The sequence below is a fragment of the Mesocricetus auratus genome, unplaced genomic scaffold, assembly GCF_017639785.1.
Source record: "Mesocricetus auratus isolate SY011 unplaced genomic scaffold, BCM_Maur_2.0 Super-Scaffold_100003, whole genome shotgun sequence".
NCBI classification, from domain to species: Eukaryota; Metazoa; Chordata; class Mammalia; order Rodentia; family Cricetidae; genus Mesocricetus; species Mesocricetus auratus.
This window is the reverse complement of record NW_024429188.1, coordinates 100,671,129-100,815,307: the sequence shown is the minus strand read 5'-3', so window position 1 is coordinate 100,815,307 and position 144,179 is coordinate 100,671,129. Positions and strand designations below refer to the sequence as shown.

The window sequence follows — 144,179 nt, the reverse complement described above, 5'->3', positions numbered from 1 at the left end:
TAATTATGAATGAATAGGGTTTTCTTTCTTTTCCTGCTTTTCCAAGTTTCTGTAATGTAGCCATATTCTTGTTTTATATACTTACAATGTTCCATATGTGTGCTTGTGTGGTGTGTGTGTTGGCGAGGGAGTTCCATGTACGTTCCTTTTACAAACACACATCCTTGGAAGCAAGGCATTCTGAACTAGGCATCCCTCTTCCTTTGGCTGTTAAGCAGTGGCCCTCAGCTATTGTGTTAGCAAAACCATCCAGATCCCCCACGGAGAGTCTTTGCTGATGTTCTGTTTCTCGGGGCCCTGTGTTATGGAATAGACTAGTCCCTTAAGCCAGAGACTGGAAGCTGGAGAGTCTGCTCTTCTTGGACCTCTGCCGCTGGAAGCCCTAGTGGAATCTCAGGCTTGCTATGGAACACCTGGAGGGAAGGAAATGGGAGGCTAATGGGAGTTCTGCCTCCGGGGCAGTGTCCTTTAGATGGGATCTGTAAGGGAAAGAAATGGCAGTTTGCCCCAGCACTGCATTGAGGGAAGAGAAGTTCAAGCAATGCTAGGGAAGAAAAGACCCTGTCGATAGGCTCTTTCTAGATGAATTGGCCAAAAACTTCCCAGAAAGAAAGTTTTAGTGGCAATTTAGAAAACTGAAAGAGGCGATTCAGGGGTGTGTGTGTGTGTGTGTGTGTGTGTGTGTGTGTGTGTGTGTGTTTTGCAATGATTAGGAATTGGGGGTTTCCTTTAAAGTGTGGACTGGATTCCCAACAGAAAGGAACTGGATTGTGTCCCTTGTGTTGTAGAAAAGAAATAGGAAAGGAGAGAGTTGCCTGAGTGTTACCTAGTATGTGGCGGACACTTGAAAGCAGTCTCCCTTTTCGTCTTCAGGGTGCCCCAGACAGAAAAGTACTATTGCCATTGACTTACAGAGGAGGAAACTGAGGCTCAGAGAACTTCCCCAATATTACAGGCTGCTTAGTGACAGAAGCAGAAGGTAGAATCCTGGCTTGACTCAGCCATCTGACTCCAGTTTCTGTGCCCTTTCCTCTATGTCAAGGCCTAGACCTTTCTTTTGAATTTGAGGAAGCTGAAAGCCAGGGACAGGAAGTGGTTACACCTTGTTATATAGCTCATCTGCTAGGGGCAGGACTTGTAGGGAAGTCGTCTGATTGCCCAGCTGTCTGCTTTTTCCACTTCCTTCTAGGTACCAACCACCTATCTATTCCAGAGTTTGCCTTTCTGAGGCAATTCTGGTTAATTGGGAAGCCCAAAGCAATGCCTCTCGGGATTGTTTGCCCTTTGGGATTTATTTGTTTATTGTTATTAGCTTCATTATGATTTTTAGTTCACTTCATTGTTCACTTCTGTATTTCCTCCTGGGCTGAGAAGCATTTGTTGAAAAACATTATTTTTGAAATAAAGGCCATGTAACTGAATACATAAAAGCTGTTTGCCCTGGAGCTTTATGTTTGAAACTGAAGTCTGCCCGACCATTGAGCGCATTATCTGGATGATATCTAATATCTCCACTTTAGAGTGTGAGAATGAGCCCTTTTCTTAAAAGAAAAAAATCAGAAAGGAATATTGACCTTCCTAATGTTTCCCAGCACAAAGGAATCTGTCTATTGTCGACAACTCCAAGACAGAGCAGACTCAATACCTTGAAAATCTGGAACCTTCTGCTGTAGAAATAGCATGTTATTTTCCTTGCTTCCAATCAAGGGGAAAAGGAATTGTTGACAGATCTCAGAGTTTGTCTGCCCTCTTACTGTCCCCACAAATGCTACCGTGCTACCCACAAGTCATGAGTCCTGTGTTTTCATGTGAAGAATTTTGAAATGTTCTTGAAAATCATAGAGGAGAAGAGAAACAAATTCTCCTGAAAATAGACCAGGAAAAAAATGTAAAGACCAAAATTAAATAAAAAACAAATAAATAAGTAAAAAACACCCCAAAACCATGAAACCGCCAATGGGACTTCATAGTAACTTTTCTGGCGTAGCCTTGCCACCTTGTTAGTTACAGAAGCACTTTTAGCTCTGTCCCTGTTTTTCATTTGTTTGTTTTGTTTTGGTGTTGTATGATAAGGTATGTACCTAAGGCCATAGAGTAAACTGCCTTGCTTGGATTTCTAGTTACCTTTTCACTTCTCAGGATCAGCTAGATCTAAATATCTTGCTAGGTTTGGGGAGTGTAACTCAACAGTAGAGTGACTTACCTAATGTTTGCAGGGCCCAGTTCTATCCCCAGTGTGTTAGATAATAAATAAGTACCATATTTTAATCTTAACGAATTTCTGCCTAAAACATATCATCTCCAGGAAGGCGAGCATGCTAGTTGTCTTGTGTCTTCAGTAGCATTATATTAGGTACTGTTTAGCTTACAGTCAACTACCCACACCAATACTTTTCCCGGATGATTATTTATTTCCAATTTTGAGTTTTAAAAGCCTCTAATTTTGTGCCATTTTAATTTTTTACAGCTATACAATAGATTTCGATTACATCAATCATCCACTTTGCCCTCTTACTCCTCTCTACTCCTGGGTTCCCCAAACACACCCCCTCCAAACTTTATGTCCACTTTTTTAGTAACTACTGAACCCAGTTAGCACTTCCTATATGTGTGTGAATAAGGCAACATCTGTTGATACATGGGCATTGATAGAGCCTCGAATTTGTTTTGTAGCCAAGGATGACACTAAATCTCTTAGTCTCCACCATCCAGATGCTGGAGTGTAGTTTATTGAGGCTGGACTTGGGACCCTGAACTCCATGCTGCTCCCACTGAAGATCATGGTGCACTGTGGCATGACTCTGATTCCTCTTGGAACAACCTGCTCTTCTCTTCTTCCTTCTTAGCTAGTGACTGCTGAACTTTTCTTCATCTCTTTTCTTTTGTTTCCTTTTGGAGGTAGTGACTTTTTGTTTGTTTGATTGGTTGGTTGGTTGTTTTTTGCTTTTTTTTTTTTGACACAGGGTTACTCTGTGTAGCCCTGGCTATCCTAGAACTCACTCTGTAGTCCAGGATGGCCTTGAACACAGAGATCCTTCTAGTTTTTCTTTTTCTTGAGATAGGATCTTACTCAAAAGAAACCCACACTGACTTGGAAATCACCACTTGTCATAGACTAGCCTCAAATTCACATTGTTCCTCCTGTCTCAGCCTCCCCCCAAGTTCTGGAATCACAGGCATGAGCCATGATGCTCAGCTTTCTGTTTTATCTTTTATTTACTTTTTATGTCTTCCCCAGGAACCTTCCCCTGTTTCTGTAGCCAGAGAGCAGTATTCCCTCTTCTACTCTGAATATGTCTTCTGACCACATTGCCTTGAAATTTCTTATAGAGTTGCAGGTGGAGCTTAGTGGAGAAAAAAGAAACCTGCTTGAGGACCTGGGTTCCATTCTCAGCAATGATGAAAATACAGAACTTTTTTTTATAAACCGATGCACCATGGCTATGATGTGACTTCCTTGAGGGCAGAAACTAGGTCTTGGTAATTTCTGAACTATAGGACCAGGAATCACCCCTACTCTCCAGACTGTAAACATTGGTGTGTTTTGCCCTAGTCTTTCCCTGCGTCATCAGTAGGCTCTTGGGCTTTTGGAAAGTCAGAACATCTTCATAAAGCAGCAGTAGACAAGCTCTTTAGTGGGATTTAGGTCCCTTGGGCTGGTTATCTGGGACTTCACAGCGCTTCAGAAGAACTGAGCAATGGGCAGCCACCATTGCTTTCCATTTTTTTTCCATTGCCAGGGGGACGGGTCCTCTTTGGGTTTCAATCTCATGCCCGCCCTTTCTTTTACTTTCCTAAAACTCTTCTCAGAAGGTAAATTCTCGAATAGGGACACTGGAAAGTTCACTCGACAGGAGTTTGTCCAACACATTCCAAGCACCCATAAAACACAGGACCAGGTGGGGACTAAATAAGTTGTTTGAGTGCTCGCCCAGCATGCACAAAAGCTCTGGATTCCATCTTCAACATTGCATGAAATGGATGTGGTGGCCTCCACCTATTAATTTCAGCACTTGGGAGGTAGAGTAAGCAGGATTGGGAGTTTCAAGGAAATAATGAGTTCAAGGTCAGCCTGAGCTACTTAAGATCCTGACTCCTTTTGCTCCTCTGCAGAAGCCGATGACCAGAGTCCACTTCTTCCCTGGGCACTGCCATGCCACAGTTCCTGAGAGGGGGTAGGGCAAGCGAGAGCCAGGATGGGAAGCCTAATTGTCTCCCACATATTCTCCCTGTTCCATTTGCTCAGCTAAGTAGGAGCCAATGCCTCATCTCTACACTTATCAGAGGTAGTCCCCACCTGTGCTCCCCACCTGCCACCATTATGGTGATTGTGTCCCCATTCCTTTCTTTTTGTGTTTTCGGAGCGCTCAGGTGGAAAACCTGAGCCCAGCCTGTCTGACACTGCCTGGAAAGACTCCCACAACAAAGGACCCCCTGGGCCAGCAGGAGGGAGAAGTTCTCTAGGAGACTTACTCCCACTGTTCACTGGGTTACCCCTTTGGATAGCTCTGGATAGTGCATATATGCAGGACTCAACTCTCTGTGCCCTCCTGGTTTCTCTAAAAGCCCAGGCCATCGCATTGTCTTCAGTCATTTGGAAGTTGGAACCCTCACGCTACCTTTCAAATCCCCAGCCCCCTTTGCTCCCAGTAAATTTAAACAACTGCCTGAGAGGGTCTAAACTCCCCTTTGTGCTATAATTAGGCTGGAACAAGGCTCACCCCGGGACAGAAATACTGTAAGGGGGCGGGTATAGACCGCTGCTGGTCCCCACAGTAGGGAAGTAACGACCTTTTGAATGGGAGGATTAACACATTAGCACATAGATTCCTGCTTCCGGGGAGGGTTGGATCCTAGGATAAGAGTTCCAGCCTGGATGGGAGGGGGAAGTCAAAGGGGGCAGCTATGGCCTCTAAAGACTTTGTGTGTTCCTGGGAATCTGTGTGTGTTGGGGGTGGGGGAAAACACAGGAAGAGTCAGATAAAACACCAATCAGATGAGCACAGCAACTCAAGCCCTTCCCATGGCAACAGACCAGAACACAGAAATCTGAAGCACTTATTGGCATCTTCTTCTTCCCTATGGGACAGTGTTGGCCAGTGGGCGTGCTATGGTGAAGCCCATCGGACACAGGTGCTGAAGTGATGGGCAAAGGAGTCACGGAAAAGCAGTTGTATGGTGTTGGATAGATGCCTACACATCTCACATCCGTACCTCTGTTTCATCATTACCATAAGAGTACACAAGATATGTCAGGAAAGGCCCAGATGCAAAAAAGTACCACTCAGCCACCCTCAAATATCCCCTCTGTTATACACACTCACAAGATTCTGCACTGAATCTCATCTTTTTGTTTTGTTGTAGTGTGGGGATAGAACCCAGATCTTGTACATGTAGACTAGTTGGACTCCACCTCTCAGTATCACCTTTGATTAGTCATTTTGATCATATCCATTATTATGGGAGGCAGAGTAGGTATTTCTATAGCCACCCCCACCCTAGCTCTCCTTCCAAGGGATCAGCTCTGGAATATGGCTTTCATAATTTCAGCGATCAGCTGAGTCCTGTCCATGTCTAAGGGCTCTTGGAGAAGCCCTCAAGGGCCACAGGGAAGATGATGCTTGCTAACTGAGAGAAAATCAACAAAGCAACTCCTGCTCTGTACCCACTCGTGGAAGTGTATTGACATGGGTCCTGAGCCAGCAAGAGAGGAAGCAAGGGACCCAGGTGAAAAGCTTAGTTAAATTATAAGATAGAGAAAAGCTGGGATATTCCCAGTATTAGAATACTCCATGTGTTTTTTTTTTCTCTTTTGTTTTATCTTTTCTGAGTCGGTCTGTCTCTGCCTCTCTCTGTGTGTGTATGTGTCTGTCTTGTTTCTCTTTCCCTCCCTCTCTATCTCTCTGATACAGACTCTCACTCTACAGCCCAAAGCAGTCTTGAATGAACTCTTCCTTCCTCAGATTCCCAAGTACTAGGATTACAAGAGAGCTCAAATGCAACCAAACATCTGTCAAGTATTTCCTCTTTATTTTTTTACGTTACATTTATTTCTTTGATGGAAGCACCACAGTCCATGTGTAGAGATCAGAAGACAACTTGTGGGCATGCAGGTCCTGGGACTTGAACTCTGGTCATCAAGTTGGGCAGTAAGTACCCTTTACCCACTGAGTTACCTTGTCAGCTGCAAATATTCTAATTTTAAAGGAGAAGATTAGAGAGGAGGAGGGACCTTAAAAGAAGGAACCTGAGAAACCTTTGAAACTAGGCCCCATCCATCCTGTAATTTTAGCACTGGGGAGTCTAATGCAAGTGTGAGGTTAATATGTGCTTCATAGTAAGTTCAAGGCCAGCCTGGATGCACAGCAAAATCCTGTCTCAAAACAACAAAAATTAAAACAACAAACAAATGAATCTAACAATCACAAAGATCTTTCTGAAACCACACATAGACAACACTCAGGAAAATCTGAATTGTTGAGTTACCACAGAAGCCACCTGTTCCTATAGCCCTGGAGAAAGATCTAGAGGTAGAAAAAGACATCTCAGCCACATGTGTGTGGCTTAATGACCAGAGAGGATGAGAGCCAATGGAGGTTTTGGAGTGGAGCCTTTCTTGATCTTCTAAGGCTGTAGACCTTCCACCAGCCTATGAGAAATGCTTTTATGACTTTGGTACCCTCTTTTTGGTTCATGATGGTCAGAAAGAGAGACTGTAGGTCCCAGATTCCTTACCTATAAACACCTGCTCTGCCCAGTGGAGCTGTGGCACCCAAGTTTACAGTTTTATTTTTCCAGTGCTGTGGATAGAACCCAGGGCCTTATGAATACTTGGCACACAATTTGCTAGACACAGAATAACATCTTAAACCAGGATCTCAGATTTCTATTGGAATCCTGACTTTGTTTTGAGACAGGATCTCACGTAGCCCAGGCTGGTCTTGAACTTGCTGTAACCAAGAATGACTTTGAACTCCTTGTCCTCTTGTCCCCACCTCCCACTTCCCACCTCCCCGGTGCTAAGATGGCTGGAATGTGCTACCGAGGCCAGGGTTGGGCATTGGATCCAGAGCTTTGTGCATGCTAGGCAAGCAATCTACCAACTGAGCTACCCTCCCCAACCCCAATTTTGACCCTTACCTGCCACATGTGTTCCAGAAGTGCGCTGAGTCACTGCTTTAAGCACAGGTTCATGGAATTTTGCTTTGCAGATTGTCAATAGATCGCCTCTCCCTGCCAATGTGAAGTGTTATTGGGAGTAGGGTATGGGATTGAATGCTTTCTCTGTGAGGAACACACATTAGCTGGCCAAATATACTTAAAGCTGGGGGGAAATTCAAGATGGCTCGAAACCTGTCTCTTAAAATGCACAGCTCCATGTTGTGTCTATGAGGCTGGAATGGCTGAAATCTGCTTTGTGACTAGTCACTCTTTCAGGGGAGTGGTGATTTGTTGGGAGCAAAGGTCAAGAATGCTAATTTCATGTCTTTTGCTCATAGAGTACCTTTAGGGGACTGGTACACTGGTGAAAAATGGTTTGGAGTTCATACATCTTGTATTTCCTTGCCAAGCTTGCTTGGTGGCTCTTCTCCCTTGGGGCAGAGGAATGGACTTGTTCTGCAGAGTAGCTAAACAGGTGGGCTGTAGGACCTGCCTGACACAAGACAGCCCTACAGAAGGAAGGGCTGAGGGGTGGGGGTGGGGGGTGGGGGTGGGGTGGGGGGCAAAACGAGAGCATTTCAACTTGCTGCAGAAAAGTGCCCAGTCTCTAGGCTCTAGTCAGTCTCTTACCCAAGAGGCCCAACTCTGAGGCCTGCACTTTGCTTTCTAGGGGAAGAAACCCAGCCCGAAGTGGTGACTCACACCTATAATCCCAGCATTTAGCCTGGTCAACATAGAGAGTTCCAGGCCAACTGGAACTATATACTGAGGCACAGTGGAAAACAAGCAAACTAACAGCCTCCCCTCCCCCGCCCCTTATTCCAGCAGGATCTCACAGTCAGTCACATTGAATCATGAGCTCTTAGGGCTTTGGAGTTTTGCAAATTTGAGCAAGGAAGCAGGATGTGTGGCTAGGAGTACCTCATCTGAAACATAGCCACTTCTCTGCCAGCAAAACTGACTCCTTTAGCAGGCAGCCTATTTACATTTTACATTTTAACAGCAAAAAGCTCTTCCTTATCCAGAGGTAAAAACCTGCCTTCTTGTAACTTCTCTCAGCTCCTCTTTTAAGCACCAACTGTGGGGGTGGGATGGGGGCAGGGCTGGGGAGGGCAGCAAGATGGCTCAACACGTAAATACACTTGCCCCCGAGCCTGAAGACCTGAATTCTACCCCCAGACATGAACACACATGAGAGAACTGACTCCCATAAATTGTCCTCTGACCTCCACTCACAGCATGCGAATACACACTTCCTGCCACACACACAGAGGAAATGAAATAAATCTGTTTCCTCCTGCCCAACAGGCCTGAGGAATATTGTTTTCCAAGTCAGATTCAGGACTTGCTTGCTATGATGGGCTTTAGGTGGTTGGATGCTCCTCCTTCCTATGCGTCTGTGAGCGAAGGAAACTGAGGCTGTCTGGGGATAGGGCAATCCCTAAGGCTCAGAGTCCTCAGTGGTTCTGCTAGGATGGCCTCCTGACTCCAAGTATGCTCTCTTCTGCTTCTTGCAGATCAAAAAACTGTCCTTGGGGCTGTTGAGACGGCTCGTCCATCAAAGGTGCTGGGCAGCAAGCCCTCTTGACCTGAGTTTGATTCCTGGGATCCACAAGGTGGTGGAGGGTTGGACCAGAACCCCACACGTTTTCCTCCGACTTTAATGCAAGTGCTGTAGCATACAAGAAACCATGCTCCCCACGCACACACAAATAAATGTAATATATATTTTTAAAGTCTACCAGGAATTGCCAGGGTGCTGTGCTTTAGCTAATATGGGAAAGCAATCCCTAAGCCTGCAGAAGAAAGTGTGATCTAAAACCACCCATAGAGTTCGTGTCTTTGCTGTGGTGGTGCTGGTGGTGGAGGAGCATCCAAAAGATGCTTTCCATATTCAATTGTATCTGAAAAGGTCAGGCTTTGCAAAATATAGCCTCATCCGCCTCACCCCCACTCCTTTGGCTCCTGTCACTTTGAACAGGCAGTTTGCTGTCAAAGACTCAATTTCACAGAAGGTAATCTGGGCACATGCTGGAGAGGTAATTACATCCAATCTATGGAGGGAGGTGACAGAGCACCCCCACCTCCTGGGTACCTCCCCCACCCCCATCTGCTCACAGCTTGCCTCTCCCTACTCAACTGCCCTTGGCATACTTAGACACTGTGGTCTCTTTCTGTGCAAACCAGCTAGCCAGGAGCAGTCATCAGTGAATGCCACTTAACACAAATTCAGCTGTTGACCAAGTCCCCAAGGTCAGATAGTCAGCAACTTCTAGAGAGGTCTTGCCATGACTGAGTACTGCTCTGGTGGCAGTGAGAGGGAGAGGCAAACAAAAGGAATAAAAGGAGCCAGGGGCCCTTGTCTCCAGTGGGTTTACAGGCCTAATTAGAGACCGCCAAGCAATTCTCTCAAGAAAAGACTCAAGGATACTTAAAAAACCACATACAAGTGGGTGTGATAGGGAGGGAATGAGAAGAGCCCAGCAGTGATTCTAAGTTCCTTGAGGGGAGAACCCTGCTTTTGTGTGTCCGGAGGAAGGGCCTCTCCACTGCCTCATTAACTTCTGGCTTGGATGAATTACAACAGACCTCAGGCTCCCTAGCCTCCTGCTCCTTCCCTAGAGGGCCTCAGGCTCAGGTTGACAAATACCAACACTGGAGTGGCTTCCCATGGGGGAAATTTCCACACCTTCCTGACTGACCCAATAGGCTTTGGGGGCAAAGTATCTACTCAGAGTTGAGCTTTGTGGACCAGGATAAAAATGGTGAAGCCTCCTCTTTCTTTTTTCACTTTCTTCCCTTTTTTTGAAACCGTTCTACACTCCTTGAAGTTTTGTTTTTGTTTTCGGTTTTTTTTTTGAGACAGGGTTTCTCTGTGGCTTTGGAGGTTGTCCTGGAACTTGCTCTTGTAGACCAGGCTGCTCATGAACTCACAAAGATCGGTCTGCCTCTGCTTCCCTAATGCTGGGCCTAAAGGCGTGCACCACCAGCAGCCAGCTCTCCTTGAATTTTTGTCTTCTTGCTTCCGAGTTGGTATTCTAACCATACTCCCCTAAGCTTGTTTTATGTGGTGCTGAGCACTGAACCCAAGCTACATGTACATGCTAGGCAATCACTCTGCCAACTGAGTCACATTGCCAGCCCTGAAAGCTTCCAATGACCTCCTGCTTTATAATTACAATAGAAATAATAATTATTGCAGCTGCTATATAGGACTCTATGCCTGCCATTTTATCTTGAGTATGCACTTAATATTTGAGATAAACTATTCCAGTGGAAATGATGGCTTTCAAAGTAAATGAAGACAATTAAGATTCTGTATTAACCTGTAGGTGGTGGTGCTTGCTTTTAATTCCAGCATTTAAATGACGGTGACACACACCTTTAATCCCAGCACTAGGGAGGCAGAGGCAGGCAGATCTCTGTTCATTCGAGGCCAGCCTGGTCTACAGAGCAAGTTACAGGACAGCCCCAAAGCTACAAAGAAATCCTGTCTTGAGAAACCACCACCAACAAAACAAAACAAAACCCAGATCTTGTAAGATTGTTGTTCAACCCCGTCTTTCTATAGCAGAATGTTTTCCCAGTTGGAATTTAAACTACTGTTTGCATTGCTAGATACTTAGACAGATGCATCATGGCCTTTTGTTTGTTGTAAGACAGAGTCTTGCTTGAGAGCTCAGACTTGGTTTAATTGATTATGTATCTCAGGCTGGCCTTGAACTCTCCATCTTTCTGCTGCTGCTTCCTGAGTGCTGGAATTACAAGGTATGCAGTCAGCTCCTTCTTGTATATTTCGTTTGGCAGCAAGCACTTTTACCCATTGAGCCATCTCACTGGTCTTGAAAGGGACTATTTTTGTTCCTGTTTTGTACCCAAGTAAAATGATGCTGAGAAAGGTTAACTTCCCCAAGGTCGCTTATGAACAGAAGGGCAGAGTAGTGGGTCAAGAACAAGCTTGTTGGTCTACTCTACTGAATTTCACTGTAGCAATTTCACTGAGCAGGAAGCGGCTACTCCAGTCACAAGTCATCCTAAACTGCTTTTACCTCTCTGTGAACCAGAGGAAGAGCCTGTGGATGGGAAGTCCTGCACTGTATCAGGAAGGACCATGAGTCTCACCCCATAGGCACTGGATTAATCAGGTTTAGGTTGGTGCCCAAAATACAGCCTTGCACCAGGAAACCTGGCTGGGGTCCTTCAATGTGGCCAAAGGATTGACTTTTTGTCATTTCTCTGAAACCTAGTGATACTAATGACCTCTTTCTCTTTTGACACATAGGGTATCATATGCTAGACCTATCTGACAGCAAAGAACTGAGCCTAGGGACTCTCTGAAGTCCCTTCCAGGGCCTGAGTGACAATGTTCCAGAAAGCTGCGGGGCCCTGGGATCAGGCAGCCTTCCTGGGACCAGGACCAGAAGCTGTGGCTAGACTCACATTCTGCTTAGGAGGCAGATGCAAGATGGTGCCACCAGAATAGGGGGGGGGGCACCGTCTATATTGCTGCTCCTTATGCATAATGGATCATAATTATAATACTTGGAATGTATGTGGGGCCTGCTTCCCAGAAGCTCCAAGCTTAATAGAGTACTTTAGTTTCTCAGTCTCTCACACACAGAGGCACACACACTTTAAAGAGCAGGCCAAAAAGTGTTATAAATAAAATTCTAGAACATGAGTGGGAGGAAAAAAACAGACAATTTTCAGTGGCAGAGTTGCAAATGCACCAACTCCTTGTGGAGTGCCGACAAGCCCCAGTTGTGCTATGGATCAGGCTTTCTCTTTTCTTTGTCAATCCTGTGTTAAATATGCCACAAATGCTGTTGCTTTGGCGATAAGGCTGACAGTAAGGGAAGGAAGGCAGTCTCTGTGACCTGGTGGGTGTCAATGGCTTGGCCACTGTGGCAAGCATCCTTCCTTCCACACAAACCTATGATACTGATGGAAAGATTCGGCTCATAGTTCATTTGCCCCTTCCTTCCTCTCTTCCTTCCTCCCTCCCTCCCTCCCTCCCTCTTTCTCTTCCTTCCTTCCTTCCTCTCCTCCCTTCAAGCTCTAATGTGTCACACTCTTTCCCTCTGCCATCTCAAACCATCCTTCTTTCTCAGGAGATTCAAACCCTTCAATATTACAAAAACAATATCTCAGATGGCCAGTGGTGACATATCTTTAATCCCAGCAGTGGGAAGGCAGAGGCAGGCAGATCTCTGTGAGTTCGAGGTCAGCCTAGTCTAAGGAATTCCAGGACAGCCAAGGTTACAGAGAGAAAAACCCTGTCTTAAACGAAACAAAACACAGTACCTCATAATGCTTTCAGTAAATTTATGATTTTTGTATTCCCAGCTATCCTTGGCCACGAGTGGCTTGTGGGCCTTGAACTGGATATACGTGCAAGGTTGAAGACATTTTATTTTTCTGGTATGACCTCACTCTTCCACCTGCCCCTTTGAGGCCCCTGGGTTATAAATACCTCCTGTGGTCTGGACCTGCCCACAGTGACCCCACCACACACTGCCTATCAGGATCTAACACACACTGCCTGCCTTGTGAGTTAATGTTTACGTTGTTTCCAAGGCTGGATGCACTTGGAGGACAGAACCCATACTGTGACTTATTCTTTGTTCAGTATGTATGCTCAATATGTGACTTTATTCTAAATTTCAATTTTATGGGCATGTCCAGGAGGTGTTCCTTGCTTTATGACTTTTATCATTGTTCCCTGTGGGTGGTGGTTTATGGAAACATCTTTCTTTTCCTTTTTAAAATAATGTCTCATGTAACCCAGGCTGGCTTATAACTTCTATATAGTAGAGGTTGGCCTTGAACTTCTATTCCTTTGGCTTCCACTGCTAGAGTGTTAGGAGTATAGGCCAGCACTACCATGCCCAGTCACAAAGTACTGGGAATGGTACCCAGGGTTTCACTGTGCTAGGCAAGCACTCCATCAACTGGCCTACATCCAATTCCCTGCCAGGTCTTTTTGAGACAGGTTCTCACTCAGAATTCCAGGCTAGCCTGGAACTATATGACTCCAGCCAGTCTCTAACTTATATTTTCCTGCCCTCTTGTCCCTGCCTCCCAAATGCTGGGATTATAGGCATGAGGTCCTGTACCAGGCTTCTGGCTAGTTTGAGTACTTGAAGTGAATCAAGTAGCTGTACATATGACTCATAACTCCTGTGACAATCTCTATTCTTCCCACCCCCTTGGTTTTGGTTTAGAGATGTGTTGGTGAAAGGACTGCTAAATTTCATGCCAAGGTAACATTTTCTAAAATAACACTTGAGCCAACTCCATGCAGGAAGACACAGGGATGTTGTTAGGAAGTCCAGAGACATTTTCATGAGCCTCTGCATATTACAAGCAAAAGAGCTGGTAAAAAAGACTGGCTCTGGAGGGTTCTGAAGAACTCTTCGGGAATCTGCTAAATAATATTTTTGTGTGCTGTTTGTAAATGTGACTCGCTTTGAAGCCATCTGTCATGCAGCCCTTTGCAGAGAATTGAGATGTATTTAAATCTGTGAAAATGAGTATATTTTTGTATCCACCAAAGCAAGATTTTAATGGGTCCCTGCTGTGTTTTGTCCAGTGAGTTTTCCTAATTATCAAGTAATGTTTCAATGGAATTCGAAAAGGAAGCACAGTGATGCACAGAGAGGCTGTGTCACAGTTCATCTTGGTGCAGTATGGCTTTGGGGACCAGATGAGCAGAGGGGCTGCCAGGCATGAGAGAGGACTGTTTCTTTCTGGGTGAAGGCTAAGGCCAGGGTTGATACTGGCACTCTTGGAGTTTAGGGAAGCAGCTGAGGGGTGGGGATAGGTGAGGGCAGAGTCCTACTATTCTTCATTTTTTAGGAAAGAGATATCTTTGTGAGTCTGGAACTGAGCATTGCTGACAGCTCAGCAATCTTACCCTTATGTTATCTACCCCTGCAGTACTGGGAATTGAACTCAGGGCCTCAACATCCGAGCCATTTTCACTTCCTTATTCTTCTGTTTTTGGTTTTTTGAGACAGGGTTTATATATAATAGTCCTAGTTGTCCAGAGACTCACTCTGCAGACCAGGTTGGTCTCAAACTCACAGAGATCCGCCTGCCTCTGCCTCCTGAGTGCTGGGATTAAAAGCCTGTGCAACCAACGCCCAGTGTCATTTTCACTTTTAAGACATTTGTGTTTTCACTACTGTCTTCAGTTTCCATGGTATACCACCAATTTGATGATGTTTGAGATGTTGACTTGGTGGTGATATAAGCTATTACAGTAACAAATTTGAAAAATATCAAAATGATTCTTTTCATGTTTCATGGGGGAGAGGTAAGTAGAAAAAATGACTAATGATTTGGTTATGGACATGACTTCCACAAGAGGACAATGGTCTAGAACTCTCCCACAATAATGTATGTGAAAATCCAAAAGAACTGAAAATTGGTAGTCACATAAATGCATGTATACACATGTTCATAGTAGCATTATTCATATTAGCTAAAGTGTTCAATATTATCATTGATGACTGAATTACCAAGCCAAACAAAACCTTACTGTAATGCAAATACAGTAGTTCCTGCTGGTCCACAGTTTTTCTTTCTGTGTTTTCAAGTTCCTATAACATCCACACTCAAAATTGTTAAGTAGAAAATTCTAGAAATAAACAATGTACAATTCTTAAATTGTACACTGTTCGAAGGGATACTAGAACATAAGCATTGTAATACCATGACAGGTAATCTGATCACTAAAATGTCTATCAAGTGTCTAATGGGTAGGTAGTCAATACAGCATGGATATAGGACAAAGGTCTGTTTCATTTCCAGGCTGTGATGGAGCAGGATAGTGAGAGGTTTTATTGTGATATTCAATAGCTCCCCAGGGATAGATAGATGGAGAGGTTGAATAGTACCTAAGGCCACATTACATGACCATGCCTGCATTGCTCACCTCAACATACAGGCATTGTATCACCAGGCACCATTACAAGGATGAACACAATAAGGCATTTTCTGGGCTCAGTTGGTAAAAGTACTTTCTGTCCAGGCCTGACATCCTAAATTCAATCCCCAGAACCCATGGTGGAAAGAAAGGACTGACTCTTGGAAGTTGCTCTCTGATCTCTAAAAGTGTTCTGTGATACATATATACCATCCCACATGAAGCCCCTACTCATATATACTAATAGTAGTAATAAATAAAAATAAATACTTTAAAACAATTTTAAGCCGGAGAGTGTTGGTGCACGCCTTTAATTCCAGCACTTGGGAGGCAGAGGCAGGTGGATCTCTGTGAGTCTGAGACCAGCCTGGTCTACAAGAGCTAGTTTCAGGACAGCCTCCAAAGCCAGAGAAACCCTGTCTCAAAAAACCAAAAAAAAAAAATTTAATTTAAGAGCAAATACATTTGCATAAATTTCATTATAGTATATTGCTCTAATTTGTTTAATTTTATTGTTGCTTGTCAATCAAACTATTTCATGGCATTTAGTAGGAGTGTAGTTCAGTGTTAGACCTCCTGTCAAATATGCATAAGGCCATGAGTTCCAACCTAACACCATGCAACAAAAACAAGTCAAACAGGCAAAGCCCCCAAAACATCATTTAAAAAAAGACTCCCACATATGTGTATGGAGGCATCTGGGAATGTGTCCCCAGAGAAGAAAGACTACTATAAGAATATACAGTAAGATGCTGGTAGTGGTGGTGTACACCTTTAATCTGTTTGAGGCCAGCTTGATCTACAGAGAGAGTTCCAGGGTAGCTAGGGCTACACAGAGAAGCCCTAAAGAAAAAAATAGTAAACACAGTGTTCAGATCACAGACTTCAGGAGCAGAATTGGGCACTCCTCGCTCTACCAGTGGGTGCTCTTGGACAAAGATGTAGATAAGGAAACACAATTTCCTTATCTATGAAATGGAGGTGATGATAATACCAATTCATGGAGTTGCCACAAAAATTTGAGTACGAACAGTACTCAAAAGATTATATGAAAATATTTTGGAGAAGTGCATAGGTGATAAGAGGTCATCTGGGGTCAGGTAGTAACTACTTCCATTAGCCTCAAAGGAACAATCAAGGATTTAAGCCAGCACTGAGCTATCGAAATACAACAGCTAAGCCAGGTGTGGTACAAGCCTACCATTTTAGCACTAAGGAGGTGGAGGCTAGAGGATCAGGAGTTCAAGGTCAGCTTCTGCTAAATAATGAATTCAAGGCCAGCCTGGGCTACACCAAACTTTTTTTGCAAAATTATAACAGCAAAAATTTCAATTTATAGTGTTCAGGTCAGAGGAGATGATTGTCCCAACATATTACTAAAATTTTTAATTTATCCTATTTTTGCAGCATTAGTTATGGATTTATATGTGTTATGTTAATAGGTTACCATTGAACAATATTTGTCAGCATCTGTTAATTACGCATTATAATGGGTCTCATGATCATGTTTTCATATGTGTATACAATGTATGTTGATTGTATTCAACAGATATTACCTTCTTTTATTCCTCTCCTACTCCATCTGGTCCTCTTTCCTTTTCTCTGCCCCACTAGCCCTTCTACTTTGATGTCTTTTTTTAAATGATCCACTGAGTTTCATTAATTAGGGTTGCTTACAGGAGCATGGATGCGGAGTTATTCACGGAGACTACACCACTGAAATTTAAAATGGTTCCCTACTCCCAACCCCAATCCACAGATGATGTTGTTTACTGGCTTCTTCTGAGGATGAAATATCCCATCCCGTAGGGAAGCTACTCAAGCTAGAAGTTAAACAACTCAAAATATCTCCAGGAAGTCCCTGAAACTGAATAGGTTCACTAGGACCCCTTCCTTTCAAGAGTGAACAGGCCAAGCTACAAAGAAAACTCTCATACTGGCCAAGCTGCTTGGAAGAAGCAGGGATCAACTGAGCCACCTGGAAGAGGTTTAGACCAACTGAGTCACTTGGAACAGGCACTCCCCAACTTCTTGCCTGCAGGCTGTGCAATGTGCTCCAGAGTCCAGCTTCTGTGAGCTGTCACTCAGCTAGGGTGAGCTTTGGTGGTGCAGCTCCTATAAGTGACCCCTTCATCCATATTTCTGTTAGTAACCTCAGTAAAGCTCATTGGTTCACGAAGTTAGACTTTGTGGTATCTGTAGTTTGGCCTGTCTTGGGCTCCCTGTCTGAACTGAATAGACATTACTGGTGTGTTTCCCCAGGAAACCTTTGCTTGCACAACGGATGTGTAAGGCTAGAGTCTTTCTATATTGGCCACAGTAGCCTAGAACTTACTATACAGCTGAGGCTAGCCTTGAGATCTTCCTGCCTCAGCCTCCTGAGCAGTTGAGATTGTATCAGGCACCAGAAGGCTCAGCCCAGTTTATTACTTTTAAGCAACATGACACTCAGTCACCTAGTTTCTCCTAAGTAGTGAAGAAAGGCCCTGTCCCTCAACAGAATTGGTTAGTTTTCGACAGAGGGTCTCATGTAGCCCAGGCTGGCCTTGAATCCATTATTTAGCTGAACTGACCTTGGACTCTTGGTTCTCTTTTCTGCTAGTTTCCAAGGAAGTCTTCCACTTACCTTGTTTCCACCTGGTAATGACCCTAGTTGGATGCTATGATGCTTCTATCTCTATAGTTGTTTCCCATTTTCCATTTTCCACTCTTTCCCATATATAGTTATAGTTAGCTTTCCAGATTTTCCAGCTCCTGGGTATGCTGGGCAGACCTTGGCAGAACTTAACTCTGATTTCCACTCATTCCCTTCATCCTTATACCCACTTAAGGGGTTCCAAAATCATGAATTTTAAAGAATAGATAATTGATAAACATTTGAAGCTAAGTGTAAGAAGAAAGTTCGTTTTAATTGAGATATATGGAATAAAACAACAGGGAACATTGGACTGGTGAGAAAAAAGCAAGGAAGAGAAACATGATCTTCTCTTTATTAGGACAGTTATGGTCACTTAAACATGTATGTACACACATATGTATGCACACAGCATGTGACTAGGGTGCATACAAGCATATATATATTTTACCTAAATGTATGTATGTATAACATATATACATGTAGCTTTAGATGATTAAATTTTATATGTACTCATACAAACAATCACCAAACTATATGATAATGTAATCAATAATTTAAAGGATATATTACCTAATATGTACATATGTACACATACATCACAGTCATGTTTTGTTGCATTTCTCCCATTTGGTATTAAGGAATGACACGCATATGGTGACATGCATAAATCTGAAGTGATAAATTTTTACATATGTATGTACCCATGAAACTACCACTTGGATCAAGATGTAGAACATTTCTAGAACCCCAGAAGGTTTCCTCACATTTCTTTCTTCAAAGTAACTAAAATATTGACTAAAGTCAGCATATTTTCAAAATCATATCACTTGTAAATTTTTAGGAAAGGCAAGTAGTTTGCCAGGCATGGTGGCACTTGCCTGTAATCTCAGCCACTTCAGAAGCCTGAGGCAAAAGTGTTCAAGTTTGTGGTCAGCCTGGGCAATTTAGCAAGATCCAGTCTTGAAGTAAAATGTAAAAAAACTGTGTGTTTGGAAGGGGATGAACTCAGTGGTAGAGTACTTAAGCATGTCCAAGTTGCAAGGTTCTCTGCCTCGCAACACATATGGAGCCCCACAAAAGAGGCAATTATATTCATGGGAATTCCTGTTTTAAATAAATAAAAGGTAGGGAGTTAGACTAGATTATTTCAGGACAAGGATGCACCTCATTTGATAGAGTGCTTACCTAGCACACCCACAACCCTCTACGTTTTCCTCCCCAGCATGCAAAAAAAAAGATAAGCTATTTATTTATTTTGAGAATCTCATGTAGTTCAGGCTGGCCTCAAACTTACTATGTAGCCACAGATGATGCTGAACTTGTGGTCCTCCTGTTTCTACCTCCACAGTGCCAAGATTGCAGCCACCTGCCATCACACCCGGTTTATGAGATACTGGGGATTGAACCCAGGGCTTAATGCATGTTAGAGAAGTACTAGCAATTGAGCTATATCGTGGTTCTCAAGATTCTTTAATAGATCTTTTAAAGTAATCTCTAAAATTGCCAGGCGTTGGTGGCGCACACCTTTCATCCCAGCACTTGGGAGGCAGAGGCAGCCAGGACTACACAGAGAAAACCTGTCTCAAACAACAAAGTCAAATCGAAACAAAATAAAAAAGAAAGTATGAAAAAGAAAAAATAATCCCTGAAATCAAAGAAAGCAAAATAAGGCTTTCTTGGAGGTTGTGGATATGGCAGGGTAAAGAAGAACCTCATCTTCAAAGTCCTTGTGTCTTCCACGAGGGTCCAGGTCCTCTGCGAACTACTAAGAAAATGCCAGTTAGAATGATCACAGAGAAGCAGCCTGATTGAAGGAAGCTTGCATCTGTTAGCATGGAGGGATATGGCAAACGCCACCCCCCTGTGCTGCGTGTCTTGGATTCCATTCTTTGCCAGGAAGGAATGTGTGTGCAGGTTTCAGTCTCCTGCTCATTTGAATGTGTTATTGTTAGAGCAGCAGGACAAGCAGCAGTTCCACAGACACTGGCCATCAGTGGTTCAAAAATGACAAATGTCAAACTATGTCTGACCTGCTCTCAGATTCTTTTTATCTGTGCTATCTCTTTGGAATAGAAATGCCTGCTCCCCGCTGGGTCTTCTTAAAAAATGCATATTGTCTCTTCACATAGAAGACCGAGGATGCTGGTACTGCTGAAAGCCTGGGGGGGAGTGAAGGAATTCATTGCAACATCTCAGTTTTGAAGTTCAAGTCCAAAAGCCTGTTGGATTGCACAGCCCTCCATTAGGAACTTTTTTTTTATGGCCACTTGGGCATTCTGTTGCTTTCTAGGTGTGCTTTGTTTTTGTTAGTTTCTTGATTCGCACTTCAAAGAAGCAGGTTTCTTAAAGTCCAGTTGGGGCGGGGTGCTCCTCAGTGCCTTGAAGGCCCTGGAGAGTGAAATTGTCACCAGGTAAATAATCTGCTTTGCCATAGGAGGGCAATCCCATACAATACCTTGGACCACTACTTCCTCACCAGTTTCAGTTCCAAAGATTGAGCACAGGTATCAATAGGCAAAAGGAGCAAAGAAAGATGACTGTCTCCATGTGGATGTGGGATGTGGGCCCTACTCTCACCCCTAGGTTAGGGTCACTGATCTTCCAAGTGTTCAAAGTCTTTACTGAACCAAAGTTTTATTTTATTTATTTGTTTCAAAACAATGTTTGAGTAGCTAAGCACCAAGTATCAAAACTGACCTTGAACTTGCTGTGTAGCCAAGGATGACCTTGAACTTCTTGCCCTTCGTACTTTCACCTGGGCTTATAGGCACACACCGGAACATCCTTGTGTGTGTGTTCTGCCAGGGATTGAACTCAGGGTTTTGTGCATACCAGGCAAGCACTGTACCAACTAAGCTACATCCCCAGCTCCTAGATCAATTTTTTTAAACAAAAATTCTGCAGTGTTTAGGATGAAGGCAAAATCTCTCATATTCTAGGTAAAATCTTTATCACTAATCTATATCCCAAGCCCTAGAAACAACCTTTGTATAAAGTGGTCATATAGTATAGCTTGCTTGATTGCTCAGAAAGGTGAAGGACCAAGGGACAGAGAGAGCTACTGGGTGAAATTTTGTCAAAAGATAGGCTAAATTCCATTATTTATTTATGTATTTGCTTGTTTGCTTGTTTGTTTTACTCAGAGTCTTGTGCAGTGCAGACTGGCCTGGAAATCGTTTTGTAGCCAAGGATGCCCTTGAACTTCTGATCCTCCTGAACTTTACTTCTCAAGTTCTGGGATTACAGACATGTCCCAGAAGTCCAGGTTTATGGGGTGCTAAATACCGAACCCAGGACTTCATTCTACTGCCTGAGATATACCCCTAGTCCTGTCCAAATAAACTTAACAGTTCTGAACTGGTTGCTCACTTTGAAAACCAGAAGACTTCAAATAGAGCTCTTTTTTTTCCTGGGAAAATGCCCAGTTCTTCGAATAGCTCCTGGAAGTGATGAGGGGAAGAATTCTCAGACAATGCAGAGGGACAAGGCTGGCAGTTATTTGCTTTCAAGGTCTAGAGACAGGAGCTACTGCTACTTCTGCTTGGAGTTCCCCAGGAAGGCTTTTAGAAGAGTGATATCCTACCTGAAACTTGAAGGATGACTCCCAAAGAACTGTCCATGGCATGGAGAAGAACGGCAGTATTTTTATAGGATGAATCCAGTAAGGGTGCAGTGAATTCATGACACGAGAAAGAAGGACATGTTCTTGTTGACTCACATAAAGAACAAAGCACAACTAGAGAAGGACTCTACTTTCTTCTCCCCATCTTTGTATTTGATGGTGCGGGGAGCTGATTCAACTTACTCTCTTTGCTTGGAGGACAAGCGCAATGTGTTCTTCATTCCCTATGCGCGAGATAAGAAACCCCTAACCTGGGAAAACGAGGTATGCTATAAGTGCATTCTGTCTAAGCTAGCCCTGGTTTATATGTTTTCCCTCCCCTTAGAACTAAGCAGTATCTGGCACATTGTGTGAGCTCCAGGCTTGGTTATTAACCTGAAGCAAGGATAGTTCTACAGGATCTGGAGAAATCCCACATTTGCCACTGACCCTAAACAAGACCTAGAGCACTGTATTTCCTGACCAAAAATAGCTTGGGATTATGACAGAGGTCTTAGATTTCAGTCTTGGTTCAGCTACTCAAAGAGCTCTGTGGCTGTGGATAAGCTACATAACTTGTCTGAGACTTGGTTTCTTTGCCTCTTTTAAAAAGAAATCCAGACTTTGATGTGAGACTTTGTCTCCTAGGAATGTTAGAAGCTACACCCATAATCCCCCACTATGCTCATGCAGTCATGCAGACATTCCCAGTTAAATGCAGACACACACACACACACACATACACATGCATGCACGCATACACACACACACACAAGAGACATGAAACTAGGAGAGGAACTTGTTAAGAATAAAATGTTCAGTGGCAGGGGAATTCAATAAGAGGGGGTTTAGGGAAATATGTTCAAAGTACTTTGTATGTATATATATATATATATATATGTGTGTGTGTGTGTGTGTGTGTGTGTGTGTGTGTGTGTGTGTAAGACATTGTTAAACAATGAATTTAAACAATGACCCCAAAATTCAAAATATCCTTGTTTGAAGGGATGCTAGAAGTTGAAACAGGGCCTTGGCTATATTAAGTTACATCCTAAGCCCCTAGAGGCACATACATTTTTCAGATATGAGGGTATACCAGGGAGCATCTTGCAAATTGTAAGGCACTCTAGGATCTCATTGTGGTATGTCCGTGTAACGGAATATTACATGTCTTTGAGAAGGAAGGAAGTACTGTAATATGCTACTACATAGATGGACCCAGAGAGAGAGCTTGATGTTGAATGAAGGTAGCCAGACAAAAAGACTTCACGGTGTATAATACAAAATGTCCCCTAGAAACAGGAAGCAGATGGTGGTTTTTAGGCGCTAGAGTAGGAAAATGGGGTACTCATGAGTATGTGACTTGCTTTTGGGATTAGGAAAATATTCTGGAACTAGCTATGGTACAATGTGACTGAATTGGGTATTTTATGTGTGTACATGTGCAGCTGTATGTGTTTATATGTGTGAAGATGCATATGGAGGTCAGAGGTCAACCTTGATTGATAGTCCTCAGGAGCCAACCATCTTGCTTTGTGAGACCCGGTCTATAATTGGAACCTAGAGCTCAAGGACACTGATTTGGCTAACCTGGCTGACCCTCCATAGCACTGGGATTACAAATGTGTGCCTCTAAACTGGGCTTCTTAACGCTTGCTCTGGATATTGAACTGTTTCTCATACTTGCACCAACTCATGCTTCACCAACTAAGCTAGTTCCCCAGCCTGTAAATTTTATGTGGTCTTTACCATAGTATTAAAAAAAGTGAAACCTAAAGCAAATCAGTCATGTGAAGTCTTCCATTATACATGCAGCCTCCAACACACTGGTGGCAGAGGACTAAGTCCCCCATCTGAACCCCTCCTCTCACCCCCCATGTAGGTGCATCCCCAGACTGGGGCTGGAGAGCTGGGGTGGGGGAGGGGAGAGGATAAGGAACTGGGGCCATCTGAAAAGCTTCCTTCTGGGTGATATTTGTTTCATAGATTGCCAGTTGTTCACCCTGTTTGTATTTAAATGAAAGGAGGCTTTGAAGTGGGAGCTGCCTCAGAGCAAGGCTTGGGGTTCCTGCCTCATCTGGTAAAGTTCAGACTTGTCCAGATCTGCCTGTAGCCAGAGGTTACTGTTTCTGGTAGAAAAGGCTCAAGTTTTGGTTAATAACATGCTAAGAAGAAGAGCATCAGTGGCTTGCGGGGAGCAGAAAATGAGTTTCTCTTGCTGTGCGAGGCAGTGTTCCAATTGTCCCCTTATACTTAAGGAGAATCCCCTTTTCTCTTGTCGCTGAATTTTATTTCATGTTATTTTGAAAGAGGGTCTTGTGTAGCCCAGACTAGCCACAAACTCTGTATGTCCCTGAGGCTGTCCTTGAGTTCTTGATTTTCCAGCCTACATCTTCTAGGATTATAGGTATGCACCATATGCCTGGTTCAGAGTTTCTTTTTACTATTAACAATGGCTGCATCTCGGATCTGATTTCTCTTGGTGAAGAATGACTTTAAGCATTCATGAATGAAAGTTATGTGCAATCAGTGTCTCAAGGACCTCATAGTTATTGTTTAAGGACTACCCAAAGTATTCAAAGGTTCCTTGAAAATGACAGGAAATTCAATAGAGCTGAGTTTGCATAATTTACGTGTGTTGCCAGACCTCAGAAATTGGAAGTCCCAACTGGGTGTGGTGGCGCATGCCTCTCATCCCAGCACTCACGAGGCAGAGACAGGCATATCTCTGTGAGTTCGAGGACAGCCAGGGGTACCTGGAGAAACCCTATCACAAACAAATGCGCGCGCGCGCACACACACACACACACACACACACACACAGAGGGGGGGGGATTGCAAGTCTCAGTTACAGGCAGGTCCCCGTATGTTTGTTTATGCTACTCATCTATAAGAGTTAATATAATGAAGGGGGGTCTGCAGTGAGTATTCAAAGCAGCTCCAGTGGTTTCTAAGACTCCGGCCAACCATGTCAACGAGGTTTACAAACAACAGTGCAGGAAGTCTCAACAAACCCTCTGAGGGCGATAATTGTAATGATGGTTCATATCTTCACCCTATGTAATTTTATGGGAATTGAGAGTCTAGCCAAATAATAAGCTCCAGCCCTTTTCATCTGCCCAGTTCCCAGCACACTCCCGAGGTGTCTGAGGCCCTTCTCACCCTAACCTCTTAAAGCAGATCGCAACAATAACAACAGTAATGACAAGTTCACAATCTGCATGGTTCCCTTCATTAAAGGAGCCCTGGGAGCTTCAAAAACACTCATTAATGGAATCTGACAAAGCTTGGAAGGTGGGAAGACTCATCCATTCCCAGTTTTCCTGTGGCTAAATGTAGATTGGGAAGGATTAGAGATCCTGGCTATCATCTCCTGTGTCCAGTCTGGGTTTGGACCCATTGCCCTTAGGTGAGTGCTAATTATCAGCATTTCCTTTCTGTGCAGCCTCAGTTCTAATACCTACCCAGGGCAGTGTGGGATCAAAAGTTCTCCCAAGCAACCTGGATTTAGCTCCGTCTACTCAAGGTTCAAATATTTTTCTGGCTAGTTTCAGAGTGTGTTTACATTTATTGCAAAACCTAGGGCATGAATGGGAATGGAACATTGTGTGGGGATGGAAAAATGATTGCCGGAGTTAGGGACAAGCCTGTGCTCATGAGTGAACACTGTGATGGGAAGCTGGTTCAGGGAGGCCAGGTGAGCCTCTCCGGCCAAGTCCCTCCACTCTGTTTGGAGCAAAACAATGCCAGTAACGTGAATGGGTGCTTTCCTAGTCTAGGCGCTGGTTAGCCCTGGATGCAGGGTGGCAGCAGTGAGGCAGGTATTGGGACTGAAGGGGTCAGGGCTGCTTTGGCCTGCGGGGAGAGCCTGTCAGGTGGTTGTGGGGGAAAGGCTTGTGGTTCACAAGGGCTGAAGGCTCCAAGACCCAGGCCACCGGGATCCCTGGAACTTGGGCCCTTAAGCGGGAAGAAACTGGCCTTTCCTCTCCTGGAGGGGGGGCCGGGGGCAGGTTCCCCGCCTCTTGAGGAGGAGGGCAGGAGGGAGGAGTCCAGCAGGGCGTGTCGAGAGAGGGAGTGCTGCGCGCCCCGTGCGGCCCCCCTAGGAAGTGGATTTGGCCCGCTCCGGATCCAACCCAGCTTCCAGGTTTTCTCCCGGCCCGGCCCTGCGTGCTCCCGCCTGTCTAGGGCTCCCCCCTCCGTGCCCGCCCCCTCCCTCCCTCGGGCCGCCCCGCTTGGCCAAGTTTGCGGAGCCTCGCTGCGCGAGCCGGGCCAGTCAATCAGCCACAGAGCTGAGAAGGGCACAACCGTGCGGCCGAGGGCAGTGAGCTGAGCGGAGCTGGGTGAGCGGAGCAGCGCCGGGTAGCCGGAGCCCCGCGCCAGCGATCACCCGCCGACGCCGCCCACACTCTGCTCTCCTGCGACGCCTGCCACCTTCCCTTCCTTCCCTGAGCCCCTCCGCCCCTCGCCAGCTGCCCCGGATCGTTAGCCTTCGGAGCCCCGAGGTCACCGATCCTCGCCCTAGTTCCCTTGGGTCTCGTGCCCGTTCCACGCCTTTTTCCTTGTACCCCACCCCGGCCGGGCGCCTGGCACGGGGACCGTTGCCTGACGCGAGGCCCAGCTCCACTTTTCGCCCGCGTCTCCTCCTCTTGCCCTCCTCCTCCTTTGCTACCAACTCCAACTCCTCGGTTCTCGCTCCACTCGTGAGTCTTTGACTCTGCGCCTCTGCCCTCTCCGCCTGCTCCGTAGCACCGCTTTCCATCCGGTCTCATTCTGTTCCCCAAAGGTGGGAGCGCGTCTGCCCGGGTCCGCACCATGGCACGGTTAGGCTTGCTCGCGCTTCTCTGCACCCTGGCCGCGCTCAGTGCCTCGCTGCTGGCTGCGGAGCTCAAGTCGAAAAGTTGCTCGGAAGTGCGACGTCTCTACGTGTCCAAAGGCTTCAACAAGAACGATGCCCCCCTCTATGAGATCAACGGTAGGTGGGAATCCTCCCCCCATTACGGAGCGGTGGGTACCCCGGGAAAGGGGCGGCCCCCCACGCCGCACCAGGTAGCCGAGAGGAAGAAACCGGCAGGCGGGAGCCAGCTTCGGCCGGGAGCGGGCACCCCGAGTGGAGGGGAGCCGCCGGTTTGTCCAGTGCCACTCGGGTGCTCCGCTCCGCCCCCCCCCGCAGTCTTCTCGGTCCCGGGAAGACCCTAAGGACCTCAAAGTGCGTGGCATGGGCTCTTGCCTTTTCCGGGTTAAATTCCTTACTGGGCTCCCCGCTTTGTTGTGTGGGTGACGACGAGGCCGAGTGGGGGCGGGGTGGGGAACCTCCTGGAGTTTGCAGATTCCTTGGGGCGCAAAACGTGCGACTTGAATGAGTGGTCCATTGACGTCTCCTAAAACCCCTTTCCCCGTCTCTCTTCCACGGCTGCCACGCTTCAGGTTTTAGGACCTGCAAGGGCTTTAGAAGTCACCTTTAAAAGGCGAACGTCCCTTTTTACTCCCCACTCTTCCAAATCCTGACTTTGGGAAGTCTCCAGCTTTCCGGAAGGTGTTGGATAAGAAGGGCATTTCCCTCCCTTTTCTCTTTTCTCACCTCATTTTAAGGGTTAATTGCACTTTCAATTACAGACCTTTGAAAGGACTGATTACAGGAAACCCGAATCTCAGTTTGGAGATGGTTATGCAAATGAAGATGGCTTTGCCTCTGAAAAAGTTCACCGGATTTCGGCACTGGGGGAGGGGGTGCGTGGGGTATTTGGGGAAGCCCTCCTGGAGCTTTGGGGGGGGAACAGCACCACGGTACGCCCTCCTCTCCTGGTCTCGAGGTCTCGAGGCCCGCGGGTGGCAGCTGGGCGAGTCCTCCTTCCCTGTTGTACTAGATTTTCGCAGCTGCCAACTGTTGCGCACAGCCCTGCCGGCTGGCGCCCTAAGCAGCACAGGTAGCTTGTTCCCCCTGGGGGCTCAGAAACAGCCACGAATCTAACTGGCTGTTGGCCAGCTTAACCTAACGGAGGAGTTAGAGATTCGAGCCCCGAAGGCCAAACCTCCATTCCGAACCTTTCATGGAAGTGTGCAGAGTGCCCCTTTGCCTCACTGTACTGGTTGCCCGGGTGGGGCAGGCAGGGGGCCAGCAGCCAGCAAAGGAAATACTGTAATTTTAACCAGGCGCTTCCAAAGGCTTAGGGAGACTTTGGGGGTCATCTTTTGGAAGGGCTATAAATAACCTTGGAGATTAAGTGCAGTCATCAATTACATCTAAATTACAAAAGTAATTGAGGGAAGTTGCTGGGCACTGCGAGGAGTGTAACCGGCCTCCGTCTAGAAATAGAACTGAAAAAACTGTTGGTAGCAGCCCAGGCGCCCACTGCACCTTGGCAGTTGACAAGTAACTCACACGCTACTGATGAAAGGCCGTTTGCCCTTCAGCCGCCTGTCTTTTTGGGAGCTCAAGTATGTCCTCCCAGCTTTCTGAAAAGCCCCCTTTCTTTTCCCTCTTCCTCCTGCCCTGCCAGTAAAAGAGGGCTGAGCCGGCAGTCGCTGAAGCTTGGGGGCTCTGCAGGTCAGACCTGGGGTCTTTGTGCCTTGCACAGTTTGGGCCTGGGTGCTTCAGAGATGATTGCCGTGAAGGTTACAGTTGTCATTCCCACGTTCTGAAGGGAGGCATGCAGCTATGCACTTACTGGGAAAGTGGCAAGTTTCTGTCTGGCCATGCAGACAATATGTGCCTTTGAGTTGGACTAGAGGCATTTCGGGAGTGGGCTAAGAAATCACCCTCCCCAGTTTCTTCAGGTTTGTTGTGTGCAGTCTCTAGAGATGTCAGGGTATCTCTCCCACCGGGCATCTAATGGAAAAGGAAGGTGGAAAGGTGTTCGAGAACACGAGCTGTTCCCTTGGATTGTCATCAGCCCTGGAAAACACCTGAGGTACATTTTTGCATAAATGTCTATCTGGACCCCCACCCCCCAAAAAAGATGGGGGAGTTATTAGTGACCAGCAGCAGGAAATGGAAGCTAATGTGCTCACACCCAAAACATTTTATTCTTTTTGTCTTGTCCTTCATCTCCCTCCCAGGGCTGCTGCTTTTCTTTCCCCTTTTGAATGACCTACTGGACCGCATTCTCCTGAGGAACAAAGGAAGTGCCTTTTTAGCTGGAGTCCTTGGAAGACCACCAAGGACTTTAGCTCATGCAGTGCAATTTCGCACCACTTTCAACAATAACAAAAATGCATGACTGAATGGCTCAAAAATGTGGAGTGTTAGAGGCATTCATTTGAGTCTAGGACACTGTCACAACACAGACAGACCCAAGCAAATACCTTTAGACGGCCAGTATAGAAATGGGGTAATCTTTAACATCACATTAGCCTCATCTTGTATGGACTCTCCTCAGATAATTTTGGCCATTTGGGGAGGCAGTTGTGGGGAAGTCAATGTAATGACTTGGGTTCAGCCTACATCCAAATGAATTAGATTCCAAGTGCCTTACTTGGGAGAAGTAGCTACTTTCTTCAAAGCCAGAGATGAGTTTATAGGCGAAGTGTTGGCAGTGTCTAGGTGACTAGTTCATTGACCCCTGGGCTAATTAGAGTTTTATTTGGAAAGAATGGTAAGGCTTGAATTTAGGGTTTTGTATGTGCTAGGCAAGTGCTCGACCACTGAGATACCATATCCCCCTTCCTGATGTTCTTGATGGCCTTGCACTTGGCCTTCTGGAGGTCTGAACAGAATTTGAGAAGAAGCCATGTCCTAAAGGACTCTCAGTTACAGATCATAGTTGGGATGATCTGATCTTGATGTGTTCTCAAGGGTGTCAGAGAATAAAAGTACAGCATACTGCCAGGGTTTTCAAGAGAGGTTTTGTGTTGTCCATGTGCTTGACTCCAGTACTTTTCATATAATGGCCAGTCCAGATGCTGTGATAAAAAAATCTGTAATAACTTTCATTGACCACATTTCTTTGGAGTGCCTGTTATATGAAGTATTCTGTGCTTAGCATCACAATGCAACAAGAATGGTAGGAAATTCAGTTCCCCCCCAAAAAAACCCTACCTTGCCTGGTAGTAGGGAGACAAGCCATTCACACATACTTTGAATGCACTAAGAAGAATTATAAGTACCATGTAAGTGAGATGAGGAATGTGGACTTGGGGTATCTCAGTGGTAAAGCATGTGCTTAGCATGTGCCAGGCCCTAGGTTCAACCCTCAGCACTAAAATAGAAAAAAAAACAAAGAAGGGATTGAGACTAGAGTATTAAATAAGTAATGATAGTTAATGTTAGTATAAAATAATGCACTATCCAAAATTCTATTTTCATTAGGATGTGCAACAACTAGCATTTTATTAATAGCCTGCTGGAATTCTTTTAAAAGAGTGGCATTTGGTTAGAAATAGTATTAGATTTGTAAAAGGTCCCTTTTCACAGTGACATAGAATCATACCAAGGAGAACTTGGTGCTGGTCACTGTGATCTTGGAGTCTTTGTTTCCTGCTCCTTTATCTTGAGCAAAGTGCCTGTGAGCATGTACCTATACTTGAAAATGCTTGAATGAGTATCAGAGGATACTCATGCTGGGTTGGGACACAGTGGGGAAGGGAAGGAGAGAGATACTGAGATTTTGTTGCAAATTAGACAAGATACTTTTTCAAAATTTGTGCTTTCCCTTTTCTTGCTGGGTTGGATTTTTGTTGTTGCTTGAAACAGGGTCTGACAATGTAGCCCTGGCTGTTCTGGAACTCACTTTGTAGACTAGGCTGGTCTTGAACCTACAGAGATCTGCCTGCCTCAGCCTTCCAAGTGCTAGGATTAAAGGTGTGCGCCAGCATGCCTGGCTTGGGTTGGATTTTGTTATTGAGTCTGTCATTTCTTAATTTATTGGCACCATCAATTTTGCTCCCTGTGTTTCATGTGAGAGGGTCTTACTGAGCCCCAGGGCCCATCTCAGTATTAAAGCAACTGTCTTCCAGGATGCTCAAAAAAGAATTTAGTAGCAGTTGAATCTCTTTTAGAATGTATAGATATAAAATATTTGATTCAGCATAATTACTGTTTTCCTTCTTTATTTGATTCGCCTCAGGTTGCATGCAATTTGAGGATTAGCTGGAGACTAGATTGAGGAAGGGAAAAGTGAGTTTTCTTTCTTGAACATCAGCGTTAATCAGAGTCAGTTCAAAGTGTCTTTCTTTGGCTCCCCAGTAACATTAACTGTTTTATGTAGCAAAAGGTTTGTTCCTAGATATGCTCCCCAAAACATTTTGTGCTTATAATAGCTATTGTGTACTTTCTCTTGGCTCAGCCTCATGCGAAGGACTTTATCTCATTTGAAGGCCACAGCTATCATATGCAGCCAAAATTATCACCTCTAATTTACTCATAGAAGCTGAGATCAGAAGGGTTTAAGAAATCCATTCATGAGGCTGGAGAGATAGCTCAACAATTGAGAGCACTGGTTGCTCCTGCAGAGGATCTGGGTTCCATTCCAAGCACCTACATGGGACTTAACTGCTGTCTGCCACTCTAGTCCCAGGGGATCTGATGCCCTCTTCTGGCCTCCGAGGCACCATGCATGCTCATAGAACACAGGCATGCAGGCAAAATACAAAAAAGTAAATAAGGTAATTAAAATAATGAAAAAATTTCAAAGTTCTACAGATAGTGAGTGGCAGAGGTAGGAATGGAACCCAGGACTGTTAGACCCAGATGAATATATGCACTACTTTGTGTAGATGATAAGATGGGAATGCACATTCTCTAGTCCCCTGGGGGTTTTAGATATGTAAGATATGCAGCATTGCCCTCACTCTGCAGTAGAGAAGATCTAGTCACATCTTCAACAGACAAAATGCCAAAGCCAGATATAGACAGTATAGAGTGCATAGAAGAAGGGATAAACATTTTCTGGACCATGGAGGACAGTGATGGTTCGTAGGGAGGGAAATGACATGGCTTAAGTTGTTTTAGAAAGATAATTAGCAACACTTTGGAGTTAAAGAGTTGGTGGGGCAAGGGATAAATGAGGGAAGGTTGATTAAATAGTTAACTGATCTGCCACTTCCCATTGTGATCTGACTGTTGTCAGCTACTTTGAATGGAATCATCCCTCTGCACTGAGCTTCAGTGGCTCCAGTATCTTAAGTCACTGCTGAACTTTCCAGGATTCTGTGCCCTCTTACTCCTAATTCCCCACCGGACCCAGAACTGCTTTGTGCTCTGGTTAACTGCTTGTGAAGCCACATTGGGTGACCTCCTCAACCAGAAGCCGCTCACAGGCAAATACCTCAACTCCACCTGGTGTTCTCTGTCTAACAGTAATGAGTAATGGTACAGCGTTAACAAGTGAGGGAGGGGTTCATGCATATGGGCCTATGGCACCAGTGATGTAATGGCATTCTACTTCCATAGTATATAACAATCCCATTGGTTTGTTGTACTCCCAGGAATCTTGGACCTAAATAAACACTTGAAAGTGGGGAAAAGAGTAAATTTCCATGATATGTTGATGGAAACTGGAGAGAATTTTTCTGATTTGAGGGAGTAAATGTCATTTTTAAACTGACAAGTGAGCATTATAGGCTTTCAATTTTTTTCACATTTGTTTATTTGTGTGTGTATGTAGCAGTGGGACGGAGTCAGAGATGGGGTGCTTGCTAGGTGTGCTTGGGAGTGAGTGTTGGTTCTCTTCTACCTCCATTCCGGCTCTAGGATTGAACTGACGGTCAGGCAGGCACCTATATCTGGTGAGCCATCTCACCAGGGCCTCTTCAGAATTCTGGTTTTCTTCATGTCTTGAGAAACACTTTAAGGAGCAGACAATGGAGGTGGCTATGATTCTGCACGCTTAGAAGAGTACATTAGCATCTTAGCTTCCGAGCATCAAGCTTGTTCAGTGTACATGAGTTCACTCTTTACGAAAAACTAAACAAAACCCCTTAAGTTTTGTCTTTACCAAGTATAATGACACAGGTGTAAGAGGATATGAATATTTTACACAAATAAGCAGATACAATAAAATGTGAACAGGTAAGAACTAGCATTTCCAACTGCACTTGGTTAAACATCTGTTGCTTACTAGAGAGAACATGAAAGTGCAGAAAAATTCATGAAGCGATTCCATCCTGGAGGTAATTTGAAATATTATATTTAAATTCTGATGCATTTAATTTAGCAATCTGGTGGGAGAAAAAAATCAAAGGGACCCATCAGCCAGGTATTGGACTTTTGAAAAGGAAACTAACAACTGTTCAGAATTAGGAGGAAAATGGAATGGAATTGTTAAACAAAGTCAGTAACCTGCAGGAAGCCTGGAAACTATGTAAAAACATCTTATTGGAAGCCCAGATAAATGTGTGCCAAACATCAAAAAGACCAGCTGCTTGGGGGAAGGAGAGACAGACACACACGTACACAGACACACACGTACACACACACACACACACAGAGAGAGAGAGAGAGAGAGAGAGAGAGAGAGAGAGAGAGAGAGAGAGAGAGAGAGAGAGAGAAAGAGAGAAAACCCGACATGACTGGCAGAGTGGAAGAAGCTATTTCTCTATTTCTCTCACAAAATAGTCTAGGTCAGAAGTCCACAGGTATGGTGAGGCAGGCACAAACTAGAAATTAAGTGGGACAAAAGGTAATTGAAGACAAATCTTGAGGTAGATTGAAAAATTCCTCCATGTTGCCTTGATGGTGAAAAGGGTAGGCGGAATCCAACTTTTCAGAGGAAAGGCAGTATGGTTTCTTTAAAGGGATATCATGTCTGATGAATCACTCAGAGTTCCTTGCCAGGAAAAAAAAATCATGTGAGGGCTGGATGTGTAGTTCAGTGACAGAACACATGCTTAGCATGCACAGGGCTCTGGGTTCCATCGTCAGAATTAATCAGTGAAGCATTTAATCCATCAGTCAGTAAAAACATGTGGACACAAGGAAACAGATATACATAATTTAGGTTTAAAAAAGTTAGGCAGTGGAATACTGGGGCCGAGAATACTTACAAATTCTACTTACGTTGAGATAGGTAGGGATGGTGGTTTATTAAAGATGGGAAATTAATTGAGGGAGAAAAAGTAAGTTTCATGCCCTAGAAGTACATGGAGAGGACCAACCTACTTAGAATGAGTAGTTCTAGCCTAAGTCTGTGACAAATTTGTAGTCTGATAGTTTTGATGAGGTTTTTCTTTCTTCGAAAAGCAAAGGGGCTGGGGGTGGTATTAGACTGTAAAATTTGGATGCAGAATTAAAGTAGTGGTTGTCAGTTCTCATTGTACTATAGCATAACTTGGGGGAGATTTTAAAGCACTGATGACTGGGTACCAACAACTAAATCTTCCTGGCTGACTTGTGCACTCTCTCTTCCACTACTCGTGAGTGGTAAAAAGCCTTCTTTTTACTTTACTTTTTGTTTTGAGAAAGGTTCTCACTAAGTTGCCCTGGCTGATGTTGAACTCACTCTGTAGCTGAAGCAGGCCTTGGTCTTCGAATTCTCCTGCATCAGCAGTAGTGACTGGAATTTCAGGTCTGTACCAACTAGCCTGGCTGATTTTGTGTGTGTGTGTGTGTGTGTGTGTGTGTGTGTGTGTGTGTGTGTGTGTGTGTGTGATGAGACTGGGTTTCTCTGTGTAGACCAGGCTGTCATCAAACTTATAGAGATCTGCCTGCCTCTGCGTCCAGAGTGCTGTGTGTTAAGGGTGTGCACCACTGATGGGCCAACATTTTCTTAATGATTATGTGCAGTTGAAAACCATTGCCACTGATGATGTCCTAAGGTCCATCCCATCTCTGAATTTCTGTGATCCTGAGATTCTGGAAGTTCCAATGAAATTGGCACAGGTAAAAGCTTTCATTGTGACACTATGCGTACTTGCTTTACTTTTCACTAATCTGGGTTTAAGGGAATGCCTGTTGAACTTGGAGAGAGGTATTTTAAATTCAGGGTGCAAGCACAAACCAACAATCATTGACTCTTTGCAAGTAGAGACATAGGAACACTGAAAGTGCTTTGGAGAGAATTAGGATGAATCCAGCCCTCTTGTCATATATTGATTAAATGTCAGTGTGGTTGGTGATATTTCTTCCCTTTCTCTTTATTGGTAAAAGAACCCCAAATCTCTTTATTCCAAACTTTAATGTCCTCTTTGCCATGTGTTTATTCTCTCCATGTATCTTATCAAGAAATAGAAGTACAACAAATCCCTGGGCTTCTCCCTGACATAACCATCCAGAACACAGCTGGGAATGTGGGAAGTGGTGGAAAAGCTAAATGATGGTGACAGCTGTCAGAAAGTTTGCCTTCTGCTTGGAGCAAAGGCCGTCAGAACCTTTATCGCCAGTAATCATCGAGTAGAGCAGTATGCTAGGCTCTAGAGATTCCAAGAGGTGTAAAACTGGAATCAGGCTTTTGAGTTACGTCTGAATTGTTAGGTAGATGGCATTTGCAGAGAAGATAAAGGACTTGGTTATCTGCTTTCCTAGCCTGTAGCTGATGAGTTGTTGCAAGTGTTCTGCCTGGGAGGTAGAGGGAGTCACAGAAAGGGATTTTTGGGAAACCAAAAACTTGACATCAGACTGAAGTAAAGCGAGTGGCTAGTGTGAAACTGGATGAGTGACCAACGCTGAACCCAATATGCATACAACTGATCTGGGCCCTTTAATGCCTTTTAGGATGGGGTGAATGCCCTATTTGTTTTTAAGATTTATTGCTATTATTTTAAATTATGTGTAAGTGTGTTCCTGTGAACATTGCGTAGTTGCCTACAGAGGCCAGAGGTGACAGTTCCCTCATGGAGATCTGGAGGATGTTGGAAAAGAATCTCCTGTTCTGCAAGAGCAGTATGCATTCTTAACGACTCAGCTGAACTGCTGAGCCATCTTCCTAGCCTGCCCCCCCACTTCACCCTTGAGGGAGCTAGGGTATACCAGGACAGGAGCCTTTGTGTCTGTCATGTTCTGAGATGAAAGTTCAGAACGTACATTTCAGAGTTCCATTGGCAATACTGGGAAAGCAAATGAAAACTCTCCAGGCAGTACCGTGGGAGGGGGAGTTCAGTTACTTTATACTTCTGCCTGTTTAGAATATCCAGTGTCCCAACAGTGCTGAAACAGTGAGTGAACTAATATGCCCCTTTGTCTCCTTCCCTTCCCCATCTTCCTCTCCTCTCTCCCGACTTTCCCTCTCCCTTTCTCAACCAGATCTGTTTATCGTAGTCTAGGATGCCCTGAACTTGCTATCCTCCCTGTCTCAGCTTCCCCAGTGCTGCAACTGAGTACAGCTGTGTATACCAATTTACCTGGCTCATTTTCTCTTTGTATTTGAAAAAGAAAATAGGTTAAAGAGCAGGCGACACAGCTCAGTGACAGAGTGCTTAGCCAGCATGTGCAAGGCCCCGGGTTTCATCTCCACCCTGAAAATAAGTTAAAGACTGTATATTATTAATGTAGCGGCTTATTCACTTGAGAGCATTTGGCTTATGATTTTGTTCCTCTCCAACTTCTCTTTAAGCCCTCTAGAACGTCCACGTTGGATGAATTGCCTGCTGTGCCCAGTCTGGGAAACTGATACTCTGACCTAAAGTCACGAGAGACAAGAAAACTGGCTCTTAGTTAGGGATGACAGGTTTAAATATTTGATTATTGGTTTCTCTTTTAAATATTTACCAAACTTAAGTAAATGTATAATGATAAAAAATGTTACAAGTTAAGGATACTAGTTTCTTAACCCTGTAGTTATTCGAACCTTTAAAATAGAAAGCCCAGATTCATGGGCTCCAATTTTTGTCATACTAGGTGGCCCAGTGATAGGTCCTTGAGAAACGTTTTTTTGGTTTAGGAATTACTAAAATTTTGCATTTAATTTAAGAAAGGAATTTTTTGGTGATTCTGTGGGTAGTACTCCAAGGCCATGTGCATAATTCTGAGGCAAAGGCTTTGTGTCACTTAATTCAGCCCTCATTCTAGGAACTGACATTTCTATTCAACCTGTGCCATTGTCTGAATGTCTTTGTCTTCCCCCAAGTTCATATGTTGCTAGCCTAAAACTCCACATGCTCATGGTATCAGGAGGCTGGGCTTTCCACAGGGAGGTGAGCCTTTTGGAGTGGGGTTAGTGTCTCTTTCTTTTAAAAGAGGCCTCAGAAAGATCCCTTGAGCATGAAATTAACAGTGAGAAACCTGCCATGTGTGAACTGGGAATTGGGCTCTCACCAGACACCAAACACGCCAGCACCTTCATTTTAGACTCTTAGCCTCCTGGTGATGCGCAATCCATTTCTGCTGTTTATAAACCACAAACTATACTTTATTACAGCTGCATAGACCTTGGTGTCTAAAAGAAACAGGGAAAAGCCAAGTGTCTTTTTGTTCTCCTGCACCTCGAATGTGGTGCTATTCTTTGGTTTGCTCTGGGGTGAGAGAGCGCAGCATTGCATGTGGTTTGCTTTAATCCCAGGAGACTTCTTGTCTGTGCTGGCCTTGCAGATGTCCTTTTAGAAGCACCTCCTGTCTTTGCTCCTTCCTATCAGGTGTTCATTTCTGTCCTCTTCCCCAGGTCCTCACTCATCTCTCCTTCAGAACAGCCATTCTTTTCATACCAGCTCTATTCACAGCTCCTTCTGTCAATTCCGTCTTCGTGCAAGCTTCTTAAAGTCTGGCTTCATTTTGAACTGCCCAGCTTGTGTCTCCAGGAGTGGCTGGAAGTGGTTGCTTCTGCACTGTTGAGCTTCCCTTCATTTCCCCAAGTGCTTAGTGTTGGCATCCCAGCAAGCATGAAACCCTGGCGTAGTTTTTTTTTCCCTCCTGTACTTATTGTTAATGTTCTTTCACACATTTGTCTCCATTGAGTGTTCAGTCTGGTGTTGAGTTCAGAGACAAAAACAAAGCACCCTGTCCTTGCAAACAGCAGTGTAAAAGCATGTGGTTAGTAGCTACCACTTGCAATGGTCCACTCTGAGTGGGAGTGTCATTTTTCTTGGCAGTCACTTCACAGAAGTCCTTTTTTTTTTTTTGGTGTGTGCCAGAATAGGCAGTCATTGCATTCTTTACAATTTATAGTGGAATTATTATCTACTATTGTCAAATTGATTTAATTATAGAGTGTTTCCCTGTGCTAAGACTTATAAAAGGAAAACAAGACCACTTCTCAACAGTGTGTCTTTACAGATAGTCACTCCCAGTTGTCCCCTCTCCAGGGAAGTCAATGGGTTCATGGAAAGATCTCTCTTTTTTTTCCGGGGAGAGGGAAGGGTTGAAATGAGTTCATTTTAAATGGAACTTGAATGAAATGCCCCCCCTCAGCTTGCCACGTGGTTAATGTTTGCTCTTGTTTTCCTTCAGTTTGGTACTGTCTTTGCTATCTTGGCTCTGCTGCTTCAGGTCCATTGGGCCTGATGCCCTTGGGGGAGACTGTTCTCATGGGAGGAAAGGTAATTGATCAGTAAGCAGTCTGGCACTCTGAGGCCACATTCTCATATTCAGGTGCACAGGCAAAAGAAAGTAAAAACTTTTCAATGTAAATGTCTGTCTATGTCCGTTTTCTTTTGGTCTGAACAAAGATTCCAGGGACTGGCTTGGATGTGTTTTTGCTTAAATGGTCTTTTTTAAAAATATTTAAAAATATTTTATTTATTTATTGCACATGCAGTCTTCTGCCTGCATGCCAGCAGAGGGTACCAGATCTCATTCAAGGTGGTTCTGAGCCACCATGTGGTTGCTGGGAATTGAACTCAGGACCTCTGGAAGAGCAGTCAGTGCTCTTAACCGCTGAGCCATCTCTCCAGCCCGCTTAAATGGTCTTTTGTGGTATTTACCACCCAGCCATGTTTTCTAGATGTGTCAAGAACCTGCTCTCTTACAAGCTCAAACACTGCCACACTGACCCTGCTGCCTATCACCTCTTGCTTGGATTTATTAGTGGCTTATCACCAGTGTCCTAGCTTTTAACACAGCAGCCAGTGCGATCCTATTTTCTTACACTTAACCCAGGGCACATTGCTTTTCTGCTCAAAAGGCTCTAGTGGGAGACCATGAGATGGCTTGCAGGTAACAGCACTTTTTACCAAGCCTGATGACTTAAGTCCCATCCCTGGGATCACATGGTGGAAGGAGAGTACTAATTCGCGAACACAGTCCTCTGACTTCCACATGTGCACCGTGGCATGTACACCATTGTCAACTGCGTTCATAAAGCAATAGCAAATCAAGTCAAAATAAGGGTTCTAGTAGCTCCTCATGCCACCCATAGGAAAAATCATCTTCAGTCAGAAGTCACTCATGTATTTCCCTTGCCTCTGTGATGCCACTGGCTCGACTCTAGTCACACTGTCTTCCCTTCCCCAAGGCATAGTTGGGACTTGGTATGTCCCATCCTAGACCCACACACATGCTAGGTAAGTAATGTACCATAGTGTTCCACCCCCGGACTTTGTACTTCTTATTCTCAGTGCCTAGAATAGCCTGTAGTCAGAGTATAGCTCACCCCCTCACAAGTTTCAGGGCTTCGATCACTTATTGCTTCACTAGACAAGCTTTTCTTGGTTTGTATATAAAATAGGAAAACACCCCCTCTCTTCCCATATACCACAAGCACACATTTGGTCATGCTCCCTCTCAGTTTTTCTTTGCACAATCACCATCCAATATCAGGGTAGGGAACTTGGCTTCTTTGTTCACTTCCTAGTACTCATTGTCTTTAATACATTGCCTGGCACTCAGTATGTGTTGAATGAAGACAAAAATGAGTATTCTTTGCAAATAAGCTGCCCAGGAGAAAGACTGTGGTGGGTATGAGACCATATATACATCTTTTTTTTTTTTTACCATATATACATCTTAATCTTTTTGTTTTTCCTGAAAAGGGCTAACCAGGCTGAGGATTCTATTACTATTGAGTTATCTGTTTGCTGGCAGGCACTGAGATTAAAGTAGTGACAAAGAGAGAATTTAGCATGAAACCTCACACTCTTGCAGCTCGTGGGCTACCAAGGATCAGAGCAAAAGACTTTTTGAGTATTTCAGACTCCTGAGTCTATTTTCTAGAAGCCATGCTTTCATATCATCACAAGCTACCTGCCACCCCATCCAATGTGCAAAGCATTTGTGTTTCTGGCAGTGAGTCCTGAGGCCTGTTGTAGAATGCTTATCAGAACAGTGCAGAGGTTACGGATCTGTTATCAAGACTTAGAAGGAACACTTTTTTCCTGGCGATACACTGTGGACCTCTTTATAGACGCTTGTTGAACTTGCATGGGTACTAGAAAACAAAAAAAAGTTAAGTCTTGGGTCACCTTTCCGTTGTGCTCTGGAGAGGAACCAGGGTGTAAACACCAAATTCTTCAAGTGTTTGTGAAGAGGCAGTATCCACTCTCATGCCATAGTGATGAGTGGCTCAGAACGATGTTCTTTAGTCTAGTAATGATTGTTGGAGTACAACCCTGGGTCAGCAAAATATGGCTGGAATTTTCCTGTCAATTGGTAACTCTCCTCTTTAAGCCTTTCATTAGTGGTGACCTGCTGTGCAGGTTGCCTCCAGGAGGAGAGGAGGACCCTGGCCCCTGGCCCCTGACCTGGGAGCAAATGCAGAAGCTGGGCTCAGAGATTAGGATGGAGACAAAATGCAACCCAAGTGATAAGTGGAGCACTTGCCATGATACAATGGGAAGCCTCATGATACTGCTCAGACGGCTTTTTCTCCATTTCAAGAGGTTCTACTTTCGAATTTTATTTTGTTTTACTTCATTTCTTTTTATTTCTTCTATGCTTAAGATCAAGGGGACTCAAATATGCAAAAATGTCATCTACTGCAGAGATACAACCCTTGTACAATTATTTTTCAGAAAATTTTAAGTGGTTATTGTGCATAAAATCCATCCTTAGTTGTTGATTTCTTCAGAAATTCCAAGTCCCGAGGACCTGGTACCATGGTATATAAATACCAGCTTGTATGCAGGTTTACTCAAAGAGTCACATGAGTAGCCTTGAGATCTCATTTCTGGCAACATTTCCTGGCTAAAAGCAAACGTTTTGGGCTGTCTGCTCTTCCCCAACTCTCCTGTTCCCAAGAGCTGACCACAGTGACATGACAAAGGCTAAAGGTCCAAGTTCTCCAGTCGATGCAGAACCCTGCCTGTATAGTAATAAATTGGATATACTAGTTTGTTTTCTGAGGGACAAGTCTTTGCTTCATGATGACAGTTAGGGTATACCCTGCTTTCAGTACAAATTTAAATGTGATGATTATGGTCTGTGCCCTATTTAAAATATTGTTATTATTTTGAAGATAGTTTGTCCAAATCAATACACAAGTGTTTTGCTTCTTATAATTGGATCTTTGAGATGGTTCTTGAGTTATGAAGGATTCATGATATAGGATAGGCTGTGGGAATTCATGATGATAGAGCCAAGCAAATCTTATCTAACTTGAGTTTAGGGGAAGGGATTCATTGTATTTCTTTTGTTTTTCTTTGGTTTAGAGTCAAGGTCTCACTATGGGGCCCTGGCTGGCCTGGAATTCTCTATGTAGCTCTGGCTGGCCTCAAACTCAGAGATCCACCTGCCCTGATCCCAAGCATGGGCATTAAAGATGTGTGCTGCTGCACCAGGTTTCTTTTTATTTTATTGCATGTTTAAGTGTTTGTTTAAAAAAAGAAAACCTTCATTTATTTATTTTTGTTTTTCAAGACAGGGTTTCACTCTGTAGCCTTGGCTGTCCTGGAACTCACTCCGAACCAGGCAGGCCTCGAACTCACAGAGATCCACCTGCCGCTGCCTCCTGAGTGCTGGGATTAAAGGCGTGTGCCATCACCATTGCCCAGTGAAAACTGTTTATTTATAAAGCACACAGCATTTACCACTTTCACCAGTGAACTCTTAGTGTCTATTCACGGAGCTCTGAACATTTTCTTGGTTGCTTCTGAGCTTCAGAGTTTAATGAAATACAGTGGGATTCAGGGGAAGAAATATTTATTATACCTGTTGCATATGTAACAAGAGGATTTGCAAATCAAATGAGTGATGTAAATATGATAATAGAAGGTGTCAATGCCCGAAAAAGATCAGGAATCATTGATACCAGAACCATTGTGTTAATTTCAACAAGATCTCTGTTTAATTTTCCTTCTTTATCTTGTGGTGTGTGTGTGTGTGTGTGTGTGTGTGTGAGAGAGAGAGAGAGAGAGAGAGAGAGAGAGAGAGAGAGAGAGAGAGAGAGAGAGAGAGAGAGAGAGAGGGACAGAGAGAAACAGAGGGAGAGACAGACAGAAAGAGAGAGAGACATGTGAGGACACAGGATGATGATGGATCTGTTGCTCCATCACTCTTTGCCTTATTCCCTTGAACTGGGGTCTTATCCAGAAGTTTTCCACTGTCCACTCTGTTGGCTTGCCAGTGAACTGCTTGTTTCTACCCCTCTCCCCCAGTGTTGGGGTTATAAGCATGCATAACCATGCTGGCATATTTTTCCTTTTACACTTAGGATTCAAACTCAGGTCCTTATGCTTGTAGAGCAAGCACATTTTTCACTGGGTCGTCTCCCCAGACTCGATATCTTTAAGAGTAGAGCTGAGTTTTGTGGCTGTACTTTCTGGAGTCACTGTGCATTAGATTGTGGTAAATCTCCATTTCCCTAAAAATACTGTATGGTTCATCCCGTAGTCATTCCAATTACTCAAATTTATGGAAGGCCATTTTTGTAATTGACCATATTAATATGAGAGACTAATGGTAGCTCTGCTCTTAGGATAGGAGATTTGTTTTGTTTCTTGAAGTCCCAGCAGCTGTTGTACCCTCATGTTTAGCACAGGGAAAATTAAGATGTGTTTTTAATATGAGGGGAATGTAGTTGATCACTCAGGATAAAAGGAAATGATTGCTTTTGGCACAGTTATTAATTTCAGAAATGTCTTCGAATGTACGGTATATGCTCAAATATTATGCCAATGCTCTGTGGCTTCCCAGGGTGATATTTAAGAAATGGAGATTTAGATCCTGTGTTTTGCCAAGTATGAATTGCCTCAAGTTTTGGAGTATTTTTCTTAATTGATGATAGAGGAATTTTCAATAGTTACTAGAAGCGTAGCCATTAAGTTATGTCAGAGCTTGTGATTTTATAGTTATGTACTTTGTCATGCTGAAGAAAGTACTGCCTGAACTCCAGGAGAGGTACCCAATGGATCATTAATTTGTCATGATTTTTGTATTTCAATTATGATAATCATTTCATGAAATAAAGCACACTTTAAAATTATTTTTTATTTTTGAGACAGGGTTTTTCTCCGTAGTACAGACATGCATGGAACTAAATATGTAGCTCAGGCTGGCCTCCAACTTTGAATTAGCCTTTACTTATATAATTTCTCCTTAGTGTTGGGATTACAGTATGAGCTGCTATGCCTGACATATCATTAATTTAATGAAGACAGAGTGGTAGGATATTTAAAATTTAATTTTCGTGGTTTGAGATTTTCTCGAATACCATGAGTTTACTTGTACTAGATTCAGGCCTCTGAGACAGGTGACTTTGTGCTCATGTTGCTTTCCAAACCATCGTAACCTCGACCCAGCATTTCTCTTCTTTCCTTTCCTAATATTTGTTTTCTTTTAATCAGTCAATATTGAATTTTTTCCATTTAAAGAAAAACAAGAAGAGACTAAAATGATTTCATCAGCTCTCTAATTGCTGTGCTAATGGAAACCTGTTAGTCCTTTAAACATCGCTGGTGCAGTTTTAAAAGGAGCTGGGTACTGATCCTTGAACCATATGTGTTTAATTAAAAAAAAAGTCCGGCAGGACGTGAAATTAAAAAAAAAATCCCATCTTTCCCCTGCGGTTTAAAATAATTAATGAAAACCCCACCTGCTTAAAATTATTTTAGCCATATTCAATAGGATTCTTACAATCATAATGAAAATTGTTATTTACAACAATTATTTTGAGTAACAATAGATGACATTCAATGAGCATTCATTTTAGATCTAATTTGAATACATTATGTGGATTACTCCATTTAATGCAAGTGGAAAATACAAAGAGGGAGCATGGAGGGGAGAATTTCAGATGGAATAAAGAATTTAAAAAACCTGAGTTATTACAGTAAATGAACTCTGGGTTCCTAGGTAGCTGAGGCAAAACAGGACACCCAATTGCTTATGCTCTCCCCCCCCCCCCCCCCCCCCGCGTCTCTCATAAAAGGAAACGTAACAGTTCTTCACACAAGATAGTTTCTTAGTGTTGCTAAATCTAGAAAGAATTTATTATGGTAGGTTCTTTTGTAAAGACATTAGACAGGGTAATAATCGCTGTTGTCAACATGATTTCACGTGGCCATTTCTTTCACTGATCTCCCATAAAACCCAAAGAAACAACAGTCAAGAAACTCAGGCAGGCTGTCAGGTCTGTGGTGTCGTCATGGATCTTTAGACTAAACAGTAAGACTCTTCTTATCTTTAGCGGTAACTGTGTCCTTTGTGTTTGTGGGTTCATATCTTGTAGTCTAGGAGCCAGAATTTTCTTTCTGGGTAGCTACCGACACCAGGAAAACAGTAACAACAGTCCTCTGCGATTCCCAGAAACCTGAAAATACCTTATTCTCCACTAAATATGCATCATAAAAATTCAAGAAGCTGTGTGCCGTTGATTTATTGTATCCTTTTTTAAAATATTGGTTTTTTTGCTTGTATGTTTTCAGTTTTTATTTTTTGAGACAGGGTTTCTCTGTGTAACAGCCCTGGCTGTCCTGGAATTCTCTCTGTAGACTAGATTGGCCTTGAACTCACAGAGATCCACCTGCCTCTGTCTCCCCATGTTAAGGCTAATTCATTTTTTAAGGACTTTTCTTTTATGTGCATAGGCGTTTCATCTGCTTGTACGTCTGTGCACCACTTGAGTGTCAGATGCTGAGAAGTTACAGACAGTTATGAGCCACCATGTGGGTGCTGGAAATCGAACCCTGATCTTCTGCAAGATTACCAAGTGCTCTTAACTGCTGAGCCATCTTTCCAGCTCCTAAAAACACTTTATTTGCAGTTCTGAGAACAGAACCCAGGGCCTCTAGTATGCAAGGTGCTCTGCCACTGATCTACAGCCCCAGCCTGTGCCCCATGAGATCTAGAAAGAGAAATGAATGTGGGGGAGCCAGACACGACCTTCTCTTCTTCAGATCCTTGTTTCCTGCCAGTCCTGATTAATAATTATGCTCTTGGGACTTTGTACCTGGCTGCAAGTGTTGTCACAGTGCCATTTGGCCTCTCCAAATTATGGTTTCCGGCAAGTCACAAGTCAAATGTTTTGCAGTTGAAGATATGCTAGAGCGACAGCGAGGGCTCACTTTTGTGTCTGCCTTTTTCCTAGCACAGTCCAGTCCTGCTCACATGCGCTTGTTTCTACATGGTTTCAACTGCAGAACCTAGCAAGCTGCTCCATCTGTGTTATGTGTTCCCTTGTGCTCGCAGTTGAACTTTAGGGCCTCCCGTGTTATCTAAGTGCTATACCACTGGGCTCCATTTTCAGCTCACTTCAGCAATTTTCAAAGTGAAATTATAAATGTATTTCTATGGCTACATACAGGCAAAACTTTCAAATGGCTGAATAATACTCCTTTAATTCTCTTTTCTCTGTCTCTGTCTCTGTCTCTGTCTCTCTCAGTGTGTGTGTGTGTGTCTGTTGTGAGGGTGCTGGGGCTGGGGGTAGAACCGGAGCCTTCCACATTCCAGGCAAGTGCTCTACTTCATCTCCACCGAGCTTTTTGCTTTGACGCTGGGACACAACAGGGATCACCTTTATTTCTGGTCAAGTTCTGTACTTTTAGAAGATGTCAAAGGAGAAAACTTGCCCTGGGCACAAAGCCTAGTCTAAGTACAGCGTCCTCTAAGCTCTTCAGAGTTTAGGGAAAGCAAAAAGAAGGGAAATTGAATGTTCACCCAGGGAATTAGTTTCTTAAGTTCATGTGCCCCTCCTCCAGCATTTCCCAGATTGACCTTCCGTCTAGCTCTTGCCAGGAACCTGCATCTCCTTTGCTTTCTCAAAAACCAAATTTAGCAATATTCCCGGAACCAGCCAAGGCAGTTACCACTGGAAAGGCGGGTTAAACCCACAGGTGGGTTTCCCCAGTTGAAGGGGGTAGTGCCTTTCCTCTTGGTTCTTTTATCCTTTAATCAGAGGAAGGTTTCCCATATGTCTGAGTGCCTCATTTAAAAACAAAGACAGTGAATAAACAAAACAAAACGCTTTCTGCTTACCACATTTGTCATCTGAATTGTGCATAGCAATATTCTAGACAATTCTGACTGCTATTGTTTCTTCAAAGAAGGGCTCATCTTAACCTTCTACCCTCTTCTCCAACTTCATTACAATGAAATGATTCTATGACTATTAGTTGTGAAATGGATTAATTTAACTTCGTATTCTTTATTGAAAATAAGTCTGCCCAACCTCGTGTCTGTGTCTGGTCAAAGGGCGTTTCCTGTTTCATTGGTTTCGATGGTTTGTCTGCTTCAAGCTTGGTGATCGGGAGAGTACAGTCGCGCCTTTTAAATGGTCTGCTTCATCTTTTATCTTTCAACAGGTCCTGGAAAGAGCTCATCTAACAGCCTCTTTGCAAGCATCAGGTTTTGAAAGATCCTAGGAGGCTTTCGTTATTTTGCCAGGTGGCCAATGAAAGAGGTGCTTAAAGGGTGCGGCATGGAGAGGAGGGGCAGAGAAATGGAAGGAGAGCAAAGGTTAGCCGCTTCATTGGGGGCGGTCTGCCACATGGGGAACAAGTTTTAGATTCTGCTTTGCTTTAGAAAAAGACCAACTGTGCCCATTGTACAAGCATACCTGGGTCTTTTCCCTGTAGCCTAGGGCATGCCGAATGGAAACTGATTTAGGACACACAAGTCACACCTGTGTAGATAGTTTCCGTGAGGAACAGGGGTGATGAGTCATTCAAAAGGTAAGTGTCTGTATCAGTGGGAGTGGAGAAACTGCAGAGGCTGGTGAGGGCTCTCAGGTAGTCTCAACCCTGATGCTCAGAACTAACTTCCGCAGAGCATGATTTACCTCTGGCTCACTAACTTTTGTTTATACACCTGCACAGGTAGGACAGTGACTCCTGGCTGCTTACTGGACTAGTGATACATTTCATTGCAACTGATGTTTGAACCTTTGATGGCGGATTTCATCCCTCGATTACCACTTGCGGGACTAAGGGGCCTTTGTGAGAATTCGAACCATGGATATATGTATTCCTGTCCATGTTATTCTCAGCACCATACTATCCCCTGTTGTTAGGTGTTTTGTCCTTCAAGCTCTCTTTATGTCTTACAGCCCAGAATTATGGTGTACTATTTCAGGGGCCTTGCTGAAAAGTTGAGAGTTTTCTTTTCTTTTTTCTTCTCTTTTTTCTTTCTGGGTTTTCCAGGCCGGGTCTCACTATGCACCCCCTGGCTGACCTGGAACTCACTCTTATAGACCAGGCTGGCCTTGAACTCACAGAGATCTGCCTGCTTCTGCCTTCCTAATGCTAGGATTAAAGGTGTACGCCACCAATGCCCTGCTAGTTTGCCTTTCCATTCCCATGCCTCCTGTCTGTGCAGGAAGCATTTTTTTCCCATTGTTTATTATACTACATTTAATGAATTATGGCCTGTTAATAATTAAGAACAATATGTAAGGTTCAACTCAATTTAAAGAGTTAACCAGCAGAAACCAACAGTGTATCATCAGAGGATGTAGGCATTAGGTAATTCTTTTGCAAAGCCTCTATTCTTGTTCAATCCTAGGTTGCTAAGGGTAGAAACAGGGAGCTGAGACAGTCTCCATGGCCTTTTGGAGGAAAACTGCGATAACAAAGACCTTGAAAAGATGGCCATCTGCTGAGGCAGAGAGAGCAGCACTGTTGTGAAGGGAGGTTTTGTGTGTCATTTTCCGAATCCACTGTGATTGATGTATGCAGCACTCACTAGGAAAGGTGTTTTAAGATCCAAAGTGAAGCCACATGTCAACAATAAGCATAAGAAGAATCAATCAAATTCAAATTACAGATGTGTTTCTAGAAACTTGACAGTGTATGTAGCATTTAATCCGTGTTATTGAAAAAATTGGAAGTTTCTTCTTTTGTGTGAATGAGTGTTTTGCCCCAGGTGTATGCCTGGCATCACATGAGTGCAGTGCCTTTAGAGGCCAGAAGAGGTAATTAGATCTGGAATTACAAGAGAGTTCTGAACCACTGTGTGGATGTTGGTAATCAAACATGGGTCCTCTGGATGAGCAGCCAGTGCTGAGCCATCTCTCCAGCCCCAAGTAGGACAGCTTTTTAAAAATCGTGTTTTATTTTGTATGAGGGAGTATATGTATATGTATATGTATATGTATATGTATATGTATATGTATATGTATATGTATATGTATATGTATATGTATATGTATAGGCACACATGTGCCACAGTGCATGTGTGGAGGTCAGTTCCCTTTTTCCAGCATAAGTGTTCGGGGGATTGAAGTCAAGTCTTTCTCATCTGTGCTCTGAAACCAACTTCCTACTGCTGTTTTTGAATCTTTCATGAAATAAAGCCTCTTCTGACATATGTATACTACCTGTCAGCCCCCTTCCTAGTCTAAGTACTTCCCTGCCTCTTCTCACCGCCTACTTGTCTTTATGACTTATACCAGCTCTAACACACACTGTAACATAAACATACCAAGACATCACTGTAATATAGGAGGTGAAGCCTTAGCCTAGGAATTGAAACTGAAGTGTTTGTTTGCTTCCTGGCCACTAACCAGCTGGAGAAAGAACATGCAACATGTCTTCCTACCAGACCTTGTTTCTGGCATTCATAAACTGAGGGCATTGGGCTCAATTATTATGAAGATCCTGTCCAGTTATAACATTCTTTGTCTCGAGGACAAGGGTGTTGAGAGCTGATGAGATGATCTGGAAGGGGAAGGGACTATGAGGCAAGCCCCTTCCTCATTGCATATGTATTCTTGAATACAATCAAACCTTGAAATGAGCAGTTCTGGGTAACTGAGCTTTCTGAATGGTTTTTGTCTCCTTCCCTGCTGTCAGCTGTCATTCTGTGCCGGCTTTGAGCAATTCCTGTCCCTCCTCCTCCTTGACTGCATCCCTTGTGGTCTTTGGAGCCATAACGATAAGCTTATCAAAACTCTGTGCTGTGTATGTGCATATGCATTGTGAGGTGAGAGCTGCTTCTACGTCTCCAGCTCATGGATTTTGGCTGATTGAAGCCTTTGGGCACTCATTTTTAGGTGTCAGATAGGTAGTGTGTTATAGGTTAGGCATTAGCATTATTAATGTAGTAATTCAAATTTATAAAATCAAAGGGGAAATCATACAGACCAGTGGGGGTGAGAAGCAGCACTTAGACTGGGGAGGGGGCTGATGGGTAGTATCCATATGTCAGAAGAGGCCTCCTTTCACGAAAGATCAAAAAGGCAGTATGAAGAACTGGGCTCAGACTTTAGAGACAGCTGGAGTCTATTCTGTAGTTTGGATTCTAATAAGCAGACTGGCTGGTCTGTTCCTCTCTGTTCAAAGTTGTTCTCAGCCAGTGTACTGGTCTGGCTAAGCCCTGGGATGTTGGATAAGAACTTCTGAATGGCCGTGGAGATCCTGCTCTTTTTTTTCAGTGCCTCATCTCAGGGTGAGTTTGAACTAGACTATTCTTTATAAGACAGTCGAATGTTAAGGCATGAATGCTCAGATAGATTATTCCTATACAAAATCGAATGCCAGTCACCATCACGTCCGGAGCAGTCTTTCAGATCAACAAGCCAATAGGAGTATGTACTCAGGATCTGTGGACCTAGCCATGTATCTTCTATGGCCATAATAGTGAGTTTGTGTAGAGACCATGGGCTACTTTTCCCACTATGCTCCCATCACCGTCTTACACCCTCAGCTTACCACTCAAGAACAGTGGGGGCTGTCCTCCTTTTCCTTGGGCCTTTACACACTTGTTCCAACTTCTGCTGAAGTTTGTTCCCCTTCCCTCCCTCCCTCCCTCCCTCTCTCCCCTCCCTTCCTTCCTTCCCCCTCCCTCTCTCCCCCCTCCTTTCTTTTGTGACCCTCAGGCTGGAATCCAGGGAGTTACACATGCTAGATAAGTGCTATACTACTGAGTTCTGTCTCTAGCACTGTTCCTTGCGGCTACTCATCTCTCATGAACCTTTACATATTTTAGCTCAGATACTCATGGTTAAAAATCTCTTCTATCCCATATCATTTTTCTCTGGAAGAATACATGATTTGATTAGTGAACTGTTCATCCATTTCATAAGCATGAATTAAACAGCTTCTATAGGCCCAGCCAACTAAGTGCCAATTACTAGGATTTAAAAAATGAGTAAAGCAGATGCAGTCTTACTTCCCAAGGCCGTAAATATTACCATATTTTAAAATTGGCTGTTGTGTCAGGCATGGTGGCTCAAACCCATGTTCCCAGCACTGAGGAGGATGAGTCAGAAGGTCAGGAGTTCAAGGTGGTCCTTTCACTACAAAGTGAGTTCTAAGTCAGCCTGGGTTACAAGAGATCCCTGGTGTGTGTGTGTGTGTGTGTGTGTGTGTGTGTGTGTGTGTGTGTGTGTGGTTGTTATTTTTTAATTGATTCTGTAGGAGCTCCTTGAAGCCAGGTATCTTACTTAGTTTTACAATCCCCTATCATGCCTTGCCTTTAAGACCAAGGATTAAGTAGATCTTCGTTAACTTGATTTGAAAATTCATTGTCTTTTTGTGCCCCCCCAACCTGAAAACTCATTGTCTTTCCCATTAGAAAAGAAAATATATGAAAGGAGTATGCCTGTGTGACCAAAGCATCATCTTAGCTTTTGTGCTTTGATCTTAGAACAACAGGGCCATTAGGCTTTGAAGCATGCCATTCCCTCTACATCAAATGGACTAAAACTACAGAGGCCAAAGACCTATCACTGGTGGGTAGAGAAAAGGTCTTTTCCCTGTGAAGTCTCAAAAGTAGGGACTTCTGGGGCCATTTGTACTCCCTGGTTAAGTGAACATTGTAGCTCCTCACCTACATTCTTAGGGCTAGCCTTGCTTCTACAATAATCTTGCATGTTTATTGGAAGCAGTCGGTGTTGTTGCTCACACAGAGGAGCCCAGCAGAAGACTTGTCTCAAGAAGAATCAAGCTGTTGAGAGCACATGGAAGTGTGGAGGAAAATGGCTACTGATTATCTGGTTTTCAAGTTGGCATCTAGCATGAAAAGCATTTAGCTAGGAGCAGCCATGGAAGCCCCATCTCCCAGCTTTGAGAGGGTACCACAGAGCGTGCTTCAAGTCTTGGAGTCCTTGTGCATGTCAGTGCTGAACTAGAATTAGGATCCTAAGAAGCTGTAGCTTTACGGGTGGGATGTTCTATGTGATTAATAATCAGTCTGATTATAAAATTAAACCCTGCTCTGATATAGGAAATCCTGCTTCTAGTACAAATTCCAGACATATCAGGCTTATCTGGCAATGCCTGTAAATTGCTGTGTAATGATTCCTAAACCTTTCAGGATACAATACTTAATGTTTTAATCCTCAAAGATATAATTCACTAACAAAGTGGAAATCTCATTTAGAGCTCTTTCTGTGTCTCTGTCTTTTTTTTTTTTTGAGACAGGGTTTTCCATGTATTCCAAATTAGCCTGGAATTCATGTAGCACAGGATGACCTTGAATTCCTGATCCTTCTGTATAATGCTTCCCAGTGCTGGGATTATAGGTGCACACTGAAGCTGAAGGAGATGGCCAGGGGTTAAATGCATCTAGTGCTCTTACATAGGACAGGAGTTCATTTTCAGCACTGAGTTTGGGCAGCTCACAACCACATGTAGCTCCAGTTCCAGGGGATCTGACACAGTCTTCTGGCCTCTGAGGGTACCTGTCCACACATGTACAAACCTCCCAGAATTAAATACAAAAAATCTTTAAAGAATGAACATTTACTCAGCTGAACTTCTACGGAAATGAGAAGGAATTCATAGGGCTAGAAATACAGCCCAGCACAAAGCCCTGGTTTCATTCCTAGCGCCTTATAAGGCCAATTATATTGGCCCAGTGCCTAAATTTCAATCCTTAGGAGGTGGAGACAGGGGAGCCAGAAGTTCAAGGTCATCTTCATCTCCATAAGGAGTTACAGTCTAGCCTAGGCTACATGGAATTCTATCTCAGAGGGGAGGAGGGGGAGAAAAGAAGAAATTAAGGTCCTTAGGAGGACTGTCAGTATGTGTAATTGAACGCCACTTCTGTTTTCATTCAACATCAGTGCAGTGAAAGGACATACGGGAGATCAACAGCCTCAGAGCCCGCCCCAAGGATAAGTGCCAGGCTTCATCAATAGCCAGCCTTATCCGTAAAGTCACTTTGTACTTAGGAACCAAGCCTATGTACTATGGCCAAGGAGGATTTAGTGGTCATATGTGAAAGCAGGATTCTATCAGCACACAGCAGATCACAAGTCAGGGCCCATTTGAGCAGGTGCTCATGAGGAGTGGGACCATTCCTCCTTTAGTAGAGATTCCAACTTCTGCCAGAACCAGCGTATCAGATGGCATGGAATTCCCTGATCTAACCCTCAGAGAGAGAGGCTAGGTGCTTGGCTCCAGTCTTTCTCAACTATGAGAGACAGAATCTGGTCTCTAATGGCTGCGAGAATTAGCTCGAAGTCCAAAAACACCAGGTGGATTAACATGTGGGCTTTTTTTTCTTCTCTTCCTAAAATCTAATTCTGTATAAAATTGGCCGTTGTCTCAAAAAGCATAAACTTAACAGACTAGAAACCGGGGGTGGAGTGGGACTCCTTTGTCCTGGGAGAATAGGTACTTTTACTCCAAGTGTATCAGAGCAAATTAGGACTATTATTAGTGCTTGAACAGTACTGCTAGTGATTGAGCAGGCCTTACAAACGAGGGAGGCTTCTGAATAGACAGATCTCTGACTTAATAGCCACCTCTCAGGTTGTTTTTTAGTCTTCGTGAATATGCACCTGCCTCTCATTTCCATTAATGTCATTAGGGACTGCATATCACATGCTACACAGGATCTTCAGGGTCTTTATTGCTGTTCTTTGAAAGCAATAAAATCACATCCCTTTCATTCTCCTGAAGACATTATATGTTAAAATTAAGAGCCTGTGTGCTGTGCCCACTTACTTTCCAGATAAAGTTTCCTGAGAATGTGCCAAGTCTAGTTTTCAATGAAACAAGTAAATTTGTGGTCTTTGTTTAAACATTTTCCTATTTCATTTGTGTTCCTGGTGGAATCATCTTAAAATACAGCTTAGAGTTTAGAAGTAAAAAAGAGGTAAATGGACTCCAGTGATGTGACTGCTATTGAAGAAGCCCCTCCTAATAAAGCTTTCCATATTGGACATCTACTACACAAGGAAGTTAATGGCGGGACCAAATCACAGTCCTGTTCCCTGACAAAGTGCTGTTTGGGGAAAATCCTTCCATTTTAGCATTAGCCTAATAATATATGCACATTTGGTATGGTCATGTGTTGAGCTGCCTTTTAAGTGGTAGTATGCTAGTAATGGAATGCTTTCCACTATTTTAAATTCATATCAGAAGTATCAGGATGCCTGTTGTAGGTGAAGATCAAGTCTGGAAACTTCAAGGCTATGATTTTTAAAAAATGGTGTTTGTAAACATTTATTTACAACATGTGTTTGTGCAAAAGCACACCCAGTTTGAAGACACCTTCCAGCAGTCTGTCCCTTACTTCCACCCTGCAGGACCTGGGATTAAAACTAGGTTGCTGAACCATTTCACCATCTTAAACTCTTGATTTATTTTTATGGTTTTTCGAGACAACTTCTCTGTAGCTTTGGAGCCTGTTCTGAAACTCTGTCTGTAGACCAAACTGGCCTTGAGCTCACAGAGATCTGCCTTCTGGAATTTGCCTTTCAAGTGCTAGGAATAAAGGTGTGTGCCACCACCACCTGGCTTGATTTTGATGAGTTCTCTAACAGTTTCATGAAGTGGCATGGAGAGTCTTTCTGTCTAACCGCCTGCCTACCTATCTTCCCTCCTTCCCTCTTTCCTTCTCCCTCCCACATTTTTTCTTCCTCTGAGGATACAAAATAGGATGGATATTCACATGCAAGACACATTCTGTACCACTGGAGCTATATCATCTCCTGGAGGATAGTGGGGGCTTCTACCAAGCAGTGCTGTAGATGTGATTAGACACAATGCAAAGAGGGCCTCAATTTCCAGCAGAGTCCATCATGATAATTAATACCGATATTATTCTTGTTTATGTGGGAGACTGTGGCGGATCAGAAAGGGGACTCCTGGAGACATGTTGGGACGGGTATTGCTTTAGATCCAGAACTTGTTTGCTGCCCTTTAGGGTGTCTATTTACTCTTGGGGTCTTATGGCAGTCTTTAGAAGTGATGCATGACCTTTCATGATTCCTTGGCTGTACCTGCAGTTCTATTGCCCATGGCCTTGAATCCTTCCATGAACCACGGTCAGTGCTTAGTGTCTGCTTTTGGCTGGGACTTTCACTCCTACTCAGGTAATTGTGCATCCTTGCGTAACCTTTCAAACTGAGGACCGAGACATTTATAGCAACTCTAAAGTTTCTCTCATCTGTCTCTTTCCTCTTTTAAAGTTTGAACTTTGAGATCCTTGGGGCGGGAGGAGGAGAAAACACTTAAAAAAAAGAAATGACTTTAATTTACTGCAGGTTTTAACAACAGGGTATATGGCCTCTCCCCTGTCTGCAACGGAAGGATATGGCCTTGTTTGATAGAGATCCTTGAGACTTATTAACTTCTGAAAATTCAGTAGCACCATTCTTTCTGAAAAAAAAGGCAAAGAGCATATACTTTCTATTTACACAGGAGTCAGAATTGTCAGAATTAGCTTGGCCTTTTAAATTTTTATCCTGTGCATGGTTGATTGTCTTGTTTATTGAAATATATTAAAGTGCATTATCTCATTTTCAGTTCTCTGATGAAAATTCTCAATATTGCATTATTACAATAATAAGGATGAACTATTTATTTTTAAAGGCCTTTGAACTTTTAAGATTTACTCCTCATAGTATGTGTGTACATATATACATACATATATTTACATTTTAATTGTGTGTATGGGTGTTTTACCTGCATGTATGTCTTGCACTATGTACATGCAGTGCATTTGGAGGTCAAAAGAGGGCTTCAGATCTCCAGTCAATGGAGTTTCAGATGGTTGTGAATCACCATGTCGGTGCTCAGAATTCTAACCCTGGTCCCTCTGCAAGAGCATCAAGTGCTCATCATCACTGAGCCATCTTACAAACCCTACCCTTAATATTTTAAAATACTTTATTCTTAGAGCTGTGGCAGGATCAAAGCAAAATTGAACAGAAAGCACGGAGTTCTTACCCTTTCCTATATGTACACAGCCTTCTGTCCTATCATATTCTTGCCCAGTTATTACAGTGGATGTTTATTGACGCAGCATTATTACCTAGAGCCCATGATTTATGTAAGAGTTTGCTTTTGGTGGCATAGGTTTTGTGTTTTGGGGCAAATATTTGCCATGCACAGACCATAACGGTATCATGTAGTAATATGATATCATGTAGTAATAATATGTAGTCTGCAGTGTGTTCAGATGGGTTTCTTTCCTCTTTAAGACACGAATTTGTGGTCCCTTAATGTCTTTCCCTGGCTCAACAGTTCCCTTTTAGTGCTGAATAATTTCTTGTCTGGATATACCACAGTTTGTATTTTTCCTTTTAGAACCTGAGTGACATCTTTGTAGCTTCCATGTTTTTAAATTATGATTAAAGCTGCTGTTAATTCATATGAGTTTTTGCATGGCCACAGATTTTCAGCTCCTTTGGGTAGCTGCCAAGGGGCATGATCACTGGGTTGTATGATAAGAGTATGTTTTGTTTTTCAAGAAATAGCCAAAGTGTGTTCCCAGGTGGCTGTGCCATTTTTCATTCATGCAAATGATGAGCATTCCTGTTGCCTTATAACCTTGTCAGTGCTTAGTGATGTCTTGACTTAGATTTTGGCCATGTTAATAGGTACAGAATAGTATTTTTTAAATTTGTATTTCTATAAAATTGGAGTTAGGATACAATACTAGAAGACTGATCTACTGACATTCATAAAGAGACTGACAAGAAACACAGAAGTGCATTTTCCCACATGCTAAGTAGTTAAAAGGCACATAACTGCTACAATAACCGTGGTCCTTGACCCTAAAAACACCTAGGGTTTGCTTGAGTGGAAGGGTTGTGTAGGCAGTAGAAGTGTGGAGTGGTACAAGGAGGGTTATCTGAACTTCAATGAAAAACATCACTGACTTCACATGGGGTGGCTCATGCTACACAGCAAATAGAGGGCTGGTGGATGTTTGCTGTGTACAGTTTGTGTCTTGTGACACGACTCAGGACAGCTGGTTGCGTTTTTCTACATTCACCTCATGTTCCTTGCCGGCAAAATTGTGTGCATAAGTAAACGTGAAATCCACATTATGCTCAAATTATGCCCTAATATATCAATTGCCTTGAAACAAATTCACATTTTCAAAATAAATGTTATAGCATAATGAACTCTAATTAAGATCCCATATGTTCGTTTTATCTTGATAGGAGCTGTTAGTATAACCTCATTTGTGAGTTCTTCTCCCAAGTGCTGGCATTTAGGGCACACTAGCAAGGGAATCTTTCCTCAACAGTTGATTGCCACACCCTGGCCCTCTTGTGCTGCTCTGGAGGGCAGTTAGCATATGAGGTGGGAGCGCATGTGTGGTTTTAGATTGAGGAAGTAGTGCCAGCTTGTTAAAAGCTATTGCTTCCTCGAAATTGCTGGTGTGGACAGAGCATTGGCTACCATTGAGCCTGTCTAACTAGGGCTGGCTCTGTAGTCGAACCCTCAAATGGACTGTCTTCCTGGAGTAATGACAAACATATTGGAAGCAAGTTGTCTTTCTGGGCTCTGGGGTGGGGCAGTGCTTGCAGGACTGGATCCAGCTGTCTGTATCCCTTTCTTTGTGTTCTCTACTTTCCGAGGGAAAACACTACCTTGAAGAATAACTGTTTTTCAAAAATAGATGCAAAATTCACATCATGTATAAATAGTATGGACAAGTCCTCCAACAGCATCTGAATATAGGGAACTAAACAACATTCTGTCTCTGTGTCAGTTTCTCCTTCCTTCCCCTCCCTGCCCCCTCCCTGCGTGTTGTGTATTGATTCTCTCTCTCCCTCCCTCCCCCCCTCTCTCCCTCCATCCCTCCCTCTTTCCCTCCCTTTATCCCTCCCTCCGTTCCCCCCACCTCTTTACCAGAGGTCCACCTCAGGTGTCATTTCTCAGGGACTACTGGCTTTGCTTTTAGAGACAGGGTTTCTCATAGAATCATCTAGGTTAGAAGTCCTGGCTGGAGAGCCACAAAAATCTGCCTGCCTATGTATCTTCCGTGCTGGCATTATAAACACACACCACCCAGCTTTGGGGACTGAATTTAGGTCCTGGAGCACTTTACCAGCTGAGCTAGCTCTCTGGCCCTTTATTTCCAGTTTTAAGTTTTTATGTGATTATTTTCACTCCGGAGAGTTTTTTTTTCTTGGCATAAATGCTCTGATATATGTGTATAGCTCCCCTAATTCCCCTCAATCACTAAAGATGCTTTGTATCCAGAGTGGGTCTCCTATTCTTTGAAAGGTTTTGTTCCCTCTTAAGATTCAATGGGACATAGATCCTTAGTCTTATGTGTTAGTTTTCTGTTGCAAGGACACAATACCTGAGAAAACAACTTACTTGGCGTATACTGTCAATGTCGTCAAGTTAGGTCACTTGGCCCATCCCTGTGGGTTTGTATTGAGTTCACATGGAAGAGCAAGCCCACTCCCTTTATGGCAGCCAGGAAGCAGGGAGGAAGCAATCACAGACCAAGGTTCAAGGGCATAACTTCCTTCAACTTGGCTGACCACCTAGTTTCCACCACCTCCCAATAATGCTATGAAATGATGAATTCATTGTTGTTGATTAGGGCAGAACTTTTGTGATCCATTCACTTTTCCAAAGCCCCACCTCTGGATAATGCATTTGTAACTGAGCCCAAATCACTTGTTTTTTTGGGGGGTGGGGTATTTTCATACCCACATCAGGCCTTACAGTGTCTTTCCATGGAGAGGCTGCATGAGATATGTGGGAGTGAGAAGATGATTCTGATGCAGTCTTGGACTTTTGCAACTGTTTGGGGGCTGGAGAGGTAGCTTCATGGTGAAAGTTCTTGCGATGCAAGCGTGAGAACCAGGTTCACATCTCCAGAACATATATAGATAAAGAGTGGGTGTGGCAACCTGCCTGTAATTCCAGCCTTGGAAAGGAGAGACTGGATTCCCAGAGTAAGTTGATTGGTGAGACTAGCCTTATTAGAAAGTCCTGGGTTTTATTTTTTAAGACTGGGTCTCACTATGTAACTGATTGGTGTGGAACTCTGTAGATCAGGTTGACCTGAAACTTAGAAACTCTCCTGGGTCTGTCTCTCAAGTGCTGGGATTAAAGGTTTGTGCCATTATGCCTGGTGAGCTCTGGATTCAGTTAGACTCTGTCTCCAACAATATTGTGGATGAGAGAGAGGATGTTTCTCAATATCAGCCTCAGGTCTGCACATGTACACACACATGCAAAACAGGTAGACTTCCTCATTCACAAGACACACAAATACACAGAGGGAGGGAAGGCGTTAAAAAATAAAATTTAATACTCTCCTAAATTCTACTTCCAAGCAATCTAGGTTTCAGGGACGCCTAGATTTCTTGGTTATTGAGTCATTTAGTACTACTGATGTTCATGGAAGCATTGCTGTGTCTAGTGGCTATAAGATAGTCCCTTTTAGGGCTTGGACAGGTGCCTTAGTAGTTAAGAGCACTGGCTACCTCTTCTGGAGGTCCAAGGTTTGATTCCCAGCACCCACATGGTGGGTCACAACTGTCCATAATGCTGGTTCCAGGGAATCTGATGCCCTCTTCTGGATTCCATGGGTGTCAAGTGCACATATGGTATATAGATAACATACAAACAAAACATCCATACATAACAGACAAAATTTTAAATCAATTAAGTTAGCCAGACATTCTGTTTAAATAACCAGGGCAGTGGTTTTCATTCTTGATTAGTGAGCCCCCCCCTTTTCCTTTTTTAGATCCCTCTTGTCCACTTCTTGTGCTAACTCTGACTTTTATGGGTCCTTGCCTAACTCATAAAACCTTGTAAAATGACTCAACCATTTTTCTCTGTCAACTTTATTCTCCCCATAAGTGAGTGGAGACTTGCCTTCATCACTTTCACAAGATGAATCAGTATATGATTTGAATCCAGGCTTTACACTGATTTTTCAATTGAAGTTAGCTTGAAATCCAGTTTAAAGTGCACAATTCAGTTGCAGATAGTAATCCTAGTGGATTCAGTGTATTCATAGAGTTGTTTAACAACACTGTTGGGTCAAGTATCCATTTAGATACCACTTTTCAGTCCTTTCAGTTCCTGGCAATAAGCTGTTTTTTTTTCTCTGAATTTTCCTATTTTGATCATTTCATGCAAATGTGTGACTGTTGTGTTTGAAGGCTCAATCCGCATCATTTCATCTTTTAGTCTTTCTCCTTTTCATAGCTGATCTATATTCCATTGTATGGACATAATAGGATTTGATCATCCATTTACCATTTGATGGGTATTTAGGTGCCTTTACCTTTCCATGACTGTGATTAATACTTTCATATTTGTTTACATGTTTTGTGATTTATTTTCAGTTCCTGGGTTATATTTCTAGGAGATGAATGAATGAGTATGTAGCGGTTTGACACTTAACCTTTTGAGGAAATGCCAGAGAGTTTTCCATGGTGACTACACCATTTTGCATTCCCAGTCTGTGAGGTGAAGTCAGGTTTTTGTGACTCCAGGGACTGTGCTCGTTTGCTCAGGCAAGACCATGTCCTAAGAGCACCCCAAAGGCTCCAGCAACCCTCTGCCAAAAAAAATGTCCCACATGTATCTCACATTGCAAGGGGAAGTTGTTGGTAATAGGACTCTTGGCTTGGGGAAAGAACAGGTGTTAGAGAGTGTCAATATTGGATGAGCTCCTCTTCCCCTGTGGCGGGTTCAGAGAGGAAGTTCAGGAACCACATTTTGTATGACTCCAATTCCAGTTCCATAAACATCCATTGTAGTGAGATATTCACCCCGCCCCACCTGTAGTGCTGACCATGCCTGTTTGGATGTGGTCACAGGTGAGGACATGAGGAGGAATGAGTTTAGGTCTGGGCAGGTGGGTTTCTCTTTCCTCCGGTCAGGTCACAGGGAGCAGCCTGTGCAGATCCTTAGAGCAGGAACCTGCGGCGGCCATCTGCTTCTTGTGTAAGTGACTTCTCCCTGAAATAAATTATATTTAATATTTAAACCTAGCTCCATGAATCATTATCCGTGCCTCCACAATCCATGGTGAGCAAAACCATGGAGATAGAAATAAGAATGCCGGAGACTGGCTAGAATGTCAGGAGTGATGGTGAAGGTGTGGGGTTTGGACTGGGGTAATGAAAATGTTCTAACACCGCTCATGGTGGTAACTGAGCATCTCTGGTACACTGAAAGCCATCTCCCAGTATACTGAACATGGGCTAATGTGTGTGGTTAGTTAATAGCCCTCTAATAGCTCAATCTGAATATGGATGTGTTTCCAAGTGACTCCACTCCAGTGTTCATGTGTACAGTAGCGGTGTGGGAGGGGAGGATAGTTCTGCCTACCTCACAGAGCTGTGACACTAAAAGGAGTGAAGACAGAAAACATAGCACTTGGCACGATGCCTGACCCATAACAAGCACTCAGTGCCGGTTACTAAATATTAACATTAGCATCACAACATATTTTTGAAGTTCCAATTGATAGATGGTATTTATGATAGGGCAATGAAGACAGGAAATAGCTAGAATTATTCTTAAAATTGAACTACTTTATCCAACAATGCTGCCAAGGGGAAATGAGCAATACAGGACTTGGTAATGAGGCCGTAATTTGAATGGTAACAGGAGATGGAATCATATGAGAAGAGGTGTTGGGTACACATAAAGGTTGGGAAAAGAATATTGGTGCTGAGGCAGGGGATAAAATTGTTTTTAAAAGGCTGCTTAGCCCTTACAGCAGATATCGGGAAGCCTTAGGCTATGAACTCCAGAGCCTCTGACCTCCTTGAAGTTCCTTCTGGTACCTCAAAAGGTTATCCCACAGATGGCAAGACCCTGGTACAGATAGTTCCTTGAGTGTGCCCCCTTCTTTCTTGCTTTGATGCCTCCCATCTCAAGTGGCTCTAGAGAGGTAGGTAGGTATTTACTTTAATACAGAAAGCTGAGGGAAAAGCTCAGATGGGAGGGACCACTTATAGAGACGGGAGTGTGAAAGAAGAACAAAAGACACATCAGCCACTCCCCTTTGGCCTCCAGGAAACGCAGTCCCAGGGATATCTGTGCCTTCATTTACAGGCTCCTGGCTGTGAGTTACTCTGCCTGTTGCCTCCCGGGCTTCCATGGAAGGGGAGAGCAAAGCAGGGATATCCAGCCTTCTTCCCCCAAGGTTCTGGAGACAGAACTCAAAGGAGACACTGGAAGGGCCTAAAAGATGCTGCTGCAGAGCAAGCTTGCAGACACAACTGGATGGGGCAGTAAACTGTGTGAAACGTTCAGGCGCTCTGACTCATTGTTTATTTTCAGAGTGCTTTACTGCCATCTCCATGACTTCTTTCAGTAACCCGGCAGGCACAGTGCACAGACCACTTGTGTTTTACAGCTGGGAGAACCCTGAGCTCCCCACGTTGTCATTCGCCACCAAGGGCAGCTTTCTACACAAATGTCTGCTTCTGCTATGGTGTTTGGGTTGGATTCCATCATGGAGGTAGGAATGCTTATGTCAGCCGAAGCCACACATGTACACACATGAGCACACACATGCCCAGACAGTCAAGTCACATAGAGAGATGAATTGGAAAACATCTGGGAGTGTGAAATGTCATGGGCCAAGAGAGAGCCATCCTGTAGCTCAGAAGAGGGGCTTATCTGCACATGTGCTACCCACCCCTTCCCCACCCTGCTTCTCAGCTCACTGCCCTTCAGCTGTGGGGGGGAGGGGTGTCACTGGCCTGAATGCTAGGCCTCTTCTTGGCTTTGAGCCAGTGGCAAGCTAGGAGCCTGTGACTTTGACACTCAGCCTTTTTCAGTTCTCTTTGTTCAGAAGAAAGTTTCCTCCTGGCTCTCTTCAGTGGCCACGGAGGATTAGGAGAAAGTGGGTGGGGGGGGAGGGGGGACAAAGACGGACAGGGTCGGGACGGGACTTGGCTATGGGACAGCTCACAAAGCCGAGCTGGGCAATTTGAAGAGGGCCTGCTTCTCGTGGACTGACTTCAAGCTGGACTCTTCCTCCCTTCCCAAATGAGTTCATACTGCTACAGACCCTGCAGCGTAATCTCCTCTACTTTGTGAATCCACAGCTACCTCAGGCAGGCATCACACAGGTATCTAGACCAATAAGATACTTTAAAGACCATTGACACAGATGTTGGGGAGGAAGGGCTTGCTTTCAGTGGTGACTAATAGTCTCAGTCACTCACTCTTAAAACAAGGAAAGAAAGAACACAGAAAGCAGGTCTGCTTTGCAGGGGCTGGAAAGAAACGGAAAGAGGGAGGTTGGCTCTTCTGAGAGAAAGAGACCATGAGAACTGGTTCACTAAATAGCCAAAGGCCATGGTATTCCTATGTGCACTGTGCTGTTTTTTATTTTGTTTTGTTTGCTTGTTTTTGTCAAATGTGATTTGTGAAGACTTTCCAGTTTGACATTATTAACAAGTGGAAATTGCCACAATTGGATGGGGTTCTTCTGTTAAGTTTTCTTTTTTGGGGGGGTGGTTGTATGTGAGGCACCTAGGGGTGTTGTTGCTTAGTGGGAGGCCACTTGACCAGTGTATGCCCTGGGTTCAATTCCTCACCCTCAAATTTCTGTTCCTGTAAATAGGGTTTCCCTTTTAAATATGCATTCCATGCTTATTAGTAGATTTCTTTGGAAAACCTGTTTCCATCACAATAAAGTTTTACATTTTCTATAAATTGTAATTTTTGGTGTAAATTTACAAAATGCCTTTCTCTATCTTGTTACTGTGTTTCTCTTGCGACTTGGAGAGAATTAGGTTGTGTACTGCTTCCATTAGAATAATTTCCCTGAGGACATATTAACAAATCAAAAAGCATAGACTACCACTATACACATACCAGGAATGCTCAGTTCAATTCCTGCACTCCCTTAATACACAAATGTCGGCTGAATTTCAGTGATTGTTTCATTCCTATGAGATACTCTGTTGTGTGTGATAGAGGACATTTACAAATTGAGAACTGAAATGGTTAGAAGCTTCTAGAATGCTGAATTATGCATTGTGCACACATGGAAGTGTTTATGCTATTTGTTTTCATCTACACTGACCAAGCAGGAAGCAAAACCTACTTAACCTAACAATACACTGCACTAATGTCAGTGTACACCAGAAGGGTCATCAAAGGTTTTGCCAGGGTCTCAGACCCCTCTGGATATTTTTAGAGCTTGGAAGTTGTGTGTGAAAGACTAGTCCCATTACATGGTCAGTCACAAGCAAGCTCAATGCCCCTTTTCAGAGATTTTTATATAGGGACTCAAAATGGAATTTGATAGGTCTGCTTAGAGGAGGTTTTTTTCCTTGAAGGGCTACTACATACTTGATTAATCACAGAGGATTTGAGCATAATTGAGAATCATACTGTGTTTGATGACTGGGAAGTAGAAGCCCAAGCAGGGTCAGTGAACTTTTTCCAAGGTCATGGAATGGGTTTGGCTCACTAGGTCCCTGTTCCTCCCAACATGTGTAACTGCAGGCTCTGCCCTGCTCCCAGCTGAACACTTCGAGCTTTGAAAGCTTTCCACAACGAAAGAAGTTCTGGGTTCACCCTGGCTCAACTCTTTCATAACTTAACACAGTTTCCTTTTCTTCCCCCACCTCCTACTTTCCATCTTTAGTCTACTGGGATCCTCTATTCTTTTTATTTTGTTGCCCTTCTCTCTAAGTTTCCTTCATAGTGCCCGTGAGTTTCACAGTAGGACCTGTACCTATGTGTACAAACTGCTCATTTACATAAAGAATAGGGCTTGATTTATTCCTTTGGTGGCTGCCAGGAGAGTTTTATCTTGGCTCTCAAATGTCTCCCCATGATGCTGAGTAGTTGAAGCTATGGAAGTATCACAAAGCGGGAGCTACTCTCCAGTTTGATTGAGGTACAATTCATGTACTGTAACTCCCTCTTGTTAAAGCATATGACTTTGAGTTGCACAATTATCACTACAATCTGTTTTAGAACCCCCCCAACACCAACAAACCCACACTCTTAAGCAGTTACTCCTTCCTCTTCCTCTCATCCTGATTGTGATCATTTGAGACAGTGCTTACAGTATAGCCCTAAGCTGGCCTGGAACTCAAGAGGTAGCATTGGCTGGCCTCATTCACAGCAGTGCATCTGCCTCAGCCTCCTGAATACTGACTGGTGTTAGAGGTGTGAGCTACCTGGCCTGGCATACCCATCTCCTTTTTTTCATGCTGATGTGCAAGCACCCACTCCCCAGTTGTTTTCCATCAATAGGAGTGAGTAGTCATGACTTACTGGCTCACATTGATAGCTTTCCTCTGTAGTTCCACTGAGTACAGGCCTAAAATTGGTAATGGGTTCATCCTACGCACTCATTCCTATTCTGGAGACCCCAGAATGGGACTGTGGACAGCCTATAAGTGAATTCCTTTCTGAAGTCTGTTTTTGTCCAACCCCATTTTTGGTAGGTGCTTGCCTACCCTTTGCCTTTAGACTCCAAGGCACAAAAGTGTAGCCTATTCTCTGCCACGGGAGAGCTTTTGGAATTCACTTCAACACTGAGTGCAGTGCTCACCTGTCCTGTAGATCTGTAATGGTCATCGAATGAGTGAACTTAATGCACTCATTAATGAGATTTCCATCAGCCTCTCTTTGTACACACCAGTCACTGGGAATTAAACGAGAGAGAGAGAGAGAGAGAGAGAGAGAGAGAGAGAGAGAGAGAGAGAGAGAGAGAGAGAGAGAGAGAGAGAGAGAGCTTGCTATGGGATTGTTTTAAAATAGGTGAAATCTGGTGTGGGAGGATGTGACAAGAGTGACAGTTTGAGTCTACATAGTGGCTTGCAGTCCAGCCAGGGTTATATAGGAAGACTCTGCTCACTCCACCCCCACCCTTGCAAAGAAAAGAAAAAGTACGGATAATATCAGAGTGAATCCATGGCATATCCCCTTTTGTATTCTTAGCCAACATGGGTGCTTTTATTGCCTGCCATTTATCTCTGGTCAAAAGAATTCATGAAGTGCATGTCCTGTGGAGAAGAAAGCAACATGTTTTAAGTTTTAAAAGTTCATGTGGCAGGAAGTATAATGCTCAAGGAACATTATTATTTTCTTTTAAAATACTTTATAGGTTTATTTTTTATTTTATGTGTGTGATTGTTTTGTTTGCATCTGTGTTTATGTGTCACATGCATGTCTGGTGTCTGAGTCAGGACAGAGCATCAGGTCCTCCTAAACTGGAGTTGTGAGCTCCCATTTGGGCTGGGAATCAAACCCAGGTCCTTTGGAAGAACAGCTAGCGTTCCTAATCATTGAGCCATCTCTCTAGCACTGGAACATATTTCCTATTCTTTCCTGCTAATGCTGTAGAATACAGCACTTTGAACCGAGCATAGTAGATTATCTAGCATTTGCCTATAACTCCAGCGCTAGAAGTATCAGGAGTTCCAAATTATTCCCTCCTTGGTAGTGAGTTTAAGAACAGACTGGCTCCATATCTTACAAAAGGGGGGGGGAGAACTGAGAGAGGTTGTTTATATTTTTTCCAGCTCTTTAATTTCCTTCTTTGTGTGGTGTGCAAGCTAAGCATTTCCTTTACCACTGTGCTACACCTTTAGTCTTATTTCCCAAGTGCTTTATCTGAGGACAAACGTTTGATAAGAAATCCCTTTACTTGTAATGCAGTGCACACCTCATACGAACCAGGAAATCTGTGCAAATCTCTCTGATGGCCCTAACCGCCCTGACTTGTTTTGGGAGTGTCAGGAAGTGTTAAGGGAGATACTCAAGGAGTTCAGGACATTTTGATGTCCAGCACATGTTCACATCACTCCGGTATCAGCCAAAATTCAAAAGTGTAACCTGTAGGGTGATTGAGCTTTAATGATTTCCAACAATTCAATATAAAAAGCCACACACTAAGGAAGAGAATTTTGAAAATTGCTTTGAACTTTCAAAGCTTACTATCTAGAATATCCCAGGGACTTTCAAGACATGATAAGCAGGAAGGGCAGAGGTTCATAAGCCATGTTGCTTGCTTTTAAGCAAGCGTCTGAAATGCTTCTAATTTGTACCAGAGACCTTATCAAAGGGCTTTTGCAAAACTTCCAGTACAGCAATTATGAGTGTTCGTTTAGCTTAACCTCCAAGTCTCAGGGTGGGTAGTGGGGACTTGTCATCTCATTTGATTGTCAGCCATCAAAGCAGGTGAAGCCTTTTATGGGCAGATGGTGGGTGACTGGAAGAGAGATGGAGTTTGAACAGCCGCCTCTATTTGGAGTTTGCTGACTTCCCCGTCAAGAGCACTGTCCCACCTGTGTTCAGTGGATGTGAGCACTCCTGCATAGTGAACACATTAGCCCCATCTGTGAACCTGCTCCATTAGCTCCTGTGAGGCAAGTCTTCTTTTTAAAATGGGGGGGGGGGCTTTTGCTCTGTTAATGTGTATTTACTTTTAAATTTTGTGTCTGAGAGTGTGTATACATATGTGTACACACATGCATGCATGCATGCGTGTGTGTGTGTGTGTGTGTGTGTGTGTGTGTGTGTGTGTGTGTGTGCGCGTGCTTGAAGAAGTCAGAGATAATTGCTTTCCGCTTTAATTTTTGAGGGCAGGGTCTCTCCCTGAATCTGGAGGTCACTGAGTAAGTGAGGCTGCTTGGCCTGCAAGCCACAGGGTGTTCTCCGTTTCCACCTCTCCAGACCCGCAGCACCTGGCTTTTTATGTGAAATTTTAGGGATCTGAACGCAACTCCTCGTGCTTGTGTGACAAGCACTTTACTGACTGAATCATCTCCCCAGCTCTCTATCGTTAATTTTTAGCCAAGATGTTTTTGTGTCCCTCCTTACTGAATTTTCATGCTACAAAAGGCAAACTGATTTTTAGGAATAAAAGTAACATATCTGAATGTCTGAGCACTTTTAATAAAAATCCCTTTTCATAGAAATAAAATCTGCTTTTAAGTAGAATGTCACAGAGACACAAAGCACATGGCTTTGGGAACACTGTCTCCAACCAGTGTCTCTAAACCATGCAAGCTTCCTTACTAAAGGTAAGGGAATCATGGTGCTTTCTTCATCAGAAAATAGGAGGGCATAGTTGTGTTTCTCCAAAACAGGATAAGCAAGTACAAAGTCTTCGACTGTATTTTGGCATTTTGAAAAAAAAAGCCCTGCAAAGGGGGGTGGGGTGGGGAGGGAAGGGAGAACACTCTTCTTGATGCCAGGGTCTCAGTTAATCCACAATCTTTTTCAGAAAATGTAAGCCCATGTAAGAGCACGTAAGATCTCACTGAATCAGAGACTGCAGTTTTTGACTGCAGAGTTGTGGCTACAGGGAGTAATCTTGAAGTTGGTTGGCTCAGGGGTTCTTGGTCCTAAGTAGATGTAGATAAGTCTAGAGAGAGAGAGTGCCTAGTGGTGAACTTAAGGTTTGGTCAGGATTGAGTTTTCTCGAAGACAAACACTAGCATGTTATAGTTACACGTTGTTTATATCCTTAGGGACTTCCTTTTTTACAATGTATTTTTTAAAATTTATTTTAATTTCATTTTACATTACAACCACAGTTCTCCCTCCCACCCCTCCTCCAGTCCTCCCTCGCCTTCCCCCCAGACCAGCCCCCATTCACTCCTCAGCAAGTAAGGGCTCCTATGAGGAGTCAGCAAAGTCTGGCACATTAAATTGGAGCACGATTAGGCACCTCCCCCTGGATTAAGGCTGAGCATGGCATCCCATCAAAGGGAATTGGCTCCAACAGGGCCCCTCAGATAGCCCTAGCTTCACAACTTTCTCCCACATGCAGAGGGCCTAGTTCCATCCCATGGAGGCTCCACAGCTGTTGGTCTAGAGTTCTCGTGATCTTGGTTCAACTGTCTTTGTAGATTTCCCCTTCATGATCTTGACCTTCCTTGAATATATATAGTCCCTCCTCCTTCTTTTCAACTGGATTCCAGGAGTTCAGCCTGGCCCTTGGTTGTGGATCTCTGCATCTGGTTTCATCAATTACTGAATGACGGTTCTATGATGATAGTTGGGGTATTCACCGATCTGATTACAGGGGTAGGCCAGTTTGGGCACCCTCTGCACTATTGCTAGGATTCTTATCTGGGGGCATCTATGTGGATATTTTTTTGTTGGGAATTTTCCTAGCATTAGGTTTGTTCTTACTTATAGATGTTTATGTGACAGAAAGTAGTCTAAAATAATGAACATCAGGATTCAAAGGACTGTATATTTGCCTTAATACAGAGGAGATAATCCCAGCACTTGGGGCCAGCCTGAGCTACATAATGAGTTCCAGGATAGTCAGGACTACATAGAGAGATTCTACCTATCCCCACCCAAAAAATGATAATAAAAAGAAAGAATACAAATGAGAACACATTGCTTCTTTGTAATGTGTGGTTGTCCCCTCTCCCCCAGTTGTGTTTATTCCACTGCTGGTGATAAACTCCAAGAGTGGTCCTAAACCCAGAAGTCACAATTAATTAGGCAACACATTTAACCTTTGCTCTGGTTTCTGATTATGTTTATATTTGAACAGGAAGAAGATTCAGAACTTTGCTTAATTTCATAGTTTTGCTCATGTAACATACCGAATGGGAACTTGTTCAGAGACAAATTTTACATGTACATATATCCACACACATGCAGAATCGCTGAACAAATGAATGGAGGAAAGCCACAGATTGATACATTTTAAAAAAATATTTTAGCAAAGGTTCCAGAGCACTTCTGAAACAAAAGCATTAAGTATTGCTTGTCACAGCTAATAAAGTGTGCTTGGATCTCAAATAATTATTCTGCTTCACTGCACAAAGTAATTAAAACTTCCTTTTTGCTTGGATCTCAAACACCTCCATTCCACGAGCTACATTCTTAAAAGAACATCTCTTGGTTAGCCCATCTGTGGATTTTTTGTACCCCCAAATATAGAATTAGTCCAAATATAGCTATTCAGTTAGTGGTCATTCAAGTCTTGGAAGGAAGTTGGCTAAATCCGCAAGTGGCTTCTGGAAACTGAAGAACATCCAAGGAGAAAGAAACAAAGAAAGACAAGAAGAGAAAAGAACATTTCAAGCATTACCGTAGAAGCCCGGAAATGTGATTCAGGTTAAAAAGTCCAGATGATGGAACTGTCCCACTGGGACCATAGTGGTATGAAAAGCCAAGCTTCATTCTCAACACATACAAACAGCCTGTCCTCTAAGTGGAGGAGCTGTCAGTTGCTGCTGATTAGCTGGAATGGAACTCTTCAGTGCTCTTGGTCCTGTTGTTTTGCTTGTTTCTCTAGAAAATTGCCTTTTTCCATCGAATAAAGTACCCTCTCCCCAAATAACCGTAAACTGCTTCTTGCAAAAGAGCACCCACCTCCTTTCCCTCAAGCCAGGTTTTGGAACAGCAAAAGATACACCAGATTGTTGATAATATCAGAAGTTTGGGAGACAGATTTTTGCCTCTGTTGCTTCTGACGTTGAACAAAACCTCAGATTGCATATCTTTTATTATAAGGAGACACACATACACAATACACACACACTCCAAAACCTAAACCCTTATTTTTGGAGCACTGTGGGTGGGTTTTAAGGAGTTCTTCTGTTTTTGTTTTAAAACATTTGGTAAGAAGACGCTCGACTTTGAAAAGTTCTTATGTACTAGCTTGGGAGAGCTGAGCTCCTGTCTCTATTCACTCTACCTTGTCAACTTCCATTTTTAACTAAGAAATCAACTAGTTGACACAACTTTCTTATTTTAAAAGCAATCATATGGGAGTAATTTAGCCTTCTCTCTTTCTCTCTCTCTCTCTTTTTTTATCAGGTTGAGTGTTAATTATTTTGATCTGCCTCTTGAATGGTGGCTCCGTAACAGTAATATTAGTCACAGCTGCTCTGTGGGTGCTCAACTCCAGATTCCTTGGTTCAATGTTTCATAGGTCATGAAACATTTTTCTAAGTAAGATGATTTATTTAAATTCTAATTCTCAAACTATTGCCCCCCCCATCCCTTAGGATAATTAAGTACTTAGTACTACACCCTTAACTAGTGATGTGCCTTTCAAGACTTACCATCTAAACAAATTGTATTTATATGCAGAAATAATGGTTTATTCTGCAAACCAGGCTGTGCAAATTCTGCAGATTTTAATGCAGTTTAAATTCATTTGGAAGAGAACTATGCCACGAGTTGAATGGTTGTGTTATAATTCACCATGCAATGAAATATTCTTACAATATTTTGACATCCTTGACTAGGTTTTCATGTCATTCTTTATCAAATGCACCATAATACTATGTTAGGCTTCTTTGCTTAGCTTACATTGTCTAATAGGAAAAAGTTCAGTGTTATTTAAGACAGATTTCTTGTCATCTCATTGAAGTGACTGGTTCTGTGAGAACTGTAGCTTAACAGAAATGTAAGAAAAACAGGAACCAGGGTTAAAAGCCCCACCGGGTATGCAAAGGTCATAAAGGTTATAACCTCTTAGCGAAGGCAAATGTAACTGATATACTGGTTTTAAAGGGCATTGGATTGTGTATAGGAATGCAGCAACAGGGTTTAAAGCACACAAGCAGCATTAACAAGGATTGATTTGTGTGCCTCACTGTGGGTACATTAAAGGAATGGGATTACACAACATTATTAATTTTATGTGGAATGAAGTTAATTTCTGACTTTCGTACAATGGTGAGGGCTATACTTTGTGGTACCTGCTATGATTACTACGTTTAACGTAGTTTCTACACTTATATATGTGAACAAGGTTAAGAAGCTATGACAGTAAATGAAAATAATGTCAGGTACCGAGTATATTGAATTATTTGTCTGCATTTTCCTAGACAGTAAAATTATCATGCTTTAAAAAATCCTAAGGGTGAAAATTAACCAACAAAAGCTTTTAGCTGTGGAGACAACATAGGTTTGATTCACTTCTTTTGGAGGCAGTGCTGCAGATTGAGCCCGACCTAGCTCATGATTGGCACATGTTCTACAACTGTGCCACATTCCCGGCCCAACAAGGATTTCACAAGTTGAATACATGACTTTAGATCTGAGTGTAGATGATAAGAATGACACTTGGGACAGTGAGAGTCACTCTATGGAGCTACACTCTTTAGGCTTTTTTGATCAGGGAGGCTAGTACCCTTCCTGAAGGACTTTGATTGTGCTATTCAAATAATCAAGATTAAATTATTTTCGTATGATGTCAGGAAAAAGAAATCCAAGCAATTTCCAATACTTCCTACATGACTCATTTAAGGAGAAGATTTAATGGGCTTTACTCTTATCCCATAGAATCTCATGTATTGCAGGCTGGCCTCAGACTCACTATGTAGCCAAGGATGACCTTGAACTTTTCTGATCCTCTGATATTATAATGTAAGCTGTGCCACACCTTCTTTGTACATTTGGTGCTAAGGATGGATCCCAGGACTTCACACATGGTTTGTATGTCAATTGAGTTATAACCATGGTCTCCAATCACTCTTAGTAGTACCTTCTTGCAGTGTGTCATAGCTCAAACTATAATTCATGGCCTCATTAAGGTTATAAATACTGAAAAATATTTTTTCTTAAGTGCTTAGAGAAAAAAAGGTAACAAGAACTTTATATTATATAACATAGCCTATTTGAAGAAGGAGATACCATCAGTTTGGTGATTCCTTGACTCAGCAGGGTTCATACATTGTAGGAGAGCAGGAGCAAAGAAGTCATACAGGTTTAGTATTCCTAGACTGAACTTTTCAAAGCTTCCAGTGTCTGAAACTTTTTGAGCACTGACTTGATGCTATAAGAAGACACCACACATGGTCTCATATGACAGCTAGGTCACCATCAAAATGCAAGCCCACTAAAAATACGGTATAGAATCATTTCTAGGTATGTGTAAAGTAATATGTACTTGAAATAAATTGGTTTGTGTTTAGACTCGAGTTTCATCCTCAAGATGTCTAACATGTATGCAGATACACCAAAATCTGAAAAGTTCTGAAGTCTGGAGGACTGCTGGTCTTGATAAGACATATTCAGCTCATGCTGCATAACCAGATGGATAAGTGGATGGAATAATGGATAGATGAATAGATAGAAAATAGATGATAGGTGGTAGATAGAAAGATTAGGTATGTATGTATGTAGGTAGGTAGGTAGATAGATGGATGGATGGATAGATGCATAGATAGATTAACCACACAGAATAGAACGGTATCTGGCTCTGATGACATGTTACCAGTATGAGCATCCCTTACCCCTGCCTTGGCTGCACATGTAGATGAAGTTAAACTCAGAATTTTGTAGGTGAATTTCCAAAGACCTGCCTCCTTCATCCTTTGCTTCTGCCTGGAAATCCAACATAGAATATGCAGGTGCATTCCTCCAAGATGTGTCAGTAGTTCTTTGTTTCATGTAAGAGATAAAGTGACTATTTTCTTGGTGAGTCTCTTCCTAGAGAACCCTCAAGTAGCAAAGAAGCACTCTATTTTATTGGTGCTTTTTGTTGTCCTTTTTAAACTGGATGGAGTCCTATAGGCTAAAGTATGAATTCCAAGTTTAAGTGGCAATGATCAAAGATTGCCTATGGATCACTGCAATACCAAAACTCTGTAGAATAGGTATTCTGGAATCAGATTTATGTGTTTACAATTATAGCATGTAATGGTAAGACTGGAAGACTGATTTCTGGCCTGTGCTGGATAACCTTGAATCAGTCATTTAATTCTTCTGAGTCCCGAGGTCCCTTTTCAACTTTCAGAGACTTACTGAGGCCCAGGGTTGGGTTAAGAAAGTCAGTTGTTTCCTTTCTGTAGATGCAATCACTTGCCTTCCCTTGTGTTTTTCTAGATAAAGTGGGAGAGGTCATGAGGGCTTTAAAGTGCCTGAAGTTCCACCCTTTGCCTGGAGCATGAGGAGACTCTGGTTGTAGAGTGAGTTCTTTGGCAAGAGTGTGCAACCTAAGACTACCCAGGGTTAAGAAGGTCCAGGCATGTTTTTGCTGCCTGAACCTGGCTAGCCTGCAGGCCTGCAAGGGTTATTTTTAGTTCCAGGGCACTAGGGTGGGTCAGCTTCTTTTCCAGGGCAGTGTTGTAAACTGGAACCTTGAGTGGCAGGGCCCTCTGGGCAAGCTTTGAGTCAGGGCAGGATGAGGTCTCAGGCTAGTCCTGGCTGAGTAGAGGGAAACTTAGATATTTGGGCACCAGCAGCTAGGAAAGTTAAATTGCTTACTTACCAGTTGGATAGAATTGTCGAGATAGCTAGCTGGATTAGCGGGTAGCAGCCTGGTTTTGGGTGACACTGACAAGGTACAATGCAAGAATGGAACCGACAGTCATAGATTTCAGTTAGAAAACATACTAGCTTAGAAAGTCCAGATTTAGGAGCTGGAATTTTCTTGGCAACTAGAGAATGTCCCTGTATTTGAGGACGTAGAGCCCCCAGTGTAGACTGGACAATAATGTGAACAGGTTGTGTTATCTTTCTGACTTCCCTGTCAGTGGTTATCCGAACACTCGGTAGACTTAACATTTCCTTCATCAGTTACAACTGGTTTCTTCAGAACTGGAGTCTTTTAAAAAGAAAATTACCTAGAGTGCCTTTTAGCTGGAAATCAGCAAAGGTGACATACCGTGTGTGTAGTTCCAATTATTCAGGAAACTCTGAGGCAGGAGGATGCCCTTCCAACTGGAAAGAAATAATGTTAGTTGAACAAAATAGTGAGATCCATGACTTTTTTACAAAACTACAATAGAGTACAACAGAGCTTAGAATAGTTCATAGGACATCTGGTTTGATGGAAAAACAGCCTCCATCTTAAGAGGTAGGAATTTTAGATATAATTTGTGGAGTTGGTCCTGTGGACCCACTTGTTGTTAAGCCTGTGTTGATTATTCTTTTGGAAATATCTCTACCATGCATAGGCTGGGAACCATGGACCCGAACCATTAAAAACGTATGTTTATGCTTTCATAAAATAACACTTGGAATTTGGTCTTGGACCTTGACACTGCAATCTAGAATGGTTTCATACTTTCAGTCATCATCCCAGGACATACCTGATTTGTGCCATCATTGTGCACTCTTGACCTCTGAAACCTATGAAGCTACCTCATAAGGACTTGAGATGGCCATCATGATAGCGTGTATATGCTTGGAGGGCAGATGACTGTCCTGTTGCTGGAATGTCCTTTCTGTCCCTATGAAGCTAGGTCATAAGGACTTGAGATGGCCATCATGATAGCGTGTATATGCTTGGGGGGCAGATGACTGTCCTGCTGCCGGGATATCCTTTCTGTCCCTATGAATCTAGGTCATAAGGACTTGAGATGGCCATCATGATAGCGTGTATATGCTTGGGGGGCAGATGACTGTCCTGCTGCTGGGATTTCCTTTGTCCTGCTCCTGAGGGCTTCCTTATTATGTTCACTGTCCAGTTGTTTGTCGTTTCTGAACCCATTGCCCTCTAACCTGTCAACTACTGTGGGCTATTGCTCCATCTTTCTGTGGAGAAATGCAAGTGAGACAGCTGCAGCCATTTAGGAGAGATGAGTAATATGGAAAATAGTACATATTCGCAAGTTTTAACAGGCTTTTTTCCTTGTATGTTGTCTCCCCCTCTCTCATCAGTCAGTAGGTTTTGAAGTTTTTTTTTTTAATAAAGTAATTGTAGCTTTGGCTTATGTAAGGGAGGTGGAGATTCCTGAGACATTAGTGTTCTGAGACTCTTCCCATTACTTTGTGTATCCAGCATGTGAATAAAGTCAAGCAGCTTTGAGTATGATGGCGATGTTAGAGGGCCTGCCCAGGGCAGAGACAGTCAAGATAGCTAGATCTCAAATGTCGCTGCTCCTTGGGCAGGTCATCTCAGCTCCAGCTTCAGCTTGGTAAGATACTGCCAAGACAGGGATGGAAATGGAGCAAGCCAGGGATGGCTTGACACAAAAAGCCACACTAGACTCAACTCCTCAAGAGCAAAGCATGGTCACTTTTCTCTTTGACATTTAACACTGTGCCTCACTTAATTTAGTTAAACAATAAGTACTTGTTGATAGACAGAGAGAGGGAAACGTGGAAAGCAAACATGACAGTGGTGAGAGGTTGAAACTTGTGAGGAAAAGCTGAAGCTTTAACAATTAGGTGGGAAGCATGGGAGAGCCACCAAAACTACAGCTGAAAGAAAAGAGAATGCTAAGTAAAAGAGAAAATTTGGAAGTTAAAAAAATCCTTCCTTCCTTGGTTATGGAGCTGAAATTCAGCAGCTGTAATCAGGGGAAACGCTCTGCCCAGCAGCTAGAGTAATGAATAAAAAGAATTTTTAAGAGGAATAGAAATCAACAAGTTCTGTGACTTTCTTCAGAAAGGCCAATTACTGCCTCCCACCGTCTTTTGAGAAGGAAGACATTCAGCCCACCCGTGCCAGCCTCCTAAAATAGCTTGACCATGTGTGCACTCACTGTATTACGAGTGTCTTGATACAGCCCGAGACTGTCTTGAATTGCTTAGTGACTTGGAAGCCCATTTTTTAGCTGTGTTCAGAACACTGGGTATTCTTAGATTTTTAGCTGCGTTCATGTCTAGTTATCTTGGGAATAATTTGCTGTGTTCTGATCCTGAGAGCTGATTATGTGTTCCCTTTACCATTTTTGAAAGATGTAATTCACATGAAAGCTGCCAAGGGGGAGGGTCTGCTTCATTCTACTTTTACAATGATGTGTGTGTTGAAAACAGGAAGTAGTGACTAAATTTAAGGATGTTTTCTTACTTGAGGGATTAAAACCCTTGTTTTGGAGTGCTTTGTGTTTTGCTCCTCACTCCCAATTTAAATGGCGTTGTTGTTTCTGGTCCCTGAGTAGTAGGAATGCCAGCTTGTGGAGACCAATGACAAGTTTCTGTCATTTGCCCAAAATGTCCATGGATAGCAGCTCTGATAGAGATTGATGGTTCACACAACCCAGCAACCCACCCCCAGATAGAGGTCTGAGGAGATGGGAATCCTATCATAGTAGTGAAATGATTGTCATGACTTTGGAAACTCTTACAGTTTCATTCTTCCAAAGAAATTACTAACATTTTATCCTACATCAGAATAAAAATAAAATATATAACATAAACATGTTTGAAATAAAGGAAAGACTTGGCTTTTTTCAGGGGACACATGTGATAGGGATTTCTTCTGTACATATGTTTCTCTTATTGGTTGATGAATAAAGCAGTGTGGCCAATGAGGCAGGATGATAGGTAGAAGTAGGAGACAAGGAAGATTCTGGGAAACGTAGGCAGAGTCAGTCACCATGTAGGGCGCGAGAGGAGTAACAGGTCTGGACTCTTTCTCCGGTAAGATAAGACCATGTGGAAATACTTAGATTGATATAAATGGGTTAAATAATTAAGACAGAGCTAGCCAATAAGAAGCCCAAGATAACGGCCAACAATATTATAATTAATATAAGTCTTGTGTGTTCATTTGGGGCTGACACGGCAGTGGGCCCAGGCTGGCAGGAACAGTTATCGTAACACACATGTTCATAGCAGAATTAGGCCAATGTAAATATGAGCTACTTAGATATCAACCAATGAATGTCTTAACAAAATGATACACCTATGCAACAGAATATTAGATAGCCACAAAAAAGGAATAAAGTATTGCTACATGGTATGATTTGATTGAACATTTAAAACTGTGCTTTCTGGCGGGGGGAAGGTCAGTTTGGGATGACTGTAGTGTGCATGATTCCTTTTAATGAGCTATATAGAAAAAGGATAGGCAAATACATAGCGGCAGAAAATTGGCAAGGGTTTAAGGCAGGTGTATATAGGTGTGTGGAGGGAGAAGGTGATTGGTAATGGTATGATGCTTCTATTGTTGGTGATAGAGGTTCTGTGAGTAAACCAAAAGTCACAGAACTGTGCACTGACAATTTGGAGTTACATTTTAGTTTGAAAACTCTCAGATATGGCAAGCAAGCAACATACCTATGGCACATTACTCTTACATTATCCTTTTTTGATTGGCAGTAGTGTAATGTCTAGTATTAGCTAATGTGGGCTAGAAAAAAGTTGCATGAACTGGAAAGATGAAGTGCTTCAGTGGTTAAGAGCACTGGCTGCTAGCTGGGTGGTGGTGGTGCATGTCTTTAATCCCAGCACGAGGGAGACAGACACAGGTGGATCTTTGTGAGTTTGAGGCCAGCCTAGTCTACAGAGTGAGTTCCAGGACAGACTCCAAAGCTAGAGAGAAACCCTGTCTCAAAAAACAGAGGAAGACACACACACACACACACACACACGAGAGAGAGAGAGAGAGAGAGAGAGAGAGAGAGAGAGAGAGAGAGAGAGAGAGAGAGAGAGAGGAGTGCACTGGTTCAGAGGACCCAGGTTAGATTCCTAGTACCCACATGGCAGACCACAACTGTCTGTAACTCCATTTCCAGGGGAATGCCACACATTTTTGCTGGTCGCAGGTTGGATCAGGTTGGAGGATAGGAGAGCAAGGTGGTTATCCTGACTGAATATTCTTACGTTGTCAACTTTGGATAAGTTTGCTTCTACTTGCCTTCATAACTTCCTAAGGAAATTCACCCTAAGGTCTTCATCTCCATCTGTGTCTCAAGGGTTTGAAACTCAGAGAGCAGTCAGTCATTCGCACAACGCAGTTTGCCTGTTTGCATCTCTAGAGCATAGAGGGAGATGTTGAGGTGAGAAGTGGGGGAAAAGGAGAAGACATCCTTTTCCATTTGACAAAGGTTGAATATTTAGGGGAGGGAGAGAGAATAGAAATATGTCTTTCAAAACAAAAATCAAACCTACCCTCAGTGTAGCATAGTTAAAGCAGGCAGGCATTTCCAGCTGCCATCACCATTTGCCTCCTCTGCCACTAGCCTGGCTCTCTTATCTGACTCACCTATTATCTGTGGTAGGAACAGCTGTGGAGTTGTGGGAGTTTGAGAGGAGGCAGGAAGCCTTGAGGACCACAGCAGTGCTCATTCTTCCCTGGGAGAGGAAACAAGGAGTTTACAAGCTTTCACTGAAAAGTCAGCATTGTGTGGCTTCTCATGAAATAAATATTGTGTGCCATCCCAGAAGGCTGTTTTCAGGACAGCCCTCACAGAGGATGTTTGTTCCTTCCAGAAATGCTGGCAGGGTTATAAGCTTTTCATCCCTCCTGTAGCCAGGCATTACTCTGGAACTTTTAGTGTCTGATCCTGCTAAGAACTAGGAAATGATAATAGGGCATTGTTCTCAAGAAGCAAGCTCCAAATATCAGTGCTGAGTTGCCATATATGACCATACACAATCCATTTATGAAATGTCTTCTGAGGTTGGGAGTCGAGATGGGTTATGCCCAAGTTCAGTCTTATGTCAAGGCCATTTAAAAGTATAAATTCACTCATCTCATGTAGAACATTTGTGTCGTGTCTGTTTTCTGTAGGTTCCAGATAGAGCATGTGACAGTTGGTATATTGGCATTTTTAGAACGTAAAACTGTGTCTCTTACTGCTTTCTTTCCTGCTCCTTCCCTTGTCAGTATACATTCTTGATGGTCTTTGTCTCATCGTGTGTAATTTAGAGCCCCTTTCTGCAAATCCACTGCCAACATCACGTTTCCTCCTTGACCTGAGGGGCTTTCCCATGTACAGAAATGTGACTAATATAATGTATGCAGCTTTTTTTTTCTGACAAACTGCTCTTCGGTCTTTAATGCCACCCAGTTATTCCCTGTAGCCCTCAGTCCACTTCACAATGACTAGGGGTGTACTGTCCTGCTGTGGGCATGTAGTTTGAGAGCTGGCTCAGTTCTCTCAAGCACTGTTTTCTTGTTGTGTTTAGGTTCTGCTCCATTCACCATGAGTTTGAGAGCTGGCTCAGTTCTCTCAAGCACTGTTTTCTTGTTGTGTTTAGGTTCTGCTCCATTCACCATGCCCAAGTTGCCTCAAGAGAAATGCATTTAGCAGATGTAATGTGTGTTCAGTAGATTTTTCTCTACCCACTTGGGAAATTGTGTGTTTAAAGAAATAATTCGAACTTATCTAGAGAAATAAACCTTATTTTCATCTTCACTTAACTCCTCTTCTAAATCTTTGGGGATTAATATATTTTTGTTAGTGTAAACCAGTAAAACCATCGAATGTACTTAGGAAGGAATTGTTCTATCAGTCACTTCTCAAGTATTGTGTCTCTGAATGGTACTATACTCAGGTGGAAGGATAATTAATGTCTCCCCTTGGAACAGTTGACAGATTACCAATGTACACCAAGCAAACTAGTTTTCTTTACAAAATTGATGACAGAGTTTCTGTCCTGCCTGGTTCTGCAGTTATTTAGTCCTAAATAAACACACAGAGGCTTATATTAATTGTAAACTGTTTGGCGATGACTCAGGCTTCTTATTGGATAGCTCTCTCTTGATTACCCTTAGTGCTCTGGTATGTTACCCTTTAGCTCTGCATTTCTCTTCTCAGCCTTCTAGTCTGGTAGCCTCACCTATACTTTCTGCTTGACTACATCCTGCCTTTCCATGGGCTGAAACAGCTTTATTCATCAACCAATAAGAGAAACATATATTCACAGCATACAGAAGGACATCCCTCATCACAAAATCCTTGCATAGGGTTTTCTTTCAGACATTTCCAGAACTTATGTGCAACTCTTTAAAGTTGTAGCCTGTATCATGTGTTGATCTTAGGCTTGTGGCTTTAAAATTATGACTGGGGGGCAGGCTTGTCCAGTGGTTAAAGGCCTTTGCCACCAAGCCTGATGACTTGAATTTGATCCCTAGAATCCACATGGTAGAAGCAGAGAACCTACCCTGCAGATTTTCCTCTCACCTTCAAAGGTATTTGTGACCACACACATATGTATGCATGCACACACAGTAAATAAATGTAATTATAATAAATACATGATGCATTGCCTTATGGGGGTAACAAGATGGTTCAGTCAGTAAGGGCACTTGCTGCCAAGCCTGACCACTCGAGTTCAGTCCTGGGAACTCATGTATTGGAGAGAACCAATTCCAGCAAGTTGTTCTCTGACTTACATGTACATTGGGGCATGCATGTATGTGAACATGACCATGCACACACAAAAGAAACACATACATTGAAAAAAGTTGTGCCTTAGCAGCATGGAGATGTATTCCTGTCATGCTAGTACTTGAGAGGTGGGTCCAAGAGTGTAAGGATCAGGTGAGACTCTATCTCAACCTCTTTTTAAAAACAAACCAGAGCCAGGTGGTGGTGGCGCACGCCTTTAATCCCAGCACTCGGGAGGCAGAGGCAGGTGGATCTCTGTGAGTCGAGGCCATCCTGGTCTACAGATCGAGTTCCAGGACAGGCTTCAAAGCTACACAGAGAAACCCTGTCTCGAAAAAACCAAAAAACCAAAACAAAACCCAAAAAACCAACAACAAACTAGCTGGTGGTGGCTCAGGCCTTTAATGCCATCACTCCTGTGGATCTCAGTGAGTTTGAAGTCAGCCTGATCTACAGAGAAAGCTCCAGAACAGCCAAGGCTACCCAGAAAACCATGTCTCAAAAACTCAACAAAAATATAAAAAGAAAAACAAAAGACCCCCAAACCAAACGCCCAAACCAGAAATAAATGTTGCACCATTTCTGGGGATATAGGCTCAGTGCTAGAGCACCTGGATAGCTTGTGTCAGACCCTGAATTTATTTTCAGTAACACTGAAATCAAGCAAAAGTTTTAGCTATGTTTCTTTCTCTGAAAAAAAAAAGGCTTCACGATTTTTGTTTCAGAAAACTACCCTTTATGTATCAAATTTTCTTTCAAAATGTCTTAAATATTTTCTATTAAAATGTCCCTAAAATATTTGTTTTCCCACTTTATTAAAAGGATGGGAACCATAATCTGTTAAAGACTTGTGGTTGTCAATATGAGAATCAGCTAACAAATGCTGTTACAATGCAGTAATGAACTTAGGGCTCTTCAAAGCATGAGGAACTATGTGCTCATAAGCTAAGTGGCCTCAGACTGCTCTGGTGCTATCACTTCTGCTGTCATTGATTTGGGTCCACTCGTTGTCCCTTTTAAACCCAGGGTAGAACTGAATGTCTATAAATCAGATGGCAAAGTTGGCTAAATGTGCAACTGGAGTATTTGTGTGCAAAATAAAAAGCAGAATCTCAGAGGGTGGCTTGAGTGTTCTACAGTAAATTTCACAGGCTGAATGTTTCTTTTGCTCCTTTTCCTCCGGTATGGGTGTCTGGGGGGAGGGGTGAGACCAAAGTTTGCTTTGTGTGTTGGTTCATCCCCAAATCCAAATACTGAGTCATTTCTATAGTTCCTGGGTTGTTTTTGAAGTATCTTTGCAAAGAACATCTTACTTAATCAAAAGTTCATATTATTTTCCCGTACTGAGCCTTAGTTTCTCACTGTGTGCCCTTTCTATCTTCTTTAAAGGAAATCACCACTGTCCTGGTCTTTTTCTTGCACCTCTGTATTTTCCTTGCCTTGTTTTTATTTTTATTTTTACTTTTTGTATCCTTTAAGGAAGCTTCATTGACAATACACAGCCTGTGCCAATGCATTCTATTGTGTTTTTAGCATTCTTCACAAACTGTCCTAAATCTGTATACTTCCCTTGCTCCACGTGTTCCAAACTCAGGGTTATTAAGTGTGTATGAATTGTCCCCTTTGCTAAAATACTGGGTTCCTCCTTCCCCCTAAGCATTCATTTTCCAAGTGTGCAGTGATTTCAACTTTCTTGTAAAGTTCACCAGCCTGCTTGCTATGGAAATGCAACTACTGGTTTCTACTTCCCAGGACCCCTTCTGGAACCCTTCTTATGAATAGGAATCACATCGACAAGTACTAGTTTCTTGGGCACAGTAGCTGTTTGTAAAGACAGCCTACACATATTGGCCAAAACAATTTCACCCTTGAGTTACTGCAAAACTGGCTGGTGGATACCATCTGGTCCCAATGATTTATCAGCTCCTGGTTGGGTGACTCGATGCAGAGCATCATGTTTACTACTGTTTGATCCAGTACCTCTGACCCTCTAAGTTCAGTGTTTTGGTTAGAGAATTTGAATCTCCTTACAAGACAAAGAAGTCATCTTGACCATCTACTATCTAGACTCATGACTGTGATGAAGTGGTTCCTCTAAATGGTTTTCTCCCTTTGATGAGGGAGGGGTGGCAGATAGAGACTCACAGAGAGATACATGCATGCACTTTTGTATTGGCTTTGGAATCTCGGCAGAAGCTGCTTCTGTCTAGTTTTGATTTTGTGTTTGACCTGCTAGGCCTTCTGTGGATTTTTTTCTATTCCTAATCTGAAGTGGCTTTTTATTTAAAAAGATCACATAACTGCTCTGTCTTTTTCTAAAAAAGAATTTTAGCTTTTAGTGTGTGTGTGTGTGTGTGTGTGCACGCGTGCGCGTGCGTGCGCGAGCGTGCATGTATGTGTGTACATGTATGTTTACCCATGTGGATGTCAAAGGACATTTTGCTGGCATAGATTCTCTTTCTACTATCTAGGTCTCAAAGAGCTAACTCAACTTGTCAGGCCTGGAAACAAATACCTTTATCTACTGAACCGTCTCTTTGGCCTGTCTTCTGCTTTTTAAATACATTAAATGTCCCTTTCTCACTCCATCTTACTCCTTCAAAACCTATGTGCTTGGGAAGCGTTAAACCCAAGACCTTGCACATGCATCCCCACTCCATTATTCTTTTTTTAAATGAAGATTTATTTTTATTATTTTTAAATTGTGTATAAATGTATATAGAGGGGGTATGTGCACATGAGAATCCCAAAAAGGTTATAGACTCCCCTGGGGCTTAGTCTTTCTCCTGTTCTATTGTTTAATTTAACAATGCTATAGTCATCATTGAACACTTGTTTATTCAGGGTCTTGGTGCCCTTAATCCCATATACTACTTGGGATCAAGGCCAGGATATTTCTGAGGCCACCTGCCCTTGTGAATCTTAGGCACGAATGGGAGAGGGTAATGGAAGGGAAATCTGTAGTAGTACTGGGCTAAAACTAAGTAGAAGAACACCTACTGGATGGAGATATTTAAGACAGTAAATGAGTTTAAGGAAGTGATCAGGCGATAAGCTGACAGACGCTCTGAGGTCCATAAACTCTCATCGGCAACATAAAAAAAAAAAGGCGGCTAAAAAAAAGTGCTTAAATGTTTTCCAATTGTGCTGAGAGCTGTCATTTCCATCTTTGTTCTCCCTTCCTTTGATGTGACAAGGAACAAACTCTCTTCATCTCAGCGTGTTTTATTTATTTATATTTTTAGTTTTTATATCCTTAATAGACAGTCTGAATTTCTGAATGACCTGCTTTTACTTCATAGAATGAAGTGTTCTTTTAACAAAGTGATTGCTATTAGGAAGAAACTGATCATTTGTCAGGGCAGTGCAGTTGATACATTTTTTTTGCATGCAAAATTTAAAAGGCCACGTGCATATTTAAATAAAATAACATTCTCTTTAATTTTATCTATGAGTAAGGATAGTCTAGGATGCAAAGGAACATATGTAGAAATACTTGGATATTGATACCAAGTTTATTCCCTAATATATTAGGTCAAACTATAAAATTGCTGATATGAGTTGACATTTTTGTTTGTTTTTCAAGCCCTAGCTATCCTGGAACTGGCTCTGTAGACAAGGTTGTCCTCAAACACACAAAGATCTGCCTACCTCTGCCTCCCTAGTGCTAGGATTAAAGGCGTGTGCCATCAGCATCTGGTATGATTTTACTTTTAATACTTTGTTTCTCATTTAATCTTAAACTTTATAATAGTCCATTTTAAAACTACAGAGTCTATAGCCCATCCCCAAAACAGTATTGCAGGGATAGTTTTGTTTTTGGATAAAGTGGAATTATTGGTTACCCTGTCATTATTAAAAATAAATGCCTTGGGGACTGGAGAGATAGCTCAGTGGTTAAAAGTATGTACTCTTCTTGCAGAGGACCCAGGTTCAATTCCCAGCACCCACATCATGTGGTTCACAACTTCCTGTAACTCCAGCTCTAGCCTCTGGAAAACACACATGCATTTATATACACTGAAAAACAGTAAAAACAAATGTCTAAAAATAAATTCCTTAAGGCTACTAATATTAAATACAAACAGGTTGTCATCAATAAAATTAACAGAACCCAGAAGCATAAAAGCAGAAACCTGCAGCATCTTCTGATGTTCATCACAATGACTGGAACTCCAGGACTTTGTGCCTGCTAGGCAATTCTTCTATCCTGGAGCTACACCAGGCCCATAGATACTATTGACTGAGACACTGTAAACCTTTAATGCTTCCAGCAGCTCTCCATGAGTAGGTCTGGTGTTCTCCCAAAGTCATAAGCAATAGAAGAAAGTCTACACTCAAGCCTTTATGCTTCTCATAAAACATGGTGTCTTCTGGCTTAAAGAATATAATCACAGTCTGGCGGTGGTGATGCACGCCTTTAGTTCCAGCCCTTACGAGACAGAGGCTGGTAGATTTCAATGAGTTCAAGGCCAGCCTGGCCTACAAAGCAAGTTCCAGTACCGCCAGGACTGTTACACAGAGAAAACCTGTCTCAAAAGGCTGAAAAAAAAGAACATAATCACAAAATTTTAGCCATTTTTTAAAGTTAGTTCTAATATGTGCACTATACATAGTTAGTTACTTTCTTGAGTTGCTTGGACTGTTGAGATAGCTGGGAAGGGTGCATAAGGGTGTTGCCTGCCTTATAAACCTGAGGTGAGTCTCCAGAACACAAGGTGGAAAGAGAGAGCCAGCACGCTCAAGTTGTCCTCTGACCACTGACCACTTTGGCAAACTCACATGCATATATATACTCCCACTGACACTAAATAAATAAATATAAAAATTAGCATATGCATTAGAAGACTTTAAGCTAGTAAGCAAAAATGCATTGTTTTACTTTTGGGGATAGAACTCAGGGCCTCATGTGCTAAGCGTGTAATCTGTTATTGCTTTGCCTTGCCCTGAGCTTGTTATGAAGATTTTTTAAAACTACTTTTTGAGACAGGGTCTCTGTGTAGCCCTGGCTGGCCTGGAACTCTCTGTAGACCAGGCTGGCCTTGAACTCACAAGACATCCGCCTGCCTCTATCTCATCTGAGATGAAAGGCATGTGCCGCTGCACTTTTTTGTTATTTTTCTTACTGTTATGGCAAAAAATACTTAACAAGCCTCTTAAGGAAGGGATTATTTTGGCCAGCAGTTTGACAGTTCCCATCACAGAGGGGAAGGCATTGCAGCAGGAGCATGAAGGTAGCTGGGTACACTGCATCCACAGTCAGGAAGCAGAGAGAGAAAGAGAGTAGGGTGCTGCTTCCTCAGCCTGCTTTTTGTATTCAGTCTCAAACCTCAGTCCCTGGCATGGTGCCACCTGGATTTTTTTCCTCCTCTTTTAACTTTTCTGGACACACCCACAAGTATGTTTCCATAGTGATTATAAATTCAGTCAGGTTGACAACCAAAATTAGGCATCATAGACCCCGAAGCAACTTGTTACATTTGTAGCCAAAAATTATGGCCTCACCAAGATGCATAGCATGCTAATGAAGCAATGAAATCCGGTAAGACTCTACCCTTTCTCTTAGTCATTGGACTAAGTGGAAACTCAGGCTTGGTGCTACCAAGCACCTTACCCGGTCTCTATATGCATATAAAACAAGGTTAAACTATAATTCATTTCTTTGGGTGTCTGTGCCTGTTTGTGTCTACATGTGTGTGGAGGCCAGAGGTCAATGTCAGGAATTATGTTCTACCTTATAATTCTCTTTATAGCAAGAGGTTTTTGTTGAACCCAGAACTCAATAATTCAGCAAAACTAGCTGGTCAGAAAGCCTCAGACATCTTACTGTCTATACTTTTCTAGCCCCAGGGCTATAAATACACAGATGCTGGGGATGGGTACCTGTACAATAAGCACGGTATAGACTAAGCTCTCTCCCTAGCAGCCGATTAATGGTCCATTTCCAAGTTTATCTGTTTACATGACTACTATTAACACAGCAGAGTGTTTGTCAAAGTCCACCTGCTCACCACATCTCCTTTGTTGTAATGTAATCTCAAGGCAGGCTGCCATTGGAATGGAAAGAAGTCGAATTAGGTGATACTTCTGGGGATTCAAGGCATGGTGCTGATCTCAGCTTAGCTCTGCCTAAGTCCTTTTGCAGATGGTGTCACAGAGCGAGGAGCTTGTGTACGATGAAGAACTTCTTTCTCACACAGGAAGTCAGGGAGGCTGGGGTTCCATAAGCTCCAGTCTACCGAGTGAGCTTCCACTAGGTTCCTCTTCTTCTTTGTTCACCTCAACCGTGCCACAGTAGCAAGCATGTCCCCAACATAAGAGCCTGTCAAACAACCTCAAACCATATTCAGACCATAACAGCTAATTGATGTTCATATTGGGTTATATCCATTGCTGTGTGTTTAGAACCAAAAGCATAAACAGGTTTTTCTTATAGCCTTATAGTTGAATTCATTCTGTTTATGCAATCAGTTCTCAAAAATCAAGGCTTATAATGCTGGGCATATATAGTTTGGTCTTAGTTTTTGAAATGGTTGTTACTGTCCTACATTGCAACTGAGTAAATTGGATATGGTAAATGTATATGCTGCTGCAACACTGCATATAATTTAGGATCGTGCTATTTTGGCTAAGTATTCGAACCTAAGGTCAGATGGATTCAAAATGTGATATGGGATATTTTATTCTGCTCTTTTATACTTCTAGTTGGTGTTTCTTTTAAAACTGTACTGCAGTGTGTAAACATTCAAGGAGATAATTACAGCATTGACAAGTATTAGCTTTAAGACAAGGTCAGTGTTTAGTTCGGTTGTTATTTATTCTCATCCTTGAAGGCAGATTCTAAAAATTATTCCTTCTTGGTTACCATGGGATCAGAGGAACTACACAGAGAAGGTCACTTTATGTTTTATTTTCCTTTGAAGTACTTTTAAGTATACTCTTAAAATATATCTTGAATGACATACCATTATTCATTTCCATGTAGGATAAAACATATTCAAGGAGAGGAAGCAAAAACAAGTATATTAAGTGACTTACTCTTTGCTGGCAGAAGGTCCTGGTACAAAAGTTGGTCCTTGAATTTTCTGAGTGAGGCTGTATTTATTGCCCTTCTTCTCTAAGAAGGGTCATTTTAATAATTTTTGCTATCACATCAAAGACTCTTCATGATAATTATATTCAATAATTGCAGTAGTTATGCTGTGTGCCATCTGCAGGCTCTGTGTAATGGAAACTAGGGAGAAAAACAGATCTGTGCTTGGGAGGGGTTACCATGGAAGCCAAGGCTTTGGTGCCAGGTCACCATTTGCATCAGTTGGAGGTGACTTTCCTATTATTGGGTAGTACTGGGTCTTAGACTTTCCTTTGCTTTCTCTCTCCCCTGGCCCATTTCAGCCATTTCTTTCTCTCGCACTTCTGTCTCTTTGTTGCTATAGTACTGAACTACCCACCCTCTGTGATCATGACCCATCCTAAATTGACAAAAGGCCAGCTACTTTATGGGAGTGGTATGTAATTGGAACATTTTTGGGTCCAAATGATGATGACAATAATTGCTTTATAGATTAATAGTTGGCACACGGCCCTCAAAATTTGTGGCAGCCAAGTTGGTAGCTTAGAGTATTGCTACCAGCACACACTCAACCAGTTGTTCTAAGCCAAACAAAATTGACTGATAGTCTGAATTTGTAAGCAGCAGGTATCAAGTTTTTGTATTGGTCAGATTTCTCAAGTGCCTTTGTCTCCACTAGATCCTATGGTAGACACCACCATTCTACAGCAACTCCAACTTCAGCCCTTCCCCTTCATTCCTGCCCAAAGCGGAAATGAAAACACGCAATCCTTCATTCTTGGTTATCTGACAGTTCTGTAGTAAAGAGAACAAGGCCACCTCCAGTGCACTGTCTATATATCTGCACTGGCTCTACGGTGGTATAGTGACTGCCCCAGTTTGGTTATGTGTGTATCTATCTGAAGATTGCCAGAAACTGAACAGATCTGTAGGGACTTGAATGTATAGTAGCAAATGAGTGTTTGTCTTTGTTCTCTATAATTTCTGTTTTGTTAGAAAACTATTATTATTATTATCATCATCATCATCATCATCATTGTGGTACTAGATGTGGAACCCAAGCCTGCCCCCCCACAGTGCCATACCACCAAACTACATCCCTAGCCGATGTGAATTCAGTTTCCATGTCATGAGTAGGTAAACACATTAAGACCTTGATTTAGCACTCAAGGTATGCCTTTATATATTCCCTTTTATTTTCTTGGGGCAGTCTTACTATGTAGCCCTGGATGACCTGGAAATCACTATGTAGACCAACCTGACCTGTGATAGACCTGCCTCTGCCTCTTCTGTGCTGGGATTAAAGGCATGCACTAAGCCTATCTAATTTTGTTTGCATGGGACTTAGGAAACTGAGAAAAATGGAAGGCTAGACTACCATTACTTCCTTGAGATGAATTGAATAATACATACCTTGCATTTTATTGGAGTGTTAAAGAACTCAGGAAGAAAACAAAAACCAAGGATCATTCCTGGTATGGTAGAGAGGGCATTGTAAAGAAGTTGTATTACAAACAGAAGGTGAACATATTTGTCTCTTTTCTACATTGATTGAATAATAAGCCCACAAACTATCAATTTCATTGGCTTTACTCTACTCAATAGTTCTAATTTCCAAATTTCATTTGCTACTCATAAATATAGACAATCTTACTAAATCAGACCACATTGCACATCACAATTATATATAAATATATATTAACATACATGTTACAGAAAAGGTAACAGTGGCAGCAAGTTTCAAGGGACAGGGTGGCTGTATTGAAGGTAGAGGCAGAGAAGTGATAAAGAGCTAGCAGTTTCAGATCCAAGGGTCAGGCAGGTTCAAATGTCAGTTTGTGTTGTTTTGATTTGGTTTTAGTTACTGTTTGAGACAAGATTCCATGTAGTCCAGTGTAGCTGCTAACTCTGTGTAGTTGAAACTGGCCTAAATTCTTGATCGTCTATCATCTGGACACTGGGATTACTTATAGGTGTGTACTGCAATATCTGGCTTTCAAGTTTCAGTGGGAAAGAAACTGTACTTGAGTTATATGCATCTTGAGGACAGAAATGGAGGTGCTTCTATGCCAGTGTTCCTAGGGGGAGGTTCCTTACAAGTGATCAGGTAATGAATGGGTTACTGTGCCCAGGTCTTAGGAGCCCAGGTCATAGTCTTGGAGTACTCCTACTTGTATAGACCCAGGGGACTGGTACTTCATATATCTGGTGTGATTAACAATCCCATGTCTCTGGTGTTTCTGATAAAATTAGATAATATTCACATATTTATTCACTGCTTTAGTAGATTACTTAATGTTTCATGGTACACTGACAAGTGATAGTTCTTAACTTACATCAGCAAGATGTAGAGCCATTTTAGTACTTCATATATCTGGTGTGATTAACAATCCCATGTCTCTGGTGTTTCTGATAAAATTAGATAATATTCACATATTTATTCACTGCTTTAGTAGATTACTTAATGTTTCATGGTACACTGACAAGTGATAGTTCTTAACTTACATCAGCAAGATGTAGAGCCATTTTACCTTGGCCATTATACTTAAAGCGGAGTAACTGAGGTCAAAGCTCTACAAAATGGAGTAACTCAAGGCTAGGCGTAGCCTGAAACCTGTTGCTCTGGGCAACATGGAGTAAACTAGAACAAGGTATCCTGTCATCCTCAGAGGGATTGGGTGGCATTCAGTCTTCTGTGGTGGAGGAAAGGCATATCTGCCATGTTTTCCTAAGGTTATGTTTTGCTTTCTCTGAGGTCATCTGTAATTGCACAGGCGATCCATATGGATGCTGAGAAAGGCCAAGTTGCTAAAGACCAGACTTCCCCAACATTGGGAATCTCCTTGACACTTTTAGACTAGTCCTGTCAGAAATGGACCTACCAAGACCTTAATCTAGTATGATTGATAAGCCCATGTCTCTGGTGTTTCTGCGAACATGACTAATGGCTTAGAGATGACAGTTGAAATACACAATTGAGCAACAAAGAAAGAAGTGGTACCCAAGGGTATTTCCTCCTTAGGCCACTTTACGTTTGTAGTTGTGGCTGTAACAGTTGTGAGCAACCTTGAAAACATCAGTTTTTGTGTTGTCTTTCACCCATCCTGTATGGAAGAAAATCTTGGAGATTGGATGAAGGGAAAGGATGAAAAATTCACAAGAAAAACAGACTTGGAGAAAGTTGTGAGAAGCTGGATTTCATAGGCACATGTAACAAACATGCTTTGTATTTTTTCTATTTTGGGTTTTTGGAGACAGGGTTTCTCTGTGTAACAGCCCTGGATGTCCTGGAACTCACTCTCGACCAGGCTGGCCTCTAGCTCACAGAGATCCACCTGCCTCTGTCTCCCGACCTCTGAGATTAAAGATGTGCACCACCACTGCCTGGCTGTATGTATATTTCTTGAAGGATTTCAAGATCACATGTGGCTCTTTCAGATCATTGTGTGGTTCTGAAATCCATGGATGAATTTGGATTTGTATTTATTTCCCCAGACTTTCTGTTCCCTGAGTCCAGTAAAACTCATAAATTAGGATTTGAGTGAGCTTCTCCGACAGTGCCAACAAGGTATGTGTACCTGTATCAGAGAATCAGTGTTAGAAAAAGTCTTTCTTTACCTGCCCCTAGTTATCCCTCCAGACCCCCAACATGTTTCCTTGTTGAGGGCATAGCTGTTGGAGTCTCCGATTTGTTGGGGAGCTTTGGTGAAATTCTCATGTTGCTCTTTCCTATTGTTGCCCTGGATGTTGATTATTGTTCATAGCACCGAATCCTAGAGGTAGTGGTTGGAAGTGTGCAAAATAAATGAGGTTGACCCAACTGGGTAAAGTAATTGGCAAGCAAGAACCTGAAGCTGGGTGCAGTAACACAATCTGAGTGTCTGAAGCGAGATAGGAAGTGGACACAAAAGAATGCCAGTCAACAATAAACATAATAAACATTAGTGCACATGGGCACACACACACACACACACACACACACACACACACACACACGAGGGTGGTCTAGATACTCAGGTAACACAATGCCAACAAAATACCTGACCTAAGTCAATGAGTGTGCATTGCAGGCCATTCACTCTGGTTTGGCATATTTTACTTTGTATATCCTTGGTGCAGTTCAAATGGGATCTATGATCCTTAGCTAGTATCTTACATTCGCAATGAACTGTCTTTTAAGAATTAATAAGCAGTTTATTTGGTTTCTGTCTGGAATAAAATTTAAAGCTGTTGCAAACTCACCAAAATGAAGGGTGGACTTTTAAAGAAACAGTACTGTTTCTCCCAACAATGCACACATAAAAGTTACTCTTAGTGAAATAGAATAAAGCTTATTGTAGAAACGTGTGTGTTTATCATTGGTCTTCTCTCTTATACCTTGCAGGATTAGTAGACCTAAAAATAATAATTGGCAGTCTTAAGCCTTCCAGAGCTGTATTTTGGCAAGGTTTTTGCAAAATGCTAACTAGCTGTGTTTCTCCTACTGATTGGTAGGTGATCTCAAATCATACATCTGCATAATGACTATAATTTATGTGCTTTGTTATTGAGGGTTAGGTCAAATGACTTCAGGCTTTCTATGTGCATAGCACATTATATGCAGTAATTTCACTCCTTTTTGGAAGCAGAGAGGATGGATTAATGTATACATTCCCCCACCCCCTGGGATTATTAAAAACCTCTGAGATTTGCCTTCTTTGTTTCCATGAAGCAGGCCATTGTGTGTTCCTCCCCGGGTTCTTAGGTGGCCTGGAAGGGCTGAAGTTCTATGGTAACCTGTATTTTAGCTTGCTTTGTAGCTACATGAGTTCCCATCTAGGAAGTGAACTGAAACTATTTTGGTAATGACTTAGACCAACAGCAAAGAATTGTTTTATGTTCATAACAAATAAAAATTAGAAAAAAGGTAAGGTAGCAATTGAGAGATTAGGAAAATTACCCCAGCAAATAATAGCTTAATGTAGCTTCCTAATATTAGAATTACATCAAGTATGGTCTTTTTAAAAAATAAGTTGAAATTCATCATCATGGTACCTTTTTCTCCCCCTCTGCCACATGTATTCATCCCTTATTTTTTAAAGCCAGCATTTACTTTTTAAAAATTTAACTTTTCATTTTAGCAGATAGCACAGATTTTTAGATATCCTATTTCCATGTCTCTTATTATTGATAGCTGTCCTTGGTGTGGTACATTTGTCCCAACTCACGAGTCAGTATTGATGTATTACTGTTGATCCAGACCTATGCTTCATTCACACAGGTATGGTGTTCAGTGTCTTTTAATATGTTGGCAATTGTACCACTTTCACCAGAACTAGTTGTAGTCAATCTAGAAAGAAACTACATAACCTTTAACCATCAATCATACTTCCACTCACCCCGGCTCCCTTCTTAAATAACTGCCAATGTTCTTTCTGCCTCTAGATTTGCTGATGTTAAACATTTCTTACAATCATGTAGCATAGACTTTTTGGCAGGCTTCTTTTACTTATCAGTGTTTTAATTCTCAATCAGGTTGTAATATAGATCCAAGTTTTATTTATTCTTATGATTAGGTAATATTCTATTATATAGATGTACCATATTTTGTTGACCTTTTCCTCTGTTGATGAAAATTTGGTTATTACCAGTGGTGCTCCTTTTAATATTCACATATAATTTGTGGTTTTTCCTAGTGACAGTGCAGAATCCCATCCAGGATATTACATTGTATTATATTATGTTTCCTTAGGCTCTCTTTTTTTCACTGTAGATGGGATCCATCGCTCATGGGTGTCCTATACTGGGCTATAATCCAGCCCAAGACTGCTTTATTGCTTAAAAACAAAAAGCCTAAAAACCTTTTTACATTGCTATAAAAATCAATGAATTTCATCAAGACATCTTCATACATAAAGACCAGATGTTTTGTTTGTATTCATCACTACCAAGTTCTCTTAACTCCCCTCAATCCCTTTGCCCCTGATAGTCCTCATTGTGGAATCTAGGTATCTTTAAAACATCTAGATTGTGCATGGAAGAGATTAGTTCTAGCTTAGTTCATTTAACATGATGATCTTCATGTCAGTTCATTTTTTCTGCAAATCACATAATTTTGTTCTTTGTGGCTGAAGAAAAATTCCAGACTGTCTATATACCACATTGTCTTCATCCATTTATCTATGGATGGATACCTAGCCTGATTGACTTTTTTTTTGATGGCTCTTAAACAATTGTATTTGATTGCCATCTTCACAGTCATATATACATGTTATTCAACTACTGGGTATGTTTTTTCCTCTACATGTCCACCTCTTGTCAAAAACCATTCCCTTTTCACGTAGTGTAAGTTGTCAGAAACATGGCTATGTCTAGATCTTTGGCTGATTGCGTTTTATTGGTACACATCTGTAATCTTTGTACTTGAGAGCTGGCAACACAAGGATCAGAAGTTCAAGGTCATCCTTGGTGCCACAGTGAAATGGAGACTCACTTGGGCTGTATAAGATCCCTTTCAGCACCCCATCCCAATAGCATTTCATTTCCTTGGTGAAGATCCCTCTTCATATCTTGTGGGAAACAATCACTGTTTCTTTGAGAAACCAGGGCAAACTCTTACCATTTACACTTAACATTATCCAGTTTGTTCTTCTCAATGTACCCTTCTTGCATTCTTTCCCCTTAGCATGCAATTAGTGTCTCTTCTTTCCCAAGTGTGTTTGGGAAGGCACTTTGCCTAGGTATAGAAAATATGTACCTTATTAGTCACATGGTATGGGCCAGTCAGGTTTCTCCTCCATTTAAGAACCCAACTACCATTTACAACATGTTTGATGGGAAGCCGAGTTATGAGCATCTGAGAATAAATGAACATTAACTATACCCATTTGTGCACCACAGCAAGTGTTCTCTAAGAGGACTAGATGACAGACAAGCAAGAAAACATGCTTCTATAGACTGTTCCCTTCAGAGTGCTGTTACAGGGTGAAAGGGATTGCTAATGTTCAGTGCCTTTTTAAATCATGGGTTTCAACTGGAAAAAAGAACCAATAAACACGCAGCAAGATTTCATAGTTACTTATTGTGGTTGTCTTTGTCTTTGAAAACTATTGCATTGATATTAAGACAAAAGAGAAATTACACAGAGCTGGTATGATTGAAAAAGTTTGGCTCTTTTGAGTAATTTTTTTAAATGCCATAGAGTTCAGCTTTAAAAATATGGTTCATTGAATCACATTCAAGCCTCCTAGGACAGAGCTAGGGGACCTCTTTTCCCCCTATTGAGGGTCACCGGCCCACAAAAGAAAAAAATTAATCAAGAACCATGTACAGAAAACAATTTAATTTAGGTGCTCCCTTAGAAAATTGTTAAGTATTCAGTCCACCTGATTTTTAAATGAAGAACCAGGAACTCTGAACAAGAACTACTGTTTCATAAAACATGCAGTTATATAAGTGGGGTGTGGTAAAGAACAATTAGCAGCGTGAAGGCATATTAAAGTGATAAAGGTACATGTGTCCATGTATCTAGAATTGTAGAAGCAGGAGATTGAGTTAGAAATGGTAGCATGTGGGACAAACGACAGTTGGAGATCCTAGCTCCTATTTGTTGGAGCACTGCTTGAATCCAGACTCCTGTCCAATTCTCATTCCTTTTGGGTAAATGGCTAGTGGGAACAAAAAGATGCCTTAGTAAGCTTTGTCATAGTTGTTTTGGGAGCATGTATCCCATGATGATTCTTTCAAAAATGTAATATTAGATTTATTCCATTTATGTGCATTAGTGTTTTGCCTGCATGTATAAATTGTGCCATGTGTATGCCTAATACCTGCAGAGGTCAAAAGAAGGTGTCAGATGTCTTGGAACTGAAGTTACAGGCAGTTGTGAGTGTGCTGGGAATTGAACCTGGGTCCTCTGCAAGAACAGCAAGTGCTCTTTCTTAACCCCTCAGCCATCAGCTCCCGGAGATGATTATTTATGCAAGGCATGTGTGAGAATTGCCTGGGATCCTTGTGTATATTGCTTGTATCCAGTGCTATCTCACATTGACTGCTATCTGTCCCAAATCAGTTTTGTTGTCCCTGTGCACAGCTCTAGTAGCCTAAAGGAGTGTGGCATCTTTCTTAAATGACAAATGTACAGGATGACCAAGTTTAAAAAAGAATTCTCCCAAGGCATTTTTCATTTGATACAGCAAACATATAAGTAGACCACCACTCATAATATACATGCTCTGCATTCAAGATGAGGCATTTTGCTGAGGAAAGTATAATTAGCCAGAGGGTTTTTGTCTTATCTTTTAATTTCCATCTCTGTAGCGTAGGGGATTGATCTCAGAGCCTTATGTATGCCAGGTAAACACTCTACCACCGAGCCAAGTCCCTGACCATGAAATACTCGAGTTTGGGTGCTCAGACAATGCCTGATAAGGGTTAGGGATGCCCTGAGGAGCACGCTTGGAACAAACTGGATCCATTTTAACTGTGGATGTTAGGCAATGAGTTTGCACTGACCACTCTCAGAGGAACTGGCTGCTTCAGAGTTAGGAAGACAGTTCTTCAGAAAGGAAATGAAGGTCATCAATTTTTGTTGTTATTTGGGGGTAGGGGATTGAAAGGGGTCTCATACAGTCCAAGCTGGCCTCTAACTCACTGTTTCACCAAGGATGATACCCTTCCAGAGGACCTGGAGTTCAATAGCAAACAGCCACATAGCTCACAACCGTCTACAACTCCAGGTCTATGTGATCTACTGTCTTTTTTTTTTTTTTTTTTTGTCCTGCAGGCACCGTTCATGTGCATGGTTCACAGGCATGTCCAGGCAAACCACTTACATACATTGAAAAGTTTAAAAAAAGAAATACTGCCGGGCAGTGGTGGCACACGCCTTTAATCCCAGCACTCAGGAGGCAGAGACAGGCAGATCTATGTGAGTTCGAGACCAGCCTGGTCTACAAAGCGAGTTCCAGGACAGCCTCCAAAGCCACAGAGAAACCCCTGTCTTGAAAAACATAAAAACTAAAAAAATAACTGTAAGACACAAAAGGGTCTGCAGGACGGTTCAGTGAGTAAAGATGCTACCAAGCCCAAGACACTAGCTAAATAAAGGCAGAAATTCTTTTCAAAAGAGCCTTGTTGCTCATGCGAGTTCTCAGAAATCCTTATTGCAACCCAGCTACTGTTGAAGTGCACAACACAGATGCCTTTTTCTTCCTTGCACGTCTCAGCAGCATTAACTGTTCATGTCCCTGAGTCCATGGTAGCTTGCAGTTTAATTTACAAGCGTATTAGATTATACATTTCTTTTGGCCAGAATGTGAATTAAATTTTCAAAAAGGGCTTTTCATAGATGGAAATGGAGTAAGTAGTATGCTGAAGGTTATGTAGCCCTAAGGAGTACTCCTCTAAGAGTGAGGACTCTCAGAGGAAGTTGGCTTTGGCAATCAACGCATCAGCCATGTTTCTAGCTGATTGTCATCCTTTAAACAAGGCATGCCTTTCTCACCAGTGATCACGTCTTTCTGGAAAGTCCTTTCTAACATAAAGGTGTACTAATCATCTTTGTTAGGCATTGCCAGGACAAACATACTCTCCACTGTTCAAATATAAGCAGGCCCACGTAAGGTCCCACTGGAGGTCTTGGTGGATGTGAGATTGGTACAGTGCCTGGGATTTTATACATTTCTTTGTAAACTTTCAGCAGTAAAGCTTGGAGGGTATATCCTCCAGTGTAAAAAGTCCTGTAGGTGAGTTTGAATTTCTCAACATCTAGCACCTTCTTCAGTAGAGATGATTCCTTCCCAATTGTTTTCTCACTGTCTTCTAGCTTCAGTGTGTATGTGTGTGTGTGCGTGCGCGCTCGCACGTGCGCGCGTATGTGCAAACCCTCAGACACATATACATCGTTGAAGGAAGGGGTCTTCTTTTATTTTGGTCTGTTTTGACAGTATTCAGTAAATCAACATTTTACTTGGGTGAATCTGCTAAGCTTGTATAGACAACTGGACATATGAAAGTGCCTTTAATCCCAATGCTTTGGAAGCAGAGAGGTGGATTTCTGTGAGTTTGAGGCCAGCGTGGTCTACATAACATGATGACTTCATGACTTCCAGATCATCCAGAGCCACACAGTAACCCTGTCGTAGAAAAATACATTGTAGAGATGTGGATGTTTTTCCAAATGCCTGAGATTTTCTTTTTTTTCCTTGAAAATTTGATACATCCCCATTGGAATCTTTGTAAAGGGTTGAGATAACTATGTAGACTAGTCTGGCTTTGAACTCAAGAGATCTGCTTGTTTCTGCCTTCAGAGTTCTGGGATGATGTAAGTGTAGTACTGTATGTACTTGGGGTCTTTATACTGTTTGATGTGTTTAGACTACTAGAGGAATCCCCAAGCTTGAAAGCAGCAGACAACTGGATATCTCTGTTAATTATGTGTTCTGGTACCAACAACCCATAAAGAGGGGCCTTTTCAGTTTTTTTTTAATTTTCAATTTTTTTATTGATTCTTTGTGGATTTCACATCATTCACTCCGATCCTATGATCCCACTTATCTCCCTGTTCTCTCCTTTATCAACTACATTTAAAAGAAAAACAAAAACAAAAACCAACCAACCAAAACAAAGACAAAATAAAGGAACAACAACAAACAAGAATCTTGTCATTGAAGCTGTAGTGTGGCCCATTAGTTCATACATCGTTACTTGTGTTTATTGACTTGAATCATCCATTGGTCTGGCTCGAGGTCTCTGGGTTTTTCTATACTACCTGTAATGGGTTCTTGCTGGGCCTCCTCTTAGATATCCTGTTGTTGTCCTGTGTTGTGGAGATCCTGCTGTTTTGCGTTTGGAGGTTCGTCCTGTTCACATGCTCCAGCAGTTTGTAGATTTGGTGGATGTTGGGCAGGGCCAACTCATAGCCCTGGTTCTGGTTCTGGGTGGTAGCTGGGATTGTCACTTCACTAGCCCTTCCTCATCGTCACTACCCGGACGAGCTCTCCAGTACTGCTTCGGCTAGCTCACCCAAAACAGCCTACAGCAAGGAGCAGGGCCACTTCTCCTCTTAGACCCTTAGATCCAGGTCCCCAATGCTCATGTCACCAGGGCCAGCTCTAATGTTTTGCCCAGGCAAAAGGGGTTTCCTTAGCAACTGCTTTTCTTTTACTAATGAGGTCTGAGTTATTCTAGAACCTCAGCTCTAAACTCTATTTCACAATCTTCTTTAAATTATTTTCCCCATTAGTAAAATTATGTATTGTCCATGTCTTTCAGAAATCACTAAAGAAACAATAGTTTCTGGATGGAGAAGTTATTTGACGTTTGTCCTTTAATGCTTCACACGTTTTATTTTAGGTATTAACATTCTCCATACCTTTTAATTGCAAAAATGGTCAGATGTGTACACACACACACACACACACACACACACACACTCTCTCTCTCTCTCTCTCTCTCTCTCTCTCTCTCTCTGGGCATAATATATATACTGAACACATAGAAATAATTCCATTTACCTTATATTGATATATAGATATATAATTTTGTATGTATACATTAATAATCTAGTGATAATCTGCTGGCATGCCAACTCTATTTTATGTTCAGTACTTCTCCCCAGCCCTAACGCTACTTTGGTGTCTGTGTTATGGGAAGACTTGTTTTATGAAAGTACACAAAAGCCAATCAGCAGGAAGACAACTTTGTCATTCCAAGGCCCTCTGTTTGTTCAACATACCATTGTCAAGTTACTATACCCTGAGATGCATTTTGAGATGAAGTCTCATTATGTTGTCCCTCCAGTAGCTGGGGCAATAGCCACATGCTCAGTACTAGGCCCAGAGTATTTTTTAATGACTGTGTATACAATTTTATCAAACCAGTAAATAGTGGGTTGCTTCAAGTCATAGTACCTGGTGTGGTTTAATTTTGAGCTTCACTGCACCTCTTTGGTCATTGTGAGGGATTAGGTATTAGTCTCTTCAAAGCACAGTTTTCATTCTGTGACTGAGGAAGAACAAAGAAGAGGAGTCATAGAAGAAGCCATATAAACCCTTACACCTCTGAACTATGGACAGATTGTAGTTCTAATAGCAAATACTTTGTTGGTTAGGTTGCTATGCAGTGAACCATCTGGGGTACATCACTACATAAAGATCACATTTATCAGAAACCATTGGTCTATGGGAATATGAGGAATAAGTAACTACACACAGAAGGTGGATATAGTCTGATAACCTACTTAGCCGGTAGCAACATTGGTGGCGCACGCCTTTAATCCCAGCACTCGGGAGGCAGAGGCAGGTAGATCTCTGTGAGTTCAAGACCAGCCTGGACTGCAGAGTGAGTTCCAGGACAGCCTCCAAAGCCACAAAGAAACACTGCCTTGAACCCCTCCCCGCCAAAAAAAACCATAGAGGATTGCCTAGGATCACTTTTATGATTTAGCATAGGTTCAGATTACTCAGTATGATCCCCCATAGTTTTCCTTTGTGGCACCAACCCCTTGAAATGTGTGGATCTCTGCTTTTCCTCAGTAGAATTCATGCTTCTTTATGTTTCTTTCCAACACTATAACATTTTTGGAATTATATATTTACTTAGTTTTGGGCTGTTATCACACTTTATAAACTCTTCTCTCTTTCTTGAAATATAAACTCCCAAATCCTTAAAAACAATGAATTTCTTGTTTATCTGACTTACACTGTGTCACACAGAATCATAAGGAATCTATGAAAGGTTTGCTGTTCTTATTGCCCCACAGTAACTTCTGGGGTTAAAGCCATCTTCTTAATTACAAAATTCTTCTGCTTTTCGTTTTGGGGGTGGCGGTAGATTTATTTTTATTTTATTTTAATGTGCTTGATAGGTGCATTAAATATATTAGATACTGAAAGTGAAAATTTTAATATGATGCATCACAGCTTCCATTTTGAATACCAGTGATAGCTTTGTATAAGTTCATTAAGTTGTGTAGAGGTTAGACCTGGTTTATTTATTTGCCAGCTGTTTTTGTTTTTGTTTTTGGAGACAGGGTTTCTCTGTGTAGCCCTAGCTGGTCCTGGAACTCACTTTGTAGACCAGTCTGGCCTCAGACTCAAAGTGCTGGAATTAAAGGTGTATGTAGCTATGCCTGGTTGTAAGCTTTTTATTTTTTAAATAATAAAGCTGTATTTGAAAACAACACCAAAGCTGAGGTATGAGAATGAAGAGTTTCATGTGCCTTGAAACCTTTTAGATCTGTGCAGTGTTTGAGCTTCTACAAAGAGCCTCCCTGGCTCAAATAAAGAGGGATGCACATCTGAAATCAAGCCCTTCTCTCTTGGACCTGGTGGATAGTGGTGATGCAGATTGTCTTTTTACCTTCCAGGTGACCATTTGAAGATCTGTCCCCAGGGTTATACCTGCTGTTCTCAAGAGATGGAAGAGAAGTACAGCCTGCAAAGTAAAGAAGATTTCAAAAGTGTGGTCAGTGAACAGTGCAATCATTTGCAAGCCGTCTTTGCATCTCGCTACAAGAAGTTTGATGGTATGTGATCTAAATTGCATGTAAGAGGTGACAGCTGTTTTGTATGATCGTTCTTAGATGTCTTCTGTTCTCTCAGTGCTTCAGTTTTCTCCCAAGATGTGGTTTAATGGTGGTGTGGTTGAAGCAGTCTTCCAGAGGCAAGTTACTAAGCAGCTTGCATTGGCATCTGTATACTAGGCCTTATGGAAATATGGTCAAAGGGAGTTAAAAATAGATGAGGTTAATTTAAATGCTTTCCTTTTCTTTTTCTTTGGGTGAATGCTGCATAGTGTTGTTGACGCAAGTCACTGGAAAAAAAAAGACTTCCTAATAAAAAGCAGGCATCTCAAAACTGTCTTAGCTTCCCCCCTCCATCCAGTAGAGAGATTCTGCAGATGCTGGACTTCATATTAAATTTCACCATGGATTGCCAACTAGAATTCTTAGAATCCCCATAGCACATAGACAAGATTGGTGCTTAGCTTTTGAGCATCCATGCAGCCAGTAACCTGAAGTGGCCACTCATCTATAGTCTTCACCAAGCTTAGCTGCCTCTCCAGGCTCATTATTAGCTGAGGTCTGCCATAGTCTTTCCATGAAAAAACCCACAATAGAACTCTATACCCTCTTACGTGTATACTTTTATTTAATAGAGAGGATGTAAGCAGAGGAGAGGTACTTCAAACCCTACCTGAAACCACGCTACAGATAACAGATGCAAAACTAGAATATGAGGTCCCAAACACCCCAGCATTCCTCTCTGTGATATTTCTCATTCATGATTGTTGTGAAGTAGACTTGATTTAATCAGAACCATTTCCTTTGTGCCTGTTTTAAAGGCCATTCTAATTACATAGTACCTTTGAAGCAAGCTTTTCTTGACATTATGCATGGTAAAGTAGTACAAGGCAAATTTTCTAGATGTGAAATGTCTTTGAGTATTCCTGCAAAGGGCTTGTTACCATGGTGAGAAGTTAGACTAAATTAGATTTGATAGAGCTGATAAGACAGTCCCCAACTATAGAACAGGTTGTATTTCAGGCGTTTATTTTGAGAGTCATTATTTGAAACTTTTTTGTAACCAATTTAGTAAGTATTAGTAAGCTGTCTAGGCTAGACTATGACGCATTTAATTTGTAATGTAGTTGAACTTAATACTGTCTGGATATTATAGTGTTCATCATTGATCCTATTCACTGTTTCAAGTACACTGTGTGCCAAACATATTTGGTCTTATTTTTGCATGCTGAGACTGGGGAAGGAACCCAGGGCATTAAACATGCTATACATGCTCTCAACCACTGACCTATACCTCCAATCTGTTTTGTTTTATTTCTCTCTCCTTTCTCTGGATGGGTAAGAGTAAATATCTGTATCTTTATATCCTGATTAACTCAACTCTGGTATATCTAGCTCCTTCTGTTTAAAAGCACATGCTAATACTTTGTGAAAATGATATTACTGGTAAGTACAGGATCAGAATCCTCCTTTTCTCTAGATCACTGTTATTTTTACTTTGAAAGCAATGACTCATTACCCACCCCCCTCCAAGTCCATCTAATTTTTTGAGATGCCTGTGATTTGTGATTTTGATTTCCTCCCTAGTGCTAGGATTACAGGTGTGTACTACATGCTCAGAAACATGAAAGTCTCTTGACTCTGGCGTATCAGAGAGGTGACTGCTTCAACCATCACCACACGGGACTTTCTCATACCAGAATTAGAAAGGAAACTTAAGTCCAGCCCCTGTTTGGGAGCATGATGCCGTGAAGATAAACATGTTTCCAAGTCCCCAAGCCCAACTTCTCTAAGTTATCCCATTTTTTTTAGGTGAAGTACACTTGGAAGTTAAGATAATGCTTTTAATATAGGCTTAAACCTGAAGGTTGAGAGGAAGAGATGCTTAGAAAAAAGTAAGACACATCCAAGAGCATACCCGTGGGCTTCTCAAAGAGAAAGCTGTAGAATATAACAAATATCCAAGTCTGGGTACAGACTTCTCCAAAGAAAATTGTCCTGTTTCTGGTTACACACATCTTTCTCTGGAATAGAGCCCACAGTCATTGCCTATGGGTCTGCTGGTTTAGAGTTCTTCCCCCTTCTCCCTCCTCATGGTTTTATAGAAGTATAGTACATAGTATGATTACAATGTCCAAGCTTTCTTTTAAAGAAAGCTGGATAGAGAGCCGTTATCAGTAAGTGTTAACATATGCTTGAATTTTTTAAAATATAGAAACAATTGTTCTTCTTCACATTCAATAAACACATTAAAATTGTACCTTTATCAGTTCCAAAACATACTAAACATGATTATAGAACTCCCGCGTATTTCTTGTGACTCTAATTTAAAATATGGCAAAGACAATAAAGTTAATGAGCACCAATTAAAATTTGTTGTAAGCTGCTGAAATCTGTTTGGTCTGGAGATCAGAACAGAGCTGGAATACTCTGCACATTTTTTTAAGTTTTCTGAAATGATTTTCCATGGCAAAACATCAGTTGTCTGGTTCCCAGCAATCCTTTAGTGGGTGCTGCATCAGTTGTTTGATTGATAGATATATTTTTAAAAGATCCAGGGATGTTGAGTAAAGTGTTTTAAGGTTATTTCAATTCTCAGAAGTCCAAAGGTAAGGTGTTTTGATCAAAGAACTGTCCAGAACTGTGATAAAAAGGACAAATGTGTGTCTTTGATGTAAATGGAAGAGAGGAAATTTGGCAAAAAAGCAAGATGGTGGCTGGGGAACCAAGGACTGCAAAGTTGCACACAACCCTCCTGGAGATACATAGTGAGGAAATAACAAAGGAAATAGCAAAAGGGAAATAGTAGTAGGTCCATTGACTTCAAAAAAGGGTCTGGCCATGTCCAAGCTCAAATGCATACTCAGAGTTGATTTTGGACCCTGACTACTTTCTGGGTTATCAAAGTGGCCTCACTGACCCAGCCTTTTGGTTACTTTGCCCCCATTGCAAGTGAGTGGTATGTTACCTGCTCTGGTGTTTTCGGACTCACCAAATGTAAAGAACAAATTCTTTTTCCCATTCTTTTGTCTCAAAGGAGGTTTTTGGGGGGGGGCTTGTTTTGCCTCTCTGATTTCCATTTTCTATTGTTATGTATCTCAAGTGAATATATCATTAATAAGGTGACTTGTACATTTTAAGCTCTGTGTGTATGTTTTCAAACCTGGGTAAATACAAGAAGAGGCCTCATTTGGTAGTATCTCCATGTGGTACCTCAAGCAGTTTTGTAGGTTTATTTTTAAAATATTAAAATTGTATTACTACTATTACTTATTATTATTGCTATTGTTGTTATTATTGTTATTAGCGCGCGCGCGCGTGTGTGTGTGTGTGTGTGTGTGTGTGTGTGTGCCTGGTATGTTCATGCCATGTATATGTGTCAAAAGTCACACAACAACTATTAGGAGTTAGTTCTCTGTTTCTACTGTGGGTTTTGGGATCAGACTCAGCTTTTACCCACTGAGCCATGTTGCCAGGCCACCTATGCTTTAAATGTGTGTCTCTGGGTGTGAAGACTGGCAAGTTGTTTTGTCAACTCTATCTTAAAATGGTCCTAGAGCCAGAGCATTAGAGTGCCAGGGCTAGCTGCTCCCCCTCTTGGCCAGTCTTGGGAATTTTTTAGTAGCAAAACTACTAATTAGCTGAAGCAGTTGTCTCATGAATATGCTAATAAGTCAGTTGAGTGGGCGTTGGAGAAGAATTGCTTGGCAAAGGATAGAAATAGTAGAAGTGGGGCATAATCAGTGTTTGGGGACTACAACATAAAGGCCCATCCCCAAAATGTCTGGCACTTGGTGAGTCTCATTGTTTTTAAAAGAAACATAGGTTATTAAGGTGATCAAAGCTGCTGTGTTAAATACATTTCTGGATTACTCAATAAAATGATGTAATAGCCATGAAGAAATACTACTGCCAAACAACTCCCTGAATCAAACTATTTGCTAGATATTTTGCACACTTTAAGAATTCTTATGGAACCAAAGATAACACCTGATACTAATTTATTGGGAACACTCCTAGTTTGTCATTTTAGGAGGAAATTAAGCCACTTTGGTTGGGAGGCAGAACACAACAAGTTTTCATCCTGGTTCTGTAGCAGGACCTTCTGTGACCTGGGATAATTAACTGGGTCTCAGTTTTCCCATCCATAAAATGAGGGGTTGAGCTAGATGTTCCCTCAAACCCCTTTCAATTCTAAAAATTCTGTGAATCTTTTAAACATGTGACTAGACCAGCTGCTTTAGTGAAAGGTCTTACAAGTTGTTAATTAGCCATCTGTATGGTACCCTGTATTTCCCTCCTGTCATTTCTTAACCCCCAGCTACTTTCACGGGGTCTTTGAAAACCTTCCCATGAGCCTGCAGCTTGTTAACTTGAATAATAGTAGAAATTTTCTGAATTAGCTTAAAATGCACATAAAAGACATAATTGTCTGTCCCATCTATCTGCCTGGGCTCTGTAAGCTAGAGTGGCTATCATTCACAGACCCACCCGTTCTGTACCCCTCCCCCACCCAGGTTCCTATCATCTCACACAGGCATGGCATGAAGCAGTCTTCAGATTGAGCTGAATCTGTGTTTTAATCACTATAGTACATATCACTCATTTCATTAAGCCAGAAGGAAAACCATGTGGAGGCTCAGTGGGCTGAAGGGATTTGAATTCATAGGCCTGTGAAACTAATAACCACGGTGAGAGTGAACTCACCTTCAATGATAAAAACACCTAACTAAACTCCATGGCCATTAGCTAATTTGAAATTTCTTGATTTTTTTCTAGACCCTGATCCTTAGCTTTTTTTTTTTATACTTTGTGGATTTGTTATTGGAGCAGGGATTTTATTGCTTACCCATATTAATAAAAACCTCCTTTTTAGGTTGTTTAAAAAACTTAAAACACATATTTCAAATATTATGCAAATATATATAGTAGTATAAACACAGACGTTTTTGTTGTTGGAGACAGGATCTCATGTGAATCAGGATGATCTCGAAGTCACAGAGATCCACCTGTGATTAATGGAGTACATGATCACTGCTTGTTTTAGCTTGGGTTTTTTAAGATTTATTTTTTAACTAGGTATATATGTATGTGTTCATATGTGAGTATAAGTGCAGGAGTGTAGGTGCCTGGGAAGGCCAGATGAGGGTCTTAGATGCCCTAGAGATAGAGTTACAGACTGTTGGGAGCCACTTCCTGTGGGTGCTGGCAATCGAACTAGGATCCTCTGAAAGAGCAGTGTGTACTCTGAATAGCTGAGCCATTTCTCTGGCCCCTAGATTGATTTTTTAATCCTCACTTCAGATTTCAGTTGTCATGACTTTAAAACAATTGTTACTATTTGAACCCTCATTACAGTGTAGTGGGCAGCAAATCATAGGCAGAATAGCCACAAAGCACAAAGAATGACATGGAGCCACTTGGCCTCTTTAGAAATACATTGTCCTGGACACACTAGCTGCCTTTGATTTTTTTTTTTTTTTGTCGTAGTTTGATTGATGAAAAAATGAATGGTGGTAGTTTTAAAATGACGTTTTTCTTTGTTGTCACTGTTTACTCTAGATAATTTGGAAAAAGAAAAAAAAGGGCCTTTACTGATGAAACTGAGTAAAAGAAAGCAAGAGTCTTTTTGCAGACAGGAAGGAGTACCATTGTTTTCTAATTATAAAATACTCTTGAGGCTGAAGGAGAACCCCTGTGCACTGCTGTAGCGATTGTAAGATTCTCACAGTGACTGAAATGGAGGAGGTCTGCAGATTGTAACAATGGCCTAGTGACTGTGAAGTGGAGCAGATCTTCCACGTGGCCCGGTAGTTCCATTGCTGGACAAAGAACTAAACGAAATGAAATCAATCTGTCAAAGTTGCAACTTCCCACACAGTTCACAGTGACCACGATGTGGAATCAGCTTGTCTAGCAACTGACTAGTGGAATAAGAAAGTGTGATGTCCACACACAAAATGCTATTCCATCATAAGAATGAAACCCTAACATTTGTGGCAATGTCGAAGTACAGCATGAATCTTAAAAAACTCTCAGAAGTTGAGAGTAGATTCATGGAGTGGTGGATGAGGTGTAGTAGGGAGAAGTGGGAAGAGGTTGGTCATTGGTTAAATTGTAGTTGCTTAGGAAGAGTAAGCTCTGGTGTGCTGTTGCCAAGTAGGTTGACCATAGTGTATATCTCAAAATAGAAAAGACAGTAATTTGAATATATTTGGCAAAAAGTATTGACAAAGTTTAAGGTGACAGATATGTTAATTCAAAGTTGATCGTTGCCTAATGCATTTGTGAATCAAAATATCAATCTTAACTCATGAATATGTGGAAATGTTATGTGTCAATCAAAAAATTTTAATGTCACTGAAAAATTTGAGGGAATAAAAAATTGAAACATTGAATACAGTCATATTTGATCATTAACATTCCACCATCACCACTGTATTTACTTCATCCTTTTTGTGTGTGTGTGTCAACATATAACACATATATACATGCAATTAGAATCACTAATTAAATTATTTGGTGCCATGATTTTTCTTGATATAAGATCATGAATAGATATATATTATAGGGTTTGTGAGGCCATGTGATATCCTGCACACAAAATGTAGCATTGGAAAGCTTGCTGTGGCTACTCTAGCTTCTTAAGTTACTTACATGTGCTCAAAGCCTTCTCTGGGCGACTATTGGATGCAAAATAATGTAAGTTCACGTGGCTCGCTGTGGCACATTGAATGATGTCAGCAGAAATACTAAGTACATGGTACTGAGTCTGAATCCCTGGCAACTTAACTGAAGTCAAGGTCCATGAGAGAATAAACACTCTGTTTTACCTCTAGGAGAAGTCATTAATAAAATTAACCTAGGAAAGAAAAGACCGATCCTTTGGCAGGACCCCCTAGCACTCTTTGATATGCTAACAGCCCCAAATGAGGGCTGCAGCTGGCAATTGGCTTGCCAACTTAGGGGCAGCCTGTTAATTTACTATCTGCTGCTAAACATGGGTTCAATATGTGGCCTTTTATTGCTCCTACGCTCTCTCAGGTGCTCTCCAGGGGTAACATGCCACGGCAGAGGAAAGTGCCTGTTACAGACTTTCAGACTACTAAAAGGCGAGATGCGGCAGTAGACAGTCACAAGTCAACAGTTCCATTGTCAGGACAGTGTTTTCTGTTTCTTCTTTCTCTCCATTTGTAGATCCCCATTGTAGCTTCTCTTCACTACATACTTGTTCTCAGCGAGGGAATAGATGGAGTATGACTCCTTCAGCTTGCCTAAGAGAAAAGAATGAGCTGTAGCACTTAGAAAGAGGCAACTTAGGAATTTTGTTGCTGTGACAACTTAGTGTTGGCATGCCACACTAAGGCTGTGAGATGCAGCATTTATAGTGAAGGAGAAATGAATGCTTATACAGAAAAGACAGCTTCCTCATAATGTAAACGAAAGGGGGTGATTTATAGCACCAAACAAATGGATTGAATAGAAAGAGCTTCCAGTCTCTCAAGGTCGTGGGTTCATTCTAGAATACATTCTAGCTCATTCATCAATAACCAGTCGATTGTTTATGTAGAAGTAACTAATGGTATTTAATAGCACAACCAGAGCTCCTTTGACCCTTTTCAAGAATTTTGGATGTTTATTTGATGCAAGACAAGTGGCCGGGGATAGAAATTCCAGGGGCACATGATGTTCCTTTTTTTAAAGGCAGGATATTTACATAGAACACTTTGATAGGAAAAGTTTGGCTTTTCACTCAAGTTTTTCCCATGTTAAATCAGTACTTCCTGCATTAGGAATAATTGAATTTTAGTGGTAAGGAGTGTTTACTGGCCCCAAGCTCAGTTCTTACACCTAGCAGGCGTCTGGTAAATACAGTAGTGTGTAGATGAAGTGCCTGGGAGAAAAGAGGTAAGAAGCCCTGATTCCTAAGTTTTGGATGTGTGTGATGCTTATGCATTCTGCCTTCCAATTAGTGTAAACTCTCTTTCCGTGGTTGACAATGTTCCATTCCTTAGTTTCCACCCAGTAGTTGCTTCTAGTCTCGTGGATGTCTGGGACATTTCACAACCTTGGAAGGTAGAGCCATCAAGCATTTCCCTTTGGATAAACAGGTCCAAGTTTTATAAGGCCTTAGGTCTTCTCAGCAGACCTCCAACAGCTTTAGCCTCATTTATGTTCCCCCAGATGGATTATGTTCAACACCACTAGGCAAGACATAAACCAGTCTTCTAAAAGATGTTTTAAATACTTGTTGACATAAGGAACTTTTAGGAGTGACAATAGCCTCAGCCCATGCATTATTAGTAGTGCCTATGTATATTGAGCATTACTTTGTGCTAGCATTAGCCATGCGGGGTGACAGAATAGCCTGTTTTGTAAATGGGCCAGCAGAGGCTTTTCCCCCAAGCATGGCATGTAGCCTCTAAGTAGGACTCTTTGTGCCTTCCCCACCATTCACACTGCTTTAGGTTCATAGCATATTATAGCGTCAGTTTCCACTTTTAAGTTGTGGCCAATTGTGAGCTCAAGGACTATTGACTGCTTCATCTTTACTGTATGTATGCTTAAGCGTCCAAGTGGAAAATTACTGAAATAAACCTGTTCACAAATGCTCGGTCACTGCCTCTTGTCTGACTTTCAGACACCAGTAACTTCACTGAAAACAGGCTCTGTTTGAGCAGTATTTCTACATAAGTACGAGCAGTTGCTGGATAGGAGCTCTAACTTCCAATTAACTCAGCCTCTGATCAGTGGGAACTCTGGTTCACACTACCTTTGGCTGGTTCCCTTAGCCAACGCTTGTATTATAATTGGTTTCATTAACGATTATGGAGGATGATTGCTATGTGTGTTGGCCTAGGCAGGTCTTCTTCAGCAGTTGGGATCTGACCATGATCCTGAGGAACAAGAATAATGTCAAGGATGGGTGGGGCTAAGATGTTGATGAGAGTTGCAGCACTTAACAAAGTTGCTGCAAATGATGGCTGTGACCTCATACCTGAATGTCTAATCTGTGCTCTGTTCCTTGCTCTAGAGAAATGCTATAGAAAGACAAGTAGGGAGCAGTGGAAAGATGAAAGAATTATGCACAGCCATAGGATAATTGCTACTTTACTAGAACCAATACAAACTTTTTAAAACCCAGATAGAAAATTGTTATGCTTTGGTTGATACTGTCTCTAATTGGTCCAGATTTTAGATTTTACATGTTATCTGCTATCCTTTTAAGGCAAATACAAAAACCAGGTGGAATAGTCCCATTAACAAAATGATTCTAAGGAGAAATGAATTTGGGTCTCCTGCATCATTTCATGTTTGTTCGGTTGACTCGGGGGTGAAACTGATGAATATTTAGGAACTCATTATATGAAATGAAGTATTAAGACTTGTATAGATAGCTGGGCATTGGTGGCAAACACCTTTAATCCCACCACTTGGGAGGCAGAGACATGTGAATCTCTGAGTTAGAGACCAGCCTAGTCTACTGAGAGAGTTCCAGGACAGCCTCCAAAGCAATACGGAGAAACCCTGTCTTGAAAAACCAAAACGAACAAACAAACCCCAAACCAAACCAAACCAAAACAAAAAAGTATTGTATAGATGTTTTAAGTCTCTAGTGCACTCATAAAACCAAACTAAAGTGGATGTATAGTAAAGGTAAATTGAATAGGGGAAATTTGTCTTTCTATAAATTTTTGTTGCAGTCTGATTGGACAGAATAAAGCTTAAGATACACGGTAAAGCTGTGTGCTTTGACTTGAGCCCATAATAGGCACTCAGTACATACTTGTCAAATTGCATAGCTATTTAGAGAGATTAAGCTGCAAGGTTTTAACTTGTTATATTAGTTTTATAGAATTTCTCAAGCATTTATTAACCACATACCCATTCAAATATTCTTTATATCTGCAACTTAAATGGCCACATAAAAGAGTCTTTTAATGTCCGAAGGCAAGAAGATAAATTTTCTGGGTAATGAGATACATTAGGATTTAGTGTATATGTGGCACCACATTAATCTCCTAAAGCACATGTTTCCATAAACACACACACTTGCATGTGCACAGAGGCTTACATTTTGCAAGAAGAAAATGTGAGTGATGGGAGCCAATGTAAAGTCCTGTGGTAAAGCTGGACAGAGGGATATGTTATCATCAAATCTGTTTCCTTCTCATTAGTTCATTTTTCTTATGCTTTAAGTAACTGAATGCCAATCAGCTGCATCTCCTGTCCATTTTCAGACCAGAATGATTGAACTTACTGAAACATGGTGGGGCACTCCTTTAATCTTAACCCCCGACATGGGAGAGGCAGGCAGGTCCCTGTGAGTTTGAGCCCAGCCTGGCTAACATAGTGAGACTCTGTCAAAAAACAAAAACCAGAATGATGAACTTTCTCCATAGAATGTCTTTGACGTACAACACTATGAAGCCTAAAGGATCAGTCTTGACAGTTTTAAATTGAACTAAACTCAATGGACCACTGTGTCTCCTACCCCTTAAAACCACGACTGTCGGTGCTGTGGATTTAAAAATAGACTAGCTTATTAAATGAATATAAAAGCACTAGCCAAATAATTCTTAACACTCAGTTTCTTCTGGCATATACCAATGTTACAAACAATGATAAAAATGTAATATAGGGAAGGATCTGTTGTTGTCATTTTTTAAATAGAACTTGGTTGGTATAAAGTTTGGATATTGTTCTCAGTGACCAAGCTTTCTTTTTCCAATATGCACATATAACTTACTAGACATGTGTGATGATATTTGTGTTGTAACAAATAAAACTTGCCTGAAGATCAGAGTGCAGAGATAGCCACACTAGTTAGCCATAGAAGCCAGGCAGTTGTGGCACACACCTTTAATCCCAGCACTAGGGAGACAGAGGCAGGCGGATCTCTGTGAGTTCAAGGCCAACCTGAGCTATGGGAGATTGATCCAGTATAAAAGAGAAACAGACTTCACACAACTGTGATCCCAGCACTTGGAGTGACACGCCTTTAATCCCAGCTCTAGGAAGGTGGAGACAGGAAGGGATATGGCTGGGTGGAGAGAGGAATATAAGGCAGTAGGAGACAGAAGCTCGTTGCATTCAGTCTGAGGATTCCTAGAGACAGGATCTTGCCCACTTTTGTCTGAGGATTTGGTAGATGTCAAAGGTCTCTCTAGTGGCTGGCTCCGTTACTTCTCTGATCTTTCAGCATTTACTCAGACATCTGACTCTGGGTTTTTATTAAGACCAATTAGAATTCACTCTACAGACAAGTGCTAACACAATCCTCTTACACATTTTATGCCCCTGATCAACAAGCACCATTTACCAAGGATTCTGGTGATAAGGCATGGTAAAGGACATAGACCAGATGATACTTGAGATTTCTTAGCACCCTTTGGCTCCCCAACTTGGAATTAAGGGAAAATGCTGCACACATTAGTCATCTATGTTAACACATAAAGACCCTATGTAGGAAAATCTATTCCCAAGAAATCACAAAACATTGTTTCTAGAAAGGTAATAGTATTTTAAGAGGGAATTCATTGGGAAGAAACCCCCAATCTCTGCCTTTAAAACAGTGCTGCTCCCCCAGAATGTCTAACACTCAGCCTAGTCCCAGGGATGCTGGTGATTACTAGTGAGGAGTGAAATGGAGACTTTTTCATCAGTTAGAGTTGTTCTCTAACTTGAGGGCACAACAGTCAACCATTGCTAGATCCACACTTAGAGTTTCTGGTTCAGTGAGTCTGGAGTGGGACCAAGAGCTTGATTTCTGGCAAGTACCTAGGTGATATTGATGTGCTGTTGATCCTTGGAGAGGTTTTCATGGGAATGTTAAAGACAAGAAAAGGCCTCTCCACTTGGATTCCACTGGTATATGGGCCAGTGGACTAAGTAGAGGAAGATCCTGCCTTTGTTGTAGGTATCAATATCCAATAGGCTACTGGTCCTGATCGAACAGTGACACAGTAGAAGTGGGGAACCTAGTTAGTTCCTACTGATGAACTTTTCAAGTTTCTGTGTTTTCTCCTGCTGATGCTTTGTATCATCAGATTTTTCTTGGGACCAGTAGCTCTTTGAGAGGCCTTTTGGCCTTGCACTGAGCCTATATCACAGGCCTCTCTCATCCTGACGCTTCAGCTTCTTAGACTTGGGACGTACTGGTCTCCCTGGCTCTCCCGTGTGTTGATAACCATCACGGGACTTTGTAGTTTCTGTGGTTGTGGGAGCCAGTCTAATAAATCCCCTCTATAATTAGTTATTTTCTTGGTTATGTTCTTCTGGAGAACTCTTGTACAGTTCTCTTAGTTCTTTGTGTGCTCTGCTCTCTTATTAAGAGGATGCATGGGCTTTTTTATTTGGTTCTTGTGTAGAAGGAACTCTGGAGAAAACACTGGAAACAAAACACCAGAAACAGTAGAAAGAAAGGGGAGAAATCCACAACTAGAAACAAGAGGGAAGAAACAAACCAAAAGACAAAGTCTACAAAAATCTGGAACCAGAAAGAACTCTGGACTTTAGCCCTAAACCTCAAAGAAGTATGTATTGATGAGTTAGGGGCTCAAGAAGCATTGGTATGGACTCTCTTGGTGTGTATGGAAACCCACACGTCTCTTTTTCCAAAAGGCTGTACTCAGTCCAAGAGTTTTGAAAACCTATTTGGAATGAGCTGTCAGCCTCTGGTTTGTCCTCCCAGCGTGGGAAGAGAACACGCTTGTAGCCCTATTGCATTTTGAGAAGTTCACCAGTGCTTTGTCTTTGAAGTGGCATCACATTTTGTTCTGATCCATGTTCACTTAGACACAGTTTCTCATTTGATCAAGTCCTGATATTTTGCTCTGGTATTCATTATATTTCCTGCTTATAAACTTAATATCATGGTGTGTTTATTTTTGTACCAGGCAAGAAATTCTTTAAGAATGATTAGTGTTAGTTTCTCATTCTTTTTTTTAATCTTTGAGTGAGTGCACATACATGTACATACAGTCTTGTGTTAGTACAAGTACACATGACACATGTGGAGTAAAGGGCAGAGGACAGCCTGGGTGGCAGTCCTCAAGTCCTCACCTTCCATCTTGTGTGTTACAGGATCAGGAGGTTGAGTAGTGTGTTTATGAGGCTAACTGGCCTGGGAATTCTGTGTTTCTCTTTACACTTCAAGAGAAAATTTACCATTTTTACTGAAAAAATAAAAATCTTCAGCACTCTGGCTTTGTATGGTGGCCAAAGCCTAAATCGGAAACATCCAGATATTGTCATTTGCATTTTCAGTTATTTTTCCATGTCATTTTCCATATATACCAGAGCTGTAATGATATCTATTATGAACTCATCTTTGTAACCTTGAAAAGAATATCATGATGCTACTGTATGAATCCTTTAGGAACCCAAAGTCAAGTTGAATACCATTCTTACAGTAGCATCACAGAGAAATCACTCAAGAAATTATTTCCAGAAGGAGATACTTGATTCTAGGGCTGTTTCATTATGTTCTGTGCCCCCAAGCATTTTTCCATTTTCCAAGAATGTCCTGTAGATAAGTAAAAAGATGGAAACAATAATCTTTGAAACACCTGTCCTGATCTTAGTTCATAATTATATGATTTACTTTGGTTTAAAGCAGTAGGTCATGGATTTGCTTGAAGGAGATTGTTGAACAACCCTTTCCAGGGGTCACATATCAAATATCCAGCATGTCAGATATTTACATTACAATTCATAACAGTAGCAAAATTACACTTATGAAGTAGCAATGAAAGTAATTTTATGGTTGGGGGGTCACCACAACATGAGAAACTATATTAAGGGGTCACAGCATTAGTAAGGGTGAGAACCACTGTGTAGACCATCAACATGAGGAACTGTATTAAAGGGTCACAGCATTAGGAAGGGTAAGAACCACTGTCTAGACCATCAACAGGAGTAACTGTATTAAAGGGTCATAGCATTAGGAAGGGTGAGAACCACTGTCTAGACCATCAACATGAGGAACTGTATTAAAGGATAACAGCATTAGGAAGGGTGAGAACCACTGTGTAGACTATCCACAACAGGAACTGTATTAAAGGGTCATAGCATTGGGAAGATTGAGAACCATTGCTCTAGGGACTTACAAAAAGATGTTTTGGGGAAACCTCATCTGTTAGCGATACTGTATTCATTTATATCTAGTTTTTGCTTGCTTGTTTTTAGTTGTTGTTGCTGTTTTCTGGCTTGCTTGTTCATTTGTTTGTTTTAAGATAGTCTTGTGTTCAGCCTCAACTTGACTGGGTAGCTGAAAAGTCCTAATCCTATCATTCCAGGCCGACATCACTATGTTTGTTGAGGGATTTCAGAATGTTGTCCTGAAAAACTGCTAATTTAAGTTCTCCTCCTTCTCCTTCTCCTGGATGTGGGCATCTATGAAAGAGTAACTTTGTGACATAGGCTTCTTTTTACTGACAAAGGATTTGAGATGCAAACGCCTCAGAAGTACACTCTATGTATCCTACTTTCTAGTTGGATGTCATAATTGTTTTTCAAGTTTTTTTCATTCACTTGTTTAATTACTGGAAAACCGCCTTTCTCATTTTTTCCCTTTTTTGGGTTTTCTTTTTAGAATTCTTCAAAGAACTACTTGAGAATGCAGAGAAATCCCTGAATGATATGTTTGTGAAGACATATGGCCACTTATACATGCAAAATTCAGAGCTATTTAAAGATCTCTTCGTAGAGTTGAAGCGCTACTATGTGGTGGGAAACGTGAACCTGGAAGAAATGCTAAATGACTTCTGGGCTCGCCTTCTGGAGCGCATGTTCCGCCTGGTAAACTCTCAGTACCATTTTACAGATGAGTACCTGGAGTGTGTGAGCAAGTATACAGAGCAGCTGAAGCCCTTTGGAGATGTCCCTCGGAAACTGAAGCTCCAGGTTACGCGTGCCTTTGTTGCAGCCCGGACTTTTGCTCAAGGCTTAGCAGTTGCAAGGGATGTAGTGAGCAAAGTCTCTGTGGTAAGTTCTCTGTGTGTCTTCTGTGTTCTGAGTTTTGGTTCGTTTGGTTTCAAAAGGAGGTTGGAAAAAGGTTTGAGAACAAGTCGTTAGGGTTTCATTGGCTCAATGATCTTTTCTTGGGCATGTATGTACTGTTCAGTCTTACCACTGCTAGGATCTAGGATAAGCTTTATTTTTGTTTTTGTTTTTGTTTTTTGAGACAGAGTTTCTCTGTATAGCCCTGGCTGTCCTAGGACTCCTAGAGATCGGCTTGTGTCTGCCTCCTGGGTGCTGGGATTAAAGGCCACTGCCCAGCTAGGATAAACATTTTTATATATCATTTTTATTTTCTGTAGTTTCCTTGGTAGCCATTCTTAGATGGGATGTACATTGACTCCAAAATCTTAATTTTAAAATGATTTAACAAATCGACATCCATCTGCTTTTAGTTCTTTCTCTTCTTGCAAAAGCCTCCCCACTTCCCCCTCTCAAGCTCCACACTCAGTTATTTTTTCACACTTGGTTATTTTAAATGACCATGTTTGAGCCCACTAGTTGCAGACTAGGAAGTCATCAGGATTCATGAGCATTTGTTTCATGAGCACACATTAGAAAGTGTGCTCACAGCTTTCATGACAATCACTGGCAAATTCAGGTCTTGATCATAAATTTAGTTATAGGATTATCAGTTCAGAAAATACTATTGCAATATGTGGTAAAATGAACCTCTTGTAAACTAAGTGAGTTGGATTGGAATAGGAATTTTGAGACTTTGTCCCATGTAGCCACCTTAGAAGGGCCTTCAGAAGTGTGTACGACTGAGCATCTCTGCTTTAACTGCCACAGAGAGGCTTTGCTCTCCTAGATTTCCTGCAGTAGGATTTTGAGCAAGATTGCAAAGTGGAAATGGTTCACCCTTCAATGAGATTTGCAAGCTTTTAGTTTCTGTAGCACTGGGACTAGAACCCCGGGGCATTGCAGATGTATAGTCAGTGCTCTACCACTGAGCTGTAACTCTTAAGCCCCTGAACGCTTTTGAAGGACCTTGCCCCACTACACTTATGTGAAACATTTTGGAATTTGGGATTGCAGGAGGTGTTGAGTGTTCAGAGCTTTATGACTGATGTGGGAGGGTCCCTCTCACTGTGGATGATGATGCTACCCATAGGAAGGTCTTCATTAGTATAAGAAAGCAGACTGAGCAAGCTATGGAGAGCAAGCCAGTAAGCAGTACTCCTCCATGGCTTCCCCAGTGGGGGCTGTGGCCCAGAGTATGTAAGATACACTTTTAACATATCTATCACAACAATAAAAATTTAAGTTAAGACATCTTTTATAACTTAATACCAGGGGAGAAACATCTATACTAAAGCAAAGTTATCTTTGTCAGACTGCTCTTAGGGCTTTTATCTTAGGCTCCCAATTTGTAAGCCACTGTTCAAAACCCTTTGTGCACAAATAATAGCCTTTTCTTTTGTCATTTAGTTGTTTTTGTGATTAGACAAAAGGTCAATGTGAAAACTGAACAGTACTACAAAATACCCACCAGATTAACTTTCACAGGGTTCATCTACCGTTAGGATGACCATGTAATTTATTATCCAAGCCACGGCACTTACTCTCTAAACCAACAGATGCTTATTAACAAACATAACCAGGCAACAGGGACTACTAACTGTTAATGAGCAACTAAGCCACACAATGTACTGTCACCTTAGTTAGAGAGGAAGCCGGTGTTTATCAGAGTGAAGCAAATGAGTCTAAAGACTAGGATCTTCTAGAAAACAGATGTTGATAATTTGGAATTAGGAAATAATATGTATTCACTTACTGATTCTCTTAGCTCCAGGCTGTGAATTGTTAGTGATTTCTTTGCCGTATATTTTTGTCCACCCTCTCCTTTTCCTTCTGATGACTTCATTGTCTGTGGCAAATATTTGGTGGGGCAAAGGAATCTAATAATCACAGTGCTGTACTTCTGTCAATATCAGCAATCATTTTTAATCTTGGAAATACTTAAATAGCCCACAGTCCACAATTCTTTGAGGCCCATGTCATTGGCATAGATGTTCACCTGACACATTTGCCTACTTTTAACAATTCCTCGTGTTCCCCCTAAGATGAACGGGCAGGAAGGAGTCAATGTTGATGCACCTGTGTGTTATGTGTACATTGTGAAGAGAAAAACAGTGCATGGCCCTAAGCAAGTGCTTGACAAATACCTTCTTTACATGAACGGAATACAGGTCTATTGCTAGTTGGGGAAGAAGAAAAGCTACTTTTTAACATAACTTCATAAGCTATTTTTTATTTGTGTGTTTCACTATTGAATAACTTCTGGACTTAAGGACTGACTTAAAACTCAAACCTTCAACTAAGTTGGCCTATATTATTTGAATAACACAACAGTAAAAGACATAGGTATTAAATAAAAAGATGCCAAAATAAGAGTTGTATCAACTCTATCTTCTATGGGATGTCTCAATGTAGCAGTATGCCAGGCATGGTTGCAGACTTGGAAAAATATTTACTGTATTAATTTTTGGAGTGTAGCTCTCAGTTAAGCAGAATTTAAACTTTAGCTATGTGGGGAATGCAGTAAATGACCTAACTGTCAGAAAATGTATTTCAAATATCGAGTAAGCAGAAAATCCATGTGATTAACTTATACTTTGAGTTCTCTACCAGTTTATATATTGAGCAGTTTTTTTCTTTATATCTATGGGTTCCTTCACCTTACTCAGTTGTTATCCATGGAAAGAGAACAATTTAACAAATACAGTTTTTTAGTACCTCATAAAATTAGTGGTCTCTAACCTGAAAAAGGCCTTTCCGAGTAAAGAAATGTATTTGCTAAATGAGAAGTCCAAACCACTTGACTACAAAGAAATCTTTAAAGGCAAACTGCAGAAGCATCCTGGCCTTGGGGCTGCTCACTGAATGCTTAACTAGATGGTCTCACTTTGTCTTGGGTGGACACCTTGTTTTTCCAGCTCTGTTTTGTACTTCCAAGATAAACAATGGTTTGATCACCACAAAGCCTTTGGAAGGGCCATTAGCACCAGCAAGCTTTCCCTCCTTCCAGAGAAGGGCACTACTTGGTTAAAGCACTCTTGCTTTGCTTCAGATTTGCTGGACCCAGCCGTGTCAGTGTACTTCTTGGAGCCTTACGATTGAAATTGCAGAGATTCCCTCTTAATTAGTAACAGATGGTTCAATAATATCCTGCTGTTACACATCTTTGTAGTACTTATTCCATCGTTATCTGTCTTGTTTCATGATGCTTTTCTTACCTGCTTGTCGCAGCAGTTTTGCCTAGAAGGGTGGGGCCTATTGTGGTGCTTTAGAAATGCACAAGTGGTTACATGCACCATGAAAATTAATAGCTCTTCTGCCAAAGAGATGCATTCTCATGGTTTCAATTAACACTAGTATAATGGGACTGTGTCTATACCCGCATCCCAAACTACAGGGGCTATAATTAGACAATAGTGCCTTACCATCAAAATATATGAGTGACTCCTGCCTCAAACAATTTCTGCAGATCCCTCTCTACTTCCCTCTACTCTCAAGTGATCATGGCACTGGACATTATTTTGTTATTTTCCCCACATCATTATAAACGTAAATAAGTTTTTAAGAAACCAACTACAAACTTTCATTTCTATCTTTATGAGTATTTTTTTACTTAGAATTGCAAAGGGCGTGGTAGGACTGGAGATATGGTAGGGCTAGGGATAAGTATGTGTGCCAAAAGGATGAATAGGTGAAGATCAGAAACAACCTTAAATTAGACCAATCTCAGAAAGACAAATGCCTAGATATCTGCAACGTAAGAGTCGAAGAGAAACTGTCTAGGGGGAACGAAAGGAGACTAATGGGAGGGAAAGGAGTGACAAAATGGAGGTTAGTGGGCTATGTGAAGTTACACTCAATGTACTTGTATGAAATTTTCCCTAGCTAATAGTACCACACACAATGAATATATACAACGAACAATTTGAAATACTGCAAAGTAGAAAAAGAGCAAAAAACTGTAGAGTCTTTAAAAGAGTTAATATAATCATATTTTCATTTATGGAGTGTAACAGTCCAGTGAGTTCAGACAAAAATAAGACACAATTTCAGGTATTTGTGCAGCTTCTATTCTATCTACCATGCGCCCACAAATCACCTTGAGTGAATTTGAGTTCATTCTATACATTATTCAAAATTCCCATATCAGATCAACAGCAAGAATGTCTCGTCATTCCTTCTTTGTGTTTGTACTGAATTGGAAATGACTTGGGAAACTGCTGAATAAACTCATCACATCCCACGGCAAGAGTGGGCTCTCTAGCCTTTTTTCTTACCATAATTCGGTGAAATATTTCCTGTTGTTTTTATTGGGTGCTTATGTTACCAGGCAACAGATGAAAATCTAGACCTTTTCTGTTTGTTTGGTGTGAGAGGCTGTGCAAAAAAAAAGAGCAGGGCAGCGCACAGCAACAAATGCATGCTCAGAGCTGGAATAAACTACAAGGCGATGTGTTTCTAACTTGAGTGCAGCATGCTGACTGCCATTCCTGTGTAATGTGGCTTAAGGCTCGCTCTGAATTTCTGAAATGAAATCCAGACCGTGGGAAGAGCTCTATTCTAGCATTTTTCTTTTTTTTTTTCAGGCTGCTCACTGGAGTTTTTAATGTGGTGCTCAGAAAATTCAGGTTATTTAGTAGAAAGGCTCAATCTGTGTTTTTTGTTTTGTTTTTTTTTTGTTTTTTGTTTTTTTAAAAGGCTTTCCAAGGAGACTTTTCTATAAAGGCTTTTTGTAGTAGATATGGCATACAGATGTCATGGTACATGCATATACTCAGGAAGGCTGAGAGGAGGGGGTGTTGCTGTTCCCCCTCTTCCTTCTTTTCCCCTTTTTCCATTTCTTTCCCTTCCTCTTTCTCCAGTTTTCAGGTCTAAAGAAATAACCCAGGAGCAAAGCCTTCGCCTGCCCTGCTCCAGGAGATCACAGATGGGATGGATGTTGGGGCCAACTCATAACCCTGGTTCTGGGCCTGGGTAGTTGCAGGGTTGGTCAGCCCACCAGCTCTCCCCTGTCCTCACCACCAGGGTTAGCTCTCCTGTATTGTCCTGGCTAGTTCACCCCATGCAGCAATGGGCAAAGGGGCTGGACCAGTTCTCCTGCCTTTGTGCCCTCAGGGTCAGGTCTCTCACACCTACACCCACGTTCATGGCCAGCTCGACTCTGCTGCCCAGGGGAGATGTAGGGGCACTCTATCAAGTGCTGCAGCTGATGAGGGGCACGGACAGCTCTCCTGCTCTTATGACCTCAGGGCCCGCTCTCCCACCTGCCTCAGACATTGGAGGGCATCTTTTGCCCATGCTGTCACATGACAGATGAGTAATGGGGACAGTTCTTCCATGCTCACAAATTCACAGCTGGCTCACCCACACCTCACCTAACAGAGTTGGCTCTATTGTGTTGCCCAGGTGAGGTTCAGGGCCTGCTCTCCAAAATGGATACTTTTAAAAGAAGTTAAAAAATAAATGAATCTCTTTCCCAGTGACCCTTACATTCTGAGGTGCTTCCTAGAGTTGCCTTAATACTGAGAAAAAAACATTGGTCAGTTGTGAAGGGTTTTAAGAGTTAGAAATTAGGATTATGGGTCAATCGGTCAAATTGATTTTGGTGTTTGAATTAATACAGAAACATTCAGTCCAGAAGCAAAAGGGAACATATGTTCTTATCCTTCCATAAATATTGTTTGCTCCTTCTTCCTTCTGTAAGCCTTGTCCTTTCATTTCTGTGCTACATTTAGCTGCCATTCATTCAAAATGTTAGAGCTTAGGTAAAACGTGAGTTGTTTTCTAGTGTGTTTTGTTAAAGGGGGCTCTTGTGGTATTCAGGATGAAGCCTAGGGCCTTGTGCTTGTTAGGCAAGTGTTCTACCACTCAGCTGCACGCCCTAGCCAAGAGAACTCCTTTCTGCCATGTCCACCAGTGTTTTCTTGAGCCTTTGAACTCTTTGTGAGCAGAGCTGGTGAGTAATACACTGTAATTATATCTCTTTTCTCACCCCTATAGTAGCTTGAACAGTTTTAAGGCACGGTGCTAGTACTCAGTAAGTCATTATTATTTTATTAAACAATATGTCCTCTCCTCCAAGTATCTAGTATGCATTGCTCCATATAGTCATGTCCTAAATTACCCTCCTACATAACACATGATTCATTTTGCCAGTAAACATGAAAAACTACACCTTATCATTAGAAAGCATTCAGCCCTGTAGCTGCGTGTTCACCGAGTGTGCAGATGGTGTGTGAGGTCTGAGAGCCCCTGTGCTGCCATCATGCTTCCTATAGTCTGTGATTCCAAAGAAACCATGTAGATACTCACCAACGCATCTGGGCTGTAGCACTTTCCTGACATGAGTGAGACCTAGATTTGATCCTCATCACTGAAAAGAATGTTAGACATTAAGGAAGTTAAGTACATGTACTCTAGAACCAGACTACATGGATCCAAAGCTCAGCTTTCAGCTCTGTCATTTACCAAAAGGCCTTGTGTGAATCCCTGAATATTCCTGGACCGCTTCCTACTTCAACTCTGAAATATGATGTTAATGCTTGCCTCACACAACTGTTTTGGGGGGTAAATGAGTTAATACATGTCGTAAGGTAAGGAGTCTGGTACATCCTAAGTATTCCATAAAACCCAGTCTTCACTAAAACCCAACAAAAGCTATGTGTGATAACTTGGTCATGAAACAAAGTATTTATTCTTCAATCTAGATTTCAAGGCCCTCTTTAGCTACAGAGAGAAATAACTTAATAAGTGCTTGTCCTAGTCTTACAAGCATGATGATCTGGGTTTGATAAACAGAACCCATTAAAAGGGGTGTGGCTCACTCTTCTTTTTCTCTTCCTCTCTGTCTGTTCCCCCTCTTTCCTCCCCCTTTCTTCTCTCTCTCCCTCTTTCCTTTCTCCTCTCCCTGCTGCTCCTGTCAAAAAAAGCAAGGTGTGGCAATATATGCTTAGAATCCCAGCACTGGGGATAAGGAGAGACATGCATTCCTGGAGATCGATGGCCTGCCAGTCTAGCCTAATTTGTGAGCTGCAGGCCAGTGAGAGCCTCCTGTATTAACAACAACAACATCAGCAAACAAGGAGGATAGCTCCTGAAGAATTCAAGGTTGATTTCTAACCTCCACATGCAGGATGACATGTGCACAGATACATTCTCTCTCACACTCAAACTATTCTTTCAAATGCCTCTTTAACCATTTTTCGCTAGTCAGACTCATTGCTCAGACCCAGACAAGCTCTCTCTCCTTTTTCCTCCCTCCCTCCCTCCCTCCCTCCCTCCCTCCCTCCCTCCCTCCCTCCCTCCCTCCCTCCCTCCCTCCCTCCCTCCCTCCCTCCCTCCCTTCTACACAGACAAAACTGTAAAAGCTATACAAGTATGTTCTCTCTGGGTGATTTAAATCATTCTTTCTGTTCAAAGGTGGAAGGGAGGTATGTAGTTTTCCTGTTCTGTCCTCATAAGCTTTTGAGACATAACTACATCCCCAAGAGAAGTCTAAAACTTGTGACTTTTTTTGAAATATAATCAAAAAAAGCTCCACCCCAGTTCTTACCTCAGCACTAAGGATTCTGGGAGTGACTAACATCTGGACTCAGCAGATTCCACTGAATTGAAAAAAAAAAAGCTCTTAGTCAAGAGATGTGCCCTAAAGTAACAATCAAATTGAACATTTTAAGTGGCGTGCTGTGCTATAGCAGATAAATACATAACTGAGGATTGAAGGAACACCTTGGAGTATGTCGCTCTTTTAATTATTCCCCATGCGGCATAAGCTGATACTTGATTTTGGAACTTCTAAAGTAAATCTACTTCAGTAAGTTTTAGAGAGATAGAAGGCAGCAATTGACTCTTATGGTCACTAGGGAATACAATGTAAATAGACTTGATTTTATCTTTTAAAAGGTCTCAGAGCTGGGTTTGTTGACACACAGTTTTAATTTCAGCAGAGGCTGGTGGATTTCTTGAGTTCAAGGCCATCCTGGTCCCAAAACAAAATATGACTTTATGCACTGTATGTTTGCTTATGGGTGAGAAAGATGGAACTTTTCACTTCTATCCAGGAATACTCCAGTTCCCAGTGGGAACTTGTGGAGGAGCATCCTGCAGTGCATGGCATGTTACCATGTAACAGGCAGCGAGGACCATCACTGCATCAACAGACGCCAGAAGAGAATTTCAAATACACCATGATACATTATTACTTGGAATTTTCTCCCCTGTGTTTGTTGGCATGCCTTTGGCTCTTTTCCAGTCTACTTTACCTTATATTGAGAGGTCCTGTGTGGTTCCAATAGAGATAACCATTGGCTTTAGCCCCAGGAGATGGGGATGTTGCAGAGTCGGAGTGAAGAGCCTGTTCTTGTTATGCTGAATCTACCATCCAGGCTAGGGCAGGTTGGTAAACTTGTGGTCTAAGGCCTGGAATGCTAGTTTATTTAAATGTCTTCTAGAAAGGGTAGGTGCTACAGGGGATTCCTACTTCTTTAGATCTCCTGGCTTTTTAAAAACTCTTCCCTTTATATAAGATCTTATCTCACAAATGGGATTTGCTTCCCAGATCCTGAATTCCCTTCATGTGATCTATTGCATGGTGGTCTGATTTATGACTGTGAAAAGAAAGACTTTTTTTCTCTAACTTTAGTGTTTAACATGTTCCTTTGTCCCAGTTGTCTTATAATCTCTCCATCTCTCTTCACAGTTGTAGTATTATTTAGTGTTCCCATAGCATCTTATAGCCAACTGCCTTGTGATCATGCTTCGTTATTATACAACAAATCACACATAGAGCATGAGCCAGTACTTAGCCAAAAAAATGAAATGGAAAAACATTGCTATACTCAGCTCCATAATCTTTCTCTAACAAAACTCCACTGTCATGTCATTTCATCTGGTCTCTTTATTTTGAACTGGAGACTACATCAGACTCATTTAGGGGAGGAGTCATCACAAGGCCCACGACATTAATGATTTGACTTGCAGTTAAACTTGGGTTGTAATATGTTGCCTCCTAGAGTTATCTTCCCCAACTCCGTGAAAATGCTTTGGAAAATGCTTCTTGACTGTGCTGATCTTGACTTGAACATTTTTGCTTATTTTTTAAAGGTCTGTTTTGTCTTGGGATTTCTTCATGTTCTATAGAACAGATTTCATATTCTAATGAGAAATTCTCACTTTGATATCTAAAATAATAATCCCAGACACTTATCAAATGTTCAGTATCTACTTATTGACACTTTAGCTTTTTACATTTATTCCACCAGTGCATTGCCAGCTCTTAAGAATAATATTCAACATACCAAGTACTATTCCCTAATTCTCCTTTTCTCCCCCTTGCTCTTTTTTCTCTGCCTCCTTCTTCTCACTCTCTTCTGCTGTTGTTATTATTATTATTAATTATTTAAGCAGCGTCTCACTCTTTAGTTCAGGCTTTTACTTGCTGCCCTTCTGCCTCAACCTCCCTCAAGTCTAGGATTTGAAGTATGCTCTATCATATCCAGTTGTGTTGTGGGTTTTTTATAAGTCATTTAAATAACCTGTGTATTTCTTAACTCCAGCCATTTAGCAGTCTCTCTAATGTGGACTGAAACTAAAAATAAAGAAGAAAGTAAGCACTGCCTAAGAATAGAATTTCCTATCTTCTGTTTAGGATGGCAGGAAAACGTGACACATCTGGGAAATCTTTGTGTCACAATGCTTGATAAGGTGCTGTACTGGAATCAAATGTGGGAGTGGCTGTCAGCAGATTGTTTAGTGTATTTGGCTGCAGTTTGCTTATCTCTACAATGTGAGAGCAGCATCCCTGGTGTTAGGCCCCTTCCAGTGCAGAACTCTGCGATCCTAGGACTTGGGCACCCTTCCTCCTTGAGGCCTGTTTGTTCATCTGTAAAATGAGAGGTGAATGAGTATCAAAGTCCGAACAATGTGTGACTCCAAAGAAATGAACTTTTAGCTATCCAGAAAATATAGTTATCTAGAGAGGCCATTCGTCAAGGATATTGGTTAGCCAGAATTTTACTGTACATTAATACACAGTTAAAGGGACTAATTTAATGCTTAGGAAAACATTTGGGACTGGTTAAAACTGTGGAAAAATTCTAGCTCTTTGTAGAGAATGTTGACTTTAGTGTGTACAATTACCATCTTGTTGTTTTCATGCTTTCTCACTTTTACACTGGAGTTCTGTTGGGAATAAGCCAGAGAAGGGTAAGGGTGTGTGTGTGCATGCACTCACATGCATCAGATAGCCTGACAGTACCATCAGTTCCTGTTCCTAAATGATATCAAAAGTAACACACAGAGCAGGTGACATGCATTGCCAGCCACCCTGCATCCAAGTACTTGCTCCCTCAATAGTATCTGCTTCTAAGAATCTGTGCTTGAAGAGCTAGTTCCTGATGATAGTGAAGAGTGCACTAATCCACTGATAAAGGCTCCAAAAGAGAAGAGGGCAGAGAGAGTAAGGCAGGAATTTTCAGTTAGCTGCCTGCATGTGATACCTAGCTGGAATCCCTTCTAACTATTGATGGAAATGAATGATGGGATGGAACTGGCTCTTTCATGACCTCCAAACAGTTTTATCCTACAGAACCAGAAATGCCATTTCTCTGTAGAGGGTGACTAGCCTAGTCTGTTCAGTAGTGGTTTTTCTTTGCTGTTTGACTCCTTAACAGACTTTCATCTTTGGGGTTTCCATTTGTTTTCTGCTCAGTATCCAAGCCTCCGTTGCCCCTCCTAGGCAACATTAGTATCCTAGATTCCTCAACCTTTTTCTGAAAAAGAACTGTTTATTCATTCCATTGATGTCCCTGAGATGATCTCCATTCACTTCTCCACTTAAATTTGGTAGCTTCTTCAAAATTCAGCAGAAGCCTCATCTCTTTGATTATATGCTACAAGAGCACTCTCACAAGCCCTGCAATGTTTAAAATTACTCATATCTTGCCCTGAAGTATGTATTTTCACCTTCTGCATTGCTTTGGATGTAGAACAAAGTGTACACGAAGTATCCTTGGAAAACATAGTTGAGGGCTACCATGTAAAGGACAGTCTTGTAGTCAGTATTTGAGAAGTTATAGCTATGTTTCAGTCTGGTACTGAAAAGTAGGGATTACAGCAGGCTCTTGAGTTCCATTTCCAGTAGCATTCAACAAACAAATGAATACAAAACAAAACTTATGTTGATATGCACCCCAGCTATAACTCCAGCTTTCCAGCACCTGCCTTCCACTTCTCCAATTCTCACTCTGCTTCACTTCCAGTAGAGTCAGGCCTCCTAACTGAGAACACTATTAATTCCAATGTCAGTTGTGTCTATTCTAACCCGACTATGGCTTTCTTTGTGTCTTATTCCACATTAGGTGAACACCACAGCCCAGTGCAGTCAAGCATTGCTGAAGATGATCTACTGCTCCCACTGCCGGGGCCTGGTGACTGTGAAGCCCTGTTACAACTACTGCTCAAACATCATGAGAGGCTGTTTGGCCAACCAAGGAGAACTTGATTTTGAGTGGAACAATTTCATAGGTGAGCAAGTGATTGATGTATTTGTTTTACTAGAGATGACTCCGCTTCTGGCCACAAGGACTGCTGTAATCACTAGCTATGTAATTTTCTATTCATTTTACTGTTAGATGTTTGCCAGAGTCCTGGCTGTGCTGCACTCAGTACTTTGAGGGTAGTAAAATCAGCACTGCAAGTCAGTGTCCTCTCGAACTAATGGTAGCATTTCAAAAGACAGTTAGATGCTCCGACTTTGAGTGCTGCAGGAGGCATCTTTTTGATATTTTCTGTGAAACGAGCAGTTTTAGTACTCATCCCAGGTCTGTGTTCATGTTCACTCTGATGTACAGTCTTCACAGAGCTATGAAACAGCTTTGAAGATTCGCTCTTGGGCTGGGCAGGTGGCTCCATCGGTAAGGTGCTTGCTTTCCTAGAACAAGGGCCTATGTTTGATCTCCTCAATCAGAAAAAAAGCTAGGTGTGGTGGTGCACTGCTAATCCCAGAGCTTGGGAGGTAGAAATCAGCTTATCATAAGTGCTTTGCTTCAGGTCAGTGAAAGACTCTGTCTCAAAAATATTCAGCTGACAGTAGCATTCTTAGGGATCCTGAAGTTATCCTCTGGCACGCTCCCCCTCCAGAAACCCACACCCCCCCCCCAATGTTCTTTCTTTTACATTGCAACCAAATCTTTGACAAACTGATCAGATATCCATTTGATCATCGGATCTGGAGAACTCTGATGTGGAAAATTACAGGACTTGTTTTTTGTAGGGGACTTAGCCATGGTAGAGTCCTCTTACGGGAGTGGACAGATGCTCTCTGATTATTTAGAAAGTAGGACTGTTGAGTTTTTCTGCCACTTAGGAAACCATTACTAGAACCCAGACAGCATTGTAAGCAAACCATCTAGGTTCTGAGAAGGGAAATTCTGATTTCCGGGAAAATGTAAGCCTGATTTAAACATCCAGCAGTCATCTACTTTAGTACCCAGCATGTACATCAGTTCTGCGACCTCCATGACCAGTATCGAGGGTCATAAAACTTAGCATTGGTAGAACAGCACACCCATGCTTAGAGTCTACCAATTCCGTCTCCTAGTCACATCTACAGAATTTCCGACTGAAATGTCTTTATAGGAGCCAAGGTTTTGCTAAATCTTTCACATCATGGGAGCATGCATGTAATTTGCTGGCTTGGTTATGCTTTATTTTGTTTCATTTTGTTTGTTGAGGGTTTAAATTTTTTGGAGTAGAAGGAATTGGAGTAAGAAAATACATTTTAGGCTGAGAATGAATTTCCATATTAAGTCTGTTTGAAAGTGCATCAATAAATTGGCTCCCACTAGTTCTTAAACACAAACACAGGGAGAGAAAGATGTAACTATTAAGTTCTTAACACAGTTGTGGCCTGGATAGCTAGCTCAAAGCTGGAAACCTTGGAACAATCCTTTACATGCAGAAAAATAGACTCTCACAAAAGGGAAACATAAAACCATAAGGATACACACATGAAACTAGGGGAGAAAAACCAAAAATTTCCTATGGAAATAAAAACTATGGTATTTTCCTATCGAAGGTCACCCCCTTACTCCCCCTCCCCATAGCCACATGTCAAGTTTGTGATCCACTTACTTTTTCTTCCTAAATTTCATTTTTGGGTTGATAGTTATTTTTCTTTTTTCTTGCCATGTAGCCCAGGCTGGCCTTCAACTCACCCTCTTCTAGCTCCTGTCTCCAAATGCTGGATTACAGGTATCCTGTACTACAGCTGGCACAGCTTAGTTCTAAAAGAAAGGCAGTGGGACTTTGATTTGGCTTTTGAACACAGTAGGCTTTTCTCTGGGGAAAGGGAGGAGGAGTTTGGTATGTGGTACAAAAAGCATGCGGTGACAATGAGCTTCGCTTCTTTTCCCACCCAGGCACCCTGAGGGCAGTGCAGGGGCAATTGCACCTGATGTTCGGGTATTTCAGCCTGTCCAGCAGCAACTACTCCCAAGTGCAGTTCTCGCCTTTTCTCTATGCTGCTTTACGGGCTATAGGTCTTAAGTGTATATGCTCTTACTTTTCCCTCTCCTAGAGCTCACTTGATATTTGCCATCTTTGCATATAGTTTTGTATCAAGCCTAAATCTTTTCTTTAGACTAAAAGGGGAATTGTAGTGAGATATCCACCCCCCTCACCTGTAGCGCTGACCACTCCCGTTTGGGTGTGGTCACAGGTGTGGACATGATGGATGGTGGTGTTAGGTCTGGGGTCCGGCCACAAGTGGCCCTCGCTTCTAGTTGGGTCTCAGAGGGCAGCCTGGGTGGATTCTTGGAGCGGGAACATGCAGCGGTCATATGCTTCTCGTGTAAGTGCATTCTCCCCAAATAAACTTCACTTAACGTGTACTGAGTCTAGTGAATCTTGATTCCCACGCAATAACTAAGGCCCTCTCACATCCTTGCATTCAACTACAAATTGCTCTCCATGTCTTCTAAGACCTTCAGATCCGCAGCATATCAAAACCATACTCTGGCTGGCTTAATTAATGTTTTCAGCCTTAAGTTGTTGCTGCTCTTCTTGTAGTGAGCTTTTAAAATCACACGTGCTGTCTTGGAAGAAACAGAACCAAATCCAAGTGAAATGCATAAGATTTTGGAATTGATTTTTCTCCATCTATTTAAATGATACTTTCTGGAGTGATGTAGTATGCAATTGTATGTAGACTTTATTTTTAATGGATACACTACTCTTTATTTCTAATAAGCTGATATAAAGGGCCAGACATAATAGACATGTTAATCTCCTGTTGTTTTTCATGGATTTTTCACAAGGGTTTAATTAATCTCCTCCATGGTTGTAGAATTCAGCCCCAATTACATGACTGTGCTGTAAATATTCATATTCTCTCTCTAAGGAATTTTTCTTTGCTGCTTAAATGACTGCAGTTACTGAATAGTCAAGGATTTTTTTCATCCGTTTAAAATCACATCTTGGGGTTAGGTTGGAAAACTACCTTGAGCTCTTCAGTCAGACTGGGAAGCTAAAGATGTAGGTTTCTGATTATTTATTGGAGGCACAATGAAAAAGAAATCACTTTCCCTAGTGAGAAGGGAATACTTCTTTTTCAACATTGTTTTATGAGCATATATTAATTATACATAATAATGGGTTTCATATGATATTTTCATACATGCATATAATGTATTTAATCATACTCCTCCCCATTAACCTCACTTGTCTCCTCCCACTCCTGCTGATTCCCAAGAAAGGGATGCTCTTCTGGGTGAGTCGGGAGGGGCCACTCAAATCCAGTGTCCAGAGGTTGGACCAGACTCAACTCTTTCTCAAAATAAGCAGGGATTTTCCAAGTCAGCCTTGCTGCTGGATTCTCCCTGTTGTTGCAACTGCATCTGCCTATCATCGTTAGTTCTAAGTGCTCATGTCTTGTCAGTCTTCATCAAGATGGGTTCAAATTTGGGTGCAAATATGGGAAACACCTTTGGAAACTTGCCTTTGTAAAGTATCTGCCCTTTCACGACCACCAAAAGAAGCTGGTTTTCAGAGAATCATAAATTATTTTTACATTCAACTTGTCTGTCACACACTGTGACTCTGTTAACATTCATTTGACTCAGAGCCAACCCTATTAATGTCACATGTTGCTGCCAATGGGAATTTAGTGTTGGAATTGCTGACAGGGACACCAGCCAGTTTCTGGCAGGAGGCAGGAACAAGTATGATATCTCATGCATATGAGAATTGTGGCCTCTATCAACCAGAAGAAAAGGAAACCGCCTAACCAGCCATCTTTGGATTTCTCTTGGTATTTCTTTTGGAGACTGGTGGTGGCTGTAGAAGGGTCAGTGGATAGCCAGTCATGACTTCCTGCAGGGTTACAGGCAGCTTTGGTTTTGGGCTGGGAGCCGCAGGCAGAATGCAGCCTCAGTCGCATTCTTCAGCTGTGCAACACACAACGCCATGGCACCGGCCCCAACAAAGGCCCGTGTTCCCTTCCCATTCCCAGGCCCTTGTGTATGGCCAGTGGCTCTGAGTTTACAAAGACGCCAAACAGCCAGAAGAATTGGGGTTTATGTTTCCTTTCACAAACACATTAGCGATAGATCTGGCCTGCCTTTCCTCACCACTAGGGGAGAAAGTAGATACAAGCCCTGCCCCCCTTTAAACCTCTCAAGTTTAGATGCTTGTTGTCTATTTGTAATATTTTTATTTGGAGCCAGCAATTTCTTGGCTTGTGAAGGAATGTGCTTTCTGTATGTGGTGGTCCTGAGGCTTTGACAGTGACAAACATGTATAATGTGCTCCACTTGTTTGCAAAAGTCGCCTTTCGCTAGCACATTAAAAGCGTATTTTTCTCTCGCCTCTGATACAATGGCATATTCATGCTTCCAGCCTTTACTTAAAGGTTAAGGCATCGCTTTATTGGTGCTTACCACAATGCACTCTGACACTTCATTTGCTATTATTTTAAAACATCGCACTTCACAGAAGTCTGTCCATTGCTGGTGGCCTTTGGATTGTAGTTTAGAGAAATGGTCTCACAGGTTAAAATGTTGTGCAGCATTTGTTCTAGGCTAAAGGTATAAGGTTGATGACCAACTTTGATTTCATCTTTATGCTGATAGTCAAAACCATTTCCCACTAGAAAGCTCAGCTGGGGTGGCAGCTGAGAAGGACACCCAGCGTTCTGAATAGGAAAACTCCTTTCTAGTTCTTGACATTGAAGTAGCTATAGGAGTAGACAATGGGGATCTAACTCCTTTGCTCGCTACCCATTAGCATTGCAGTGTAAAGGAGAAAGCTAACTACTGGAGCTCAACTGTTAAGAGCACTTACTGCTCTTCCAGAGGACCCAAGTTAGTCCCCATCATCCAGGTCAGGTAACTCACAATCACCTGTAACTCCAACGCAGGGGATCAGAGAACTGTGGCTTCACAGGCACCCACTCTCACTTGGACATGCCCACATTCAGACAGACACACATACAATAATCAAAAGTAATTTTTTTTCAAAAGTTTGCTGTGTGTCCTTTTTCCCCCTCGGAGGAATTTCACTTCCAAGAGTTCTTCTAATCTTGTACAAATAAATTATCAGGCAAAAATACTAACTCATAATCCTCAAAAGTACATATGGCAAGAAAATAAATGGAATCCAGCACTTGCTGGGAAATGACAGGGTCCCCAGAGTCTAAAAGTATGTACAGGTATCAATGAGGTTACATACCACAAATAGACAATTTTTGTGCATTGTATGTTGTCTTGTGTTTTCCACTGGAATCCAAAAAGATCATGTACATTACTACTATATCACTTTTGAAAATAAGTTTATCTTAACTCCAAAATGGCATGACTCAAAGTTTCATTATTTGAAGTCATTAGGATTCCCAGAACGTTTTCATTTCTATTATCCAACTGTGTACTCAAGGATCTGAAATGTCTCATTGAAAGAAATGAAAGAAAAGAATTGGTATGCCAGGATTGTAACTGATTTATGTTTTCAACTCTTATAAATAGAACCTGAAAGGAAAAGGTCCCAGGGAAGTGTCTGGGAGAACAGGCATGTTACTCTGCCCCCAGCCAGATTGTCAGCTGGGTGCTGGCTGACATGTGAAGAAGTGAATAATCCAAATAATGGAAGATTCCCGATTCAATTTCCTTGCCACAGAACAAAGCATTCATCTGGCCCCTTCATACTTCAGTGAGCTACTGATACATAATGTGTACATACAATTTGAAATTGTGGAGATTGCTAGGAAATATGAATAAACTGAAAAAAAATCTGTGTGTTCTCTCTTTCCTTGTCCCCTCCCTGTGTCCCTCCCCCCTCTCCCTCTGAAAAAAGCAAAGGCAGTAAAATAATCAGACTGATAGTCAAATCTGAACTAATGATTTACTCTGTGTTGTTTTGTTTTTCTCCAACCCTTGTTAGATGCCATGCTGATGGTGGCAGAGAGGCTGGAGGGCCCTTTCAACATTGAGTCGGTTATGGATCCCATCGATGTGAAGATTTCTGATGCTATCATGAACATGCAGGATAATAGTGTACAAGTGTCTCAGAAGGTATTGAGGAAGGATTCTGGTCAGGACAGCTAGACACGCCCTCTGTCTTGTTACGTAACACTCCTCATATGAACTCACTTACTTCCAATGCAGGTTTTCCAAGGCTGTGGGCCTCCCAAGCCTCTTCCAGCTGGACGGATTTCTCGCTCCATCTCTGAAAGTGCCTTCAGTGCTCGATTCAGACCTTATCATCCAGAGCAACGCCCAACCACAGCAGCTGGCACTAGTTTGGACCGACTGGTGAGCACTTTAGCAGGAATGGGTGTGTTTAATGGCAAAGAACTGCAAACATTTGCTCGAAAATGAACTTTTAGTTGGAAGGTATGCAAGTGTGAGGCTTTTAGGTGTTTTACTTTTTAATATAGTTTAGTTTTATATGGATGGCAGTAGATGCACCTCATTTTCTGTCTCAAGAGTTCCTGTCTAGTCAAGGAAATGGCTTGTAACAAGTTTCATCTCCAGACTTCCCTTTAGTGTCACTGTGTGTTTACTGAGCTCTGTTGTGTACCTGCCACTGAGTTACGCACAAGTCAAAGCTCAGAGCGGAAGACAGAGCCTTGATCTCAAAAGACTTCAATAAAGGGAGATAAGTACCAGTCTAAGCTGCTCAGTAAGAGCCAAACTAGTCTTACAAGTAAACAACTTAAAATCCTGAGTTTATGCCATATGATAACATTTAACATGTTAAAGTTATGCGTGGACTTACTTTTTTAACCAATAAGATAAATAATGCCAATTTAAGACATCTCCGCATTATTTGCTCCACACACAAAATGTCCAGATGCGGTCACTGTCCACCTTGTATATAAGCAAATGAACAAGTACCTCTGTAAGTCCTTATTTAGGTAGAAAAGATAGCTTTACTGTTGGCTACTCTTTCTTACTCACTGTTTCAAAGTAAATGTCTCCATGCAAAACAGCCTTGATTCAGTTTGTGTTCATGGCGTTTTAAATATTTTCTAGAAACTTCCATGATACATTTTAGTCAATAGGATTTTAAAGTTACATGGATTGAGGGCAGAGGGGCATATGGTCTAGGCTTCTGTAAGGTGAAAGCTGATGGTGGTAGGACAGGAGAAAAATTATAGGATATGGACAGATTATACATGGAAATATGCTATGACAAGCTGGGAGTGCTAGTACCATAGTAGGAGGGAACCTAGAGCAGGAAACCTGACAGGATACTGGTACTGATGTGAAAGGAGGAGTTTCCTGGGAGGTGTGGATGCTTGATTCACACTATAAAAGCCTGGCATGAAAAACTGTGTGTACAAGGTACAGAGCTTGGTGGACCTCTGGTGGCAGTTACATGAGGAAGGAGTTAGACAGTGAATCCAGTTTGCACTTGAACTATTAATTCTTCTGAGAGATTGTTTATTTCTCAGTATAAAACCTGCATATTTTTCTTCAGCCTGCACTTAAAACAACGAGTTTTATATAATTCTAGAGATACTTAGAAATGATTGAAACTAGGCTTGGCCTAGTTTTTAAGATGAGTTTATGTCAACAACATTATTTGCTTGTTTGCGTTTTATTTATTTATTTATTTATTTATTTATTTATTTATTTATTTATTTATTTATTGTGTATACAGTCTTCTGCCTGCATGCCAGCGGAGGGCACCAGATCTCATTCAAGGTGGTTGTGAGCCACCATGTGGTTGCTGGGAATTGAACTCAGGACCTCTGGAAGAACAGTCAGTGCTCTTAACCACTGAGCCACCTCTCCAGCCCCCTGTTTGTGTTTTTTATTACTGTTTTATTTCATGTGTGTGGGTGTTTGACTTGCATGTCTGCATGTATAACACCTGGATACCTGATAAGTGTAGAGGTCACAGAAGGGCGTCAGATCCCCCAAAACTGCAGTTATGGAGATCTGTGAGCTATTGAGTGAGAACTAAGAATAAAGCCAGGTCCTCTGCAAGAGGAGCGAATGCTCTTCACCACTGCGTCATCCCTCCAGCCCCATTGTTTGTTATAAACACGTGTATAGTAAGTTTTGATCATATTTATCCCTTTTGGCCTCTTTCAAACTAATCCCTCTTTTGTTTGTATGGAGAGAGAGAGAGAAAGACAGAGACAGACAGACCCACACAATGCGTTTAATTAGGGTTGCTTACAGAAGAAAGGGTGAGGACTTATTTATAGCCTCTGGAGTGCTGGAATCATATCATACATGGTAGTTTTGCATTTGGACAGAGGTGGACCATTTTCATTTTCTTTCTTAGGTTACTGATGTCAAGGAGAAACTGAAGCAAGCTAAGAAGTTCTGGTCCTCTCTCCCAAGCACTGTTTGCAATGATGAGAGGATGGCGGCAGGAAACGGCAATGAGGATGACTGCTGGAATGGCAAGGGCAAAAGCAGGTCAGCCTCCACTCAGGGAAATAGCAGCCTCTCCCTTCCTGGGTGCCTGGCTGGCCTTCCAAGACCGCTCTCGCAGTTGTTACCAAAGTGAAGCAGCTCATTGTAGGTGGTGATGACACAGAAAGTTTCTAGATGTCCTAGGTATGGGCTTTGGCAGTTAGGTGTTCAAAGAGGCACCCAGCTTGGCAGTAATTTTATTCTAGTGCTAAGGGCTATTCAAAACATTCAGTGCCTATGGCCCTTGGCTCAGGGTCCTGGCCTTATTAAAAAAAAAACACCACTTCTCAAAAGGTCACATTCTCTTTCTGGATGACTCTGTGTGACCCACCCTGGCACACTCTGTGACTGAGTGAGATAAGCACCCATTCAGAGAGTGTTTTTCTTTGACACAACAATTACCACAAAAAAGGAATCCTTTTCCAAAGGGTCACAGTCAGATCACAGAAACTCCACATTCCCGGGATAAGGAGCAATTCGAGTTGATTTTAAGTGGAAGAACTTCTATTCCACCTTTCCCGGTGGAGATCCTCAAATTCAACAAAGTCTTTGCTCTCTTACACTTACTGATATTTCAGTGGGGTCATTTCTTACTTTCAGGTACCTGTTTGCAGTGACAGGAAATGGATTAGCCAACCAGGGCAACAACCCAGAAGTCCAGGTTGACACCAGCAGACCAGACACACTGATCAATCATCAAATCATGGCCCTTCGGATTATGACTAGTAAAATGAAGAATGCTTACAATGGAAATGACGTGGACTTCTTTGATATCAGTAAGCCTTTGCGATTTTTAAGTGTGGGCTTTGCTCGTGTCCGACGTGATGAGACTGTGTGCAATCAAATCTCTCTTCTTTTCAATGTAGGCGATGAAAGTAGCGGAGAAGGAAGTGGGAGTGGATGTGAATATCAGCAGTGCCCTTCGGAGTTTGAGTACAATGCCACTGAGCATTCTGGGAAGAGCGCCAATGAGAAAGCCGACAGTGCCGGTGCCCATGCAGAGGCGGAGCCCTTCCTCCTCACTGCCCTCTGCCTCTTCTTCTTCATTGTGCAGAGGGAGTGGAGATAATTGTCAAACTCGAGTAAAAGTGTTCATCATCAGAAAGTTAAAAGGCACCAGTTCTCACTTTTTGACCATCCTAGTGACTTTGCTTTTTAAGTGAATGGACAACAATGTACAGTTTTTACGATGTGGCCACTGGTTTAAGCAATGTTGACTTTGTTTTTCTCATTCAGTTTGAGGGGACAGCAGGGATTCCTGCATTTAAGTTTGTTCCTGCTCCTTCAGAATCGTGTTAAATGTGGCTAACAGTATAGGTACAGAACTGTAGGTAGTTGTGCATTGTGATCTTATCACTCTTGTTTTGTTTTGTTGTTTTTTTTCATTTTATTTGTGGGGTTTTTCTTTTCGGATTATGATCTCACCTTGTTTCTCACAAGAAAACCAGGGTCCTTTCTTGGCATGTAACATGTACGTATTTCTGAAATATTAAATAGCTGTACAGAAGCAGGTTTATTTATCATGTTATCTTATTAAAAGAAAAAGCCCAACAAGCCGTAAAATTTCCAGTTATCCCTGTTATTTGAGCTGCCTTATCTGGAGAGAAGTGGGGGCGACTTTGGGTTTTCTTTTTTTTTTCTTTCTTTCTTTTGTTTATTTGTATTCGATTAGGACAGAGTGTGAAGGCAAAAGCAGGCTTCCGAGCCACTTGTCAGACTGTATTCAAACAGCAGTCCAAGAAGAGAGTTAGACTTCACTCAGAGTTGAGCGCTGGAAGAGACTGCAGACCACCCATTTGTATTAAGTGGAATCATGTACAGCTCGATTTCTTGAATCACCCATCATCAAAGTGTACCCCATCTAGGAAAATAAAGATTCTTGATGTAGTCACCCTTGAAAGAAGAAAGACACTCAGGATGCCCCTCATCGGGTATGCACACTTAGACGTGGGGGTGTATTAAAAGCCAGGCAGGTCAGGAATCCACAGTGTACCAGTTTCTGGACCCATGCTGACACTCTTTCAGTGTTCTATCCCGATGGCAGTAGCAGGTGACCAACAGTCTCATTTGTGTCGTTCCCCTCGTCACCCCCACCCCTGTGTTGGAGTGATTCAGATTTCTGACCCACTGACCACTCTGGGAGGAATGCCATACGAGGGAGCTGCCTGGAAGCTAGCCAGAACTGGGGTACAGCCTGGGCTCAGGGAATAGCTGTTAACACTCACTTGAGCAGAGTTTTTGTCTGTGTGTATATATTTGCATTTTTTAGATTCCAGTTTTTAAAAGAGTGTAAGCTAATCTAATTTGATTGTTTTTTCTTGCCGCTCACTTTTGATCAGTTAAATGAAGAACCCAGACTGGCTTGCAGCCATTTGCTCTCCATCCCACCCAAGGAGCCCACTGAGAGGAGAGCTGGGCGTCTAGATTTTTGTATGCTATCTTTTGTGGGAGGAATGGGGAAAGTAGAGCTGAGGAGACCATCGACTTGGTGACCCTTAGCTAATGGGTGAACTGGCAATAGCCCTAACTTGTCCCAGGCCAAAGACTGTCCACTGCCTTGCCCCCCTTGGAAGCCCTTCTCCTGTATCCAAATGACCAGTCAGAAAAACCTGGAGAACGTAGCATATCATTTCCAAATGAGTTCTCAAAAGTCTTTAGAAAGACTACCACTGTGCAAGTCTCTTCCTGCTCCAAAAGTCCTTAAGATCCCAGCATTTTACAGATCTGGAAGTCCATAGACAGGTTCTTTCATGTTATTGTTCAACCTTCAGTTGTAAGAGGAAAGCTCTATTTTTGTATTGAAACATAATTACTTGATAGCTCAGGGTCTACATTTCATTCAATTTCTTACACCAAACTCTGCAGGATGATCAAAGTGAAATATTGGGGACTGTTGTGAACAGAGGCTTAATTTTATTAGAAGTAGCCAGTTATTTATGAAAGCACGATGTTAATAAAATAGGCGCATTCTGGCTGGTGTGTATAAGTGTTTTTTTTTCAAGTAAATCACAGGAAACATAGCTTCATTTATATACAAGGAAAAATAGATTGTAAGTAGCTGGGCTGCATTGTGAGAACTTGGAAAATGTGCTGATGGTTAGTAGTACCTCAGTTGTGAGGAATTTCCTTTTTAGCTTAGACTGCTATTACTTTTACTTGGTAGAAATGAATCTGGTCTCCAAAATATGGTTCAAAGAGTTATCCCTGTAGACCTTGTTATATTGTTTTTAATTTAAAACCTTGAACTCTGCCCAGCTGTTTTCTTTCACTCAAGTCCTCCAAACCAATAACATTTTCCAAATTAAATATTCTTAAAGGTTTTTTTTGGATGCTTACTGATTTGTTTTCTTTCTTTACATTTTTCCTCTGTTACCCTTTTATTATTTAAATTGTCTATTGCTTTTGAACTTGAACTATGAAATAAACAAATCATAGATTTTTCCATTCAGGTCTGACTGGACAACTTTTGGCTTCTCACCAGCTGGCAGACTTACCCTCACCACCATCCCTCTTCCCCCCAAAAAAGAATAAAGGCAAGTTGAGTATTTGAAAACCTTTAGAGTTTGGAGTGTGAGGCAGAATAAAAGCCGTAGGAGTAGACCTGACTTCTCCAAAGTTAACATGTGAAGGAGCACATTTTCGCCATGTTACTTATAAAGTCATTTCTTTCCAACACTTCGCTGACTCCTCATTTAAGAAAATGGTATGGAAGAGACTGTCAGGGGATTGCAAGGCAAAAGAGACAAGTTTTATAACTTAGATTGTGTTATTTTTAAAAGAGCAAGCAACTATTTGGATAAAAGTGAGAGAACTGCAAAGAATTGATTTGCACCTTTAAACTTGAATTAGGCATTTAGAAACCTAAGTTTTCATGAAATACAAATTATCACTTGTGATAATAGAACCAATAATAAGTTTAGATGGTGCCGCACACAATTCTACTTTCCGTTTTGGGTTGGAAGAATGTTTCTTTACATAGTGAAAGGGTTTAATAAGTTAATGACAATATCTACTAGAGGAATGGCTGTGTGAGACAGAAGTGGGGAGAAAGACAGATCTCATTGTTTGGCAAATACAAAAATACATCTTGTCCTTGTGGGAACAACAGAAAAGTACTCAGAAAATGACCCAAAACTCACTGGGGGAAATGTAACTGCATTGTGACAATAAAATAACCTGAAATCGAATTTCTATATTTTTAACTTAATTCTTCTAAAATCCTCTTTTGGACTTACAAAAACTAGTTGAAGGGGCCTGAGGATGTATCTCAGTTGCTAGAATACTTATGTAGTGTGTGTGTGTGTGTGTGTGTGTGTGTGTGTGTGTGTGTGTGTGTGTGTGTGTAGAGCACATGTGGGGACAAGGACATCATAATGTCACATTTTATTCTCCTAGTTATTAGCTGAAATACATTAATAGTGGGAGATCCTAATGATAATAGACTTGTTTAGGACTCCTACACTAGGGACATGACTTCTCATTGGTGCCATACTTTGATTTTTAATGCATATGGCCCAGAATCATCTCAGTAGGTTTTTAAAAAGCCAATATTGAATAGAAAGATGAGCCACTGGGATAATGGACTGTGACACATATGTGCTCCATTTGTGTTAGGATTCAGTCTTGTTATTACCAAAGCTATTGGGAAAACTGGCTAAGGAAAGCACTACTGGTAAAATGGTTGGTAATGAATCAAAGGAGCTTTTTTTGATCTGGAATGTACTTGTGATTTCCTAGTATAAAGTACTCTTTCTTAATGCTTTCTCAAGCTTCTGGTGCCTTCAGCAGTGTCAGCCACCACCCAGGATGGGTTGAGAGTATTAGGAAAATATGTAAGTGGGTTCTGGTTGTGGCATGAAGTTAACCTATTCATGGCTAAGGAATTATTATTATTATACACAAAATCCGATTTGTGTAAAATTAAACATTTATAGAACAGTGTTTGAAGAGACTTCGGAGTTCAGCAGTTATCAGTAAAACCTACAGAAACCTACTTTTCATCACAAATGTCCATATGTAGAATTAAAATATACAGTGTAATGTATTTTTGATGTTTCTTTTTTCTTAAGATGGGATCTTGCTATTTTGTTCAGGATGACCCTCACCTCCTGGGGTCAAGTGATTCTCCTGCCTCAGCCTCACAAACAGTTGCATATCACTCTTCTTGATTACTGGTGTCTTTTTCACCCACTCTCCCTCTTTTTCCTTTCTTCTGGCTATGGGGAGGGAGTCAAGAGCTTTGCATATGGCAAGAAAATGTTCTGCAGCTGAACTACGTACCTAGCTCTATTTTGGGAGCTTCTTAAAGAATTAATAGGAAATTTGAAAAAAAAATGCACAAGAGCAATAGAAAGAATAAGGTCTTCCTATATCAATCCTAGCAGATAAAAGCTGATAATGATGACTCCCAAGTGGGTATGTACATTGTGGCTTGAGCAGAATGACATGATCTTGTACTCAGATGTCTGGAAAAGCCTTTGGCAAGAACTTTGCCCTTTCTTGTCCTTACTTCTTGTTCCTGGTATGATGTTGTTAGAAGAGCACACAGTCTGTATATTTCAAGCACTTACTCTCAGGTAGGCCTTACTTACCTTGTTGCTTGTGGACTGCCTTCCTCTGGCGTATATGTTTGGGAAATCCAGACTCATTTTAATAATAGCCGAAAGGGAACATAATTAGAAAGGGAAGTCTCCTGCCAAGAAAGAATTACATATAAAATGCATTCCAGTGCCCAAATAGAATTTCTTAGATTTACCACTGCTTGGGATTTGGATAGTTTTCCTTTACCACAGATAACCAAAAGTAGACTATTAGCTGCTGTTCATGGGGACTCACCGTCCAGTGCATTTTGGTATGTGACTGGCCACAATTCCAGTCAGTGGCTGATTTTTCTGAACATGTGTGTAGATCTCAACCCTCTTTCAGTGAAATGTGTCTTCAAAAGACTTCACACCCTTTTCTAAGCCCCCCTTTCAAATAGAATGAATTTTTTAAAGCTCAGCTGTTTCATTCTAAATCATTTGCTACCAACTTTGGAAGCAGCAAAGAACAGTCATTTAGGCACCTTTTACTGTGTTGAGAAAAACGAACCATTTGCTATTAAGTTACCTGTAATGTCATAACAGAAGTAAGGTGGTATCTCAGTGCTCTATAGTTGTAAAGAGACATCATGACCATAGCAACTCTTAATAAAAGAAAACATGTAATTGGGGCTGGCTTACAGTTTCAGAGGTTCCGTCCATTATCATCATGGTGGGAGTATGGTAGCATGCAGACAGACATGGTGCTGGAGGAGTAGCTGAGGGTGCTACATCCAGATCCCCAGCCAGCAGCCTGGCTTAGGCTTTGGAGAACCTCAAAGTCCATAACCTCCTGCCACATCTCCTAATCCTTCTAAAATAGTGTCACTCCCTGGTGACCCAGCATGCAAATCTATGAGCCTATGGGAGCCATTCTTACTGGAAGCACCACAGGTGGGAAGAACAATGTGCTTGGCATTAGGACCAGGGCACATTGATTATCACACGCGTTACTGCAGATTAGCGTTCACACCACCATCCAGAGAAGTAAAAGGTCTGGAAGAAGTTAGGTAACTTGTCCAAAAGTGACAATGCAAATAAGAACAAGAAGCAGGTTGGGAACACAGCCAGGTCTCTCATCAGAGCCTGTTCATTTCTAATGCTGCTTGTTCTGTCGTCTCTCTTCTCTTACTCCATGATCTCTGAATCATTAGTAATGAATGAAGCTTGTCAATCTGGTCACCTATAGAGCTATCCTAGCCCTGAAGAAGCGTCGAGTGAATGGCTGTGCAAAGTATTGTGTGACTTGAGCTTTTAAAGGAGGTCCAAGGCCACCTAGATAATTCATATTCTCACACAGTGATTCATTGCTCCATGGGCTTCACAGCTGAAAGAACTCAAGCCATCTTGCATGGTGTCTATGTAACATCAATAGGTCTGTTCTTAATGAGTCAATATTAAATGATGCTGTGCACCCTTTCCAGGACAGCCTGCAATGACCCAGTGTGAAAAGGTCCTGGGGTACCCTGGCACCTGCAGTTCTGGGAATGCCAACTAGCTGAACACTGGCATAATCTAATGAGAAAGCAATACATGATTTCAGTAGCAAAAATTCATATCTGCATTATCAGCTAAGCTGGGACTCTCAGTGGGTAAATCACCTTCCGATAAGTGAGACCCAGTGGGCATAACCAGGGCCTCTTAATAATTCCATGTTACCTGGGTGGTGATGGCACATTCCTTTAATTCCATTTTTAAAAATTACACCTGAATCAGAGATTGGACACAGGAATAAAGACCAACAGGCCCTTTTATAGATGGTGTGTGTGTGTGTGTGTGTGTGTGTGTGTAAGTAAAAGAGTGTGCGTGTGTGCACGTGCGCACTCATGCACATGAAGAAGCCAGAAGTTAACACTGGATATTTTCCGTTATTGCTTTCTACTTTATATTTTGGGATAACATCTCTCACTAAACTTGAAGCTCAATGTTTCAACCCTCAGGATCACCCTGTCCCCCAACCCCAACCCTTAGGATCACATTGTCCCCCAACCCCTGTGCTGGAGTTACAAGAACGGGCTTCTGTGCCTCAGTTTATGCTTAGGTGCTGAGGATTTGAAGTTAAACTCAGGTCATGCTTACACACCAGGTATTTAGCCCACTGAGTCAGTCCCTAAATAGAGTGTTAAGAAGAGGTTTCTGCTGCTGGGTTTAGAGCACACTAAAGAAAAAACAACAATTCAAAGATACAATCCGTGCTTTACGAATTTGTTCTGTAAGGCATGATCTCCAGTCCAGACTGATCTTGAAATTGTTATGCAGCCAAGGCAAACTTTGATGCAGCTGAGACTGGCCTTGAACTCCAGATCCTCCTGTGTCCTCCCAAGTTCTGGGGTTACAGGTATGCACCACTGTCCCGCGCTACCGTCTCGCCAGCAAGAACGACGCGGCACACTTAGGATCCTTCTGCAGAACAGCTTTAATGCGTCTTGAGAGGGAGAGCATAAGCTTACAGAGCAGAGACCCAGGGAGCGAAAAGCCCAACCCTTATATAGCTCAGCAGTCCCAGCCTCGGACGTGTCATCTCCTGACTGGCTCCTGCTCGTCAGCCCATATGACGCCACGGGAGAGGCAGAGAGTAAGGGATGGAAAAGTAGCAGGCACGTGCGCACCAAGGTTGTTTACTCCAACTGACAACGAATGTCGGCGCCATCTTGTAACGGAGAATGTGGGGGCGGCTCCCCACACACCACCACAGACCTGTTGAATTTTTTTCTTTTTAAATTTAATTTAAATTAGAAACAAGCTTGCTTCACATGTCAATCCTAGCTCCCTCTACCTCCCCTCCTCTCCCGCCTACCTTCAATCCTGCCCCAACCCCTTCCTCAATCCCCACTTGACTCTCCAAGGGAGGTGAGGCCCTTGTTGGGGGATCTCCAAAGTCTGTCATATGATCTGGTGGCTGATGGAAACAAGAGGCAGACATCTACAACTAAACACTGAACTGAACTTGTGGAAACCAGTTGCAGAGAGGAAGGAGTGATGAGCAAAGGGGTTATGACTTGGCAGGCAAAACCCACAGAATCAGCTGACCTGAACGCTCATAGACCGTTGAAATTTTGACTTGATATTTTCCACCTAGGGAAGGAACCTAAAGCTTTTACTATGAACATGTGGCCGAGCATGTTCATTTGGCAGTGAGCAGCATGGAAGAGGTCCTGATCTATGTGAACTCTGGACTCTACTTTCCACTCACCTACAGGGTACAGAGACACAGAGACAGTGGGGATGTTGGGCCACACCTCTAAGTAAGTGCCAGCAATGCATGTATTATCAGTGTACAAACTCAAAAGAGCTAAAGAGCAACTGCTCCCTTAGAATGATTCTTTGTGAACAAAAAGGAATTCAGCC

General features: G+C 42.0%; 1 protein-coding gene across 1 annotated transcript; it reads left to right on the top strand.

The window, feature by feature from the left end:
* Nucleotides 1–25,593: 25,593 nt before the first annotated feature.
* Gpc4 (glypican 4) lies at nt 25,594–139,439 on the top strand. Its single transcript, XM_005085551.4, has 9 exons — nt 25,594–26,302; nt 100,133–100,291; nt 114,885–115,276; nt 126,688–126,853; nt 132,761–132,891; nt 132,985–133,131; nt 135,119–135,255; nt 135,853–136,028; nt 136,119–139,439. The coding sequence occupies exons 1-9, from the start codon at nt 26,143–26,145 to the stop codon at nt 136,319–136,321; spliced, it is 1,671 nt and encodes a 556-aa protein (XP_005085608.1). The 5' UTR covers nt 25,594–26,142; the 3' UTR covers nt 136,322–139,439.
* The last annotated feature ends 4,740 nt before the right edge of the window (nt 139,440–144,179 follow it).

Excerpts from the sequence above, each read along its gene's own strand:
- Gpc4 (XM_005085551.4), top strand. The coding sequence starts at position 26,143 with ATGGCACGGTTAGGCTTGCTCGCGCTTCTCTGCACCCTGGCCGCGCTC. Across the intron at positions 100,292-114,884 it reads TCGCTACAAGAAGTTTGATG|AATTCTTCAAAGAACTACTT; the intron begins GTATGTGATCTA and ends TTTTCTTTTTAG. Across the intron at positions 126,854-132,760 it reads TGAGTGGAACAATTTCATAG|ATGCCATGCTGATGGTGGCA; the intron begins GTGAGCAAGTGA and ends AACCCTTGTTAG.